Below are 144179 nucleotides of genomic sequence, written 5' to 3' on the forward strand. Positions count from 1 at the left end.
CGTGGTTTATAAATCTGTCGGAGGAACTGTACTGTCGTCATAAAATACCTGTAAACTCTAGTTCAAATCTATTTACACTGACACAAACACGTAAAAACACTAATCTGACAAATAAATAGCTTTTACAGTCTAGTGCTCCAGATGTGCACTAGTGCACTGTGCAACATGTTGCATGCAGAGCCACGGATGGTCGACGTGGGCGAGTCTCATTTTGTACGAATTCTCTCTGTGACGAGATTTTATTGTTCTCCTGTGGCACCGAATCAGTGACAGGAAGAAAAAACATGGACGTCGTAGCGAGAAAAGTCCAAACTCTAATGAACGGCACTCATCTATAACATATAAGTCTAAAAAAATGAGATGCATCTAATCTGTGAAATCGATTAGCAGTTAGTGTTTTCATTTCTTTCAGGGCCGATGGCATATGCAAACAAGCTGGTGCATAAACTTGATCGGCTGTAGGCTCACTAGGGTGTTTATGTATCGACTGCACGTAAAAGATAAATGAATACTGGGATAGAGGAGGACATTTTAGACTGGTGTGTAATGTTAGGCCAGTCCTAAATCTGCTCTTAGTCTAATAATAAAATAAACACTGACTTACTTTATCTAATCACTGCTAACCAACAAGGAGAAAACATGTCTCAAAATGTGTTGTTTGCTGACAGTATTATAGCTTTGTGCAACAGATGGATTTAGATGCATATCTGAGGTCTGATGATTAGTTCTGTTTAAGCAGTGGAGGTTTGATTCCCATCAGCAGCAGCTCCAGTTGGGTAATTGGTTGTGTTTAAGTTGTGGGTGAGAAGCTGGTTGAGGGATCGTGTTCTTTTTGCTGCACTAGTGACTCCTACTGGCTGGTAAAGGCCCCCCACACTGAGGCTGGACGCCCTGTTGGATGTCCCCATCCGTCCCATGTGAAACCCCCAGTCCTCTACAGGACAGCAGACGGCAGTTTCTGATTTTCTTAAACCTCGTAAATGGTGGAGACTACCCGCAAAATAACCTCACAAACATCTGATTCTCCTCCTCCTGTCCGTCTTCTGGCTTAGTGAGGCCACAACAAGGGAAAATCTGTTCTGTTTGTCATGTGTGAACGTCTCAGCAAGTGAAATCATGAGCAAACACAACACAAACACAACATTTTACCACAAAACAGAGCAGTCGAGACCCTGAAGCACTCAGGAGAGCTGTGACAGAAGAAACTGATCATAATTCTTACTTATAGCTTTTATACAGCTAAATTTAATTTGAAATATCTAAAAAAAAATTAAAGGAAATTGTTCTGGAGCCATACTTGGTGTGTATTTGTTGTGATATCAGTGCTTTAGTAAAAAAGGGGGAAGTGATTCAGTGTCTGTGAGTAAGATGTGGAGGAGGACCCCAAAGCAAAATCTTGCCTCTGATAAACACAAAGAGCAACAGGAGCCGCCACCTCTCCGCCTGCCCATACCAGAGCTTTTAAGGTGGGAAATAATTAATATCATGGGGAACAGTTGGAGGTGAAAGATGAGTGGGATGTTGTGAATTAAAAAAGTTAGAAACCTGCCGCCCATGTGGGATTCTGCAAGTAATTCGTACCGTACAAAGTGAAGAGGTACCTTAAACATTCAACAATCAGGCTCTGTGGTTTAGTCACTTGCTCAGGACGTCGTCCAAATATCGAGCAGCTGCCGTGGCGCAGGACACGCTCCTCAGACGGTGGAGACGTTGCTGGGCGCCAGGGTGTGTGCCTCCGAGGTCGGCTGGTCTTTGGGGCTGGATTTGTCCAGGACGGATATCTGAGTGACCGTGCTGCTCTCTGTGAACAACGTGCGCCGTCTTTTACTGTAACTCAGGTAACTCTGAGTCTGCCATTTCCAAAACCGCTTCTTCAGTTCTGCCTGCACCTAAACACACACACACACACAAAACCAGCATCCATGACTGAAACGCAGAGAAATGAAGCTAAACAGTATGTAGATGTAGAAAAGGAACCATACTAGTTGATTTGCTCATTTCAGCCCATTAAATACAGATATTTTCCAAAGCATATCTCAGATTTTTAGTTTGATTTCCCTCCTGTCAGATAGACGTTGGATGTTTTAGAACTAAATAAAGTAGTTCCTTGCTGCAGTAAAAGCCTTGCACCCCACCCAAACACGTTTTCATTTATTTAGCCTGATTAGACTTCTCTTCAGGGCTGCATCTTTCTCACTCTGCTGTTAGTAAGCTGCTACCTTTCTTCAGCATCCTCAGCTAAAGTGCTCCTCTCACCTTCAACCTGATCAGAAATGTAATCAGCCACAAATGACACCAGCTGTGAGAGTTTTCAGGACACTAACTGCCTCGCTAGGTGGTGGTAATTTAACTTCCTAACTTCCTTCCTAAGGTGGTGAGAATCCAAAGCATGTTTAAAGTTTTGTCAGGTTGTTTGTTAGAGCATTAATCTACAAACTCGCTGTATGCTTTGGATGATAAGAAACGAAACGGGAAAAACTCGTGGTTCATTTGATAAGGCATGGAAAACAGCTTGTGTGGTCTGTAAGCAACACATATTAACTACTGCGGATGAATGTTGCCCTCTGTGACTAATTCTAGTGAGCCTTTCCATGTTGAGGAGTATTTACTCACCTCACCGTTCAGGAAACAGTAGAGCAGCGCCACAACGAACCCCTTTAGAGCAGAAAGATATCATCCACAACTGTTAAACATTAGAAACACACCAAACATCCTGGGCAAGCTTGAAAAATGTGCCTGTATATATTTATATTTCTTTTTAAATCACTTCTTAAACCTATTTCTAAATTTCTTTTTATTATTTTTCAATCTTTTTTATGTGTATTGCTGTCTTCCCTCTATTTCATGTGTACATACACTACTCACTAAAAGTTAGGGATATTCAGCTTTCAGGTGAAACTTCAGGATGAACCTAAAATGCATTCTAACCTTTCCAGGTGAACTTAATGTGACCTTCTCTAAACCTTTGAATGCACATGTCCAACTGTTCAGTGTCTCAGTACTTTCTGCACCAGCTGCTGTTCTCTAACAAGAAGCTTAACAGTAACATTCACAACAGGTTTGATCCATGAATCCACCAATACATTTCCTGCTTCAGGTAGAATTGGTATTTAAACAGTCCTCCTCATCCTGCTGTTCACATTCTGACATCATGAGACCAAGACGACACCTAACAGTTGATCAGCAGCACCTCAACACTGGAGGCTTCAAACAGGAAGTCCTCAGACGGAGGTGTTCACTGAGCTTAGAGGGTCACAGAGTGTCATCAGGAGGTTGGAACAGTGATACAGAGACTGGAAGAGTCACAGAAAGGAGAGGAGTGGACGTCCTTTGGCCACGTCCCAATTTATTGAGACACTGAACATTTTTTGTTGTGGTTTACCTACCACTGTTGTTAGATTTTCTTTTAATAAATAGTTTAAAATGAATAAAATCACCAGTGCATGCTTCTACTTAAATGTCCTACTTTCATGATATAATATCACTGTAGCATTCACTTTTTACATTTTCCATATATTTCACCTGAAAGTCGAATATCCCTAACTTTTTGTGAGTAGTGTATATCTTTGCAGTTTTTTATTGGTTTAATTGTCTTCTCTCTTTTACTGTCCTCAGTCTGTCTTCTCCCCACTGTGTCTCTGCGTCTTTTGTTTATCGTCTTTATCTTAACCTCTCCGTAACTCTGTCTCGCTTTTGTTTGACCTCAAAAAGACACTTGATAAACTCTGTTTTAAAGGTGCTTTACAAATAAAGTCTTTCTCATTAACATACCTGTTTTATCTTTCTCTCCCTACTTTACTTTGCACCAGTGTTGTGTGTTTTACCTGAAAGGATCCCAGACCGAGCTCTATGAAGATTCGAGCCTCTGCTCCGGTGTTTTCTGGCAGGAAGGCAAACACCATGTAGTGCATCCCAAAAAGAGGGATGAGGAGCAGAGTGGATTTGGCCAGCCTCCTGCACACATTGTAAAAATGAAGACATCATGTGTCTGCGGGTCATTTGTGTTTGTGCACGTGATCATGTGGAGGTTTGGGTATATTTATTCTCCTCTCACTTGAAATGACTGGTGTCGTTGCCACCAACACCAGGGGATCTCAGCTTCTGCACCAGAATCCGGATCACATTGATAAAGATGATGAAGTTCACCTGCATGAAACAAACAAGGTGCAAAACTACCTGAGTTTTTAGATAGCTCACGTTTTACTTTACATTTTCACTGGAACATGCACCCAAGAGGCTTCAATAGTTCGGCCAATCAATGCTTGGGTCTGTCTTTTAACCACAGGAACTAATGACGCCGTTTGAAAGTCTTTATGCCGAACACAATAGGTCCAGCTGCTTTTGACTTTTTTGACTCTCATTATGTTACAAAATAAGATAAAGCTTTTTGCTCTTTGGCTGCAGAACTCATAACTATTATTAAAAGTTACCACAAACTGCAGGGACAGATGGAAGTGCACCCTCAAGGATCATAACGGAAAATAATGTGTTATTTTGTGTCCAATACGTGCAAAATTAAAGAACAATTCATTTATGGCACAGGAGGAAACCACTGACAGGGGTCTGATCACTGACGGTGATATTTCCAGTTTGGTTTTGTACCTGAACATTTCTTTGAATATTTCCATCCAAGCTTTATATTTCCACTCCACCGTACCTCAGAGGTAAATATAATATTCTGTACTCCACTACAGCTTTAGATACTTTAGATAATTCCTTTAAGCTAAATGAACGATTAAAATCTTCTGGATCAGCTGGAAAATACATCATCACAAAGCTAAAAACAGGGTGAGCTCATGAAAAGTTTTATGGGAGTTTCTAACCGCTCACTGAAACAAACAAAACAAAATCACAACAGAGCAGCAGGGAAACAAGGAAGTGCACTGATTAGGTGTTGATGTTAAGTGCCAAAGATAATAAGCTTGTGAACCATCTGGCCAAGTTTTCCTGCTTCCATGTAGGAAATAGATCTGATTTCCTTGACTTGTTATTTGCATTCAATATGAGCACATGGTAATTGTCTACATGAGTCAAAATACAGGCCCTATCCAAGATGGAGGACTGTTATAATTCATCAGCAGCTCTCAGTGTAACCGCTCTGTACTCACCAGTAGTGATGCGGTTATTGGAGCTTTTATGATCCACCAGATGAAGGCCACATCTGTGTCATCCCAGCACCTGAGACACACAACAGACTGTAATGAGATAAACAAGGCAGTCACAGAAGAACAATATTGTACAACTCATCACCAAACACTCACAAATGCTGTGTTAGAAACAGGAGAGGCAAATCCCTTTGGGAAAGTCTTAAATTAAAACCAATATTCAACTTTTATTCATCATCTTTCATCCCTTCTGGGTGCGTCATGCTCTTCACAGTCAGTCGTTCATCACACAATCACCATGACGCATTAAAGATTAAAAGCCAGTGAAAGCTAATGGGCTAATTCATTACGCTAGCATAACATGGAATATCATTAAACCTTTGAGAGTAGTTAAGTAAATATGATGTGAAAATATATCTTTGATACTGTATGTTTAAGCATCAAGTTTTTCTTATCATATCTGTTCAGTTTAATGCTGCAGTCAGCCTGTTAGCTTAGCTTAACAAATACAGTTTATATTGTTTGCTTCAATGCCTGGTGACTTGAAATAAAACTTGTGAGAAGGTGAATTGTTATTTTCATACTGCATTTTTTTATTTGGGTTAAACAAACAAGAATTATGGAGCTGTACGGTGCTAGTAGGTGAACTGGTTAATCTTTTTTTTAGATTTATACTTAACCCCTTGTTGCCTGTTGTCACAAATTCGCCTCAAACCTCTTCCGGTCTTGATGCAGCTGAGGTGGCCTCTGTATCCCACTAATGCTGGTTGATGCATATTCTATGTATACATTATATATACATAGATGCATACATACATAAATATATATATATTCTATGTGCAAAACATATATATTATATTATACTATTATTATATTGTACTATTCTATGCTGTGCTATATTCAAATTAACAATCTCCACTTAATTTAGCATCTGCTTGAATGCAAAAACACAAATCATTTATTTTTTTTATATAATTGTAAATAAATTCAGGCAGTAAGGGGTTAAACTTGACTGAAAATGACCATCCTTCTTATCCTTTAGGGTCCTGGGACCTACAGGCTATTATTTAACCTGCATGTCTTTCCAACCTTAAACTTTCTCACCATGAGAACAGTGTAACCATCACACCACCGCGCTGCCCTGAAAAGGTCATCCAGGATTTAATATGTTTTACAAAACATAAGGACGCAAATTCAGTGTCTGTTTTCAGCAAAGCTCCTCAAACATTCAACGCTGTGTCATGTTTTTTACCCACACCCTCACAGCGGGAGGCAGCCACGCCGTGCTGCTCACGTCCTCACATCTCATTTACAAGCTACGAACGCAGGTCTTATTTTTGGCTGTTTTTGTAGTTCGGAAAAATTGAGTCTGCAGTGACCTGGTCAACACAACAAAACTGATTGTGTTTACATCAACGCAGAGGAGAAAAGCATCGCCCTGATTACGTCAGAGGTGGAGTGGAAAAAATCATGTGGAGCTGTGACTGCAGAGCATGGCTTGGCACGACTACCCCCCCATTATGTAATAACCGTATACGCCTACAGATGTAAATGAGCCCTCTGATTTACATCAGTCGCCCCTGAATAAGAAGTGATGCCGGGTTGTCTGACCCCTGTTGTGTATGTCTGGAAAGCACAAAAACTTGTTATTCTTAGATTTTACCTGCATAAAACTGTCCTACATGAAGGTATTTTGGTGGTTGGATACATAAATTAGCGTCTGTTGGTCTTCTTGGGAGGGTATTTATGCCTATTGATTCTTTTTCAGAGTTTACTCATATTTATTTTGTGACTTTTCCTCTGATGTTTTACTGCAGCAGCTCACCCCCTGTCATCGTAGAAGTTTCTAGTGAGGATCCACGCTGTTATTATTGTTGTTGGGAGACCTGGGAGGCACAAACAGAGAGACTTGATCATTAGGAAAGAGTCAAAGTGGAGCTCTAACAAGAGACAGAGAGAGGAAGGGAGACAGAAAACCAAGGTAAACAGAGACGGGTCAAAGAGAGGGATCACAGTCAGTGAGGAAACCCACCCCAGCCGATTAGTATGTACCACCAGAAGTATTTCTTCTGGAAGACGAAGGTGAGAGCAAGCAGCGTCTGCAGGTACATGCCCTCCACCAGCAGCCAGAAGTAGTTGGCCAGGATGCTGAACTGGAAGAAGGCCACGGCTGATTTACAAGATGTCTGTGGGACAAAAACAACAAAAGCCACATGAATCAGATTAGTCTGTGGATGCAATTTATCTTGAGTGGTCGTAATGGTAATGGCCTCTCCCATCAAGTTATGGGTCACAGGGAGGTCTGTAAATACGTTTGATGGCAAAGGAGGTTATATACTGTGTATATAAAGGTGGGACATCTCCGCTTGGTCAGACGCTATTGAAGCTGTAGGTGTGAGTTATAATTACACTCTAATTAAGGTTAAGCCCTGCTCCCGTTAGTTATATGGCACAGATACCATATTACAATAATGATGGCAGGTTTACCTCCTGGAACTGAATCATTTTTTAAATAATTCTCCAGTTTCACACACGCTGGCTTCTCATTTCTAGATGATGACCAACATGATGACTTGCATGTGGGAGAAGCTGCTGTTGCCTAAACCCAACCAAACTGCAACTGCAACACTGACTTTTGACCTCACACTAGACACAGACCTCAGTCTCCTGGTCGAAAGTCCTGGTTTAGATCCATTCATCCGCTACAGCTTCTTTATATGTCATGTGACTTTCAAACTTTATCGTCCGAACGACTGTTGCTAGTAGATTTTATCAGCTGCAGCCAACAAATCATCATCTAACTAATTCTGTGTTGTCGTGACTGTTTATTGTTTCTAGCTAATTCACATTTAAGCATCCTCATCACTTCATGATCCAGAAAGAAAACAATAAAGAAGCAAGTACTTACTGTGTAGGGTAGCGTTAAAATATAATGTAACTAGCTTACTGTAGAAAAACATACATGGACAAGCAGCACAAGGGTCAGTCATTTTTTAGCTGCTAAATATTCCACTTGTACTTCCCCTCATCCATTTATCATAACTCTGCCTTTTCACACACACAATTTTTTACAATTTTTCTATCTTCCTCTCCATCCATCTCCTCTCTGACACAAAACACGTCTTTTTTGATCTGATAGTGCACAAGAGCCTTCTCTCATCTTCTCCCTCTCATGGCCCTTTTCACCTGGATGAGTCTCGCCGGTGTGCCGATGCTGCTCTCTCGTAGCTGCACGAGAAGGACACTCACCTTCACTCCAGGCGGCCTCATCAACAGAAAGATAGCAAGAGAAACACTTGTCATTTATGCTCTCGCAGGCTCTGCTCATTCACTCCCACTCCTTCCCGCTCTCTACGATAATAAGCCCTTCTGACTTTGTGAGCTTCTTGTCCGGGAAAACAAAAAGCAGGTTATCCCTGTGGTGGGATTTCACACTCACAGTCGACATGAAGCAGTGGTCCAGGTTTTCATCCGAAAACAGTACGCCATCTTTAATGAAGACGGCGCTCGCTCTCAGGATGAAGGAGAAGAACAGGTTGATGTGGATGTAGTTCCTGGTGCAGTGAAACTTCCTGTAGAGCAGAGAAAATCTTTCCTGAGTGATTTCATTTCTTATCTGAAACACATTTGGGGTATTTGTAAAAAAAATTCTTTGTTGAAGCTTTAACAGGTTGGAGAATCAACCGAGTTTGGTTTAGTCCTTCAAATTAAACAACAAAATGTGTCCATGTCCTGTTAAAGTACATCTGTTTTATAATGATACTCTTAGTTTTTGTGCTGCTGCATTAGCTCTGTGGCTTTCCTCAGTATGAGGCAGCACTTCTGGTTTTTTGGCAACAGATTCACTCACTGAATGATTTACAGACTCATATGCTCTGACACACATCCAGATGACCAAAACAAATGACAGAGAGGCTCTGATTGCAACACACACACACACACACACACACAGAGGGAGTGTGACTTCACTCTGTGCTCAGGTCGCCTTTACTCCACTGTATCTTTGCACGGCAACTAGTTTAATTCTATATTTATGTTCTAAAGCTCGTATAAATAACCTCAGTCACACTTTAAAAAAGCTAGATGGTGTTGTCACTTGACTGAGGGGGGGGGGGACATTCTCAGAAACAATGTTACCTGAACACAGTGAAGACAAAAATAGCCGATATGAGAGAGATGAGGGAGGTAGCGTAGCCAGCAGTGTACACCTGTTTAAAGTTGGAGAAGTATTTGGTCTGAAATGCAAAAAAAGACAAAATACAATAAAAGAAGTTAGGCAGTGTTAGTGTGGATGTATTAACTCTTCACTGCTCACTCATTCTCTCCACACTCATCCTTACAAGTGTTATTGAGTCACTATATAAAATGTCTGTCTTGTGGGAGATAATGTACTTACAAAGCATTTTGTGGTGGCACTAAATGTTGGGATTTGTATGGAAATTAGCCTGGCTCATCACTTTGGAGGCAAAGTGTGCATGTGGTATGTCTGGGACTGACTCATTCTCTATGAGCAATGCTGCAAAATTGACATGACTGACTGTAATTATTGTAATCAATAATCAGATGCAAAGCAGAGGAAAGCTAACTGCAACCTGCATGTTCTTCTGTGGGGAGTCTGGAGAACTGAACTCTGGGTTAGTGTTTGGATGATGACGCGACTTGGCGACACTCCTTCTGCTTCTACTATTCAAATTTAGCTTTTAAATTGAATGTAATCAGTAGAGCTGCTGTCTACGCTGGCAGCCTAATGCCTCATTCTTCATTTGCACTTTACTGTTTGACAGGCGATTTGCACTTGTTCAGTTCGAAGTTTTTCTCTTGGGCAAAAGCAAAGGCACTTAAATCAAAAAATCCAAATGAGAAAGGAACAAGAGAGCAGAACAATTACAGTGAATGGACCCCCCCCCCCTCCAGAATAATGCAGATTGAACGGGAAAAACTACACAGAAATGATCAGCTGAAACATCTACCTCTGGTTCTGTCTCCTCGTACTCTGTGAACTCGCAGGCCTCCTCATAGGAGGGGTAGAGCTCGGACCATCCGTCCTCAGTGCAGTTCCTGTAAATGTAACCTTAAAAAAAACACATATAAACCTCTCAATGAAGACAGAAGAGATGCCAAACTGAAGGAAAAAAGAGGGAGGCTGAGACATACATAAGAGGATGTGAGCAGGATGTGAAGCCTGGGAGGAAGATGCAGAGATCAAATCTGTGAGAAGTGAGAGATGTGGCTCTCAGTCATCTGGGAGAAGTCTGGTTTTCGGGTTCATGATCTTTTGACGATGATCGGATGATGATGGAGCTTTCGGCAACAATCCCAGCCCACATCTGGCCACATCTTCTTAAAAGTTTTATGTTTTTGTCATTATTTTGCACTGGACACCCACAAATATTTGGAATTGAATTGGAAAGTAAGTTCTTGTAATTTGGGTAATTTATCAACCAGATATTTCTTCCCTTTTACTAAAGTTCTCAAATGGAAATTTCACTTTTACTTGAGTTATAGGAATAATTGTATTTTACTCAAGTATAGATTTTCAGTACTCTTCCCACCTCTGCAGGTGGTTTCAGTGTTTGAGCTATGAAAGACAGGAAACTGTCTTGTTTGTGACGCTCAAAAGTGGAAAAAAAACTACTTTCTACTGAAGAAACTGTCCACATTGAAACCTGTGGATTATTCAGAAAAACTAAACATTGCTTCTTAAACTTTAAACGCACGTTTTCAATGCACTGAGCACCACAAACAAACTTCTACTCCCCTTAATTGCATTGAGGTGGTGGCAGAAGTAGAAACCCATGTTCTAATTAGTCTTAAAACTGGGCAAATAAACCGAAACTGTGGGCTAGATGGGGGTAAATGGGAGAGTGCAGTATATATTATTACAATTTGAGTGAATTAACCCTTTTAAACCATGAACTTAAAATGTTTTGCAGTGCAAGATTAACGTCTAATCATCAAGAGATGGTACAGTATCACATCTAACATGCAAATACAGGACGATGGCTGATTATTGTTCAGTTTGGTGCCATGTGCTGATCCATCAGGCTCCAGTATGAACATGCAGCTTTCCTGATGAAGCCTATTAGTTTTTCTTGGACACTGATGAATAATAAGGATAAAAAAAAAGCATGTCATCGCTCTCACACCACCTCAACAATAAACACATGCACACACATGAGTACAGACATTCTGGTAGGTCCTCAGAGGTGGAATAACGCCACTGCTCTTCATTAGGATTCAATGGGCCGAGCTAAACCTCCATCTGCCTGCTGATGACACGAGTGACTACAGACGCGCCTCCTGTGACGAGGACACGTGATACTTCTACACATGTGCACACTACACAGCAGCGCTGAGCAGCAGTGCTCCTACTAATACAGACTTGCCCTTCACCAGACAGGGGTGAGGTCTCCGAGTTGGTTGGAGCTCAGATGAAATTACACAGTCTGCATGTGTGTGACTGGGAGTCAGCGGGATATATATTTGGCCATCTGTTCATGTCTGAACCTGAAAGTTTGCACACAGTCCCAACATTTATAACCACTTTGCTGACACTCAGATCCCCAAAAAACAGCTCTTTTCCTTGTTAAAATCAACCACGTTCTTGCCTTAGTGCTTGAGCTGACAAATACTGCACAGCCATAGGAAGTGGGCACTACTCTAGTATAGGGTCTAAACCGGCCAGTGAGCCGACTGTTAAGCTGTCAAATGCATATTTGTCAATATTTTCTGCTCCTGTCGAGGCAATAATTTGTCACGTTGAGGAAAATATCACATTTTAAGCGTGAGGCATGTACTTCACTTTGCTGAAGGCTCCAGGTGACACTGGCAGCGGTCCTACCAGGTGAGGGCTGTAAATGATAAATCTAAATGACTCAAATCTGCAGCCATGCTCTCCCACCATGGCCTGCAGTCAGAATGACTCCGTCACGGCCATGACGCACACAAGGTCGCGAGCTTTTCATGTGTGAATCCATGTTTACAAGACGGAGGATAAAAAAAGGGATTTCATGATGCGAATATGCCTGTCCAGCTCCTCGGCACGGCCGAGGACAGTGTGGGGGTTTGAGTCGTGGGTGGTTTTACCGATATCCAGCTGCATTAGCCTCAGTGTAATGTGGTGTGTGGAGCCTGCAGGCCTGCAGCGTCGGTGGGTGAATGGTTGGATGTGAATGTAGGTTAAAGGCTGCGGCTCAGGGGAGGGCGCTAGTGCTCACATAGCCATGCTTAACAAGCAGCACCAATTCCTTCCTCATGCTCTTGTCTCTTACAGTGAACTCTTTGATTTTCCAATTCATTATTTTCTCTGCATGCAGCCCTCCTGTTGGAAAGGCTGGATCTGTCCGCCCAGTTTGACTTAACTGGGTGTCTGTGGAGGAGGAAATCCAGTGGGGGTGCAAGAACCCACTAACACTAAGTTATGAGTTCATCACAAGCAACCTCCGCCTCCTGATCCCTCAACACAAAGTATACGCTTAACTTCCACGGAGGAGCTGCTGTGTGTGCTTCTGTCTTCTGTCTTCTTCTTCTTGTGCTTGTGTCTCATTCTCACTGCTGATGGAAATCAGTGCAGTGCATCATTTCTGCACCCAGCATCCCACATACATGCTCTCTGCTGTTACTGAGTGTGGACCACTGTGTTTTAGCACAGAGACTTCATCAGGCCGCTTTACAGGAAGGGAAACACATCTCCAACAAATTAGAAATAAGGAGCTACGTTTATCTACCACACTAGAGTCAAATGAAGGTGGACCGTTCGCCTCCAGACTCCTGCGGTTAGGTGTGTATGAGCAGGTATTACAGGTATGACAAGAACTCAAATTAAATACATTGTTAGGGAACATTTTACTGATATGTTCATTACCAACGCTCCTCCGACTCGCCAGGAACGTTAATTAACAACATTTCCTCATGATGTAATAGATTTCATGGCACATTCATCCGCTAAAGTGACTAAAGTGACTAAAGTGGTCGGCCGACTGATGATGTAAAACTTGCTGGATTAGTGTAACACTCACATAAATCTCTTGTATTAAATATTATATAGGATCTCTCTCCTTCACCCTTTTTTTTCAGATTTCATAATTAGTCCACAAAGCCTCATTTAGTCTACAGTAGTTTATGTCATCGCTGTCGGATCCTGTACTGAACTCCTTTTCCTCCCTTGTACAGGACACATATTTAACACTTTGTCTACCCTTCATGTACAGTTTTGTGAAGGTGATCATATACTACTGACTCCATTGTTTGTCCTACAGGTGATGCAGCTATTTATAATGTTAGACTAGATGAAGAAATGTTTTACTGTCCTCTACATCTCCACTGGGTTCTGCTTGTGACAACATGCAGATTTTGTCATTGTTTGTCCTCCAAACACGTTTTATCCAGCATCTCAGTTGCTTCTGTGTCTGTCTGTCGGCCGTTTAATGATACACAAGAGATTATGAGTGTCTTTTTTGTATTTGGACCAGCCAGCTGGATGAGACAGGGCTCTAGAGAGGGTGGGGGGTCATGTAAACAGCCAGAAGAGCAGCACTCACTGCAGCCAAGTTCAGACACAGTAGACGTGGAAAAACGCCTAGTCTCTATAAACCACTCAGTGAAAGATCCTAGGATCCTAAATCTAAATATAACCTGGTCACTGTGCTGAGCCATCAACTGCAAGATGGGTGATGTGAGCACAGTTTCATTCTACTATAAATGTGCCTTTTGGGTTTTTACACTTTCAAAAACACTGTTCTACCAGCAAAAGCCAAAATGGCCTTAAAACAGTGTTTTATCAACTGGGAACATCAATGAAGGAAATACAGCGCAGATGCAGGAGGATAAAAAGAGGATCAGTATGACTGTATGACAAGACTATGAATCATTTCTTACACTGTCTCAAACAGAGCTAATATAAGCATCTCTACTTCCCCAAAAATAACATCAAAAAGTGCAAATATGGACAAAAAAAAAACAATGTCAGTGTAACAGAATTACTCCAAGCAAAATAAATAAATAACTAAATATATATATAAATATAAGATAATAAAACCAAGGGACACATCTCCTATTTCCAACCATAATTTTATCATAATGTTAAAATGTGTTTGTTGTTTAATAAAAAGAAATATATATGTGCACCTTTTTAAACACATGAATCAAGACAAGTATCATTATCATGTCTTTGATGGGCCTCATGGAGACTGAGGAACGTTAAGCAGCTTGCCAAAGGTGAATTTTATGGATTTACCTTGGTTATTAGCGAACAGCTGGGAGACGTTGGCACACGACACGCTGACCACCTGTCCTACCTCAGCACGGTACCAGCAACGAATGTCATCCCACGCTGTCGGACAACCTGTGACAAGAAGACAACGCTCATCACACATTTATCACTTCAAAAGGTAAATATGCCTTCGGCCGATGAGCCTGAGGATATGTAGGTATCTGTAGAGGTAGAGAGAGAGAGAAAGATGACAGAAAGGAATCGTTATACTGCAGCTCACCACATCCACATCTGTTTTTTATTAAGAGTTTTATTTGTCAGGTGTATTTGTTGTTGATGTTACTTTCTCATCTCTTTTGTGCTGACACTTCACACAAATCTCCACTTCTGTGTCGACTGTTGAGTCCTCAAACTTCATCTTCTTAACACGACTGAAAAAAATGAGCCAGACTATTTCCAATTAGTCCTGCTGCACCTTGCTGCAAAAAGTCTACAAGTGCCTTCAGCCTAAAAGTCGACTTTAGGAACTCCTTAAAACAAGCTGATTTGCGTCAGGAAATGGGTGTTTACCTTCCTGCACTGGCTAAATGGTCAGCTGTTTCATAAGAATAAATATTACAGACACAAATGTTTAATACGAAGGAGATCTGTGCAGAATATTCAGACCTAACGGAGAAGCCAGCCTTTCTTCTCCTCTCTCTTTATGCAGCACACTTAACATTCTGTCAGCTGACTTGTTTGACCTTCACCACCTCTTACTGCCAAAGTACTCGCTGATGTTAAGTGCTAATTCACAAACTGAATCAAAAACCTCTCCATCTGCACAGTCTAACGTTTCATGGGGTTTCCCCCAGTCAGCGGGAAATGAAGGGGCGTTTGATTTAGTGACGTCTGCAGCCCTCCTCTCTGCCCACGCCTCGTCTCTGCTGTTCCCCTCACATGGCTGACAAGCTCTCCCTGCAGCCTCTGTCGCACCGAACGAGGTGTAGAGAGAGGGGGGGGAGGGGGGGGGGGAGAGGAAGCGAGATCAGTAATGAGCAGCCCGTCTCTCTCCGCCACCACAACCCCTCATACATCAAAGCTGCTCGGCCCTGTGTCAATTAAAACAGCAGCGCGCGGAGACGCACCACCACTCATTCATAATAAAACACAGCTTTTGGCTACTGCTGGAGGTTCTCCTGCCAAAGCTGTGATGAGGCAAACATCTCGCTGGATAAATGTGACTTTGAACTCTCCTTTTTAGAACATTTCTTTTTGCCTCTTGGTTGTACACTAACACAGAGCTGCTGATGACATTTTCATCTGCTGCACATCTGCTGCAAAATGGCACGTTATTGGCTGTCATTGTAAAGGCTCTAATGGCTCTAGAGTGTCTAAGGACTGTAGCCGTATTAAAGGACATGGTGCTTTTGTTTGAATGAGTGAATGCGAAAGAATCTGCAGGTGTCAACAGCAAGGTCCTTCATTAGAGGCTAATTAAAACATAGCTCCTGACACCCTGGACGGGCGACACCGTGGATGAATGAACTCCTTCTCATTAGGTACTGGGTGGATCTTTTTGTGCCGTACAAAGCTTTGTCTTTTAATGTTTTCAGTAAACCTCCTCTCCCGGGTCTCAGTTCTCTTGTTAGGATCATTGATGTGTGTGACTGGCTGTTGTGTGTTAATGTTCCTCAGCAGCATCATTGTGCTCACACATGCGTGAGCATCTCATCGACGTACACCGTCACACATAAGACAAGTGGCCCACAGGCGTGTGGCAGCAGAGCAAACAATGCATCATCCAAACAAACCTAAAAAATGAACTTTCTTTGGGTTCCTCTGTCAGAATTTTTGCATTTAAAGACACACAATGGGATTTTTCCGCAGTGTAACGCTGCATTCCCTCATCTCGCTACAAAAGTTTGGTATTTTTTTCTGTGTTGCATATTTGCAAATGTTAGCGACCTGGTTAAAAAGGTGTCAACCAACTACGCGGCCTACACAGATCCTTGTCACGTACGCAGCTCTACTCCGCTAACACTTAGCTCCTCTGGCTGGCGGCTGCATTGTGTACCTGCTTCCCTTTTGTTCCGCCCTCCACAAGCATTTTGTGGTTTTCTGATTTTGTTTTTGTGTCATTATTCCTTGATATTTGTGTTGTTGCCAAGTGTAAGTACATTACAGTAAGCACATTCTTTTTGCCAATGATGACGTAATGCTGGTGTAGTGATGTGACATATAATAGGGGGTCTGTGCAGGTTGTTCTATTTTGATAATTGCTCTTCCTGCGTCTGACTTTCTGCAGCTTGCTGCTGGATGTTATTGACACAAACCTGCAACCAGTTTCAAGACATTTCTGTAGTTCCTGTCACCATCTGGGAGATATTGAAGCTGTCAGAATGTCCTACATTTCCTACATATGCTAAGTTCTCCCATGAACGTTTTTTCCCAGTTGCTCATATATAACATGACATGATTTCAGTATCCCAAATCCCAAAATGTCAGCTCATAACCACGAGCTGAGAGCTTTGGGGAGTTACATGGCTGGGATGTTATTTGAGGATATTGTGATCCAGATTTGTAAGATTTAAACACACACATTTTAACCCTTTCACGTCTAGTGTATCCTATTTGACACATACACCTGTACATCATCAGTGTGATAATTCATCTGTGTTTTATATGTTTAAGATAAACAAACTATGAGCATCGTGAGTTTTTTTTTTTGTAATTTGTCAAAAGGTTCAATAAACACTCCAGTTTCCAAAACAGAAATGTCTGGCAATTATTTCATGGTTCAGGTTTTAAAAGGTCACGATACTACAGTTTGAGACTATTAAGCATTATAACAGATTATCTGGATTTTGTGCTGTATAAAAATGTGAGATGTTCCACACTCCAGAAAAACAGAATCCAGGTAGCAATGATGTTTTCCTTCAAAACAATATTAAAAATTAAGAAAACAACTAAAATTTCTTGCAGACCAGGTTGCTCGTCCTGCTGAGGTCTCGTCACAGCTGCTTAGGGATCACTTGACTCTCATGGTTGTGACGGTAACATTAGACAGCATTACTCTGTTTAATGCCTGAAGCACAGCTGCCATCAACTCTGACTAATTGGATTATCTTCCTGGGGCAGGTAAGCAAAGAACGTCAAACGTCAGAGTGCAATGTCCTGAAACTTTGTCCTGTGTGCTTTGTAGCAACGTTAGAGTTATACAATGATTTATTTACCCCTCTGACATTTATTTGACCTATAATAAACATCAGGAACAAGTTATGAGAAAAGCTTTGTCATTTCTGAGGGGCGGACGTGATGTGGGAGCAGGAATTAGATTGACCAAGCACCAGTCAGAGCGTATGTCCTGTGTGTGGCCATGTGCAGCATACACAGTGTTTTACTCCTCCTCTGGCCACAGCTGAGTGTTTTCAAGGTTCAATATAACCTTCATCTTCTCTTTGTCTTCTACATTGTTGCTGCTGTAATTTTGTTACAAATATTACAGGAGAGAAGGCTCCACTGGGATGTACACGACAATATCCGGCCTTAAATGAAGAATGTTGTGTGGTCAAGGAGGAGCAGAGGAGAAAGAAGTGACAGAGAGGAGACGCTCGAATGGACAAAGAGCTTTGCCAGAAATTCAGGACAGTGCTTGTGTAGTTAAACTGACAGATTATGGAAACATAAAGTTTGTTTTATGTTCTGTTTGCACTGAGCAGACATCTCCGGTCCCTGGGTCGCTCATGTAACCTCCCTCCTGTTCTGTGAACCCAAACTGTGCAGCACAATCTGCCACGAGCACCTAACACTGATAATATACATATACATATGCATACATATAAATACTGAGCCTTCAGGCTGGTGCATTCTCCAGACATGCTGGAAAACTAAGCAATTGCTCTAAAACTATGACAAAGGAAAAATCTAAATGCGTTGAGAGGTCAGATGGAACTATAAAGTCCAAAAACATATGGCTGTATGAAATTGTGTTGTTGGTCTGACCAGCAGTGAAGCACGTGGACAAAAGCAGCAGTGCGGCTGCATTTGATGACCTCAAAAAACCATAGAAAAACAGAAATACAGATTGGAAATGAAGCACAAGGTTTGGATTGAGGGCAGCGGACCTGGAAATGATCACACATCCAGTCAGACTGGCCAGACGAAGCGCCGCAGTAGGTGGTGCGACCACGAGAGACGAGAGAGAGAAGAAGAGAGAGAAGTCAGACGGACTCCTTTCATCTAATTTCAGCCCCAGTGGCAGCCATTTACAATTACAGAATGCAAATAGTCAATACAGCCAGTCTCTCTGCTGATGATATCGTGTGCTTAGATCATATAAAGGCATCGATGTTAAACAGAGACGGTTTCATGACTAGTTGATTACTAAAAAACTGGAAACTGGTTCGATCCGGCTGTCATACCCCATCCTTTCTCTGTGTGATAGTTAAACACACCATCTACAGTTTCCTGGAGTCCAAGGTGACGTCTTGTTTTGTCCAAAAAGTCCATTTGAGAAGCTGGAACCCTAAAAAACCTTCCTAAAAAAGTCTTGTAATAACACTGTGGTTCATTAATTTAATGTCCATGTGTTTATAGACCAATCATTTCTGCAGTAAAATGTACTTTGTTACTTTCCACCTCTGGTATTTGGTTATAATTAGTTGTGAAAATGACAATTGCAAGAGGCCATAACGAGACAGGAAGGGCAGGACAGGCGTGTGTGTAATGATCTGTGGAAATGCCAACAGTGGAGCATGAGAGCCAGGAAGTAGACACACACACACACACACACACACACACACACACACACACACACACACACACACACACACACACACACACATAAACTGACACGTTGCTCACTATAAGTCTAATTATAAGTGTCCTTAGAAAATGGACAAGACTGTTAGGACCTTCTCTCTCTGTCCACGTCGTCATTTCCTCCTCTCGAGCTGTTTCCTGTGAAACCGGAGGTGTGAAGGTAATTAATCCAAAGTAGACGAGACATCTGCCCTGTCTCCCTCCGCTGGACAGTTATTGATCAGAAAAGAAGAGGAGATTGCACAAAGTAATGGTGTGATTGTGCTCTTCTTTTCATGCTGTATCTTTTGTCCTCTCTACTCATTACTGCCAACCACACTTACAGCCCCAATTCTACATTTATCCATTAGCACCATCTTTTGTAACTTTGCCATATTTTCCCAATCACTCTTTCATGACCCACATCACCCTTTGCCTCCTCCTCTCCTCAACCCTCCCATCTGTTCGTCCCTCGTTTAGTCACATCTCCTGGGCTCTTCCCCTCTGAATGAATTAGATGAATTAGTCTGAAAGGATTTACAGGTGAACTGTGTTTCCTAAACGCACCTTACATTAAAATGGTAGATAGGCTGTAACACTACATCCACCATTCACCCATCATTCATACTGTGATGTCGTCATTCACACGCACTCACACGCAGGACAAAATGTGCTTGGCTGTCAAAAGTAGAAGCAGTCATGAGGTGAAATTGTCCCTTTTTGCAAAGTTATCCTCGTAGAAAGGAACTGAATTAATTAGGATTTTCACACTTACAGAGCAAGTGAAATGACATTCGCATCATAAGCATTCTTGTGGGATTCAAACAGTTTTGTATCGCTTTTCCTCGACTGGAGGAACAACTGAGACAGGTTATTTTTAAATAGGTACAATTCTCATCTATAATTTCAGTCTTTCAAGGCTTCACCTGCAGAACGTCACTGAAAAAACACCCAACGACCACAAAACAACATTGTTGTTGTCTCTCATGGCTGTGAACTGTCAGGAGTTACAAACAGCAGATATTCATTATTATAATGTCATTTTGACATTTGTCATTTTTCTATGAGGCGACATAAACAAGTCATGTAAACAAGAAACACGGCTTTTAAAGTTTCTAAACCCAAAAACCCTTTTGTGCACAAATTTGTAATTTGCACTCTATAAGAAAGAAACATTGCATTTTAAACATGTCAGATATTTGCGTAGTTTTTAAATTTTTACTGCTACTTTTACTACTCCTTTTACTGCTTGTTTAGTACATTAGGGTGAACAGCTGACTGCACAATGCACTGACACACAAACCAACACAACTGTATAAACTGTGATATATAAAATGAAGAAATGGCTGATTCATGAACATAAATTAGCTTTTTGTTTCTCTCTATGAGGCCTGCTGGACTCTGTACTCAAAACGAGTTGATCATGCAGTTGTGTTTGCTATCGAGCAACAAATACTGTCATGGCCAACTAGAGAGCACTCTCCCTTAACTACCATCTTTTTACATTAATGTTAAAGCAACTACACAAACTAGCAACTCTCTCTGAATCACTCTGAGACTAAGGCTGAGGAAAATAGCTAAAGCAAAGTGAATGATGACACAGTTTTTTTTATAAGCTGAGTAAAGTCTCTGAACCCATCTCATCAAGTCTAAGATGCATCAGGTCTTTTGGAGGTTTCAGGCTTTCCTCACGGCTGACTGCCAAACACAGGTGGAAGCAGAAACATGCCTTCGCTCCGTTCAGGTGTGTTGCTACAGGACAGACGTGTTGTGCGTGCCAGCTAAGTGACGTGCCTAAACAGCACAGAGCCATAATTAATGTTGTTAGCTACGCCTGTGCTTTTCCTGCGTGCATCCTCCATCTATTTTTATCCAACAACAGCGATGTGTGACAAGCTCTCCCTGTCTGTAAATACAACAGACAATCAATAATTAATAGTTCAGTCAAGGACAGAATATTAAGGGCAAAGGACGGATAAATAATAAAAGACAACAATCATAAAACTCCTCAGAAATAATAGTAATAGGTGAGTTAAGTGTGAGTTCAGCAGCTAAATAAAGGACTGAGAGTATTGATTAGCTCTCAGAGGAAGAACGTGATCTGGTTGGCTGATCACTTTTCTTTCCTTTCTCAGCCTCACGTTCCTCCCGAGCACACTTTGACTACACTGTTCAAACTGTTCTCGCACCGACAACCTGTTCGACCGGCAGATAAAGGAAAAGGCTGAAAGGCGTTCGATAGAAGAATTGTAAAAGTTACACAAGATCGTATCACAAACATTAAAAGAACGAAGCTCGCTCCTTTGTTGACAGTCGGTTCTGTGTTTACATCAAACTTCAGCTGTTAATCAAACACAGCACACAGATATTGTCATTGTGAGTGCTGCTTGCTCTTGGTGTGTCGTTGTTATGCTTAAAATCAAAGATTAACTTCTTTGATACGTTTAAGATCCATCACACCTTTTTAATATCTGTATGTTCCACAAGAGCAGATAAGGATTGTTCACCGTGTGGTTCTTGGCCACATTATGAACAGATAAACACGGTGGAGCAGCACGCACAATATTTCTTACAGTACTTAAGTATGGACTGTAGTGATACACTGAGGATCTGACCCACGTGGCCCTGACACCTCTGACATACTCCTAAAGTCAGTGAATCTTTAATCCTAAATACGTACCCACCAGATCTAACTCTTGATTTTGGATTGCTCTTTTTGTTGTGCATTGGTTTTCATTATTTTACTGTTTATCTTTATGGTGTTTTAGTTTGGAGGATGAATTATATTACATTTCTGTGAAGATACATGTGGGTCTAACTGTAAAAGGGCCTCCTAAATCCTCCTCAATCCAGTTTCCAGAGTGTAAATTGACGTGTTAACACTAAATGTGAAACAACTCATCTAACCCATGTATGTATGTACTAGTTTGTCACTCAGCTACAGAGTAAAGCTGCATGAAAATGGTGTAAAAGTGGGCAGCTGTGCCTCAGAGGTAGAGCAGGTCGTCAGTTTGATCCCAGACTCCTTGAATCTGCACATCAACGTGTCCGTAGGAAAGACTATGAGCGTATGAATGACTCATTTCCTCCTGATGGCAGGCGTATGAACGGGTGAATGAAACATTTGAGTGGCTGAAAAGACTAGAAAGGTCCAATACAACTACAGAGTATTTACAAATGGATTATTATTATTATGGCTTATCAATCACATCCCAGTGCCGCATGTTATTTTGCTTTTCACATGAAACTGAGGAGGCTGGGGTGGCTGGACGGGTCAGACACTGGACTTTCACCCAGGAAACCGGGTTTGTTTTCTTAGTCTAAACTTTACTTCTAAATAAAAGTTGCATATTTATTATTGTTAACTCGACTGTGGAACGAGATCTGTGTTTAATGAAACGCTAAAAGTTTGAAATGTGTAGACATGATACAAGCGATGTGGAGTGTTATTTATACGCCACGCCATGAGATCACGTTGATAAATCAGGTTGAAGTCTTACTTTAACTGGCTGCCTGGTTGATGCTTCGCTGTCTTCAGACACACAATCACTCTGCTGATTGACGCTCACGTCTATCAATGATTAGTTCTCTCAGCAGAATCTTTCAGCCGCTCAGGTTTTTAGAAAGCACAAAGAATGGAGCCTTTTCCCTCCAAAATCCATGCAAATAGAGTTTAATGGATTGATTCGGTGCTCGGTTGTTTGTGTGTGGTGGGCCGGTTAAACCGGGGGGGGGGGGGGGGACCATACAGGAACAGCTGGGTCTGTTTTTGTCCCTCTTGACAGTTCAGGTTTGTAAAAGCTGACTGGAGAAGTGAAGCGGTGCCTCCGTCTCCTTCAGTCAGCGTTCAGTCCGGGCTTGATGTGCTCGGCATACCTGCCGCTTCAAATGCTAATTGTCACGTCTGATCACAGGAAAGGGTGACAAATGATGCAATTAATTCTGAGAAACTCCAGCTGTGTCTTGCACAGGCGGTCCCACAGGCGAGCGACACGACTGTGCAGCTTTTATCAACCTTTTCAGGGTGAAGAGACGTGACGAGCAGAGAGCAGAGCTCACCTGCCTGGAATGACCCTGCTGCATAACACCAGGCACTTCAAAACAAAGAGAATTCATATTTCAGGTGTAATCTACATGCATTTGAGACAGAAAATGAAGCGTGGCCCTCCTGAGGGACAAGCTGTTCCAGTGGCTGAGCTTTTTTTTTTTTCCTTCTGAGCCACTGAAGGGAGGATAATGGATGAATCACCTCTGATTCAGTTGGCTCACCTTCTACCTGAGCTGCCGAAATGAAACAGGTCCAGGCCAGGTTGACCAATAATACCTTTAATCCAGACATCTCCTCGCCTGATAAGTTTTCTTGATTGTTTTGGCTGCTCTGCCAAGTGAGAGACGGTAATTTGATAAGAGGAAGCAAATGTGCACGCGTTCTTTTGATTAAAAACCCGCTGCAGAAAGGCATCCGGCGGCCTGCTGTGTGTGCTGCAGCGAGCCTTACACACAGGTGTGTATGAAAGAGTGGGTTCACCTGTAACATGCAAGCAAATACCAAAACATCTGCACTATTTACCTTCCAAACTCACATGTAGAAGCCTTGTTATTTGACTGAGAGGAGAACGGTAAATAAAACCTGGTTCAGAGCCCCTAATCTAAACTTAACCATGACCATAACCGTACTAAACCTAGAAGCTTTTATTAGACTTTAGTCCTTCTGGTGTAAGAAAACTACCAGGGAAGATGCTGGTGAAGAGAACAGGATCTATTGTTGCTGCAGATGCTCTGGTTCAATACTAAACATCAATACACACCAAACTTTTCTATGGATTTCTGTTATTGAGCCATGACAAAGGCCAAAAAGTAGCCTGCAGCAGACTATGTAAGGGCGTGTTTCTAAATATCCGTATGGTGAAAAGGCCTTTTGCTCTTTGGGAGATCAAACTGAAGCAGTTGTTGATCACTCGCGTCCCCGACTAGACAGTTAAGAGGAGTCAGCAGTCAGCGATGAAAAACTTCACTGCAACTGTGAGAGATGGTTCAGAATACGGACAAAAAGTTTTAGGCTGATCCAGTGTTTTTTTTTACTTTAACCATGGACACACACACACACACACACACACACACACACACACACACACACACACACACACACACACGATCCCCTCCAGGAGATAATTAACTCCTTTAAATCATAATAATGATCTGTAGTTTAAGGTTGATTCACACTGTCTCACACACATTCAGTACTTTGGAGCTGATGTAATTTAGTCAAAACACATCAGAACTGCTGTAAAACACTGAAACAGTGAAATCTGAGAACAGTCGGAGGAAGACGGTCGTTGTTTTCGACATAGTTTCTCTACCAATAAATATGACTTTGAGAGTCTGTGAGACTGTAACCTAGAGGATGGTGGTGATTATCCTTTAATGAGGAGCCTCAAAACAGCGATCGGTTCCCTGGACAGAAGAAATGTGGGAGCTCGCTGGCTTTTTCTTCAACTCCTGACATTTAGTGCCGAAGCCCCAACACCTTTCAACAGCCTGAAATGAGTCTAATTGAAACACATACATCTGCTGCATAGTCAACAGGGAGGACAAAACAGTTTTTCACAGCAATCACGGAGTGCAACCAGCTCGGTGGGTGTGTTTGCTGTTACAGGTGACTTTCTGCTGTATTGTATAACCCATAATTTGTGCCCTGTGCTCTCCCCTCAAACTCCAAACTGAGAACATGTCAAATTCAGTCCTGGATGTCTATAATTTTACAACATGGCAGAACTAAAGCCCCCTCAGGAGTGCCACTGATGGCCCACGAATGAAAGTGCCTCCAGAGATTGGGGTTTTTGATTCTAATGTGTTTCATTCAAGTATTTTTTTAAAAAAAAGAATGGAGCTCAGCATGGGCTGAGAAAAGGTTCTGCTCTGAAAGCAGCATCATTCAGAAACATCACAGTGAGACAGTTGGAGGAGAGGAAGAGAAAGAGCCTGCAGCATGAACGCTCTCATCAAAGGTATCTAAGTAATTAATGTTATTACTGATGTCTGCCATTTGTCTTTTGTGGAGAGGAGCAGAGTGTTTGGGGTGTTCTTAGTCAAATTAAATGGTTTGACGTAAAGTTTGGAGACACCTGAGAAAGTCAAGCAAGTATGAAAAAAACAGCCAAACTTGATTTTGTCTTGATTTTAAATAAGATTTTTGGGGATTTAGAGGATAATGATGATGTTATTCTATTTTTTTTTAAATTTATTATCACATGAAAAAACAATAAATGATGTCAGAAAGTGTCACAGAATAAAACATTGTTCTTTTTGATTCTTTAATCTTTAATTCTCTAAAAGAGCTGTGCACAAATGGAGCATTTGGTGGGAACTAGTTTCCGCACCAGATTAGTTGACAACACTGGAGACTGAAAGAGGATTAAAGGAGCATTCAAACTGATTTGGTTGTGCAATTTCTTTTGGTGCTTGCTGTGTTTTATAGGCGTCATTCAACCTCACTTCTGTCTGCAATGCTCTCTTCTCCTTCCTTCATATGGCTGAAGAAGAAGAGGAAGAGGAGGAGAACGTTACAGTGTTTTAATGTAACCTCTGAAAGCTCACCTGAGATGATGTAGATTCAAGATGGGATTATGTAAGGATTATGAGGAGTCTAGAAAAATGTCATCTCAGTCAGTCGAGTCAAAGTAGATCTAAAATATAGAATAATAAAGACGAGTATTGACTCACATTCATTCTCTGGAGGCTTATCCTGACCATCGCCATCAACACTACACATCCTAACCCTCTTAGCTCTAATCTTCACTCCAAAACCTCGAGGGGATCTGATGTTTCTAACCCCAGATGGAAGAAGAGTCCCGATTATGTCGGTATACTTTTGCTGCTGTAAGATGATTGAGACCCACCTGTCCTGGTGGAGCGGTTGCTCTCCTCCTGTTTGAGGATCTGGTTGCATTCTTCCTGAGCCTTCATGTGCTGAACTACCAGGGCGCAGTCTGGATGCATGGCTTCTGTCTGGGGAGAGAGGACACCACCGTTAAGCTGCACACCAAAACACTCAGCAGTGTTGATGATGATGATGATGATGATGATGATGATACAAGGTTTGGCGGGCGGCTACATTAGCAGTGTTCACGCTGACCATCACACCAGAGGTCTGCAGCAGCCACTGGATTAATCACAGCAGTAATGATTTGATGGGAACCACAGTGATGACAGATGATATGAATGTCAAATTGAAATGCAATGACAGTAACTCCTATGAAAAATAATTATAAGCCTTCAAATTTCCATTAATATTTTTTCAATCAGTATAATATAAGCACAAACAGTGATATTTCTTCAGAGCTATTTAAAGCTGAAATCTATAAATCCATACAGTTACAATATTGGCATGTATTCTACTGCTATTGATCACAAAACACAGCCATCCCATTGGTGATTTTTGTAGCACACACTGAAAATCAGCCCACAGAAGAAGAACATCTAATACACTTTGGTAGCTGGCACATACTCTAACTGATTGATTCACTGGTTCACACATCCAGCTACAGTAAAAGCATCGCTGCAGAGGCCAGAAGGACGAGCGTGAATATCGGTTTATAAGCCTCCACTCTGTGGAAATAAACAAAGCATTTCAAGGCATTCAAGCATAATGCAGAACATGGAAAGTTGTATATTTCAGCCTTTTTAGATTCTTTTGAAGAAACAGGCCGACAGAGGAAGCCTGCGCTGTGGGCTTCTGGGAGTTTTTCACCGAGGTCACCAGAGTTTGCTCGCTGGCACAAACAGGAAGCCATTTAAATGCGTAAAGTGCATTTTGTGTCCGTGTTGACCTTGTGACAGTATTAACAACACAAAGAAAATCCCTTTAGAAACTACATTATCCAACAGCTCTTGATACCAAGTGAGCAGTGTTGGCTGTAAGTGCTGAATACTGAGGCATCGATCTGTCCATTTTTAAAGATAGACAGCTGGTCATAAAGCGTTTAATCTACCGTACTGTTGCCCTTCCCTCTCGCCCTACTTGAAAACCCAGAGATTGTTAGCACTCTCCCGTCAGAGATGAACCTCTGTACGGTAATCAGCACCCCTGACAGCTGAAACGTGGGAGTTCAGCAACTTCTCCTGACATCTACTGTCAAGGCTTCTCTCTGCACCTCCCCTCACGCCTTCCTGCAGAACGCTGAGAGGACACAGCCCTGCAGACCCATACAGGCCTCTAATAAGCACCTATGATGTGTGTAAATTTACATATGCTGAGACAATCGAAATCCCGGCAGCATCCTCACCCTGCAGCTCCGTTAATTCCGTGCAATCATGCCACAAAATTGATATTGTACGCTGTCAAGTGAGAAATAATCCCACAAACTGTGTTGTGCGTCTAATTGATTTCTCTGGTGAGTGTATTTGGATGGAAACCGTCACAGGGAGAACACCTGCCTGTTGGACAGATGGAGACACCGGTGAGCGCAACATTTGACCTCATCCTCTCACGGCGCTGCGGTAACCAGGATTAACAGGAGAGGAGACGCTCGCCGCTATTGGACAGAAACACCTCCTGGCCTGCTGCAGGATGTCTAACCCTACAGCTGTCAAGTTGTTGTTGTCAATCTGTGGGCTTCTGTGGTGTGTGTGTGTGTGTGTGTGTTTTTCCTCACTGATCCAGTTGTTGGAAAAATGAGAAAATGAAGTAGGCGCTCACTCTGGTGTTGGCAGCGTCTACTCTGAGTTAAAACTGTGAGAAAAGGGAGAGAATTATTTGATCAAATAAATAGAAGCAGAAGCGTTCCTGTCTTCTAAGAATCACATTAATATACAATTAAAGGTTGAGCCAAATATATATTAACTTTTTTTCTGACACAGAGTTGCTTCACTTGCTCAAACAGCTGCAGGTTTTGATCTTCTACTTTATACAGTAAATCCAGACTTTCTTTTCAGTAACCCTATCAGTTCCTTGTATAACGCCGGCTATCATGCCTGGATGATACTGTACCATGAATAACGACATCAGACATCCTCCTTATTTTCCAACAGCTCTAAATTCAGCACCCTCGTTTTTCTATTTTAAGGCTTATCTAATAAACCCACAGTGGTTAGCTACACACATACATCTGTACGTGAGATGAAAAGTACAAATGTGTATACAATTTATTTAAACTGGGTGGCCTATAAACCCCTACACCATTAATAGTTTATACCTGCAGCAGAAACAAATGAGTCTGTGTAGCTGGAAAGCTTGATCTGGCATTTCACTGTGACACCAGACGGCACGATCATATCTGCCCTGCGGGTTTATGGAACTTCTTATATACAAGTGAGATAGGAGCACAACGCTGCTGTCTTATGAAGCTACACAATGTCTGTGTCGTTATGAGCAGAGAGTCTGCTGTAAGGCGTTTGACTTCATAGACTTCATGGATACTGAATTATAAAATCAGATTGTGTGTGTGTGTGTGTGTGGGTGCTTCACTTCAATGCACTTCAATTATTGTAATCCTTGATCCTAAATGGCAACAGTTTACATGGCTGCAATGTCATTTAAATTCAATCACAGTCTTAACTGGCCTGTTATCGCAGGGCGCCGATCGCCCCCAGCAAACCTTTTACGGAGCCGCCGCCATCATTTACATTCAGGCTTTCACAGCGATAGAAAGGACAGGTAATCAGCTGGTGTCATTAGAGAGCAGGAGGGTTTGTTGTGTTATTAGCCCTCTAATGTTTTCAATCTGCATCTTACCTCCGGGACGTGTTCACGCTCGTGATGCACAGGTGGAATGAATCCATCAGAAATTCCCGCCGTGCTGACATTAACGGAATATTTTGGAACGTATACAAATTTGCTTTCTCAGGTCAAAGTGTCAAAGAGCCTCGAGCAGACGTTCGTGGTTCCCAGATGATAAATTCTTTTAGCTTCACCTTGACGCTGACATTTCTTTTCTTTTTTCAAGTCTTAACGACATCAACGTCAGATGGATTGCCATGAAATTGGATGCAGACAATAATGTTGGCCTCAGGATGATTTGTGACTTTGATCATCCAGGTGAACTGATGACATTCCCACCAGGCTGAGCTGTGCTTCATGTTTAGTGCTAATATTACTGTGCTAACATGCTAACCTCAGACTGTAACTATGGTAAAAGCTAAACCTGCTAACTGTTTCTGAGCCTCTTCAGCCTCACAGATTTGTGACCTCCAGAAAGACGCAATGTCAACAAGATTAGCGAAGGAAAAAAGGATAAATGCAAGTAGCATAACAACATCTTTATCTCTTTCATATCCCATTAATCATCTCACGACGCATCACATTCATCATGAGCCATCATCCCGACATGCAGATTGGGAACCACAAGCTTCAACTACCAACATTTTAGCAGCATAACAAATTCAAACCATCAGGCAGCTTAAGAGCTTTCCTGCCTTTGTTTCCGGCAATTGAATTCTGTCATTCATTCCTGGCACCAAAAATCAATTAAATACCCGTCATTTGGACAAAACACGAATGGTTACTCACAGAATCTATATAAATTAGAACACATTACCTCCACTGAACTCTCTGCACTGGTAACCTGTGGCCTTTAGAATTGATTTTAAGGGTTACGGCTTATTTTGAAGGCAGAGGCACATCTTGCCTCTGGCTGGAGACAGAGGGCAGTGACTCATTCTCATTCGATGGCTGAAAGACTCTGAAGGAGCCCTCTGTTGAAAATTAGAATAGAAACCTGAGTGTTCTTTTGTGAAACTGCATTAAAGGCTTTTTTATTAGCTTGCATTAGCATGGAACGTAATTACCAAAGTACTGTATTTGGGTATTTCTATGCCTCTAATTACTTCCACTGCATATTACAGGACAATATAATTATATATATATGTGTGTGTGCATGATGTTAATAGGCAGACTGAGATTTCACATAGAAAACTTTAAAAAAAGGGGAGGTGCTGGGGGGGTTGCTGAGAATACTGTGCCCCTGTCTGGACTGATTTGGACCATTTGGACACCCTGCTTAGCACAGCCATGCAAATCATAACAGGACGATTACCCCCTGCTCCCCTTCAACACTTAGTGGTCGGGTTAAGATTCCCCCCACCTACACCGACAGCTTGGAAGAAAACCCCACCAGCTGACTTTACTTTACCGTCTAACCTGCTTAGGAACCAGAATGGGAGTCCAACGATGCCCCAAACAAACTCGCCCCACACTCAACCCCACACGTGGCTGCTCGTGGCCTCTGTTTGGCCGGCGTTCACAGGCAGGGCAGCAGGCCAAGCCCACTGTGTGCTTGTGGAGGGGAGCAAACGATGGAGCACATCACGGAAGCTCCCCCCCTCCCCGTCTTCTTAAAGCAGGATTAGCGTCGCTCCACACAGCTGACACTGGCTGCTGCTTGGCTCGAGGACTTTACACTCACTAAAGTAATCATGGGAAGAGATGCTGTAAAGTGAGAATGCTTTAAATCAAATGAATATTTGGTGCGACCACACTTTGCCTTCAAAACAGCATCAATTCTTCCAGATACACAGTTTTTGAAGGAACTCGGCAGGTAAGTTGTTCCAAACATCTCGGAGAACTAAGCACAGATGTTCTGAGGATGTCGGCTGCCTCAGATCCTCCTGTCTCTTCATGTGATCACAGACAGACTCAATGATGCTCTGTGAGAGAGGGCACACCATCACTTCCAGGACTCCTTGTTCTTCTTTACACTGAAGATAGTTCCTAATGACATTAGCTGTATGTTTGGGGGTCGTTGTCCTGCTGCAGAATAAATTTGGGGCCAATCAGACGCCTCCCTGATGGTATTGCTCTGACCAAATCCTCGCCTCCATTTGCAGAAGTCACTTGTGAACAAACTGCCTTCTGCTGCAGCCAAATATTTCAGATTTTTGACCCATCAGTCCAGAGCACCTGCTCCCATTTTTCTGCACCTCAGTTCCTGTTTTGGTGCATAGCTGAGTCGCTTTCCACGTCAGAGTAATGGCTCTTTAGCCACAATTCTTCCATGAAGACAACTTCTGGCCAGACTTCTCCAGGCAGTAGATGTTGTACCTGGGTCCCATTTGTTTCTGCTAGTCTGAGCTGATGACACTTGTGGATATCTTCGGATTTTGAAGGGAAGTAAACATTTCATCTGCTGCACAAGTGTCCTTGGCACTGCATCTATGTCTACTCAACGTTGCCGGTTTCTTTGTGCTTCACCAAAAGAGCTTGAGCAGCACATCACCCCAGTCTGCTTTGAAATCTTTGCCTGGTGGAGACCTTGCTGATGCGGAAGAACCACCTCATGTCTTGTTGCTGTGTCTTCACCAACCTCAGCTTGGTAGCAGAGTTTGGCCGTTCCTCCCCCAGATCCTACAAAGGGTGGTAGCACCAAATATTGATTTGATTTAGATTTTTCTTTTTTTATAAACAATAAAATTTGTATATTTTTGAAAGCATTCTTACTTTACAGCATGTCTTCACACCTGCCTAAGCCTTATGCACAGTACTGTATCTAATTATTTCATTAACAATCTGCGTAAGGAGTACTGTTACTTCTACTTTTCTTGACAGCAAGCTAAATGTATGTGTACATTCAGTGTTACTCACCATAATACATTGTGTGTAACCTTGAGCTCTGACAAACGTGGTTTCCATTCTCTTCCTCATAAAACATTTCTGCATTGTATGTACAGAGTATGGCGTCATCCGCGTGCACTTGCACAAGTGAAATAAAACGGGCACCCACTGCACATTTCCATGCATTCCCCTTCAGCTCACCAGAGCATTTCAGCATCCATCCATCCATCCATTATCTATACCGCTTATCCGTCAGGGTCGTGGGGGAGCTGGAGCCTATCCCAGCTGACTTTGGGCGAGAGGCGGGGTACACACTGGACTGGTCGCCAGCCAATCACAGGGCCACATACAGACAGACAGACAACCACTCACACTCACACCTACGGGCAACTTAGAGTTGCATTTCAGCATCTTTTAGTGAACTGTTTCTCTTGAACAGCCCAAAATGATCCTGTTTCCAGCAAACAACCAACAAATGCCAATGTTGTGTTTGAAGCTTGTTCCACTGCCCCAAAAGGTCCATGAAAATCTATTGATGCAGCTATAAATAACATTTTAAATGCATGACTTTCCCTTATAGTGTAGCAGTCATACAGTGTGGTATAGCTGGTTTTACTTAAGTAAAAGCTCCTAATGATGCCTCAACTACTGTTGTACGTTCTTGCACATCTTGATGTCTATGTCTGTTCATCTGTTTTTGACAAAAGCCAAACTTAAGTAATGTAAGATCATGAATTACTGAGGCAATCTGTCAACCTGTTTTGGTATCGGAATTGGTATAAAAAAAAAAAAAAAAAGGGCACACAGTTATTTGAAAAGGGATAAAATTTCATCAAAGAGCAAAAAAAGAATGACAGAAAAGAAAAGCGAGAAAATGAAGTGATGGATAAATGAAGTCTCGTTGGAAAACAGCTCATAAAGAAGTGGACAACACTGAATCATTAACAGCTTCCAGGATCAGGAAACGTCATCGTCAAATTCTCCATCATGATTTAGGGGATTGACATTAGATTAAATAAATTCCTATAAGGATAAGATGGAATAAAGTAGGATTGTCCTCACCCTGAATTGTCTGCATTACTGGAATTTCAAACCGACGCATGTGCATATGCAGGGAAAAGAAGAAAATATGAATATTTCTCTTTGCTGCTCTCTGTCTGGAGCCAAAGGCAGCAGAGTCAAGTGAGTGTCCAGTGTTAATGGAGTCACAGGAGACACCACTGGATCTTCTCTTTTTATTTATTGAATATTTATTTCAGATATATATATATATATATATATATATATGTGTGTGTCTGATTTTTTTTTATAATATAACTGGTTGCTCCTGCTGGTGGAAGATTCGCTGAGCTTAATGTTTACTTTCTCAAATGTTGTCAAGTTTGTTATTTGGACACCAAAATGAAGCCAAACAGCAAGTCTGGATTATAAAACCACCACACAGAATAGCCGGTGGGGGATTTGACACTTCTCAAGACAAATGAATCATTAGGTGATTATGATAGTGAAGAGGAGGGCGGCCGGCGGATACCTGCAGGAAACACTTGTTCTGTTTTTGGGAGACCTTTTCCGCTTTGACACTTATTATTAACTTGGAATAACTTAGGCTGCATGTCCCATTGATTTCACTTCACTTTCACATTAAAAAATATTACAGAAACTGCTGTTTAATGGTAATAAACGTAAAACTGTCATAAAATCTATCTGAACTTCGACCTTTTTATTCCATCATGAACCCTCAAGAAGGTAGAGGGACATTTTGTTTTGCCTAGTTATGGAAAAATATAATACAGGAAAGAAGAAATTGATAAATAAGTAAACAAACATACAAATGAGAGAACAAGCACACTCAAGTATTTGATATTAAAAGTGGACATTATTCCTTTGACAAGTAAAATTGGTTAAGTCTGATATTTTACAGCTAAATATTTGTTTTCAGTCACCAGTGCTTGGATTGATCTCATCAGTATCATTGAACTACTGTTAAAAAGTAGTAGTTTATCTCCTGTCATACCTTTTAAAATCGGCTCCCTCTGCAAAATGTAGACAAGACTTGTTCTGTGCAAACCTCCACCTGAACACACACACTAACATCAACTGTGAACCTCATCGTGCCTGTGGTGAAGATCCCAAAGGTTCCCCACACTCACCGTTCCCCACACCGCCAGCTGCAGGAAGAGACCCAAGTGAAGAAATGTGGCCATGCATTTCAACCACGAGCTTCCGGAGGTGAACGCACTGTGCAGTAACATCTTTTAGGGTTTGTTCACTCAGAAAACTGCACACAAAAAAAGTAAAAAATATGTCCAAGGATGAAATCAGTCTTCGAGAATAACAAATGACTTCCTTGCTGAATGTCCAGACGTGACAACAATCCATGAACTGAGCCCCTTGCTGGCCGTGTGCCGGTGTGGATGCCGTGGCCGTGTGTCTGTCCGCTGTCCGGTGCAGGAGAAAGTCCGCATTACGCGCGGAGGAGAGCCGGGACTCGTCTGAGCCAAACGGAGTGCGCTCCTCCCAGAAAAGACGGAGCGGAGCGCACAGACGCAGCAGCGGCGCAGAGCTGACACATGGGAGAGGAGAGCAGAAGATCTGTGTGTGTGTGTGTGTGTGTGTGTGTGTGTGTGTGTGTGTGTGTGTGTGTGTGTGTGTGTGTGTGTGTATATATTGTATTTTATGTCCTGTGTTCTCTGATAGATATGTCTTTGTATAACGTAGGTGTGTATCTGTATCTGTCATCAAAATATCAGAAGCTCAAACACATCTTGGCTGCTAAATTTACCTTCAGACCCCACATTTCCTGATATTGACAATATTCTGTGATTAAAATAACTGAAGCACAATTTTCTTGAATTCGTGAGCAGTGAAACTGCAAATACCCTCAGTGGCTTTAGAGCTGCAGCCTTACTTGGTCTGGTATGACCAAGTGACTTATGGCGGCTGATGTTAGAAAACTTTAACTGTTGATGATGCTCTTTGTGCTTTGCTGCAGTGGCTCGCTCCATTTTGCAGGCTGCATGTCACACAAACAAAACGATATTTTCAGTTTATACATTTACCGTGGAAAAACTGAGAGAGTGTTGTGAACTGTGATAGATTTGATGTTGCCTGCAGTGTGTGTGTGTGTGTGTGTGTGTGTACAATAGACATGCCCTTGCAGTTATGTTTCATTACTCAGGACGCTTCATATAAACAGTTAGAATAAACATAAAGAGTGCAGGTTGGCAGCAGCCCACAGAGCAGCAGCATGTTTAGTGTGTGTGTGTGTGTGTGTTTGTGTGTGTGTGTGTGTGTGTGTGTGTTTGTGTGTGTGTTGGAGGCACCTGCACCTTGTAGCGGTCAATCAGATGACAGACGGAGCTTTTGGCTTTTCCACCGTGACCACCAGCAAAGACCTTCCTGCAGACAGCAGCACCTGTGAGCAGAGAGAGGAGTGGGGGTGGGTCTGACAGAATTAGACTGCACAGTTTAGTTTATATTTGTGCCTCATGAATATTGCAACGCTCCATCCTGGAGCCTGAATGATGCTCAGAATTATTCAGCCACTGTTGGTCCTCAGCAGATATGTGTGTTTACACATGTGTTTGATATGTATTTATCATATTGGGGGGGAAAAATCAGCTCTCACAGTCACAGTGTGTGACTCCAATCAGGGAACAAACATCCAGCACCCGAAAGATAAACCATTTATTTTAGAGAAATGGCCCATATATTTCTGGAACTGGTCCAAAAATGATTGTTTTCTGATTTGGGCTTTAGTTTAGGCTACGGAAACTGTTTAGTTCAGGTTTGAGAATCATCTCCATTGTTCAGTCACAAGTCCTCCCACCCGTCCTCCATAAAGACGTGATTTAAATCACATCCTCATTTATTCATTCCAACATAACAAGCATTAAATGGTTCAGTCCTACAGTGATCAATTGAGGTTTGGGTGATTTTTAGCAGTGAGAACATGAAAGATATTATATAAAACACTGATTTTACACTTTTAGACACTCAAATTTAACGGCAGAAAGTAAATCAGTGCCCCATGTAGAGAAAACATAACACTGTAGGACCATCAGCACCTCTTAGTGCTTCGTCTTCTCATAGTCTCTACTGTAAATATCTTACATCTTTATAGTTTTAATATTTAGGTTTCTTGATCATGTACCAATATACCAAGAAAGTCCATGTAATGTGAAAACTTACCTGGCAATAAATCAGTTTCTGATTCTGAAACATGGTGATTTTACACATTTGCAACTTCCCACTTCATCTGTGCTGCCATTTAGAGCTTTTAGATTTGGGACTGAAGTTCTCAGTGTGCAAAAGAGGTGATTTTATTTCACAGTGCTTCTCCATGAAGTTAAACTCAAATTACAAAACAATACAAAAATGATTTACAAAGAAAGAAAATATCACCATGCACACAGCACAGCATGCATCCATCTATCTCCCCAGGCAGCCAAGTACCTCCTCCTTATATAGGGCATTCAATTCACACCTTGGCTCACTTCAGCTCTACCATTCAGTAACATGGTGACCCAGTCTGCACCCTGAATGCAAACAAATCTGCAAATAAAATCATTGTACACACTACAGACTTCTAGGCATTTCTAACCATTTCCCCACAAGCTAAACATCTGAAATCAATACTAATTTATGCGTTTTAATACCAAAAAGAAGAATTTGTCAAAAGAAAAATAACCCCCCACTTGGTCTGACCCAATGATGTCACTCTGACATCACCAACACCATAAATTGGGGAAGTGTTGGGCCGGCCTCCTCTTACACATCTACTCCTGCGTGGTGAGCCAGAACAAACAAACAAAGAAAGGTGAGTATGAACAGAGGAACAAACACATTTTACCTGCAACTTGATAAAGAAAAACAGAACTTTACTTTAATCCTTCATGAGATAGATGTAAACTAACCTAATAACACAAACAAACCCAGGATAGTATGAGCCTCAGTGTTACGCTGGCCTGGTTAAATTAAAGCTAAACACACGTAGGGGAAACCGTGTGCAGCCTGAACATGTCCAGGGACAAGTGTTGAGGAGAAAAGAGCGCTCTCACCCACTTTGCCTCAAGAATCACCAGTCAAAGTGTTTGCAGAGATGAAGTGAGGTTCTTTTTGCAAAGTTTGGGCCTGTGAGTTTGAGCTGTCATCGACCTTCTACTTTTATATAAACTGCTGCTGTGACAAACTCACAATAATTAGGTTTAAGAAGGCAAAAGCATCAGTTGTTTTCCACAGTATATTAATTTGTCCTCCATGTTGGATTAATGGACTTTAACATATATTTGGACAATGTAAACTATAATTTAGAACTGTATTTGTCATGTGACCTCATGTAATCGCTGGCTTTAATCTTTTGTCCTCCTTTGTGACTGAAAGCTGAGCTCTCTTTTCACTGTACTTCTGTTTCTTCTCTGCCAAATGAGAGGAAACAGAAGTAAAACTTTCCTCTCTGAGCTGATTGTGCCACAAACAAAACAACCCTCAAAATGTCACTCCTCCAGCAGCCGACTGTCACTCGGTGACTTTGTTTTGCATTTGGAGAAGATTTGTGACACGATTTCACTATATCAGGAAGAAGTAGATCACTTAAGGAGTTTGCACAAATGACCAGTGCTGTAGATTTTCTCATTTAGGTCTGAGGTTGTCGGACAAGCCTCAGAGGAATTCACACACATCAATACATTCCTCAGAAGTATATTAATAGTGACATAATGAGGAGATAGAATATGACTCTGCTTGACTTTGACGTGGGAACAAACTGTCCTCCTTTCTGTTATTTTCCACATCTGACGTCCTAGTTCATCTCTCTCTAAATCACAGCAGATTATTTTCCCATTATGAAAAAAAAAAAAACCCACTTGAGATTTGCTTTTATATAAGACGCGGTTCAGTCAGTCTTTACAGCGTGAAGCTGCTCACAATGCAAAAGCTTTGGAAAACATCCTGATAACACAAAAACCATCTGGAGGTGAAAATGTCATAGAATATGTCATTTATTCTCTCTAAGGCACAGATGATGCGCTCAGACTATGTATTGGGTATATATATACGTGTTTGTGCCTATGTAGAAATGTTATCAGCTGCTGAATAAGATCTCATCTGTTTGAAATGTATGGCTTTAGTCCTAGTTTTCCGTTGTAAGAAGAAAGGCTTATATGTATGTTACATTCTTTCACCATCAGTCCAAAACTGTGATGCTGATGAGACAATATGTACAATTTCCCTGCGAGCTAAAGGACTGAAATCGTGTGTGTGTGTGTGTGTGTGAGTAAGTCTCATCCAGAACTTTCCATAAATGTAATTGAGTGTTAGATGATGTTTCCGAGTGCTTCTGGGAGCGAATACGGAGGTGTGAGAAGAGCAAGTCATTTCAGTAATGCTGCTGTGGTTGCAGGGAACATCCACAGAATATTGAATCTAATTAGATTTTAGGAAACCTGTGTGTGTGTGTGTGTGTGTGTGTGTGTGTGTGTGCGTGCAGGTGATGGAAAACACACTCCTTCCTTCCAGTGATTCCAAAGAAGCACCAGCAATGTGCCAACAAGTAGATGAAGAAGACCAGAAACTTTTAAAATAGTTTAAAATATCAGCTTTGTAAATGTTTTAGGAGGAAGAAAAGGAATCACGTAATGTGTTTAGGTGAGAAACCTCCGTCGGGCACGTTTTAATTAAGAATTTGAGAGGTTAAAGTCTCAAACAGCCGCGTGTCACATCAAAGAGGATTAAAGGGAACGAAGCAGAAGTGTAAAGCTGACAGTTAATAAGAAGTTTACAGAGTGAAACAGAATTATCTTTGACCTGGACCCCTGCTGCTGTGTTTAAATTACAGCTGACCTCTTCTCTGTTTGTCCAAATCTGTTCCTTTGTGGGTTGATGCTGGTTTTGAAACAGCATTCCTCTGTACAGTGTGTGTGTGTGTGTGTGTGTGTGTGTGTTATCAGACACCTGCTGTGTGCAGCTGCATGTCCCCAGACGGCCCACAGACACGCTGTGAGGTCCTGAACCCTGAACGGAAACTGATGGGGACAGACTCGTCCAGATGTGTCGCATATCAACTCCCCTCCTCCTCCTCCTCCTCCTCTGAGGAAGAGCAGGGAAGAGGAAGCTCGTAGTTGTTGTGTGTCACTTTCCATCATTAGGTATCGACTCAGTCATGTCCTTTAACCCCTTGTTGCCTGTTGTTGCCGGTTGATGCATATTCTATGTATACATTATATATACATAGATGCATACATACATAAATAAATATATATATATTCTATGCATATATACATATATATTATATTGTACTATTTTTATATTGTACTAGTCTATGCTGTGCTATATTCAAATGAACAATCTCCACTTCATTTAGCATCTGCTTGAATGCAAAAACACAATACATTTTTTTATGATTGTAAGTAAATTCAGGCAGTAAGGGGTTAAGTCAAGCAAAGACACATTTTGTTTATACAGCCGAAAATCACAACTCGCCATGTGCCTCAGGGGGCTGTACAGTCTACACAACCCTCCGTCCTCAGACATTTGATTCAGATAAAGAAAAATTCCCACGAACATCCCCTTAATGGAAGAAAGCTCAGGGAGCGCTGCAGAGGAGGGATCCCACCGACACACATGCAATAAATGTCACACGTGCAGAACAAATCAGCAACATCACAGTGTACAAGGAGGATCCAGGAGGACAAAACCAGCCTCGAGCCACACGACACCTGGAGAAGGTCACACAAAGACGATGCTCGGAGGCATGTGGGAGCAGAAGTGCAAGCAGAGGGTTCGAGAACTTATTAGAAAGTTTAGTTTTATTCTCAGTGGCAGGACTAACGTGGACTGAGACTGAGAGCGACCCACCGGAGGTACAACAGGTGTGAGGCCTGAACTAAATGAAGAACAGGCATGAATGAAACGTAGCGGTGAGGAAGTGAGTTTCAACTTTGGATTTAAAGGCCTCAACAGAGTTAATGTTGATGTCAGCAGGGATGATATTACAGAGGGAAGGATGATTATTCTGTACCTCTGAGGTGTGACAGGAGCCCTGTGTTTGAGCATAAGATGTAATGAGAGCAGGTATGAAGGAGCGATCCCATTTACAGTTTTTGTACGTCATCAAAAGCACCTTGAAGTCTGAACTGATATGAAGCAGGAGGCCACAGCGGTGAAGCTCGCGTTGGTGTGATATGATCAAATTTTCTGGTTTTATTTAAGATTCTGGCTGCAGCGTTCGGAAAGCATCCTTCATCTGAGCACTTATCGTGACAGTTACTTCTTTAAATGGCCAAATTACAGGTTCAGGTCAAACAGGTGAAACATTTCTGCATCACCTGAAATGTTACTATTGGCTCTAGAGTGCTGATCCTGCCAGTTATCAACCAGTTCAACAGTGAGATTTACAAATGACGGAGCAGATTCTTGAGGTTTTGGTGTTTTAAAGTGACGTTTATCTGAGCTGACTGATATTCAAGGACAGAAAAGCCTAATGTTCTGTTTTATGGCTCTTGTGACCAGCAGGGAGGTGAAGTGGAATAATATGTGACAATGTTTATGGTTCATTGGATTGAAAATGGTTTATATGGGCCTGGAGCAAAGCAAATTGGATTTCCTCATAATAGTTTGCATAATGTGATCCACTTTTCAGACTTCTTTAGTGTCAGCTGTGGCTGAAAAATAGATCTTAGTCTACTAAAAGTCTAAAGTCTATTAATCCAGTGCACACTGTGCTCGATGAGACTTTATCTTTTGACGAGAAGAAATTATATTTATCATCCTAAAATAAAATATTATGACTTCCTTGAATTTCCACTTTTGCAGTTTATTCAGCTAATGTTGGACAATATCTGAGTTGATGCGTCCACACAAGTGAAGCCACATGCTGCCAACTTTGTCCAGAACTTTCTAAAAACAAAAAAAATCTCCAACTGAGACAACAAGTGATGCTTATTAGTTCTGATGTGACCTCTGGTTGAGGTTTGATTAGGTTTAGACACAAAAATGACTGCTAATGTTAGGGGAGCTTCACCATCCACTCATCCATTTATCCAGGGACTAAGGACGGTAGTGCAGATGTCCCTCTCCCCAGCAATGTTTTCCAGCCCCTCCTGGAGGACCTCAAGGCATCCTCAGGCTGCATCACATACACTACTCACAAAAAGTCAGGGATATTCGGCTTTCAGGTGAAATTTCAGGATGAACCTAAAATGCATTCTACAACATCATTGGATGTTGGATGTGCCAGGATCAGGTGTCTGAACCGGTTCCACAGGCTCCTTTCTGTACAGAAGGACTCCCTCTGGATCTCTGAGGAACTATTTCGGCTGCTTGTCTCTGATCTTACTAGTCTGATTTCTATCCAAAGCTCTTGACCACAGGTGACGTCTGGAGCGCAGATCGACTGGTGTTTTGGAAGTGTTGTCATCATGGTTACAATAATAAACACTGTCTATTGTTGGGGGATGACTGCTTTCATCATTCATACGCTGCCTTTGCCATCACGTCACTTGAATGTCGCTTCAGGGCGCTGATGCTGCAGGCACCGTCTCACAAAAAATATGACGTTAAAGTTCAGAAGATTGTATAATCCCACATATTAGCTGTAAGAGAGGTGGATGAACTCATGTTTTACAGCCTGTTGCTCAGCAGAGACGAGGAGCCGCTGATGTCGGTGTGTAACCAGCTGCGGCTGTGTGATGAGCTCAGGGACAGTCGATAGTGAAGTACAGGGTTTGGCATGTGATTGAGCCTTTAGTGCATCATCGTGTTGACAAGCAGGCAGGATCACAACCTGAACAGACGAAAAAGCAAAGACACAAACTCTGAATGAGGTGTTTTTCTCTCCTTTATTTCACAATAAAACCCTCCACTCATTATTCTGCAAGGGGGAGTGCATGACATGCCTTTTACCCACATGTGTGCATCGTCGGCATGTTCACGTCTCCCCGTCGTCCTTTGTTTGCTCAGTGACGGTATGTCCCCCCCCCTGATGTCTGGACTGGGAGATCAGTGCACTTGATGACGTCTATGATGGATGTTTCATTGACAAGCTTCAGGCTCCCCTCTAGAATTCATGAGGAGACATTTTATAGAGAGGATTTGATTGATAATACACATAAAGTCATGATTATGTAACATTTAATATATCATATATATATCAAATTACCTCATGTATAATGACTTTCTGGAGAGCAAATCTCTTTCTAATTTCATCCTGGCTGCATTGTCTCTTATTTATTTGCTGCTTGTCTTTATGTTTCAGGCTGTAATTCAGTGTTTTATTTCACTGTGTCTAAATCAGCTTCAAGTATTTTTCATAGATTTACACATAAATACAGCTCTGTGACATTTACTGACATTTTCTCTTGTGTTTGTCAGCCACGTTTTTTTACTTCACTTTGTGCTTTCTGTGTTTCTGTGGACTCCAGACGTTTCATCCTAAAATAAACTCAGCCCATTAAGAGGAAGCGTGTGGGCTGACCGAAGGCGTTTCAGTGGATGTAAATGTGAGTCCATTCATTTCTAATTTGTGTTTATCGGCTGTGGTATTTTAATGTTTACAGATAACGCTGGGAACTGGGAAGAGCTTTGATATTTTCACATTTGACCCAGCCGCTCAAAGACGTGGACAGCACTGATGGTAACAGGGTCACGAGGTTGATTTGCAGGAAGTGAGCAGCCAAACATGTTCCCCAACTGAGGAGTAGTAGTTTTTTATCACTGCATCTGGAAGCCAGGCGCCATGTTGGCATTGATGGACAGGACTGGCTCTGTCAGTAGGGTGAGTTAGACGGAATAGGTTGTTCAAAAAGGCAGCCGACACACCAGATGGAGGCTATTAAGGTACCTTCAATGTGAACACACGGACATAATACATTATTACTATGGCTCAGTGTGAAGATCATTATTTCTGATGACAAAATTTCCTAAATACCCCAATTATAGAAGAAAAGACCCTCTGAAAATCATCAGTTTTAAGTGTTTTCACTATCAAAGTGTGTCAGTGCCTGTTGACTGTACATCACCGCTGCAAACACAAACTGCTCACAGCTGATTCGGTGCACGTTTGAGGCCAGAATGTAAAGAAATATAAGCCATGCACCAGATGACAAGTTAACTAAACGTGGTCTTATGTCGTGTGGTTATATTCCAATATGCTTTTCACATATGTCATTTAATTTGCTTTGAATAGGAACGTGTATGATTTGGCTTTCTTTGGGACATAAACAGCATTGATCACTGTGACATGCCTTTGATTCAAATAACCAGTTCAGCTGGTGCAGGAAGACAGATTAGATTTCCTACTAAGATCAGGAAACTCTCCAGCTCCCTTTTGATGACAAATTATCAAGCATGCGTTCATTGAGGGTTTTCAACAGACTGCAAATTCCCTGTCTCAAAAGAAACGTACATGCTTTGATTGGCCATCAAAGCACCCACCTTCATACTGAAGGGTTCATCTTAAGAGTTAAAGTCCCTCCTGTTTTAGGAAGCTTGAATACAATCAGAATCACTTTGCTCTTTTGCTTTTTATTTAGTCTTGTATTGAGTCCAAACACACTAGTCTGCAGTACCACCAGTACCTGTCCTCAGTGCCCTAACCCTAACCACAGTGGAGCTGCTCTCCCAACTACAGCATCATTAGAAAAGAAACACGATCAGCATTATCTTCACAAGGACCGACAACACCAGCAGCAGCAGCAGGTCCGTCCCCGCTGACTGAGAGGAACCCTTCAGAATGAGAAGTCTGTTTTCTCCTCCATCATTAGTCCTGACCGAGGTCAGGAGTCAGGACAACCACCGAGGACTGCAAAACAGAGTCAGAGGTTCGCTGTCCTCACTAACACATGCACGAGGCGCCGAGTTTTCAGCTGCTTAACAATTTTCACCAAATAAATAAAACAGGCACATCTTTTTTAAGGTGTTATTTTTGTCCTGGTAGGTCAACAGGTTATTATTTATGCTGCTGACCACTGTAGTTTATTGTAGATTCACCTGTACAGACCCAGTTTATATTAAATGTGTTAGTAGTAGAACATGCTGGAAGCAGTGAAGCCTGGCAGTCGCTCCAGCTGCCTGTGACAGTGATTTGGGATAATGTACCTGTGATTGGCAGAGAGTTGGGTTGTTGCTCTCCTCGTTAGTTTGGAAAGTGGGAGTCAGAGTGAGAGGCTCCTTCAGGAAGCTGCCAGCAGAGTTAACAGGATTTTATATGTTGGCTATTTCCCACAGCAGCCTGTTTACAGGTTGCTAATGAATTGTCAGTAAAAGCAGGTAACAGCTTGTCTTCTTACGGGAGATTAACAGTTGTTTCTGGTGTCTCTTCTTTTTCTGATTGTCATCTCCAGCTCTGAATTTGTTATGTTTCTTCCAAAAATTGTTTCCAATAAAAATAAAAAACCTTTCCTGGAAGTGTGTTTAGCTCACTGGAACCTTGTAAACATGACACGTTAATCAAAATATAAAAATGTGGGATAGTTCAGGCTCTTCTGAACTTTTTAAATATCCTACATAAAAAGTATTACAGCATTTGTTTGCATCAGATTATGATGTAGCTCAAACAGGACTTTGAATTAATCTGCTTGATTCAAAGCATTTCTCTTGTCATGTGTTTGAGTGTGTAATCTACTTAACTGTTAGAGTTTCAAATGATTATTTTTGATACTAAAATTTCTGCATCAGTCCGTTTCAGGTTCCAAATAATCACGAATAAATGTCCACATTTATTTTTTAGAATGCATTTATAAAACAACACCTGACCTTCATTCCCTCAGCCATTCAGCACGAGCTCAATCAAAGTGAAAACAAAATGGCGGCTCGATAAGACAGAGGGTTTCTTAAACAAGACCTGTTGCTTTGAGGCTTCCTGTAGCTTTGTCACGCCGGCGTTACAGCGCGTTAAGCCCACAGCCTCTCTTTGTTCTGACTTGTGAGCAGGGCTTAATGAGGATATCAGGTTGGAGACAGACAGCTGGCTCCAAATTACAGCCTCCTCCCAAAGCTCGACTCTTGTGCCTTGTGGAGAGACGCTCATTGATCTCCTCTGTTTACATGTTGTTTCTCTAAAGATTTTCGCTCTCGCGTGGTGACAGATGCTATAGAGTTTCAGAGGCCTCGTTTTAATCAGATGATCGAGCTGAACTGTGCGCATTTCCTCCCTCTCTGATGATGGTCCGTAATTGGACAGTCGAATCCTCACATTAATCACCATTATCTCCGAACACTGTTCACATTCTTTCCATTAGGGTGGCTGACGTTCATTAAGATGATTTGTCATTTAAGGTGCAGCATCAGATTCAAGAGCATGTCACAGTAATATGATACGTGCAGCACAACAGCACAACAGCACAGCAGACGCTTCATTTCACGTTCATCCAGATGGGATCAACCTGGGGAGAGGACACACTACACAAACACACACGGTTTAATGTAACATTTCTACCTTAAAGGGAAACTGTGTCCGTTTGCAAATGAACTTTTCTCCGTGCTGACTGGACCCAGAGCTTCCAACTCATTTGCCGGCTTGAGGGCTGTTGTTCGAACAGATTGTGCTTTCGCTTTTTTATTCTGCCTGCTGTAAGAAATAGATTTTAGTAGTTTAATGCTGGAATCATTCGGGGCTACCTACATGAGAGAGAGAGTGAGACCATACAGTTACCTGGATGTTCAACATGTTGAGGAGGAGGAGGAGGAGGAGGAGGAGGAGGAGGAGGAGGAGGAGGAGGAGGAGGAGGCTGTCAGTCAGTCACTGCCAGCCAGTGAGGACAGCAGCACAGTGACTTCTGGTTGTTGAAGGAAGGAAACAGCCCTCTTTTTTCTTTTTAACTGGAAAAAGAAAAAAGCCCAGTTTGATGAAAAAAAAAACAACTTTCCGGTGGAAATACTTTTTAAAAAAGATCACACTGTCGCCGTCTGTCAGTTCCTGAGGCTGATAATGAGACTGAATGCCGTTTTGTTTACCCTCATTCATTCCTTTATTGAATATCTGGACAAATCTGATTTGTGGTCGGTGAATCAGAGGTCTGGAATCAGGTTAAAAACACACTTGAACAGTTGGTGAAAAGGCAAAACAGAAACAGAAATATGTTGTGGCAGGTTCCAATATTTTCAGCTTGGTTACTGATGTTGCTGATCTTTGGCATTAAGTCTGGCAATAAGAGTAATGACAAAATGGCAAAATGACATTATATTGGTGAGATGTTCAAGTTTGAGTCTGATCCAAATTTTATACTCTAAAAAAAGGAAAAACTACATCAGTGCACTTGGTTCATCATCTTACTTTACACCTTTAACTTGCTAAACATTTGTTAATTAGCACTTAAGACTCATGGGAATGTCATTAATCTTGCAGATATTTGATCATAAACCAAAGGTCGTCCTATAAGATTAAGTCTAGTTATAAGATTCAACTGGGAGTCATCCTCTGGGGACCATGAGCGTCTGCACAGTGTTTCATAGCAATCCATCTTGTGATTGTTGAGATGTGTCAGTCTTGACCAAAGTGGCCTGTGGGGTTTTTTGTCTGTCCGTCTGAGCTCTTTCCACATGCAAAGCTGACATTTAGCAGATGTCACAATACAGCGATGAGAGCTGTTTTCATACCGAAGTGCATTGTGGAGATTTAAAGGGATGTTTGAGCCTGTTGTAGAGATGTGAATGGATCTTTAGGGAGGTGAATGTATGTCCCTCAAAGTGCCAATGTGAAGGATGCAAGTCAGAGACTGCAGCATCCACGTGATAGATAAAGTGGGAGATTAACAGAAGGCTGCTTGCTGCACTGAGGCCTTGCAGCCTACGGGGGATTGATCCGTGGTTTCTCACTAAAAGCCATGTCCCATGGTCCCATTATGATTATACTCTGTTTATTGTGATGGATGAATCAGCTGCCGTCCCACAGCGAGCCTCTCTCTAAGCATGACAACAGAGAGATACCCGACATACCTTATTATTTATTTATCATCATCTGGTGTCATGGAGCCAAATTCTTAAACCACTTTCTTAATTTTCCAATCACCTACTTCCACATTTATGTGTCATCTTCACTGCCATCACATGTCTATGCGGTCTTGGCTGAAGTACAAAGGGAAACATAGAAATATTAACCACCCTGGGAGAAGTGATTCTAAAGCTGCAAATGAGATGGTGTTAACCTTTCTGGTGGTAAATTATGCAGACGCCCCCTTTGTGAATCCTTGCCATGGCAGTCGGGGAGTAATATGCTCATCATGATGGATGCAGATCAGGGTCCCACAGGTGCTGATGACATACAAATCACAAATGATATCCAAAGATCACCACATCCACACTGCCGTGAATTAATTTCAGACTCTAAACACACAAGTCACACAAACCCCCATAAAGACGACTCTGTTAGGCCAGCACGTGTGCTTTAATGACACTTTTATGAGCACTAATGCTGATAAGTAATTGAAAGAGCATATGGCTATGGAAGTCGTAACTCTCACAGGGTGGAGGGGGGGGGCAGTAAAAGCCTTTCTTCTCGTGGGAGAGGGGGAACTTTTTGTGAATATAAGAGAGGAGAGTGGGCCATAAGATGTTATTATATGTGGGACCTTTATTGGAAAATGGTTCATTAAAAGGAAAAAGGCAGAAGAAGAAAATATAAAAGACCTTATTAGAAGTAAAAGAAAAGTGTGTGTGGGTATAGAATAATAAAACATTTGAATAGATTCACAAAAAATTTAATTAGCAAGGAACAATGAGATAAATCCCCCGACTCTGTGAAATGGATAAAACAGAATGAGAAGCTTTTACTGTCCACAGGAGCAGATGTTTAACTTAACAGCACACTGGTTCTTTCTTTAAATCAAACCTGGACCGACTCTGTACTGACGACAGGCTCCGCAGAAAGACGTCACTGTGACTTCCAGTCCATCGAGACTGATCCTATTTGTTCCCCTTCCGATGGGAAGCTTCCTGACGGCATACGGCGAGGATGAGTGTGTTCAGATCTGAAGTGGATAACGAGGACACACAACGTATTACAGAACAGTATTTCAGATTTCCAGGGATCAGTAGAGGAGCAAGTGTAGTTATTAGTAGTGCTGTATGAGTGCACTGGATGATCATGAGATGAAGTCCGTTATGTATTTATGTATTTATGTATCTTTATATTTGTGAATATGGCAGTGTGAGCACTTTGGTACGCTCCTATTTATAATATATATTATTTGATTATCATTTATTCTATTGAACTTACACCTGAAATACCTGACTTTTTTGGACACTTTTTTGGCATCACGACATCACATATCATCACCTTTTAACTTGATGTGGTGAACGTGTCAGCAAACAGTTGTTTATTTACACATTCAGGAGCTACGGCAACATTTTCCTTCATTTGGAGTCGTGCTTGTGTGAACCTGGTGAATAGAAATCCACAATCCGCTCTCTTTTAGCTCTGTTTTTGGTCTCCGCGTCTGTTTCTTTAGCTGCTAAATGCTCCACCATGGTGAGCACCAGTTAGTCTCTACCTGTGTCTGTCTGCTGTTTGGTGCCGAGCAGGTCTGTCGCCTGTGCAATGGGTTTATACGGCTTTTTCTCTGAAAACAGCTGCCTGCTAAAAGAAAAATTCTACTATGAGAGCAGTGAGAATGAACCAGAACAGTAAAGTTTTGGCCCCAAACTACTACAACTAAAGTCCACGGCCAACTGACTCCAACTGGGGAGCCTCCTAAACCCCAGATGTTTTACCAAACTCAAAGACACGACCCCAGCCTTCACTTTGACGATGTTAGGCTACAATCTGTTCAGTACTGAGGTCATGGTCTGGACCCAGTCTGTGTCCATGGGCCTGTTTTGTGTGTGTTTTTTCTATTGTTATGAGTTCCCATTTGTAAAGCACTTTGTAATCAGTGGGACATTTATAATTTTCAGTATTTAATCTACTCTAACAAGAGTCCAGTGTGTGCATGACTATGTCGGGGACAGCATATCTCCAGACCGTCTGCACGCTCGGTGAAATCTAGTCACCCGAGTAACGAGACCGGAAATGTCATGTTGACTTTAACGTGGAAAAGGTCTGCTGCTTTGGGCTGTGTGTGTTTTATTATGCAGACATTATCTTCTTTCAACACACCCAAGAGTAGTTCAGCTATACCGCTCCGACAAGCACAGCTTCCCGGCTTTCTGTAAACACACACATGCAGGATCTGTGCTTTTTTGCATAATGATGAATATGCTTGAAAATGCTGAGCATGTGGGATTAAAGGGATGCTGCCTTGTTGAGTTGCAGGGCCATGTATTAAGACAAGGCTGCGCCGGCTGTGCCCTCGGGTATATAAAAGAACCCGACTCATCACAGAGCGGAGCACAGCGCAGCACTCCCAACTAGTGTAGAGGTCATCCACATAGCTGATCACAGCGAGATGAAGGGGAAACACAGTGGACAGCAGGATCAAAAGCATCTGGAATGAAGACAAATATCCACTCAGGCATCATTTGCAAAAGAAACATGAGACAGAGAGAGAGTGAGAGCCGAGGAGCCTTACACTTAAATGTGAAACTCCTCGGCATGTATTCAGATCACGTGGAGCTGTAGTGCAGGCAGTGATGGGCTGATGCAGGTTGGTGTGACACCGAAGCACACTTCAAAGGAGACAGAGCGCCGTTTTGTTGTGCCGCAGGTGTGAGAGAGACGCTTCAGAGCCCAGCACAGCTACGAATCTGACTGTAGGAAGTGAGCTGAAGTTGTCTTATGTTTCACTGCTTTGTTTTCCAAAGGAGACACTGACAGCAGTAAAGGTGAGGAGTCAGAAACAAGAGAGGCAAACCCACAGACTGTCCTTGTGTCAGTGGGTGTCAGTGGGTAGAGGACTGACACACAAATGATGAGAATATTTGTATTAAGAATATGTCGATCACTTTAGTTAAACCTGGTAGTGAGCAGGCTGCCTGTTAGAGTATAAAGGGTAAAAAGAGTAGGTAAAATAAGTTAAGGCTTTTGTTATCTGTTTAATTTCATGCTTTATTGTTATTCATTCATTTCTATGTTGGAAAATTGTTAATAAGGACTGAAAAAAAACTATTATGAGAAGTTTATAGTTTGTATTATTTGTGTGAGAAGGATGAACTAAGAGAGAACTTGCAATTTTGGTCAGATTTACATAAAATTCCCACCTGATGGGATGGGACTGAGCACAAAGCAGTTTTAGAGTGTGGGGGGGGGGTGCAATTGCATGCAAAGATGTGTGAATTTTATATTCAAATTTGCCTCCAGGGGTAAGAATTGCCGGCATGTCTGAGGATGTATTTCATGTTCAGACATTAGAGGGAAAAATGAGAGAGAGAGAGACTGGAGGAAAGTCTGAGAGTTCACCTGCCAGTGAAGAGCTATTTCCAGAGGACATTAGTATGTGAGGTTTGTGCAATCTCTCCCGGTCACCTTAGTGACGCTACTGCAGCTGTGTGGTCCCTCACCGGCTTCCCACCCGTTAATACTGGGAATTGTGTTAACTGGAGTTAAGCAGGCAGCAATTTAGGCTGAGAATGAGGAAGTGACTTTAAGTGGCTTAAACACTACATGGTTGTTGGTGCCGGACAGACTGGATCTAGTATTTCAGAAACTGCTGCTGATCTGATTTTCACTCACAATCATCTGTGGGGTTTGCAGAGAATGGTCTACAAAGAACACAAATATCTAGTGGGCCACGGTTCTCTGGGCAGAAATGCTCTGACTGACTGGTTTGAGCTGATAGAAAGGCAACAGCAACTCTGTGAAGGCACAACACATCCAACCGTAAAGCGGATGGTGGGAATAACAAGAATCTCACCCTCCACTTGCTTAGGTTTCCTTGCTACCTAATGAAGTGGCTGGTGAGTGTTTATAACCAGCAGGGACAGATACTCTGGATTATTGATCCTTAGAAATGGCCGATAATTCTGCTCCTTCACAAGGGGAAACCACTTGCAGGAGTTTCTCATTGTACATTTATTTAGATTTAGATTTAGAAATAAATGTCTCCAAAGCATTTTATAATCCGTTTCCAATAACAGCCGGAGAACTTTAATTGCTCTGTTCATCACAGTGTTCACAGTGATGGTTTCCCAGCAGCATCACAAGTTTCCAAGAAAACAGACCTCTCTCTCTCACACACACACACACACAGGCAGAGCTACACACATCTTACCTGTGACATCTCACCTGCTGCCAGTGTATTTTCACTCTGCCATTAAACCAACATGACATTTTCCCCTGCAGAAACCCTCACCTCCACATTGATCTTTTATTCACGAGCATCTTTTGTTTCAACCTTTTTAAAAAGATTCTGTTAAATGTTCCCATCACTTCAGATATTTTTTTCAGTGCTTTGATCTGACCTTCTTTTCTATAAATACCACTTTAACTTCTTTAATATATTTTGTTGACACTTGATCCGTCTTCGGTGTGATTGGTTATTCATAGTAGCCACAGTATCAGTATCAGATCCAAGGTAAATTTCCAGTTAGTAATGCTGCAGATGACAAAGCTCTTGAAATCAAATCCACAAATACTAATTAAACGAAAAAGCTTGTTACATTTGTGGTACTTTCCAGAGACACCAAATAGGAAGCATATATCCTGCTGCCAAGGTACCAATAAAAACAATCTCTGACGTTATTGAATTACAGGAAAATGTGAGACATCCAGTTAATTTATGTCTTTAATACCCTCAGATATTGACTTCAGGTTTTCAGGGGACAGGGATGTATACAGCTGAGTGTCATCAGCATATATGTGGCCTAGAGGAAGTACGCACAAACGGAACAATAAAGGACCAAAGGCTGGTCCCTGCAGAACACCACATACCTTAAAAAACCTTTTTCTTTAAAAAGAGGCATTTGTAGATGTAGAAGTGTCTAGATTGGACGTCTTACATGGTTTCTTTTACGAATTCTAGTGACTAGAAGTCAAGCTGTAGTTTACATCCATGTCAGTCCAGATCCAAGACGAGTGTCACCAAGTCAGTATCCAACCAAATGTGAAATATGGTCACAGTTGTTCCTGAGTGATGGCGTTGAATTTCACAGAACATTATGTTGGCACAGTGAAATTGACATTTGACCTTGAAAAAAAAAACATTTTCATCATTTTATCCTGTTGATGTTTGCATGAAATGTTGTCATGATTAGCAACGAGTTTCAGTTATGGCCCAAACTGTGCTCTGTGAGGTCACAGTCAGCTCAACCTTTGGCCACCAAAATCTAATCAGTTCATCCTTAAGCGGACGTTTGTGTCACATGTAATGAAATTCCCTCCCAGTGTTCCTGAGATATCAAGTTAACCAGAGTGGCATGGACAGATGTTCGGACAAACGCAAATGCATAATGCCTAGCCGACACAGAGGCATAACAAAAAAGAGGAAACACTTTGGATTCTGTTGCATTTTGTCAATATGTGGAAAATAATGATGTTTTTATTATCAAATACTCGTGAAGACTGTCTGCATTGGCAGAGAGAAGATCTGGTGTTACAGAATAAGGAAGTGGTCAAATGATGTGGCGTCAGACTTTGGTTAGAAGTGGACACAGACGACTGCTGAAAGCATCTCTAAGCCCAGATCTGGTAGTTAATGCATGAAAACATCAAATATTCTTTTTGTTTTTTGTCTCTTTGTGGTTTTCCTGCATACATCTGTCATGTAAATGGCATCTATGTATAGAAATGTACCTCCTGGTGTTTCAGTAAAGATGCATGTAATGTGTAGACCTGGGATATATTTTATTACTTTATATTCATGGACATCAGAACCAGTAGAAAGAAACATGGAGTAGAAACAGAAAAGACCACAAGTTTAGCCTGGAGCTCTACCATTTGAATGCAGTTTTCCCAACTTTGCCATTCACTGTACTGTTATCCCAAACATCACATCAGTCCGGATGCAGAAAGACGCAAGAGAGCATTTTCATATCAAAAAGCAACATATCATTTCCTGAGGTGGCATTTCTAATATCCAACATTTCAAAGAATTTGAACAAACTTTACAGAAACATATAAAGTAACTGGTCCACCAGCCTCAAGCCTCCATAGTCAGAAATGTTGATCTTACGCAGCAGATCAGCGACGTTGAGGTTACAACAGTAAGATGAGGCATTTATTGTGACATCTGAAACCATTACCAAGCTGTCTTAGATAGATATATCAGCAAAACCTCATTCACTCTCAATATAAAAATTGTAAATATAACATTTAAAGATAATTATCTAACCCCTAAGTTGAAACGGTAAACTACAAAATCTTAATATTACAGTGCCACATGTCTTTGTCTTTATAGTGCAAAATTATTGAACAAGCAACATCGGTTTTATGTCAGAATTTCATACATCTTTAAGGATGTAAAACAATGTTATAAATTATTAAAGCCGCATAATACGTTTCCAGTATCAGGGCAGAAAATTATATATATACTCTATATACATGTAGACGCTTTCAATGTTCATGTGTGTACTTTCACACATTCTGAGAAGAACAACAAACCAATCCAGCAAAGGGAAATTACATGAACAGCAAAAGCAAGAAGACTGTTTTCCCAACATATTGTGCAGTGAGTGAGCTGTGGGGTTTTCCAGTGCCGTGAAGTTTCCCCTCAGCGATACAGACACATGCTGGTGCTCTGGTACAGGTACATGTAGGCGTCACAAAAGAGACGTTTGGCCACACCTTTCATGTCACGGGGCACCTGACCGGCCAGCTCAGCGGGAGACATTTCCAGGTACGTGCCGACCTCGGGGCAGGCGTGAACCTCTGGGATGTTGAAGCCGTCTCTCTCCCCTGAACATAACGCACAACTGAGCCAAAGAGTGCATGCACAAAGAGAAAATGCATCGCAACAGTCCACTCACCTTGTCTGTCTGCCATGCTGTCAAAGAAGATCCAGTCTTGGCTGTTTGGTCCGTGTTTGATGAAGGACACGTAGTGACTCGTCTCGATGCAAAGCACAGCGAACAGCTCCAGTTTGTCTCTGGTCAGAGTCTGAGGAACGCCACGGCCTAAGTAACCCACGGGGATCTCCAGAGGCGCTGGTTGATGAGAGTGACGTTGAGGATGAGAGTGCACCTGAAAAACAAAAGAAACACACGCAGTTAGTGCTGCAACTGATAATTATTTTCATGGGAGAATATTTGGTTTTTTTCCTCTTAATTATTCAAACTTTTAAGATGAAAAATCAAAAGACTTTTAGCACTACATACTGAACTAATCCCAAAAATCTAAGAAACATTTTTTGCACAAACAGATTCATTCATTCATTCAATAATTCAGCCATAGTTTCCTATAAACTGGCAAAGGTTAAATAGAACAGAAGCTAACTGAGGTGTTTTGATCAGGCCATATCCTCAGACTGCTGGTGTCTGATGATCAGTAGATCGTGATTTACTTATTAAGATATTTGTCAGTTTCCTTTCTGTAACAAAGCTCTACCTCTTCAGTCAGAGCAGGTGCAGTGATAACAGTCAGTCTATATCCTCTATACTCACTGAGCCCTTAATTTTATGCTACAGACAGACAAAATGCCTCGGGTGTCCAGACAGTGTTAGATACAAACCACACCTGAGATGAACACGTCTTGCAGAAGATTTTGAACCCCGTCTGACTAAAAAGAGGATCTTTGAAACAGTCGGTGCACTCCTCCTGGGCCAACTTTCCACACAGCATGCACTGCTGAGGACCTGAAACAACACAGCACGTGGTGCATTCACTGTGTCCATTTGTGTTCAGTCATGCTAGTGTGCTGTGTGTGTGTGTGTGTGTGTGTGTGTGTGTGCATCGCTACCTTCAGAAAGGAGGTCAGTCACGTCCAGCTCCAGAGACGGAATGATCTTATCAAACATCTTGAATTTCTTCCCAAAGCGAGGCATCTGGAGGATGAGGCAGGAGGGCACCTGTAATTGTAAAAAGACAATAAAATGAGAAGACGACACGTCAGAAAACACTACAATGAACTCACAGAGCCATCTACTGGAGAGTCAACACAGAGAGGGAAAGCAGGTGGGAGTATGTTGGTCCTTAAACAAAGATAGATAGATGGATAGATAGATAGACAGATATACTTGAATGATCCCTGGGGGGAAATTCTGGTGTTACAGTAGTATAGAATTAAAGTGACCACCACCATGAATACAAACAAATAAATAAGCAAAATAAAAATGTACAAAATGTTGTGTGTTGCAGGGAAATAAATACAAAGTGAAATATACACTATAAACAGTACCAAGTGTACCAGATGTGCTCATTGTTGTCACAGCTTAGAAAATGCAAAGATTAGGATGTTTAGTCTCATTGAAATATAATCAATAGACAGTTTAATTAACTTTCAATTTAAATCTTTGCTGGGCATCATGCCTCAGCTAGTGCTAATCACTGCTCAAACATCACAGCTGTGGTTACTGAGCATGTTTGAGGAGTGTAACATGTAAATCCATGTGACCTCACCTCTGCCAGCTTGAGTCCTGCACTGTAGAAGGAATGTTCCAGCAGCTGCTGCACTGTGGGCAGCACCAGGCTGTGGTTCTGGTCCAAGAAGATCTGATAGCAGTAACTCTCCTGCACTTTCCCCCCCGCTGAGCTAAACGGGAGAGAAACAGAAATGTGAAGCGTGTGTGCGACTTTCTTTAAAACTCTATTATATCAAAACGACATTGTGGGAAATAGCACTCAGCTGTACAGTTTGAGAAGAGGATCCAGTGCAAGAATGTGGTGCATGATGACAGTGAGGAACTCCTCTGGATCTGAGGGAGAACGGCCTCATCAGTCACGTTCAACCAAAAGAACAAACCAGTTGTTTGAGAGGCTTCCTGATTAAACTGACCCTTCTCATCAGTGGTGAAGGAGTGACTGTAGCCGTGTTTCTGCAGCTGCTGCCGGAGCTTCATGATGTGGCGCCCCTCCACAAAGCCCTTACTGCAAGCAGCATACAAAGAGCACGACACATAGAGTATTTATACATTATTAAATTACCACAAAAGTAATGAGGGGGCTTGTGGCACACATAAAAGAACACACCTGCGTAGAGGGTTGACAATGTCGTAGAGCAGGGTTTTCTGGATTGGGGCATCTTGAGGTTCTGTTGATTTAAACAGCATGGAGTCTAACACAGAGGAGCAGGAGAACAAGCTGAAAGCACAGACGGAAACAAGAGTTATAATGTGAAAAGCCACCTCATTACAGTACGTTGTAAAACAAAATGAAGGTTTTTAATTTGGCTTCCTTCGCGGCAAGCCCTCAGTTTACTGTGCCATAAAAGAAATATACCAGAGATGTACAGAGATCTGAAACTAGCTTGAAAATGTTAATAAACAATAAACAATAGTGCACACACGGACCATTTGCAAAGCAAAGGGATGCTCAGCATTTCAAAATGTATAATTAACAGCCAGAAAAAGGCACTGCCTTCATGAGCGGATATGAAAAAACACTAAGAAGATGAGTGTTTGCATCTGCATTACTGTAGAACTCTAGAACTCTAGAAGATAGTGCATGTTATTTGTGCAGTTAATGGGATAAAAGCAGTTCCAATGACAATAAAAATATCACTTATTGTCACATGTTCGTCATCCACACCTAAAGAGGGCAGCATCCATGTAGCAGGAGTTGCAGTGGCCTTGGATCCCCTTCATTCGTCCAATCAGAATCTGGTTAACCTGCTCCGTGCTGATAGGAGGAACATTCTCCATCCTCCCTGTGTGGTGCTCCGTCTCTCTCTCTATGGTAACACACACACACACACATCACATAAATGATTATTACAGTGTGCTACTTAGCCAGCTCACACACACACCCGCCCTTTACATTCCTGTGTGCTCTGACAGGCGCTGATGTTAATATGGTTCACAAGCTCATTAGGACATAACCACGTCAAGGAGCACTTGAACACCACTGACGCACAGTCGAGGCAGAGCAGTGCGTCAGTGTAGCTGGTCATGCTTGGCTGTTTATCAACACAGCATTAACGTGTTTGTGTTTGTTCCTTCTCTGTTTCAACACAACAATCCCCCATAAAGAAATTGTTTGTTGTGGAGGAACCTTACTGGCCTGCACAGATCGCTGACCCCGACCCCACTGGTTTTAGAACGACAGCTACAGCAACCACATGTGGGCGTCATGTGCAAATGTGCACGTATTCACATGCTTTTGGCTGAAATAGTGCATTTAGTTTTCTTTCACAGCAGGATTTTAATCAAACTCATCAAAATCAGCCAAGTGGGACTGAAAACAATCTGCTACTCTACTCTACACTGTGTCCACAAGGGGGCACTGACAGCCCACTCAGCTAAAAGAACACGTGCATGTCAGCAAACAGCAACATAACAGAAATCGACCTACCTTCCTTGGAAACAGCACTCTGCTTTTATGTTGTTTTATCTGCTTTTATGTTGCTTTTCTGCTTTTATGTTGTTTTATCTGCTTTTATGTTGCTTTTCTGCTTTTATGTTGTTTTATCTGCTTTTATGTTGTTTTTTAGGCTGCGTTCTTAAATGCTGTTGCTTTTTAAATGTCTTGTGTTTTTTAATTGTTGCACTTTGAGATTTGTACCTCCAAGTGTAAAGTGCTTTATAAATAAAATGTATTATTATTATTATTATTATTATTAAAATATGAACAAGGAGTCACTCAAGACCTGACCTGTGCCTTCCAGTTTTAACATCCTCTCGCTGTGATTGGCCGATGTGCTCTGAAATCGTGAATCTGGGCTGCAGGAGCCGAGCTTCACAAACAGAGCTCTCCTGGGGGGGCATGTGAAGAAACGCTCTTTTTTGAAGGTGCCGTCACTCACTCCATTCTCCTCCTCCTGGTGACAGATACACACAGAAGAATGTCGTTAAAGAACAACTGTAAAAACAACAGGACACCGATAGCACGATGCATGCCAGCACAAATATTACCAGCTCTAGTCCTGCCATGGTTTCCTGACGACCAGGGAGAGTGCCGATCCAGCGGATGATTCCATATGAATTGCCTGTGCCCAAGGACACCTGTACCACAGAGTTCACACTCAGATCCATGTACAGATCATCAGTGTCTGGTTCCACCGGCGAGGTATCCACGTCCATTCTGTCTGGTTCTACAGTGAAGAACATGTTTGGGTCAGATTTATTGCAAATGTGGGAAATAGCTTCACAGTTATCATGTAAGGAGCTGCTCAAACCTGCAGGCACCTCCCCTTTGGCAACCAGCTGAAGTGGAACCTCAATTTCTCCCCCTCTTTTTCCATTCTCATCGGTGTCCTGAAGACACCAACACAGAATTAGAGATGTGCAGCACAGAGAGTCACAGAAAAGGTGACTTCAACAATTCCAGCAAGACTTTCAAGACCTTCTTAATGTTAATCACAACAAAATATGGAAACTTGGGCCAATTTTATCATTGCAAAGATAAATAAATCAACAAAAAAGCAAACACAGTTGGTCAGATATTAGGAACTAGTTTTAGTCAAAGGAGGAATTCTGCATTTCAAAACATAATGTTAAGGGGAAAACACTTACTGTGGAGATCCTGACAATATGTTGTCCGTCCTTCTCCTGCACGTCCACCACCATCCCATGACGACATTTGTCGCTGGTGAAGTAAGTGACTCTATCCCCGGGGCTTAGCTGCTCACTGTCAGCCTGTGGGGAGAGCTTGGGGATGGAGGCTGAGTGAGGAAGCACAGGTCTGATTCTGGAGAATGGGACAAAGGTGCCACAATCTTTCGCACAGGGGAAGAAGTTTTTAAACTGGTAGCGTCCATCATTATCGCCCTTCCCCTTGTCCTTCCCCTGGGGGACAGAAGCACAGCAGCACCTCTGAATTAATATCACTTCAACACTCTAAGGAACACTAATTTTTAAAAATGGACAAAGTTATGTACTGAATGGGACATTTTAAAGTAGACACAAGTAACTATGCCTTTGCATTTCTCTGTAGTGTTTGTGAATTACCTCATTCACATGTCTGTACTGCAGGTTAGTGCTACCTATATATCTGATGTATCTGTACAAAGCTATCATTGGTCAATATGTCAGCCAGGCCAATTGAATTTCACTTAATGACATTTTGACATGTCCATCTCTCTGTTTTCTGCCTCCACACCCTAGATCTTTGTTTGAGAAGCTAAAAAATACAATTAAATGTGGTGTTGAACATAAACTATGTTCTGTGGGTTACCCTAAATAACAGAGACATGGAAAGAAGTGTCCCCACTTAAGTTTTTAATGTACATTTTCAGTGATGGGAGAAGCACAGCTCGCAGCCACACAGCCTCTGTGAATTATACTCTACTTGTTACACAGATAGTTTGTGTGCAAAATAAACTGTTTACACACTGTTTACATACATAATGTGAGCTGCAAAACACAATATCTACCTGTATGTGAACATCACAAACCCAATTCCACTCACCTCTGTAGTGTTGAGGCAGAAATATCTGAGATGCATGTCTCAAAACATGAGCAAAGTAAACCAAAACTATATGCATGGTCAGATCAAGCCCCACCTGCAGCTCAATGCCAAAAAACGTTCCCGTTAGAGGAGAGGAATACGACGGCTGTGTCAGTCTTCCGATGTAGCGGATGACGCCTCCAAGCCTCTCTCCTTCCTTGTCCACAGTCACTGAGGTGCCCTCCTTTAGTCCTAGTGCTGTCCGAAGAGCGTCTCTCTCTCTGAACCACTTCAGCCTCTCAGCGTCCTCAGGCAGGGCCTGCAGCAGCTCAGCCTCCTCTGGACTCAGCTCCTCCATGCTGCTCACCTCCAGGCCGTAATCTAATTCTGAAAGCGAGTCCATTACGATGACGGGCAACTTTTGGGGATGATTCTTTCTGAGCTCTGTTTTGTGCTTGTGTTTACTGAGGTAGCATATGCGGCCGGCCTTGATGTGTCCTGGGGTGTCAGGTTTTCTTGTTATGATGAAGTACAGGTTCTGGTCTGTAGAAGTCATGGTGTGGCAGGGCACTGTGAAGAAACACACACACACAGACTACACACACACACACACACACACACACACACACAGAGTACATACACAGGTGTTAGCACAATAACAACACCTGTTATCAAGCTATCTAAACACTCTTGCTAGCTAGCTAGCTAGCTAACTAGCTAACTAGCAACAACTGTTAGTCAGCGACGTCAAACGGAAATCACAGTAAACATTCAATGTAACGTCAGTGAATAACTTTAATCTGTAAAAAAACCATATCTGATTGTTTTCCTACTTCTTCGACGATGTGCGACAAGAGTTATTGTTACCTTGCTGAAGAGCTTCAAAGTTTGCTTTCTGTTTTATCTTGACAGTCTTTGGTTGAAGTCCAAACCAGCTGCCGTGAGTTTCACTTCCTGTTTCATTTCTTTGCTCAGCGGCGTCACCGGCTCTTCTCTCCCCTCCAGAGGAGTCCGACTCTTCAAATAATTTATCAATAGTAATGATGCGCCTCTTCCAATCAGATTAAATCATGTTTGGCAGCAGAATTTGAGATTTTGTGACGCTGTTTTCAAATCAGTTGACAGGCAGGCAGGCTAGTGGGCAGGAGGGAGCCCTCAGCGCGGTCTGACAGGCAACCAGTGTTTAAATTTGGTTATGGTTTCCAATTAAAAAAGAAAAGAAGAAGTGTTTTCCCACAGAATACACCTCGGATGAAACATAAATATACACAATCTACACACTCAGAAGAGGCTTGACTCACAGAAAATACTAAAGCCTAGCAACTGTTTCTCATAGAGTGATTTTTGCTCCTTCTCCAGAGCTGATACGTAAATGTGAAGTGCTCAGTAGAAAACTATTATTCTAGTCATTAGTTAGGACTACACACAGAGCTTTCAGTAGTTTTCTATGGGCCTGCTTCTTTGCAAGAAGCTCTGGATAATCTGTGGATTATCCAGAGAAATGTTGGCAACTGTTGTTGTTGTTGTGTAATTTTTAATACCGTAGCAGGACACAGAAAATAATCCACCTCCTCTGGGTTTGGGTCATGCAGAAATCACAGAAAACTCGTGGAGGCTCCAGCGCTTCAAAATCTAACTCATTCTGTGCATTAACTTGTTCACATGTGCAATTCTTCAGCTTCTATCAGACTATTGAATGTAAAGGCATTATGTTATGTTATCTTTATCTTTTTATTTAATCAATTACTGTGTAAATGAGCACAGCTTGAATAAAATTTACAATTTACATAATGTAACTACTAGTCTGCATAAAATCCTACTGACTAATTCAGTCAAATAAAATCACATAAATCACATTTCTCATCTATTTAATGACGTCTCAGCCTGAAAGACAAAGCTGAGGGCTAAACGTTATTTATTCTCTCCGTTCTGTGATTGGACAATATAAATACGTCATCTTCAAAGGACAGTTTTCGTCGCGGGTTTGATGACGAAACCACTCGGTTGTAAACATGGAGGAGAGAGAAGCGCTGAAGAGGCAAATTGAACTTCTACAAAGTAAATCTCGCTTTTTTAGTGCTGACATTTTGCTCGGTGGCAGGCGGGCGGGAAAACAGATTTTATTTGTTGCGTCCTTTTAACGCTGAGCCGTCGTGTGGACGCGGGGCCGCCGTTTTTAAGAGTTTAAATCAACGGACGTTAACCGTTAGCTTCTCCTCCAGCTCCACCTAGAAACACGCTGGTGTCTTTACCTGCTCTTTACACCGAGCTGCATGTTAGAGACATGTCTCTAATAATCTCTATATTCAACTTTCATCCGAAGTAAATACCCAGTTAAAGCTTAAAACAGGCTAATTGTGCCAGATAGCTCAATATAGCTAACTGGTCAACTGTCAGGTTTAACGGCAAACGGTTGGTTCATCAACAGATTAGCCTCACAGATGACAAATAATCTGAGATTTCAGTTGGTGGTGTTTAGCTGTCTGTCCCATTTAGGAGGTCACAGTGTTGGTGGGTGACAGAAGAGACGGACAAGCTACACAAACTGGGGGTTATCTCCTCAAAAGATCCTCCAACCTGATGGAAGCAAATGAAACTGAGTTTAAACGGGGGTTTTCAGTCCCAGTAAAACCTGTTGACTGTTGTTCTCCAGAGCAACAGGGACGCTGACTGTGAACACCACAAACTAAATTCTTTTCATCTTAAAACGGAGCCAAAAAACTGAGAACTAACTCTTTGCTTGTTTGTCAGTTTAGACGTGATTATACAACTATAAATAACTGTTTTCTAATTCCCAGATCTCATCAACAAACATAAGAGCGTCCATGGCGACACCCCGTTTGCGAGAGATGAGCAGAGGCATCCAGGAGCGACATCGACATCAGCCACAGGCAGAGGTCACAGCACGTCTGCCATCCATCCTCACAGCTCCAGGGGGAGGCCGTACGCTCCTGACAGCCGTGGAGGTTGGAGGAAAACGTACTCGCTGAGAAACAAGAACCCCCAGTCCTCTGCTGGACACCCCTCTGCTTCTGCCTCCTCCTCTGTTCATCAGTCTGGATCCCACAGCAGAAGAGGGGATGATGGAGACCAAACTGCCACTTTATCATCAGGGATCCCTCAACAGAAGACAGATGGACATATAAACGACAATGCAGGAATTGGTGGAGTTGCAACGGAGAAAAAAACCACAGTTACTCTTAGAAAAACACAGGCGCCTTTGTCTCAGCGTGAAGATCAAAAAGGAGGTCCAAGCTCGACTGGCACTGGCCTGCAACATGAAACTCTTCACACACAGACTCAAGGATTTCAGCAGAAGGCTGATAAGAGAGATGGAGTCCTGCCAGAAAAGAAAGTCAGTGGAGTAGAAGTGCCTTGTTCAGTTAAGGCTGACCCCTCAGCCAGTTTACACAGCAGCTGCCAAGTGCAAATCAAACCTTCCCTGACAAGTAAAACCAGCACTGAGACTAAACTGACTGTTACTGCAACAACTCCATCGGTTCTTACGGCCGGGAAAGCTGCACCAGCCGCCTCTGCTCTGTCTAAAGTATCAAAACAACCTGCCGCTAACCCCACATCTCTCACCAGCCAGCGCCAAGTCAGTGAAGCTTTTCTGAAAAAATCCAAGTTCACCTGGGTAAAGAGCCAGAATGTTGGAGGAGTGGAGCCTAAACAAGCTAGCTCCATTTCCTCCCCCACAGGGAAAGCTGTGACTACTGCAACGTTGATCTCTAAAGCCGGAGTTGCCAGTGGAAGCTCCTCCTTATTTGCCCACAGTAAGAGAACCCCTGCCAAGAAGTTACCTCGAAAGCTAAGCCCGGTGACTGTAGCCCCCAAGATCTCCAAGTATAAATGGGTCTCCTCCACTGCTGGAGCCCAAGCTAAAACATCTCGGAAATCACTGTCGCCCAAAGCTCTGACTGTTTCCCACAGAGCTCTGGAGAAGGGAGAAGCCACCAAGAAACACCGAGCGGTCTCTGCTCCCTCTGCTAAGATAAAGAAGGGAATTGCAGGTTCCTTTAACATCTCCTCGCTGAGTAGCCGTTACCGCTGGAAGGCTGGAGGTCCGAGCACCTCCACATCAGTGATGGAAGGGACAACAGTGGCCCGTCGTAGATCTGCCTTCCACTGGACGCCAGAAAAAAGCAGCAAAGGAGTGAAAGGAGGGCTTGCTGCTTCCTCATCTGTAAGCCAGCGAATCTCCCTCACACCCTCCTCCTCCCCTGGTGGGTTCAAGCTCCGCAGCAGGATGAAAATCATCAGGAGGTCTGTTAGTAGGTAAGTAAAGGAGGTGTGCACATGGTTGGATTTACAGTCTTTTGATAGAATTTTGCTCTGATACCTTCTTTGATTATGCTCCTTTCATTTTTTTTTTTACTGTAACCGTCTTTTGCCAGAAGGTGGCAGCAAAGTATGACAGACAGATGTTTGCAGCTACATAGATTAAATAGATTGTTCTCTGTGTCACTGGCTTAAGTTGATCGTAGCCACAATTGTGTTACTGTCCCCTCTCACCCTCTGTCCTGTGACCACAGTGAAGGTGGGTCAGAGAAGGGGACCAGCCCGTCAGCAGTAAAGTTCTCCCCACGGGGCCGGATCCACAGCTCGACCAGGAGTCCCGCAGGGGTGAGGAGGACTCCCTCCAGGGAGCTTGTGTCTTTTGGTAAACACAAGCTGAGGCGGCTCTCCCCCACCTTATTAAGGACAAGTAAGGAGCACACACACTTACGACTATAGCAAAGGATAATTCTCATTATTGTATCGCTCAGTTTCATTCAGGGCATTTTATTCCACACTGTTTTTCTGTCATGAGTTCGGTGTGACTGATTGCTCTAATGAGCTATCAGCCAAATGCTCATCCATAAAAAAATAACATTACACGGTTAAGAGGGAGCATATCCAATCTGTCTGTAGTCCATGTAGTCATTTTTTAATATTCCTTCTCTCTCTCTCTCTCTCTCTCACTCACAAGCATGTGGATCTCAGCAACCATACAGTAAGACCCACAGCAGCTAATAGTTCATAACAGTTCATAAGCATTTTACACTGAGGCTGTTTGGTGGTGCTCTGATGATTCACTGTCCATCAGTGACCATCATCCAGCTCAGTCTGTGCTGTCTGTGGTTGCACAACATCATCAAAGCGCTTTGGGCTTTTCCACAAAGATTTTCTGTAGATTCTCACTTGATTCTTTTGAGTATTTATTTTCTTCTTGGTTTATATTTCCCTCAACTTTAGCACCATGTCTCCCTCCCCAGTGCTCCCAGTCTGCAGCCAACTCCATGCTAGTAGAGTATTTAGTATTTACTACTTTATATACTAGTTTTTGTAGAACATTGATTTGCAGTTTTGTGCTCATAGGAAATGATGTCGTAAATATGCTGAGGGTTCAGTCAACCTGTGATTTTGAAATGACGCTGCCATTTGTAATTCACAAAGAGGAAAAAAAGATTTTTCAAAGAATCAATCAACAATCAGTGTTGGTTTTCCAAGACCTTCCTGGAGCTGCTTTTACGTCCTGCATACTGATTTTAATTTTCTCCAGTTAACCAGTGTGAACACACACTTGCTTATAACTGGTATGTAGTGTGGAACTGGAACAAAGCTCTCAGGTAATTGGCCCTTCAGCTGTGACAGCAGCAGTTACATCCGTGTCCAGTAGAGGGCAGCAGCACACACCCATGTAGTCCCTGTGGGGGCTTTGTGTTGCTGAGAGAGGCTTACAGCAGACTATAAGAGGAGGAGGGGGGAGGTTAATTGATTGCCCAATTCAGCCGTGATGGCGAACAAGTGCCGATAGCGGGTAATTTGCAGAGGTGGAGGCAGGCAGCGCCACTGCTATCAAGCCCTGGCACCGCTCTCCCTCCAGTAGATAAAAAGGAGCTAATGCATAATTATCCTTTTGCAAATTGGATTGTTTTAACGAACTGTAGAATATAGGCCTAACCTGATGGAAAGCAATCATTGTTTTTACAGCCCCCTCCCCCCCCACCTCTCTCTCCCCCTTCCTCCCTCCTCTTGCCCCTCCAACCCTCCGGTCATTCTGCGCGTACCCTACACGCCTCATGCCCATCTTGGTGTAATCTCCCATACTCAATGGAGTCGGAAGACATTAGAAAAGCCATCACTATTAACATTAGGCTTTATTCGTCCCCATGGCTCTGCGTCTGTCTGTCTGCATCCCTTTTTCTGATTCTTTAGTGTCCTTTCTCACACCTCCTACATTCCTCCTTCTCTTCTTCCCCACCGTTTCTCCGTGTATTTCACTCCATGTGGGAACCTGCACGGAACACGAGCATCTCTAATTAAAAGACAGGGATTCAGAATCAGAGACATGGGAAAGGTGGAGCAGGGGTGAGCGCAGAGGAAGATGGAGTGAAGAGAGCTGCTCGTGGCCGTCTGCGCCTCTGATAAGAGCTGCTAATAAAGAGCAAATTGAATTACTAATGATGGGAAGCAGAGTCCTTATAGATGAGCCTGTTAAAAACCAACCTTATGACCACTCACACATGCATGATAGTACACTTGCAAACAATGTGTCTTAATTTCCTCCTCAACGGCCGGCTGTAGCCTCTCCTCCGCATGTCGGGGCAGGGTGTTTTCTGAGGCGCCCGCTATCTGTGGTTTAATTTAAAGAGAGCATAATCCTAAGTAAGCAGTTAGGGCTGTAATGAATCGGGAGGGGTGTGTGTGTGTGTGTGTACGTTTGTGTGTGTGTGTGAGAGAATGTATACGTTTGTGTTTGTGTGTGTGTGTGTGTGTGTGTGTGTGCTTGCATGTGCCCGGAGACAGCCATGTAGCCCAGATAATCTAATAAAGCAGATAAATGTCAGGAACGGACAGAACACAGAGAGGAAGAGTGCTGAGCCGTGCGGCTTGCAGCCCCCTGTGACAGCCTTCTGGAGCGCTTTAGGTCTCTATCTCACTCCGGTTTCTTTCCTCCGTCACCATCTCTCTCCTCCAGTCTCGCTCACTCTTCTTCCTCTCTGTAGCTGCCTCCGCTGCTCTGCTAATATGCCTTGTGACTTTTTTAAGCCCACTCCCGTATATCACTCTGCAGACTGCAGGCATTTTCTCTACAATCTTATTCTGGGTCTGAGCTGTAATGTCATGAGAATTCAACTGAATGTGCAAATCTTTGAAAACTAAAATTTAAAGAGCTAATGTACGACGAATGGCAGCAAATCATCATGCAATTACTTTTTTTTTTTTTTTTACAGGATATTGAAATGAATCATAACTCTTAGATGCAAAAAACAATTATTTTCATTATTGGATTACTTTCTGAATGGCCGTTAATTATTATTATTTTTAAAATATAACCATCAAGTAACTTAGTTCAATATGGAACCAGGAAGTAGCTCTGCAAGTTTTACATCCGACAGTTTTCTTCTTTGATACCACAAGTGGCTCATAAGTGGTTTATGTTACTGATGTGTGTTTACATTACTACTGTCAAGACAGAGGACAAAATGTTTGTTGCTATGATAACTCTTAGAATTGCAAAATCCGGTCTCTGGTTTGGTCTCTGGTCAACACATGTTGACACTTACAAAGCGTTTCTAGATGTGTTACTCAGACAGGACGTGGACCTGTAGTGTGTTGTTGGTCTTCTCACAGTTACCTGTAACAACACACCATCACTGCTGCGGACCGTTTTGTTTTTTTCAACGCAGGGCTGTCTTCATTCTAACTACAGCCTAACTCTCTCTTATTACTCAGACTGAGGATTTACAAGTGGATGTATCCATTGGCTCGTCCAGTTTTACTTGTTAGCAGGTCCGCGGCCCTGTTAATGTAAATCATAAAACAGGGGGGTCAGATTGTTGAGTGGCTCTCTTACAGTGGCACTGCTGCCACCTTTGCTCTCTCAGCATCAGCTTACCAACATGCTGGGCCCCCCACCCCCTAACCCCCCACCCCGTGATGCCATGGAGGCCATTACCACCACAAAAGACACCCCCCCTTCCCCCACCCCCTTCAGGGATCCTTTTACCGTGCCTACAGCGATCCCATTTATTTCACCCATAAATCATACGTGCTGCTCAGCATCGCTGCCCTGCTCTCACTGACATTTTCCACTTGTCCACTGATGTGTATGTACACACCACTGCTACATACATACTGACAGATGCAAACACAGATCAGCAGACTGGGGCCTGTACCTTGCTGTATAATAATTTGAGGAGCTCAGAAATCCTCTCCTTAAAAGTGAGTATATGAAGTGGAGCAGCTCATGCTGAGCACTAATCAAAGCACACAAGACTTCAATTCATTTATTATGTTTCTACCACTCAGCAGCAACAGTGCCTTCACTCATCTGTTTTTAGTAGGACGGTCTATTTTGTCTGTTTTATTAGCAATGATTGTAAAACTGTACACTGTTCTACATTTTCCCTGCATGCCTGGTGCCTTTGAGCTCTGTCGGTGCCCGTTCCCCTGTTACACTCTGAGATTTGCTACATACAAGATACCATTAGAAAGTTATTAGAAAGAAAATGTGTATTTGTCTGCTTTAGAACAGACAGATATTTGAAGTAATTTGCCGACTGCAGCTTCTGAAAGAAAAAAAAAAACACTACAATGATGTGTTATAAAAAGCAACACAAATAAAACGCCATCCGTGGTTTTCATTGTGATCCTGGACTCATCAATATGTTGATGTGCATCTTTGCTGGTTATTGTGCTGTATGTCACAGCAAACATGCACCCCGACTCTCCAGGTCGGGGAGGTTGATGCTCACTAATTGATACAAATAATGCAGTGCACCACGAGGCAGCCTGTACATCTTAGGCTTAAGTGTGAAATCATTGAAATGAACATTTGACTTTCCTGCCGCACATTGAAACAGAAGGTCAACAGTAAATTGTACAGAGAGAAAACTTTATTTTGCACTGCTGTCTGTGCAGAATAAGTGGTGTAACTCTAACTCTACTGTTGCCACATCAGATAACATCCTTAGTTTGGTTCTTAGCCAGTTGATCTGTTTTAGGCCAATCACAACCGTTTGATCCAGTGACTGACAGAGAAGTGCTGCTTATAAAACAACCAGCTGATGTGGAACGTTCTGCTGTCTCAAACTAACTGGACAGTAGATTTCCTCTACGAGAACACACAATTGCACTTTAAGCCCGTATTGATAAGAAAGACGTGTTTGCTGTGCTTCTGATTTCTTAACGTCCCACTTTTGGAATGAGATGAAAATGGAGTGAGAGGTTCCAAACCAGTTCAGATTTGCTCACTGATGTGGGGTTACCAGAATACAGTTGTTTGTTAGTGGGTACAAATCCTTCCTTCATGTCATTGTCCAGGAAGTAAGAAACTAGGCTGTTGTTTTTTTTGGCCTAAAAACATTTGGTAAGGAGTTTGAACTGCACTCTGACACCCAGTTTCCCTTTTTTGACTTCATCCTGGCAAGACGGACGTTTGCTTATTTTTGTTTATTTATTTGCATCACTCTCTGGTTCACACTTGCTCCAGTTTCTCCCACTTTTCCTTCACACCGCACCCACTTGTCCTGCACTCTCCTCTCACTGACTCACTCCTCTTCTCTCACACACACACACACACACACACAGGCAGCTTATAGAGGACATTAACTCGCAGTTTGTTTGTTTGGACACAGCTGGTGTTGCTATATGCACATTGGAAGCGTCACTCTATATCTAATATATGTGTATGCTGATCTTTCTGAGAACTTTTTATTGGGCAAATGATTTTAATAGTTTGTTTGTCAGAGTGAGTGTGTTGGTGTGTGTGATTCTCCCATCAGCTGCTTTTCTAAATACCGTTCTCTGAATGCCATTCCCCAGTGCTCCCATAGTGTTATCAGTTGGATGACACACACACACACACACACACACACTTGCACCGTGTGGACCTCAACCTAGTGCACATACACTCAAACACACAACCACAGACGCACACAACTACACGCACTCTGGCATTCTGCTCATTCCTCTGCACTTTCTCAGGCTCTCTGTGTCAAACAGGTGGACCTCTGTCTTCTCTGTCTGTCTGTCTGTCTGTGGCTTTCTTTCTCTTCCTTTCTTTTTATATCTGTCACCATTTGTCACACACACACATACAGGAGCTTTGCAGGACATGTGCGCCCACACACGTGCAAACAATTCACACATCCAGAATTGTTGCATTGCCTTAATGATTTAGATAGAAACTGCTGTTGTTTGTTTGTTGTTTGTTTGCTTTAGCATTGAGAAGAAAAAGCAGCTTGTACTTGTGCATGCATTTATCTTGTGCCTATATATAAACAGTATGGCTATTCGGTTGCGTGAATGATTCAGTTTCTCATGTAAGATGGTGTCTTGTACAGGACGGGCTCAGTATAGCTCCGTGCCGCGGTGCACGGTAACATTTGGCATTTTGATTAACCTCTCAGGACCCGGGGAGCTGTGCATGCGAGTGATCCGACCCCCACACCTATAGTATGTCCACATGAGTAACTCCTCCCCATCTGTGCTGTAAGACCCCTCCTCCTTCCATGGACTCTCATCAAACTGTCAACTGGCCATAATTAAAGTCCTGACTTATTTGAGCTCAACATGCAGATGGACCCTGCTTGCCCTGAGGACACAAACAGAGTAATGAATACTTCTAACACTTTTCTAAACCTGGTCCAATCACTGGATGACTTTTGTTGAAAAGGTTTTCAACAGGTTTTTACATATTTCCCTTAAAAACATCAGTCTTATGGTGTGTACAAGATGGATTAAACTCCAGGATGAGCTCAGAGTGCTGTTTGTCATCATGGCAAGGGGCTTTTATCCCACATATCTGCGAGTTGGGATGAACGGCATGTGTTGAAATGTGTAATCAATACTATTGAGCCCAGAAACTTTAGCCTGAAATGACTGTGACTCCTTCCCTGGTAAATGTTTTCTTGGTATCCAGAGGAGTGGCCCATGTGCCAGGCTGTCTGAATAAATCAGAAACCTAACAGGATGCAGGCACAGCCCTACTAATTATTTGAGAACACATGGCGGGCGATGCCAGTGTCATTTATTGGTAAATGGCTTGGCTGGGAAGTTGTCGCGGTGTTTAGACGTAGGTATGAATCCTGACGGTAGACCAGTATTTTAACAGGCACATGCCCAGTTCCTCATGAGGTGGTCGACTGCCTGCAGCTTGTTGGCAGCAATGATTTGGTTTTTAAAGATATTTAACTGTTGGAACGTTTTGCAAGTTATTTTTTTAAAATACTAGTGCTAATACCTGAGCTGTGGCAAAACCTTATTAGCCAAAACTGGACTGCATTCACACCAAGTGCACATGTTTAGATCATGTAGACAGATGCTCATAAGCCAAATCTTATATAAAATGGAATAGTTTCTTGCGACGTATGTATGAAGTATGTCACTAAACTGAGTCTGCTCTGCTGTACTCATCCATGTAAGGCAGAAATGACTCAACAGTCATTGTGATGGAATGAAAACTTTTTTTTAGTTTCAATAGTCTTCCATTTGATCTTCACACAGTATTTGAATGGAAAACAGTGGCTGCCTGAAAAGTAGAAAATAATAATAACACTGCAGGGTGGTTTGCAGAATAGTCAGCAGTAATGTTTTTGTTGTTTATTGTCCTCGATGCCCTAAAAACTGTGAGTTCACCACAATGGTCCTTTTATAACACATCTCCAATGTTGAAAGTTCACTAAACTCAACAGCAAAAGAGCAAAGGCCAAACTTATTCTTGAGCTGTGTCTGTAGTTGTATTAATCAGTGTGTGTCAGCCTGCGTGGGTCTTGTTGTCTTACATAAAGCACGTTCTGGTAACAGGGAAGGGAAAGTCAGGGGCCGTTAGGAGGGACTCCATAAATCTTCACCTTTTGTCAGCTGGAGAGCATGCTGGGATAGCTGCCCCCCCTTCACCCTGCTGTACCCCCGACCCTATGATAGAAACCCTATCCCCCCCAGCTCTCCTCCATATGTCTGCACACACTGACGTGTTACCATAATAATCATTGGGGGTTTGCCGTTTACGTGGGAAGACGAGCAAAGAGTCTGTGGAGCGCTCGGCATGTTAATTATGTCCCACACACACACACACACACACACACGGACATGGACACATGGTGGAGCAGGGATTGTGTGACGGATGGGGGGGTTAGGGGGGGGGGGGTTGGTCACTGGTTGGTCACTATGGTCAGGGCAGGGTTATCTGGACCCTGAGCATGGCTGTTGTCATGAGGGGGAGGGTTTATGAGTTCAGGGTCTTGTTGGGAACTTGTTGGACGTTTATAAACTGTCCTGAATAATTTAATCACGTAATGCAATCTTCTTTTTAAGGTTTGTGACCTCTCTATTAATGTTATACAGCCAAAGTTCCCTTTTTCTCGACTCCCCATTACTCCCTATTTTTCTTTTTTTTTAAGTAGGTGGTCTCACTGTAGTTGTCTAGTGAATTTATTCACTTAGCTTCTTCCTCTGAGTGCAGGGTTCCTACATGTACACATATTTCCTGCCAGGCTGAGAACAGTTTTTAGGTGTTTTACATGAGAGTTGTTTTTGCTTTTCTCACTGGTTTGTAGAGGGCAGGGCTCAGGTGAGAAAGAAAGTGATGTTACCTGTTTCTGTGCGGGACAAAAAACTGACGTAAGGAGTTTTCTTTCTACACAGGATACATTTTTTGTCAACTTCTGACATTCAAGCCCAAAAAGAGGGGCAGAAAAATAGACGGCAAGCAAGAGAACTCATTTAAGCTAGCTCTCATTTTGAGCTAGCAAATTCATACAAAATCAAATGTCAGTACATTTTTGCCAAATACCTCAGCATCAGTAATGGGCTGATCATTTTTGAATGTTTACTGCTGCTTCAAAACGAATTTACGTTTGAATTTACTACTTATGCACAAACGATTGCCAAGCAGACAGAACAAGCCGACAAGTTCAGGATTATGAAGCACACCTAGAAGCCTTTAAGGCCATAAAAGGTCAACGTGTAAAGTATAATGAGGTATCACAGTAATTAAAGTCAAGGCAATGAGTAACTCTGTCAAGATACAATTTAATGGAGATACAACAACCAGCTGTACTTTCTCATCCTCTGCATGTAGTGTGATTTTCCTTCATATTTTCAGATCCCTGCTTTAAGGATGTGCAGGCATTAGATGTGCTCATTTCAGTAACTTTCCTCTCCACACTGTTCCCCTTTGTGGTCTTCTGTCTGCCTCTACTTTCTCCCTTAGATTAAACGGATTCACCTAATTAATGTCTTGGCTGCAAATCTCAGTAGGTTGCTGGAGCCAAGTTGGGGTCAAGACCCACATTCCTGTAATGTTAGTGAATTTTGTATGGCTCTTATCTTTTTAATCTGTACTTCTGTCCGTCTCCGTCTTTCTGTCCCCCCCCCTCCCCATCCCGCCTGCTCCACCTGGCTCTCCATCCAAATCCCAGAGCCAGGCTCCAGGTCGAGGCCCCAGGCTGAGCAGAAACCTGACCCCTTATCATCTTGACGTTTTTTTTTTTCAGCCATACCAACTTTCCATTTCAGTCATACTGGGCTGGACACCCGAACCCCCCAAGTCTATTCTGGTCTTGTTGAGTTATTCAGTGACCCTCTACTATCTACCCCACTGGTCCCTACTACTTTTCCCCCCATTTACGTACCTCCTTTCCTCTCTCAGGCCACTGCTCACACCCCCCTTTCCTTTCTTCCCTTTGCGTCTTCGTCACCTCCCATGGGGATAGTTAAGTTTTATCCACTCTCTCAGGCCCCCTGACTCCAGCCACGATAGGCATGCAAAGCTCTGAGCTCAATGCCCAGACTTTCCCTTCTGCCCCTGACCTCCCTGCTTGCATGCGCAGCCCTCTTAAGCCCACCGTAACCTCCCTACAGGTGTCCCCCAGATTTAACCATTAGCAATAATGTTGTTGGTGTTTGGAACAAATGTGAAGCAGATTCTTCAGCAGACATGACGGACAGGTGTAAACTGAGTGATAGATCGATCATGTCAACCCCCTTTTTTTGTCTTCTATGATTATTGGGTTTATAGATTTTATAGGTTTTGCTGCAAAAACAAACAAATACAGCAGCTGGTGTGTTAATTCATACTTTTTTTCAAAATAATTAAATTATGTTTAGATAAACTCTTAAAGTCTCACTGCAGAATTCACCCACTCTTGGTCTGTCATCTCACAGGAACCTTTACGAAATGTTCAAACTGAATTTGTTATCAATTTAACTGATGTACCAACAGAACCAGAAAATAAATGGCCATCAATGGTGCGCTTTTATTGGGATCCTAGAAGTCCTGGCTGTTTTAAGAGGGCTTTAAGCCTAAGAGTTTTAAGCCTCTAACTTTTTCAGTCCCGATACTGATGTCGATACCGAGCACTGATCTGGTCCCAGTGTTTAGAAGCTGTGTGCCTCACTGTGTTAAAGACACTTGGAGCTTTCTTTTATGTGAAAGATATCATCAGGGTTGACTTCAGTATTGCTTTCCTAACTTTGTAAAACAAAACGTAACAAATAAATACATAGATATGAATTTGCTGACTTATTTATTATTAAAATAATAAATATATAACAGCAACAATCTTCAAAATTAACAGGAATTAATATTTAGTGTTGTTATAAGTGTAAAGCTTTTAAATGCAACAGCAAATTGTCTGTCTTATTTTGTCAGTTCTTGTTTGTCTATTTAGGTTTGTTCTTGTACTCGGTTGGTGTTTGCCGTTACAAGAGGTTCTGTCTGGTGTAGCCGTGGTAGTTTTGGTGTCCACGTCTGTAATTTATGAATATGTTCATTCATAAATTCCTCATTCTTTCTACTCCTCTGAAGCTCTGCTAAGTAACCTTAGCGTTACCCTACATAAAGCCAATGTGGTTTTTCCATTAGATTTTAGATTATCGAAGAACTGTGGCAAACAAAAGTTTATGAGACCACTTTTTGGATCTTTGAAGTGTAAATGCAGTCACCAGAGGTAAAAATCTTAGGCTATAAACAAACTTCACAATGACTTCAATGTCACCACCACCAAATATGACCCAATATGTAAAGGAGTGGAATTAATCCTTTAATCTGACCTTGTTTTTCCAATGCATTCATCTGTTTCTGCCTGTTCCTCAGTCTAACCTAACCTTACTAACCCATCCATTCATTCAGCCTCCCACCACCACACTGTCCTCCCCTCCTCTTCCACAGGGTCCCGGTTGTGTTTTGGTATTTAATAATGGATGATTGTTTGTGTTTGTCAGTCAGCACGCTCTTGTTAAAGGGCTTTAAGATAACTGTTAATTCCAGCAGGGCTGTATTGATTAGCTGCGCTGGGTATGGATTGTTTTATAGCCCAAGAGGAGCGCTGCCCTCCCCTCCATTGCCCCCTTCCCATGGTTCTTCAGTACCCTCTCCCTCACCTCCCACCTCATCAAGGGTCCCTCTCTCTTTCTTTTTCTCTGGCTGAATAATTAATGCTTAACCTATTTAATTAGTGAGATTTGCTCTGAACAGAAACAGAGTAATGGAGTCTTCAGCTATGTGTGTGTGTGGTTGGGGGAAGTGTGTTCGTGTTCATCTGTGTGTATTTGCATGTACTGTGATTGCAGCATTAATTGGTGCACATCCTCCTGTACTCTCAGCTGAAACAGCTCGTATGATTTATACTGCCACTGTGGCTTCCACATGATGTCAGAGAGTTGGCGTTTGCACCATATCACCGTCTGATATGGCAACTTCGGAGCTGGAAGCTGTGGTTGTTTCCTGGCTGTAAGAGCAGGCTTGGCTTGGAGGGCAGAGGGGGATTAGCGGTGATAGATGGAGAGCCCAGTGATACTAATACCTGGTATTACAGGCCAAAACAATGATGATGGATTTGTTGATCATCTTTGGTTTAGTAATCAAGGCCCAGTGCTTTGACCCTGCGCTCTGATTAAATGGACATACTGAACACTGAATGCTCCAGGGGTTGTAGTGCTAGTGATATACACACTATATGGCCAAAAGTCAGTGGACAAGTCCTCAGTGAAAAATGTCCATTATAACTCTCTAGTACCCCTTTGAATGGTTTGTTTTCATCCAGACAGAAAAAAAGCAGGTATCCTTACAGTTTAGAAATTGGAAACATCAAATTCAAATGACTCTAACAGTTCAACTTCAATCTTTTACTGAAGTTGTTGGCGATTCATTTTCTGATGGTTTATCTCTGTTTTTCTGATCGACTTTAATCAACCAATCATTTCAGCACTACATACAAAAGTGAATATAATAATTTGATGATGTCTTGAAGAGTAGTTGGGCTGTTCTTAATTTAAAGCCTGGCACATGAGCGCTTATCAGCAAGGGTTATAGTCTGCTGGCAGTGATAATGGTTTGAGTGTGAGCCCACAGTGGCCGTCAGTGGACTGCAGCAGACAGCAGCACTGATTGGTCAGAGAATGCCGCTGGTGTCAGTTCCATCGCATCTTCTTGAGCCAACCGAGACTTGGCAAGAAAACCCAGAATTTGGGGCCAGTACTATTTATACTCACCTGTGAGTGGGTCAGGGTGTACAGCCAGATTCAGGACTCGCACACATACTCACGTAAACACACACCTGCACATTTACGAATACGTGCGTGTGCATCAGCTGAAGCCGCTGCTGCATTCCTGCCAGTGGGCTGCAGAGGGGGCTCTGGACATGTTCACTGCTGCTCAGACACCTGAGCAACTGGTGAACTCCTGCCCCTGTTAACATCCACACAAACTGCCATTTTAACACAAAATTCAGACCAAGGTCTATTTGACACGCAGGCATTCGCAAATTTCCCAAAGTGTGCCCTGTGTCGGCATGAAAAACAGTCAGCAGCTTTTTTTCTGAAATCAATGTGACAGTTTTAAGAGCCACTATTTCAAAGCTTAGTAAATACAGATTTAAAACTGATGTGTTCCTGCCATTCTGCTGGTTCTCCTTCCAGCAGGAATGTTTTAGTGATTTTAATTTTTTTTTTCCCTCATTTTTAGCATTTTTGACCGTCACACAGGTTAACGTAACGCACAAACGAACAAACTACTGCAAATAAACATCTTACCCTTTTATCTGAAACTGTGCATATTAGTTGAATTTGTATGTCAGAAAATTTGCAGGAAAAAGGAAACCAGTAAAAAAAAAAAAAAACAGTAAAGCAAATACATCATCAAAACAGCGTTTCAAAAGTGGGCATAATATACATAAGAAACACAAAAAAAACACGTATTACAACAGATTAAACAACAGCAATAAAAGACAAATACACATACATGTAGATTACATACAGCAAACAAAAGAAAGCAGCACACAAGACAACACAGAAGTTCGACAGTATTACATATAGAACTGGCAGATTTCCAAAAGGAGTGCATGGACAGAACAAGATGTAGATATGAAGTATTATCTGTGTGTGGCTAAGTCCGGCACTGCTGTTCAGAGGTGTTGCACGCTCGTGGCCGCAGCGTATTTACACTTTAATACCTCCGTGGGTGGATCTCTTTATCGGTGGGATATTGAGTTGCAGCGAATTATAGCTGCATGTAAACAGGTTGCTCTTAACCGGAGTATGACAAATATCCAGGTTGCGTCGTGAATGTAAACAAACAGGAACTCTCACATGGTTTTACATGAAACACCTTCGTCTTCATCAGTGTCTACGATTCTCATTTGTGCTCTAAATTACTTGCACACTTTTCAAAAACCGCTAATCCATGCAAATTCGAGAAAATCTTATTTCTCTCTCTGAAATTTTGACTCAAACCCTAAAGTGTCTTTGTGTGTGTGTGTGTGTGTGTGTGTGGTTGGGGGGGGGGGCACTTCGCTGTGTATCTGAGGAGGAGAGCAGAGAGTGACTGTGAGAGAGAGCACAGTATTGATTTGGGGCAGTTCATTTTCTGCTGTCCCCGGTGAGTTGCTCTGGGGGAAATGGCTAGTTTGTCTCCTGTCATTGTAGCTTCAGAGTTAAAGAGGAGTAAAAAAGAGAAAAGGGGTGGCGGGGGGGGGTGGCACTTATCTAACTGGGACAAGAATGTCACGACCACAAAGACGCACAGGATCAAACTGCTTCTCCTTTTTAGGCCTTAACTATTTTGTTTATGCACAGGATTGATATACTGTCCTGTGGACGTGTGTGTGTGTGTGTGTGTGTGTGTGTTTGCTCGTGCTCTTGTGTTAAATGTATCTATGTGTGGGGCTAATATTGTGTGGGCGCTCCTGAAGAAAGCGATATTGATCATTTGCCATTTACTGTCCCCTGCTCCCTTGTGAATTGCTCTGTGGGAAGTGGTTAATTTGTCTCCTGTCCATGGGGCTTCTGTGTGTGTGTGTGTGTGCCACATGTGTGTGCCTGTGGAGTGTATGGTTAATTTGTGTCCTGTCTTTGGGGGGCTTAGCTGTTAAATACTTCACTCTGTCACACACTGATATCATTGATCGTCTCGTTTGATGACAGTAATGCAGGACTGATTGCCAAATATCGGTCATTAACAATGTAAACTTGAAAAATACACTGAATTTAAAAGGGGTTAAGTAGCGAAAAAGAGGAAAACCACAAGTTTAAAGAGAAAATGTGATTTTTTTTTTTTACCAATTTAATGAAGAAAATCATGTTTTTGAGAGGAGGATGGAGGCATTAGAGATGTCCAGGTAAGCATTTATACCCCCTGACCATCATATAATACAGTGATTACATTTGATGGTCAGGTCATACAGTGAGATTAAGAAGTCACATGTTTCCAGCCTGTTTCTGCCTCCTGTTCTTACACATTAGCTCACTGCCTCTCGCTAATACCTCCTGTTTACAGCAGCATATCCTGTGCCTGCATGCATGCGTGCATGTGATACTTGCATGTCGTCTCTCTTACAGTTTCACTAGTGTATTCAAGGTTCATGACCCCTCGTCTATTTTCAAAAGAAGTGCCGTATTGCTATTTCCCCACTTTTCTTTTTCACATTGAGGCTTGTCTTTCAGTGCATTCTTGCTTTAATTTGTAATTATTTTTAATTGGAGTAACCCACATTTTGCAGCATTACAACCAGTAACTCAAATTAATTTTATTGGGCGTTTTCTTCCATTGAATCAACACAATATGCATAGTGCCTTGAAGGTGTAAAACATGGTCAAAAAACAGACTGTTGGCATTCCCCCTCCCTGAATGAACACTTGGTAGAACCAAGTATTGTTGTAATTACAGCAGCAAGACTTTTGGGTTATTTCTCTACCAGCTTTGTACGTCTTGGCAAAGTTAATGAAGCTCAGTCAGATTGGATGGAGACTGTCCATTATTAGCAATTTTTAAGTCTCGCCAGACATTCTCAATTGGATTAAAGTTTGGGCACTGACTGGGCCATTCTAAGACATTAAAAGTTTTTGCTTAAAGACATTCGAGTGTAGCTCTGGCTGGAGGGTCATTGTCCTGCCAGGTGAACTTCTGCCCCAGTCTCAAGTTTCATTCAGACTAAAGCAGCTTTTCTTCAAGAATTGACCTGTATTTGGCTCCATCTATCTGAACACCAATCCTGACCAGTTTCCTAGTACCTGCTGATGAAAAGCACCCTCACACCATGATGCTGCCACCATGTTTCGCTCGTGGTGATGTGCAGTGTTGGGTTTGTACCTCATAAAACATTTGGCACCAGGTAGAAAAAGTTAAATTTTGGTGTCATCTGACCAGAGTAGTTTCTTCCACATGGTGCGCTGAGATGAAGGCAGGTCTCTGTAAAGATATGGGCAACAGCCTGAGTCCCGTTCCATCCAGTCAATCTTCCTGCGATGGGTGTTAAAGGATATAACACATAACACAGGACAGAATGTGGCTTTGCCGTGTCTTTATGTAGTGAATGACTTGACTGTTGTTACTCTAATCTTAATTTTTCAGCTGCTTTGACTTTGAAGGACCTTTATTAGTACATATGCCTCTGTGACTGTGTTTGTGAGCTGACTGTGCCAGCGGTTCAGCAGCAGTGTCCGAGCGGAGCAGATGCCCGCTCCTCCTGGTAGCGATCAGCATTTTAGTGGGATGCTGCCAGCTCTTCCTGGGCCCAAAGGGACCAATTAGGCCCTGGCAGCTGCACCCAGAATGCCACCATGGAATGAGAGGGCTGTGGGTGGGTGAGGAAGCTGCACAGGAGAAGGGCAGATAGATCTACGTCTGCATATGTAGACATGGAGAGTAACAACCCTTTACAGAAAGGATCTACCACTGAGTATAAAAAGGATAGTTTGTGACCAATTACTGGAGAGATGTTGATGAAGAAGAGAAAGGTGAAATGAAGTTGGAAGGGCTAGTTTGTTTATTTGGAGCCTGTCTCTTCAGAGCACCTGCTGGTCTTCTAAACAATCTGAAAGGAGGGTGTCAGAAAGAGGGTATGGAAGCCCCTTGGCCCCCTGCCCTCACCAAATTAGCGCCAAAGCTGACAAGAGACTTGACCGTCCCTCATCATGCCGTGTCCCCTTTTCTCCCTGCTGACCTTTAGACCCTGATCCCTCACTTTTCACCTCGGTAAATGCAGTGCCATGTCAAGAGCCGGCCCCCCCCCATTACTGAGCTGACCATGCCCTGGGGCCAAAGTGAACCGTCAGACACAAGTGCTGTAGTTATTCCAGCAAGTCCTCTTCATTACATCGAGACTCAAAGGTCAAATATCAGTATCTTTGCCAAGGGTCATCTGTAAATCTATCCTATATATATTAGTGGACATGCAAACCTTTCCTTTTACACATGGCTGCCACTTTCTTATCCTAAACTGTTGTCAAATGCTGTCATTATCTATATGGCACTCTTAGATTGAAGGCAGTCATTATTGTCGAGGGAGCAGACGTTACAGAAACAGGGGGATGTCTAGATAAAGGAGCGATTAAACTCCAAGCTAAGTAAAGCTCACTGTGATGTGTGTTGAAAATAATTATATGATTAAAAAAAAAACTATTTTATTGTTCAAGTGTCTTTTATATCAAGACAAATCCCTTCAGATCATCTCATTACCGAGGGCGTCCCACAGAAACAAAATGAGAGACATGATATAAACAACAATACCACAGATTGCTGATGAGAACAGAACAACCAGCAATCACCATAAAATCAATCAAACTGCATAAAACAAGCAAGACTAAACAACTGCATCCACAGGATAGGCACCAAGAAGCACAGGAAATAAAAGAGATCACGCAATAAAGAGACAACAATCAATTTGGGTTTCAGATAAGAAAACAGAGCATTCTTAAATAAACCAAATGAGGACAACAATCGACTATGTACAGGTAAATTATTCCAATCAAAAGAAGACAGAAGACGCAGAATGCAAGGATTTTAGTCTATACACGTGCAAAAGACACCTGGACATCACACTCCAGGTGTGATGCGGGAGCATAACAGACCCATTCAACCTGCCATAAACTTAAACTACTGCATAAACAGAACAACAGCAATTAATTTAACATAGTGTAGGATTATGATTAGCTGTACTTTATGAGACTTTCACCCATCAGGAAGAAAAAAATAAAAGATGAAATGAGATTGCTTGATCTGCTGCCAACCAACAGCAGCACCCAACAGTGTCCCTCCTGTTGTATGTAACATTAAGAGAGCTGCTCAGATGGAAATGTACAGAAAGTATCTGTAAAACATACACACCTGTGCCTGCCTACATTATATAGAGCAACCTCGTGTTGGCACTTCAAATTCGACGTCATCAGTATGCCATAGGAGCATCAAATGACGCACACCCTTTGCGCCTTAAGAGTGAAGTGCTCCTGACCTTAAAAAAGTGCAGCTGTATCTAATCCTAACCTTCATCCTCTGAAAGATGCGCCTCTGTTTAGAATCAACTCCTCATGAGCAGAGTTGTCCTCTCGCCGTCTGTGTGCTTCTCCTTTCGACACCCTTATCCCCCCCTCTCCTCAACCCGTGCTCGGCCCCCCCCCTTCTCCCTTAACACTCTGACACATTTGTGATGCTTATGTGTCTCCCGGTGGGCTTGTACATCACCTCCTTGTCTCTCACTCAGTGGCTGAAACAGAAGTTGAGGGCCAGCGTCCGACAGGCTGACTGGGGTCAATCACTCATTGGCCCAAAAGAATCAGCCACATGATGGATGTGCTCCACGCTGGCATTTGCAACCAGAACCTCAGTCCTGGTTCACATGTACACCACCGAGCCACGTCTGCTCCCTATGCGTGTGTGTGGTGACAGACACATAGTGCTGCATGTGTCTTCAACCCATCACTCAGTATGCTGAAACAAAGTCAGCCAACATACTGTTCTTTCACACACCAGCTCTTCTTTCCCAATATTACTTTATCCCAGTGCAAGAGTGTTGTCAGCAAAGACATCCAAGACACAGACTATTCCTGGATGGAACTGCCTTTTCTCACCAAAACAATAACACAGTTCGAGTCCGATGGCAGGTGGGAACAGGACGCAGAACTAGAAATCGATTTTTAAGACTGATACTGATATCGATGTCAAAATCTGATAACGATATATTTTAGAGACCTTGTAAATTTGGGTATTGAAGCCTTAGAATCAAGATACAGTACGCACTGAGAGGTACATTTTACACTTGAAGAGTAAAGTTGGCAATGCTCTGGTGGGGAAAAAAGCTATTCTATGCTCAAACATATCATTTCCAATTTTTGTTTGTGTCTGCGTCTGTTATATACTGACTTGTCTTTTCTGTGAATAAAATCAGCTGGTAGGAGCGGCCATGTGGCACCTCTAGCTGAGTGAAAGACTGAATGAATAGATAGTGAAAATACTGGGATGAAAGAAATACCAAACGTGGAATAGGCACAATCAGATTTAAAAAGAAGAAGCAATTATGTGAAATAAAGTAAAAGAGTTATTGTCAGACCTTGTCGCAGTCGATACAGCATTAAAAAATATCACTTAGAATAAAAGTTTTTTTTAAAAACACTGTCAGCAGATCTAATGATATCCTGCATGTCTTCTTTTCCCTTCCCTCACTCACAGTCTGCTGTCTCTCTGCCCCTCCTCGGTGATGCTTACTTGCTTGGGGATCTTGACATGTATTGTTCGGGGCAGAGGTTCACATCCCATGTGGAATCTTGTGTTGCCCCTTAGGGATGCACTCACTTAACCTTCAAGTGCCCCAGTCACACTTGGAAAAGGTTTTATGAGAAACGCTTACCCCCTCAAGCTCTTCACCCTCTCACAAACACACACACACACACACCAACACTCTCTCAGATGCACATATAACATATGTAATAATGGCAGTCCTTAAGTGGACGGAGCCCCAGGCTCTTCCCCTTGATGCGTCTAATGGGATCTGCTGATTGACAGCCACATTCATCCCTTTGACCAAACACGACACTGTTTGTGTGACATACATGTCATGGGACACACATGAAGTGTTGGTGGTGAATCACAACCTGACGGAGTCCTGATCACCAGTCAAGACTTTGTCAGCTCTCAGGGTTGGGGTCAGGGTCAAGGTTGAGTTCACAGGAAATGCGTGTTTTCATCATGTCTTATTTACGTTATTGATGTACTTTATGGCTGCAGGAGCATAAGGCTACTCTGGAAAAGCATACATAGGGGCTATTATTTAATTATTCATCAAGGATGTTGTCAAGTCTCCTTACATATCATTCAACAATTGGAAAAATACTTAGACATGGGCTCTGCTCTTAACTTGTGGAAATAGTTTTGTCTTTTAAGATGATACAGTTGTTGATAATATCTATAGAGATCCATAATCTAACGATATCAGTTTAATGCTGATTATTCATGACAGTCAAGGAAAATTGCTCATCTCATAATTGTTAAATCATAGTTGTGTGTGTGGCCCTGAGCTACATCATTATAAACCTACCACCCCCTCTAGAACCAGTTATCAAACATTTAACATTTGAGAATAGTGGATTTTATTGTTACAGTAACAATATATTGGAGGTAAGTATGAATGTTAAGCCAGGATTTGATCAGCTAAGCTTAGTTTGCCCCTTTGAGGCAGAGGGAAACGGCTAGCCAGCTCTGTCAAAGATTCAAAATTCAACTAATAGAGGGGGGGGGTTGTTTTCAAAGCCCAGCTACCATATTGGCTCTAGTGTTATGAATTCCAAACAAGAAGCAATCCTCCTGTGCACTGACTAAAACCTGCTCCAAAACATCTTTTAGTTGACCTCTAATATCCTATTTCTTAGTACTAATACAGCACAGGATGATTATTATAACCAATATTTTTTTGCAGGTTGTTTTCTTTTTGTCATACAGATTACCATCTACTGGACATATTTATTATATGAATACAAAGTAATGGCAAGTGCAGCTTCTTTATTTATTATGTTTCGCATTACGTGACTGTGAATCATCAATCCACACGACGAGGGTCTCTTCAAGCACACCGGTGCTTTTCCTGTGCGCACTCGCTTTCTGTCACTATCACTAGCAGCACTAGGAACAGTTTTCTTTCAGACTTTATTTTTCACTGAGAGAAAATTGCTTTTTTTACCGTCATGATTTAAATTTTCCATATGTTGTCATGAATCTCCATGACAAACGACTACTTGATCACTGTAAGCAAATTATTTAAACAGCATTATAGTCTAATTGTGTCCCAGTCATATAAGCGGTTTCCACTGTCTGCTGTCTTTATTTGCTGCTCATAAGCTCCTACCATTTATAGTAGTTTTCTGATTTTAAAAGGCCATGCACATTAACACTATGTAGCATAGCCATAGCACCAACCTACCAGCATGCATCTGCGTTTGCATGCGTGTGAGGCAGAGTGGTAGAATTCCCCCTCCCCTGGTCAGCCTGAGGTTCCCTGGGTCAGCTGGTGTATGTTACAGCTGATGGCTCCACTGCGATGATGGACGATGCCACAAGCCAGTAGCCCCCCTCCCCTTCTGCCCCCCATCATCACGACCACCACCACCACCACCACCACCACCACCACCCTCCTTCCCAAAACACTCTTCCCCCTGAGCACGCCTCTCTCTGATGACATCACCGCCGCACTGGCTGACAGCTGATGGCACGCACCAGGGGCCTCCTGTGTCAGTATGTGGCCCCTCACAGCCATCAGCCTGTCAATCTGTGTCAACTTTTCATCTCCACACACACTAATGGAGCCCCTGAGTGCTCCTCTGGACCAGGTCCCTCATACAGAAATACCTCCTTAAATATAATAGTGTTTATTCTCTGACATCTAACTTACAGGCAAGTGTTGATTTGGTCATGACACAGTACAGAGTATGCTAACTGCAATATTGCAATTCAGCACGGAAAAATGACATTTAATGGATAATTATAGTTTGCTGCAATTTCTGTGTTATTTTCACTGGCCATCAGTTTTAACAGTTCTGATTGTACTCACCAAAATAATTGCTGAGATAGTATGATAACTGCAATATTGCAATTCCACGCTATTGACAAGCCAACCGTGTTAGAAGTCAAGCAACCCCCAGAACAGCAATATTAACTTTTTTTCCCCCATATACTGAATGTGAATGGTGCTGCTGATGTGTATGCTGACCAGAGTGTGGCTCCTTCAGTGGCTGCACAGCGTGGAGAGCTGGCACTGCCTGCAGAGGCTTGACGGCTTTAGCTGGCCAGGATGAGCAACAGAACTTCAGGTGGAAATTAGTGATCATGAAACACACCACAGCAAAAAAAAACAAAGCCCCAGTAACGATAACATCGTAGGTGAGGAACGAGGAGCTCCTACTTGCAACAAAAAAATGATGGTGTTGGCCCATTTAAAACTGCTCAGGAGCCTTCAAATGCCCTCAGCAACACCAAATAACAGCTGATCCCTTCACCACGACAGCCCGAGTGATGACTGAGCTCGAAGGAGCTTTTTACCCTTTTTCAGCTTTTAGTTTTGGTTTTATGGCACAGTATGGTTTAGTCTTGCCGCTACCATTGAGCCATGTCACCGAGTCTGTTGGCAGATGCATGGCTGACACAAAGACATGTCTAGGTTAGGACATTCACATTGCAAAACACAACAACTTAAATGGGTCTGAAGTTTTTGATTGATTAGGGCACTAATAAACACAGAAATTAAAAACATTATCAGCACATCAGACAGTAGTCAGCTCACAGTTATCACTTTGGGTATTGTTCGCAATCGTGTAACAAAACCATACAATACAATGATGTTTGAGCCAATGCGTCAGTGTTTAAGTTTTAAATATCTGATAACCAGATATTCACATCAAAACCATCAAACCACTATTAAACACATTAAACACACACAAACACACATCTTGGCAGCAGGTCCGTCATTGTGAATTATAAATGCACATCCTACCGCAGTGAACCCGATAACCTTGTCTGTCATCTTGGAAAAATGAGGTACACTATTACACTAGTCATACTCTATGTGTATATGATATACTCTGATATACGAGATGCAGTATTTTTAAGACCGTGGAACGCAGCTCTCTGTTGGCAGGGTGGGGCATCAAACTCTGTTGACACCTCTGGGTAGTCTGTCAGAAAGTATCACTGGCTGTCTGACACGCAGAGATCATATTATCATAACCACTCTGGCTTACAGCGGGTTATTAAACTGTGGTAACTCCCTTGTTAAGTCTGATGTTAGCATGGTGCCGCTGGAGTGCTGGAGCAGTGGGAGTCAGAAGATGAGCCCCAGGGGAGGGGAACATGGGATGGCAGGGGGAACAGGCACTGTCAATAATAAGATTTATTATCCATCAGGTTGTCCCAGGGAGGGGGCAGACAGAGACCGCTGTTCCCTGGAATTAGCCGTCAGGTATGGAGGGGGGGATCACTGGGGGGATCCCTAAGAGGATGGAGGACGGGAGGTGCAGTGCAGTGGCCTGTCAGTAGCCCCAGTCAGAGGGCTGAGGATAGAGAGAAGTAGCAGACAACTTTAGTCGAAGTCTAGTCATCTTAGGGATATGACTCTAGTTCAACATTCCTACATCTGCTGCCTTATGTTGATAAAGCAGCGTCTACATTAGTGATTTGTCACAAAGTTTTGAGTAGATTCCTCAGTCGGACAGAAGAGGATCAGACCTGTTATATCATAGAGAGGATAAACGACGAAGAAATAACCTTTTGATTTTGGTTCGTTCACTCAAATAACATTTACTGGCCTCTAGTCGTGCAGATGTCGTGGTTGTATTGGACTGGATTTGAGCTATCTGGAGCATTTTTGCCTCCAAACCTTTACAATGGAGGTGAATTTAAGGACTTTTAAAGAATAATTACAGTTTGCTACAACTTAGGTGTTAGGGTTTCATAACACTGGCCACCAGTTTTTGTTAAAATTGTACTCACCAAAATAATTGCTGAGATATGGCACTATGACGCCATCTGTTATACACCAGTTATACACACAAGTAGTGAGCCATTCAGGGGGGTTGTAAACAATTTGGCAGTTTATCTAAACCATTTGATTAGGAGAGAATACCAAAAGTTTAGTACAAATCTGTTATTGCACAGGAAACTGTGTGCACGCACAAGGTCAAAGTTGACCAGAAGCTGGAATGGAAATATTATGGTTATAGTGACAGTTAGTCTTTTCACATTAAGGTCTGTGAATGATACTGATATCGGTGATGATATTGGCAGATAAGTTGTTAGTGAAGCTAAGGAACAAAGAATTGTGAGCTGAAGCAATTAATGGATTCTAGACTAGTCGATCAGTTAGAAAATGATCGATCACATTATTGTTTAAGCCACTTTTTAAAAGCAAATATGCCACAATTCACTTGCTGCACTTTCTCAGATGTAAACGTCCCCGGTCTTCCTCAATAGTAAAGTGAATATCTTGGAGATTTGGATGGATCATTGGTGAAATGAAACATGCACTTTGAAGATGTTACTTTGGGCTCTGGGAAACAGTGCTGGAGATTTTATTGACCAAATGATCAATCGAGAAAAGAGCCGGCAAATTTATCAATACAGAAAATTAACACCCTGAAAGAAACTATTTATTCTGGATCAGACGAGTAGCTAGTACCCTGTTTGTTGCATCACGTGCTAATACTGATCCAGCAGATTGGAGCTCTGCACCCATAGATGTGAGCATCGCAAACAGATTCCACTCACCTCTATTTCTTACGCACACATCTCAGAGTAGGATATCTGGAAAACCTGAGCCAGTAAAGCCAAAACTATCTGCATGGTTAGATGGTTAGATAATGAGAAAATGTGTTGAACCAACGCTTTAACGTGGCTCTCTGGCTGGAAGGCAGGCTACTTGCAGGACGAGCGATGTCTGCCCAGTGTGGCGACTAGAGTAGATTATCTGTGGATTCACAGCAGCAAGTCAGCGAGAGATGGATGAGACGGCATGCGAGCTGCCTGCGTCTGCAAACGGTGTCTTCACAGCACATGGCGCCACTTCGCTTGCTCCCCCCGCATTGCAAGGCAGGCCACTGTCAAAGGTCTATTAAGGGAAGATTGAGACCCCAGGTGTATACGTGTGAGTAAGTGTGTGTTTGTGTGTGAGCGTGTGTGTTCACATGCTCATTGGTCATGGTCCCATAGTGGAAGATTGAGACCCCATTGCTCCCAGAGCCACTCAACCAACACAACCTGCAGTGGTTTACAATCAGAGCAACGCCGTCCATCCATCCCTGCTGACACACACACACACACACACACACACACACACACACACACACACACACACACACACACACACACACACACACACACACACACACAGTACAGCTCACTATAGATGTCATTAAACAGCAGCCAAGGTGGAACAGCTGTGTGACAGCGTCATGGACACAGCGGGTGTCATGGTGTTGGAACGGAGGTTTAGAGGCAGATTGAGGTGCAGGTTAGGGATGCTGGGGAGGGTGGTGCCGTGAGGGGGGCTGTACGAGGCTGCAGGGTGGGAATCGTGGCAGCACCTTTGACAAGCCCTATTTGTCATTTGCCAGGACGCCCAAATAACTCTGACTGCAATACGGATGGATTGTGGGAGAAAAAGTGACTCCAAGCCAGGCAACTAATCCTGTACAAGCCCCCTCCCCCCCTCCATCCACATACTCTCTCCTGCTCTCTCTCTGGTGCTGTCCCTTCTCATCCGCAGAACCAGTGATATGGTTGAAATCAGTATCACTATATTAATAACCATATATTTTTAGTTTTATGTAACAACCATTGGGTTTATTATAAGATGAATCCAGTTATCAGAACTTTAGTCTTATTTTCATTATTCTGGCCCTCGTTTCTATCAGCTCTCAAAAAACGTCACTCACAAAAGTAAGAGCTGCCAATGGTGCAACAGTGCTGAAAGATATTCAAACGGGGTAAAAAACACATGACTAATAAGACAATCAGACTATCAGGTTATATAAAACACTTTATATGGAGGTGAAATAGAAAGAGAGTACAGATGAAAGGCTGGTATTAACCCCTCATTGCACAGGAAAGCTGCGAGCACAAGGATGTCAAAGCTGAACCAGGATGACGTCCTATAAACTGCGATGAATGTTTTACTGTTTGCCTTTGTACGATGATGTCATTGTTTAGTCAACCTGGGGGATTGTTTGAGACACGTCTGACATTCTTGTCCTGTCAGATCCCGACAGGTAAATCAGCGGGTAAACCGCCACCTTACCCGGTAAAATCGACAACCGAACCTTTGAGCACGACACCCAAATTGTACTAAACACAAAATACGACCGTATCATGAATAAATGATAAGTGAGGGACAATGCAAGATGAAGTGCCCTGCCAGGATTATAATCCTTAAAGTGTACATGTGATGTAGTGTACAAGTGAGCATGCGACGGGTCACAGTGTGTGTGTTTCTTGGAATCTGTGTGTCCCAAACATGCAGTCAGTATTTCGGCGGCCCCCCCACCACCACCCCAGCTCGTGGTGATTTGTCCAACAGTAAATGTTTGTCTGAGATGAATTCTCCAGCTGATCCAGAGCTGCATCCTGGCTGACAAATGAAAACCAGTGCCTGGGGTGGGAGGAAGAGTGAGGGGGAGGAGTGGAGAGCTGGAATGTGTAGAAGTGGAAATCGAATCGTTTTATTGTTTGTCACCGCGGCCCTTCTGGTCACGGTTTGTTATTGGACGCTAATTAAAACGGCGACAATCCTGACAATTGGCAATTAAAGACTTGTGAAAGAGGTGATAGGAAATGAGCTCCTCACCGGGTTTATAAACTCATTTGTTATCCCTCTTTCACACCTCTCTTCACTCCGTCTTTTCTTTACTCATTAGGAAGACAGAGTGCTGTCACTGACCACCACAGTGAATAATTGGTAGAAGGGGAAGAGGTAGTGCAGATAATGACATGCAAGAGGGTTTTTTTGGGGGGGTGGCATAATTTAAATATATACAGTGAGCAACTGATTCATGGTGCATTAAATCTTGCTTTTCAGGCTGTAGTCGAAGGGTTTTACCTTCTCGTAAAGTACCATGCAGCTTGTCACAAATTAATTTGCAAAAGGTTTTTCACAAATATATTTTCCTACAAAGCTTCGCGGCAAGAAAATTTCTGGTTTACTCAGTTTGGCCATCGTGTCTATTGATGATGCTAATTTTGCACACACAGTGTTCCTGTGCAGTGACGGTTTATTTTAGGTATTTATCTCCAAATAAACATGTTTAGCAAATGTTACCTAAGTGTCAGCTTGTTTACAACCTGCTGATCATGTGATTGCTCGTATTTGTTGCCATTTTGGATTTCTTTTCAACAACGTGGCCACGTTTCCCAGATCTCACCAACCTGGAGCTGCAAAGGAATATTTGCGGCCTCACCTGTGTTGGTTGGCTGGATAATGGGGGAGAAATTCATATATTTGACTGGTACTGCTCTGCTAGCTAACAGTTAAGTGCAGTTTTATTCAGTGGGAGGAAACAACCAGCCGTAACATTTTTTTTTTTTTTTTTTAAAAGTCCTATTTGACTTGAACATCTACAGTTTTTAACAACGTTCCCACATTTGTGACCTCGGTAGAGAGGCTTCTGGCCCCTGTAGTCATTGATCCTGGTAAACTGCTGTGAACAGGGACTTAGACGACCCATAATGCAAATTCTGTTTTTTGTGCGAGTGCGTCAGCCAGCATAGGCCATCATAAAACAACATGATGGATACACAGCCAAATAAATAAATAAATAAAAACACTTAGTCCTCTTTTTTTCTATTCCGGTCTCTCTACTCTTACGCCTCTTCTCTGATGGATCTGTAAAATGATATAATGAATGAGACTTAAAGTGAGAAGGAGGGAGGGAAACCAGGCAGGAGGGATGAAGGCAGCGAGGAAAGAGACAGAGGATATGATTTATTAGGCTCATAAAAATTCTGCCTTTGTTATTCCCTCTCATTTTTATATGTGAAGCTTATTAAAGAGCACACCTGCCAGAGTCCTCAGACAAACTTGTGTGTGTGTGTGTGCACAGTCACAAGTATGTGTATATGTGTATATGTGCATTCACTGACCAGATGTTTAACTATTGCTTTTGTATCTGCGTGTGGTCAGATTTTCATAATGATCTGTAAACTTTGTCGTCCTCAGGCGCCGCCGCCTCCTTCCACCGTAGCCCCGCCTCTCAGCGGGTGTTCAGGACACGCTACAAGATGGTGACCCGCCCTGGCACCAGCACCTCACACACCCTCCACTACAACCCCGCCCTCTCTTGGAGAGCCAAGAGGATCCAGTCTGCCAGGTAATCCATGCTAGCACAGGCAAATACACATACACACCCCCTACAGGGTTGAATGCGTCTCAGTGGCTAATATCCCTCAGTGTAGAGCAGCGTCCTGTCTTTTATGTCACAGTCATGTGCAGCACGAGTGGAAGAGGTCGGAAATTTATGGTGCTCATTTTTACAGAGTAGATAACCGAGAGAATAAACCATTTACACCACTGTGCTCCCCACATTAATTTACACCAGCAGGGGAACCTTCACCCAGGACAGATACAGAGTGAGAGGGTGGGTGTGTCATTACAAACCCCATCTCTTTGTTTTTAACCCCTCCCTTCATTCATCCAACTCTCATCCCCTCTGTGTCAGCACTCATTCCTCTGTCATTCTCAGTGAGGTTTAATCCACCAGTCTGGATTACTCAGAAAATAAAGTATATAGAATAAAGCTGCTACTAATGATTCATTCCATCATTAGTTAGTATTTTATTTATGAATAATTTGATCATAGAATAGTGAAAATCTTCATCACAATCTCCAAAACCCTGAAGTGACATCTTCAGATTGCTTGTTTTGTCTGACAAATAGTCCAAAATCCAAATAAATCTACTTTACAATGACATAAAAACAAAAAAGCAGTGAGTTTGAGAGGCTGGAACCAGAGGGTGCAAAAAAAAGACAGCTGGTCGTCAAAATTACAAATGTATACATGCAACATACAGAGCTGAGAAAATCTTATTTTGTGTGACGTGACTGGTCGTGGTGGTGAGGTCATCTCAGTTAATTAATGTTTATGAGGAGCACATTATTGCGTGACCTAAATTAATGCCTCATTCATGGCTTTCACTCTACAGACAAGATCCACAGTGATGTTTATTAACAAAGTGGTGCTGAGCTTTCTTTTTTTTTCTCCTGCGGTGGTTTCATACTATTCGAAGGCTCTGAACAGGTTGTTGTAGTTGGTTTTGATGATCTGCTAATGTGTGGAGAATTAACAGGCTGCTCTTTCTGGAAACTGACCGTGGTATGGCTGCACTTTCTCTCACACACTCACACGTATACACAAACACACACATCGAGCTACGCAGGGTTGGACATGGCATAAGTGCACCTCTGTCTATTCTAGTTACCATTATAACTATGCACCACAGAATCTAATGTGTCATTTCATTATCAGAAAATCAGTTGATGATTGTTGTTTTGTAATTTATTGATTGTTTCATCTATGAAATGTCAAATTGTGAAAAATCCATGTCACACAAACAGCCTTAAACCCAAAGATATTCTATTTATAGCTGCAAATCCTCACATCTGAGGAGCTTTGGCAAACTTAAAACAATTACTGTTACTATTACTATTAACACAGTTTGAACTCATCAGTCGTACGCCTCTTCAAAGGGCCCTTGTATTTGCTAAAATATTTTCGGTCACACCGTCGAAATGGTCTCCATCAAGACCACTCAACTCTGAATCGTATGGTGACACCCAAACACCAAATTTGAATTGAACAGTGAGATTCCCAAAGATTCCCAGCTCTGTTTCGAGCTCCACAAACAAAACTGGGATGGTGTCAAAAATCTCTAAGGCAGATGTCACCAAACCTAAATAAAATAATAAAACTGTGTCTGTTGAGCACAATAACATATTCTAGTATTGTGTTTGGTTAGTCCTTTGTAAATAACACATGTTTGTGCTTATGTGCATTTGTCTTTTGCATGTGTGTGTTGGCGATGGGGGTTCATTTGTGTAATCCAGATTTGGTGAGACAGAGGGGCCTGGACTGTGGCTGGACTCAGCCTCTGGTGACTTATTACTATTCATTTAGCTGCTGCAGTAAATATTGATTCATCAAGGGATTTTCAATTTGAGCCCTGTGACATCTTGTGAAATATCACCAAGTGTGTAGAAGTGAGGAAAGAGATAGGGAGGGAGGGGGACAGGTCGGGTCCCCGGGGATAGTGGATCACCGCCCCCACCCCATCTACCCATGTGCTTCATTCTCCTGCTTATCTATCTAACTCCAAAGACTCTCCACTTTTATCAGTTTGAAGCTATTGAGTGGAGCATGAGCTCATATTCTCTGCTCTTAACTACTGAGTGCTGCTCTTCATCTTTGGCCTATCAGACCCACTGATCCCTGTCCTCATAAGTTCTCTGCTCTTATCTCTGTGCCCGCTCATAGCTGAACCCCTCGCTCAGGGCCGTGCATCTAGAATAAAACCCAACACCCAGCCTTTCATGGTGGTCCACAAGTTCTGGGCTGCCTGTGTGGATTCCAAATGTTTTTAGTAATGATTTTTTTTACAGGTAAGTAGATATCAGGCTGTTCCTTAGATACTTAAGTTTACAGTTTTTTCATTCAGTCATTTTATTTAGATGGAGAGGTCCACTGAGAAATGAAAACCACCATCACAGAGCAACAAGAGCAGATATACTGGGGTGAAATGGCCTCAATCAATGGGATGTTATTAATATATATATATATATTTCCTTAGCTATATATTAATATAAATCTCAAAATGACAAATGTATGCAAGATTATATAAAGTATGCAAATTGATTTGGGTCTGATCAGGAAAATACTTTTTATTTGTATGGCACCTTTTTAACCACAGAGCCAGTTTAAACTGCTTTATACTGTATGTGAAGCTAAAACAACATTTAAAAACAAAAACTTAAGGACAGAGTTACAGATCGATCAAATAAATCAAACTCTAAAAGAGCAAAATAAAGAAATTGTACGTTTTCACCTCCTCGTTCAGCTGATCCCACGCATTTCCTGCTCCCAGGGCCACAGGAAGAGAGGTTCTCCCTACCCAGCATGCCGCGCTCTTACCTGTTTTTAGCCGTAACGAGCGTGGCGGGTGATGTAGTGCTGGGTGGCAGTTTAAAGGGGCGGAGGAATCGGCTGCAGTATTTCAACCCCTGCCACCAGAAAATAGATATAATCTCAACATTAACTCCATTAATAGTAGCAGGAGTTGAATTAAGAAAGCCGTAAAGCACGCTCACTGCAGGATAAATTACAGCCCAGCCCTCCCTTCATCTCTCTCACACCCTCCCCATTTTTCTCTCAGCTGTCCCTACTTTAATTTTCTATACCCGTGCATTTGCTCTGTTGCTTTTGTTTCCTTTTGTTTTCTTTTTTTAATAAGATAAAACAAGAATTTCATATTACATCTTGCACACAACTGTTTGTCTGGGTGAATTAACCGAACGCTTGCCTTCCATTTGCATCTATCTGTTTTTCTTAACTTATTTCTGGCATAAATCTTGGAGCCCTCATCTGTGTAGGACCGTCCACCCCTAAATAAGTGCACTATTTTTGAGTGTGCACATCTACACACACATAGACACACACATACGCTCGGTATAGGCGCTCATCTCCTTTAGTGCTTCAGTATCGATCAGTACAGGATGTAAGAGACTGGGCAATAAAGTGAAGCAGCGCTCCCTCTTCTTCACTTCTCTCCTCCTTCTCCTGCATTCACTCCCCCATTCATCGCCTTTTATACCCCAATTCATTCATTTACTCATTACTTATCACATTAGTCATCCACCCATCACCTACAGTCATGTGCTGCGGTCCTCCTCTGCTGCTGTTCACACTGTATTCTCCACAAATGCTCTCTGGGTTGCTTCTTAATGTTATTTTCAACCCCAAAAGAGGATTTTGTTCATTACAGCCGGCTCCCTTTTAAATTGAATTTGATGGGATCGTGATGCGTAATGATACTGCTTTGGTTTCCTTTAAGTGCCTGAAGAGGAGCAGCAGTCCTCACTGCTGGAATTAGCCAGATGACTGTTTTTGCTGCGCTCTGTTTCAAGGGTAACTGTTTCCCAATATGAGCTTACTAATGCTTGGGTTGCAGACAAATAGACAAGGGCAGCATTATTCTGAGCAGTCGCGCGACCCTCCAAATTCTTCCCTGTCACTAAAACAAAAGTCGGATCATTCATCAACGGCACCGGTAGTGCTGAATCGTACTCTCCTTTATCTGTGCATCGCATGGTCAGACCAGTGCATGTACACACACCTGCCTGTGTACACACACACACACACACACACACACACACAGACTGGTCACAGGGGAGTTTCTGCATGCCCTTGCCTCCTCCTTCGTTTCTTCCTTTTCTCAACACATTTTTTTTTTCTTTTTGGGGAGTTTTACTGTGACCTCCAGTCATTGTCTTTATGTTTTACAACTCAACTAAAAGACTTTTAAGTACAGAAATTATCCTTCAGGGCTGAAACAATTGGTTGCTTAATCGATTCACTGAAATTTAAGTGACACTAAATGTGATATATTGTATAAGTCATTCATCAAGCAAAAAATGCTTTATCTTTCCAGCCTCTCTTATGTGAGGATTTTCTTCTTTTTTGAATCATTGTAAATTGAATTATTTGGGTATTTGACAGACAAAATGCGACACCTGAAGATTTGGGTAATGTTTGTTGACATTTTGTAGACGGTTATATAATTTAGCAAAAGATTTTGTACCTACCAGCTATTTGAAACCCAAAACATGTAAAAATAGGGCCCATGTTTAAAAACACTTAGGTTATCCTTTAATATAGAAAATATATTTAGTATAGTGTGGATGTGTTCCTCAGAGCTTTTAGCAGAAAGGAAGACAGTGGTTGTACATTGTGTGCACAATGAAAAGGGCTTTCCCCTGAAACAACTTAGTTGTCCAGCAGGGGAGGATTTGTGCATCAGATGGTGCCTGGAGGGGTCCTGATAACAGATATTCCTCTGGGGGTCAAGGGCATCACTGGGAACAGACCAAGGAGAGGCTGGAGACAGAGAGAAAAAAACACAAACTCCATTTATATGATTCTGTCACTCTTTTTCTTATGTTCCTTACACTGTTTGTTTCCTTCCTCTCCTCCGCTCTCATCACAGGCAGATTATCTAATTGTAAAGGTGTTCTTCTCCTGCAGAGGCTGTTTTCACTAATGCTGTCCAGCCTCTGGGTGAAACTCTTTGACATGTCTGTGCAGAAGTGGGATCTTCATTTATGCACAAATGAGTTTTGCAGCACAGATTGACCAAGAAATAGATCAAATCACTGAGATGTTCATGGTGGTCACGTCTGTGCTTGTTTCTGCATGTTTGTTTTAGCTGCTCTGCAAGCCAAGGAGACCAACAGTTCCCTATAAATCTGTTTGTTGTGTTGATCTGAAGATGCATCAGGGATCTTTACAAGTACCTTTGCAGCGGTATAATTCAAAGTAAACATATATATATATATACAATAACACAGAAAATGACACCATCATCATTTCTTGGCAACGACTATGAACAACTGCCCTTTGATCAGGAGACGTGTTTATACACCACAAATTGAATCAGTTGTAAACACAAATATGTGAGCCTATCAACAGGACAATCACTCTGAGGTTCAGACCCAAGCCTACGAGCCCAGCGAGAAAACGTCCTAACAGACTGGGTGTTAGACCCCCGGTCACCCCCCTAACTGCAGCCCTGTGTCAGGGTTAACTGCCTTCTGTGTTAACTGTTCATGTCATATCCCCATTAACCTCCATTGTGGCTCCCCAGGCCGTGCGGTCCTTGTTTAAGCCTCCCTGGGTGGCAGTCAGCGCTCCAACATTAGCCTCCATTACGGCTCCCCTGGCTGCAGTTGCCCTGTGTAGGGCAGCCACTGATCTTGTATCAGTGAAACTGAGTGTCTGTGCTCCTGAATTATGGTGTGCAGTGAGGTAGACCGTGTTCGTGAACACAGCTGATGGCTGATATTTGCTCCGTTTCTTTCTTATTTGCAGCAGTGCAGCAGCTCTCGCCGGCTGCAGCGTGTTAAGCGTCAGTGTCAGTTGTTTTGTGCGCGGCGTGCATTCGGGGTAACCCTCTCTTTTCTCTGTAATGGGAGGCATGAACTCTCGCTCTAAACCCATTTCCAGCCCATCTGAAATACGGCAGCAAATTACCTCCAGCGGCACCCTGCACACCAGCCCCAATCCGCCCCAAATAGAAGTGACAGGACAGTGCAATTTATCGCCATAACCCCTGCACCGCCCCACCACCACCCAGCAGCCCCATATACACTCGCAGCTCGCACATACAGCCACCGCACACATACACAGGTCCACTGAGTGACTACTGAATGGTGAGCATGTGTGTGTAGAGGCCCGTGATTGTGTGAACTGTACATACTGTAGCAGGAGTGTGTTGTGATACCATGTGTGTGTGTGTGTGTGTGTATGTGTGGTCTCTACGCTCCAGTGTAGGGGCCAACCTCGCTGCCCTGGCCCCCTGCCCTGCCTATTATCTCATTGATTTCCTCCTCTCCTCTTTTCAATTCTCTCCATTTCCACACTGCCGTCCTTTCCATTAGAGGAGCAATTTAACAGAGTGCTGTGACATGGGAGGGAGAGAGAGAGAGAGAGAGAGAGAGAGAGAGAGAGAGGGAGGGAAGGAGGGAGGAGGGGAGACTAGAGGATGGGAAACATAAAGTGAGGAGGGGAGATATAGTGGAAGAGCTTGAGGGAAGATAGGCAAAAGAGGGGTGGAAGTGAGGGAGGGATGAACAGATAATATCATACCAGCTCTTAATAGAATGACTGGAAATTTCACACAGTTCGTAAACTGATCTTAACAGAAGTTTACAATAATTCCAGCTGTAATAAAATGTAATTCTCCTTTAAGTAAATAAATAACTTAAAGTTAATGTCAGTATGAGTTCCAAAGATGTTTTGTTATCCCTTACTTCAACAATTTGTCTCTGTCTGGTTTGCTTTTTCTGTCCCTCCTCCTCTCAGGAGTTTCCTTCAGAGCCGTCTACGAGCTCCCCATGACCGACACCCTCCATCCACGCAGCACTGGAAAGGAAGCAGCATGTGCTGGATTCGTGGGTCCCTGTATCGGGTGTCAGCCAATAAACTGTCCCGCACCGTGGCGTCCCACATGTCGATCAACCGAACAGGTACTCTGACCGTCACTGTCACGCTCTTTGAGAACTCTGACAGCACACCATCCAGATTTTATTCAAGCCCTTGGTGGTTTTGTGGCAAGGAAATCTCAAACTAAACTAAGTAATTGTGAAGAGAAAACATGATCATGCAAATCAAGTTGTGCAGAGACCCTAAAAGCAGCCGTGGCTTTGCTTTGGTTGTTGTGATTATGTCTCTGACTCATTAGTTTATACCAGGTACATCACCAGCTACTGTACATGCAGGGGTTGTTGATGTGGTTGTATGAGCTGACTCTTGTATTGAAGCTGCTATATTCCTGAACTCCTGTGGTGTCAATACACCACATATCTGTCACATCCAATAGAGTGGGTTTGAATCCTGTGTGGCCAAACAGTGTTTCAGAGGACAGCACGGCAGCCACAGCACCGTAGATTCAATTACAAATACAGTCGAAGTCGAGCAACAACCATATTACAGCCGCAGCTTGGACCAGCACAGCCAGAGAGAGCAGCAGCTCGTAGCCATCAGGGCTCTGCCTCTTCAAAGGAGCAACGAGGAGTAAATGCATAACGTGAAGCGTTCCATCATCATAATTATGACTGGACTGAACCAGCACACTAACTGTTCCTGTGCATCCGGGGGAACGCAGAACTTATGACGAGCAAACACACCACGGCCCTGCGGGGGCTCCCTAAGCTTTAACATGTTACACACCTCGCACCTTGAGTCCAACATATGCGCTTTTTTCTTTTTTTTTTAATTCCCTGGGAAGATTCACACTACACACACACACTATTCACACACTCTTGTCAAGCTGTAACAATTCTGTTGCTTCCGTTTTCCGAGCGAACACTGAATCTGCTGGATCACTTTCAGAATGTTTAGATCTCTCCTGTAGTCAAAACACAGAAAACCAAAAGGCTGTATTTGGTTTTTTTTTAACTCATTTTGAGATGAATGTGACTGAATGTGTAATTAATGATTCTCTCTTTAGTATCCAAGTATACTGAAGTGTTGGAATCCATGAATCTGGGACTAACATTTAACAAAAGACTTAAACATCTTGATGAACAGTATCAAATTGACAGAAAATCAGTCTAAATCAGGAACTGCCTGATCAAAGAATAAGAATCTGACCAATCATATAATGACACTTAACTGTACAGAGGCTCGATCCCCGGCCCTGTTCAGGACGTGTATTGTGAGCACAGGGCAGTAAGTGTGTGTGTGTACCCGAGGTGATAAAGGAGTGTTTATTCATGTTCGTGGCTGCAGTTCTGTCCACATGGCCTCTAATGGACTTACGGGAGCCGGCTGGATTTGCCATCTGAAATAATAAAGTTGTCATCTGTCAGAGCAGCGAGGGGGAGGGTCTGGAGAGCTGGACGGTGCAGATTAAAGCCTGGATCTGCCTCTACCTCCTTCACACTTCTCTCTTACACACATTCTGCAGCAACTACACCTGCAGGTGAAATTGAAGAGCTCCATTCTGTTAAACTCGTGACCGGCATCCCAATACATGCATTCCTGCATCCTCTAGGAACACGCATCAGGTGTCTCCCCGGCAGGAGTAGTGATTTCACATCTTTCCTTCATCGAGTCCCATATTTGTTCTTGGTCTGGAGCCACCGGCCTGTAATCCTGCTCTGCTTAAATCACAGCAGAGCGAAGACTTGATGAGAGCCTTAACAGCCAAAAAAAGTTCCAAAATTAGAGATCTGAGTAAGATCAGCTGCCATCTGTAACCTCAACCTCCCTGTCCTCTTGTCCACTCCTCTCATGGCCTCCAACAGCCCTGCACACACACACACACACACACACCTTTCCCTCCAGGGCTTGTGGAGTGCACTGGGTCCACCGTGTTTATGATGTTCTCAGACAGAGCTGGACGTCACGTTTGGCTTTGGCACCAATGTGTCAAACCGCCACAGTATAAATAACCAGGCACATATCAGGTTGTTATTGCATCTGGCTGCACAAACACACACTCAGACAGCTTCGGTTCTGTCATTTCTGATGTGAATAGTTATAATGATATCTATATTTTTGTTTTCATCTTAGTGATAATACTCGTGCAAACTCTCACTACCAGGACATTCAAGATTAATGCTTTTTTTTTTTAAAAAATAGTGAAAAAATAAGACTGAGGCAAAACCAACTCTCCTTTCAAGTGTATATCCAAGTTTTCATCACCATGTAAAACTAATTGCTCGTAATATTGTGGAAACATTTCACAACATAAGTGGGTTGGGAGGAGCACTTGAATGAACCGCTGCAGATCAGAGTTGCTTAGCTGCTTGTGTATGCTTCATATCCTTCACCTGACGCTTCCCCCTCATGCAGTCAGCAAATGTTGACGGAAACTCTGTGTGTTCTCGTATTTGTGCTTTCACATAGAAAATTGTCAGTTCTTTAATTCTCATGAACGTTTTCTAAATTCTGTTTATTTTTTTATATGGAAATTTCATGAATCAAAAGGACGCACCAACATGCTGTCAACACTTCAAGGCCACTTATTACGACTCTGTGCTTCAGTAACTGCCCCCAAACAGGAATTCACCAAGTGACAACAAGCATATTATGGTCAATCGCTGCCACTCCAGTAACATGATCATATTAAACTTTTATTTCTTACCCACACATAGGATCAGTAAATTAAAACAAGGAGAAAATATGATTGTCAAAATGTGGAAATGTGGAAAAAAGCACAATGCCTTTCAAATATGTCCATCTTGTTCACATTTAGGAAGGTCTTTCAGCACCACCCAGGTCTCATCCGGGATTCCTGCATTCAGCCGACCCTCCAGCACTCGTCATTTAGCCAGGTACGTTTTTCACACCACTAGCCTATGTCATCTCTTCTCATGGACCACATAACATCAGCTAAATGTGGGCCACCCTGCTGGCTCTCCTCATACAACAGCACCATCATGAAATAACATCCAGCCAAGACTTCTGCATTTGATCCTCTCTCCACCTCAATATTAAGTGCCTTTCATCACCGTCAACTAAGGACAGTAAAGCCAGAAGTAATCTCTTAAAATTAAAATGAGCACATGGTGGATACATTTACCTGAAGCTTCTGACAGGGGTGAGAGTTGAACCTCTAATCTTGGCATAATCTGTCCTCTTTGTCACCACGAGCTGCTTACTAATGATTTGTGGATACCTGTGGTTTGCCTGTGCTCTCTGAAACTAGCCGCGCAGTCCAGAGGAGCCTCGCTATAATCAGACACGCTCGCCAGAAGAAGCCACAGAAGCAATACTGCATGTACTACAACCGCTTCGGCAAGTGTAACCGTGGCAACAACTGTCCCTACATCCACGACCCAGACAAGGTTGCCGTCTGCACCAGGTAAGAAACACACAGGAACATCGGGCTGGAAAACAGTACAGGGTGAGAATAGATGGATAATCTTCCACTGTCACTGCACCCAGTTAGTTGGAGGAGTTATTTCGGGCACCTTTAGGAGGTCAAAGTCTTATATGGACCTTATAAACCATGAACCCCAGTATCACCAGGTTCACAGGGGTGTGTTGTCACATGTCCGCCCCAATGGCCCATCAGCTCTTCAGGTTTCTGCAGTCATGTGATGGTAATTTGCACGCTAGACCACGAGTAGCTTCCTACCTATTGTGACGTCACAAAATCCTGCTCATATGTACGTGTGGTAAAGTGAGTTTTAAGGTGAGCACAGAGGAACTTTCCTCCCTGAGCAGATAAATGTGAAAGCAGCCTTTCTGTGTGAAACATTCCACATACATCACTCTGCACAGCGAAGGTCCAACGTCCAAGTGAAGTCAGGAAAAGTGGAGAGTCTTTAAAGAGGGTTAAGCATGGCTTCTCGATTCAGTTGAACCCACTGATTTATGATTAATACACTCAAAATATATATGAAATTAAATGTTGGATACTATTTTGCTGTAGTGGTAGTTTGAGCTGTTCACTTTACCAAACTGAGGGGAAAATCTGATTATTCTTTTTAGGAACCAAATCAATGGCTATAACATAAACCTACAGTTGCATAATACACGAGACTCCTGTTTTTCTGCTGATGTGCATTGAGGATATCATTAAAAGAAAGCTTTTGAAGTTGCAGTGGGCCAAAACACTTCCAGCTTCTGCCTGCTCAGGCCGGTTTCTGTTGTTTATGTGCAGGTTTCTGCGTGGGACGTGCAAGCAGGCGGACGGGACCTGCCCGTTCTCCCATAAGGTGGCTAAGGAGAAGGTAACTGACACATGCACCCACTCATGGTTTAGCTGTTGGACAACATAGTGTTTTATGGGTTTTCAGCGCAGGCCGGCGCTGGATACTGTGTGTGGATATTGGATGACACACCGTCGGGTACAGTCATCGTGGATCGTATTTGCGATGTTGGCACGGCTCCTGTTTCCATTACACGAGGAAGAGGGGTTCAGGGGGAGGGGCTTATGGGCAAAGCAGCCTTAAGGTTTGGACTTGTCACCGACAGTCAGTTGGTCAATCACAGTAGGATGAACCCGGGTGTGTCTCGCTGTCTCTGTGGGAATACACTGAAACTAAGAAACCAAGCAAAGACACATAGTTGACTCTTGTCTATTAATATGCTGCTCGGGGACAACTCCAGCTCAGTCTATCTAGGACTAAGTGATATAACTGAAATTAATATCCCAATATTTAGGAAATGGAATTTTCACAGGTGACTGTACAATTAATCAAGCCTTAACAATATTAATACAAATATTTTTTAACATCACCTGGCGTCACAAGCCGACAGATGTATGCAAAGTGACAAAGAAAATCATCTAATTCAATCAACGATATTCCTCTTGTGCATTAAATCGGACTCCTACCTGACCTGAATGTATTCATGTTAGGACCAATATATCAACACTGAGCCAACATGAGGCAGGAATTACACACACTGGTGTGAATCAATGTAGGAAAAGTATTCAAGGTAAATCTGGTAATTTTCCTTAATACAAACTTTATCGTCGTCATCATTTTTTTTCCATCATGTATCTTCAATAAAACCGGGCCTCCAAATTCAAATGGATAATTTCTGCATGTTCGACCAGGTTTGTTGTTGTTGTGCAGGCATCATGTCACCTGTTAGCTACATCCACATTTGGCCAAAGTCCTCAGCTGATCTTTGGGGATGTGCATGTGTGCGTGCGTTTGAGTTGTAGTGTTGCCCGTCAAAGGGGAAAGTGCAGCCTTCAAAAAGGGAAAGCTCCTTTTTCTTCCTTGAGACAAACAACCCTGCAACAGGTGCCCTGCCTCACCCTCCACACACACACACACACACACACACACACACACAATGCCCTGCACCTGTGTTGGTTGTCACCCTGCTGCCTGTAAGTGCTGAGAGCCCAGCTGTCTGTTTGTAATGCCACCTCTCCAACAGCCCCCCCTTCACCCCCAAACCTTTGGCCCATCCCTCCACAGGATACTCCCGCTCTTGTTTCATGTGGACCCCCGAAACAGGACTGTATGAGGGGTCTTAGGGAGAAGTGGGGTTTATTTGGAGTGGGGGGGGGGGGATTGGACTGCAGGGTTATGCCCCCAGCAGCCCTCCGAACATGATCTGGGCATTAGTGTGGATAGGCGAACCCAAACCCTGAGTCCTGCACTCCACCCTCCTGTCCCCCCCCACTACCACAAATACCTCGAAACAAGACACCCCTGAGCCTACTCCTCTGGCATTACCCCCCCCACACACCCAGTAACGCCAACCCCCCTCCCTCCCCTTCCCTCGACCACTGGCCCAGTATGTGCACACATCCAGAGCACATAAACACATCATGAGAGCTGGACGAGCTGCAGTCTGGATAAATATTTCTGTAGCAGTTAATTAGGTAGAACTGATCCCATCCCAACTAGGAGGAGTCCCTCTCACACTCCGCCTCCCTCGACCCCCCCCACCTCCCCCCCACCTTCATCTTTCTCCCTTGAACCCCCTCAGAGGTATATTTAGAGCGGCCTCCACCAGGCTTGCCCACACACACCAAACAGTAGAGCTCTCTGCACACACACACACACACACACACACCCAACACATGCTGTCAAGACACACGCTCACTCTCACTCTGCCGCTGTCAACTGCAATTAAGGTAATTTAGCTGCTCAGTGTGACAGATTGCTTGGCACACGGGACACGTCTGAACCGTACATGACAGTGGTGTGATCTCAGAACCACATGTCTGTTTACAAACTCACATAATCTCCTGCTCTCATCATTCCTGCACTCCCTCTAATGTTGGTGAGAGAGTGATTAGTCGATTAACAGAAAATTAATCGGCAACTACTTGGAAAAAAATTAAATAATAAAAGGAAAAACATTCTGATTGTAGCTCCTTAAAAATGAGGATTTACTGGTTTCATAACTTTGTAAATTGAATATCTTTGTGTTTTGGACCGATAATCGAACAAAGGAGGGCATTTGGAGACGTCACACTGAACTCTGGGAAAGAAGGATCATTTAATGGAGAAAATGATCAGCAGATTCATCAGTAGTGAAAATAATTAGTTGCAGCTCCGTTGTACAACCTAATTAGGACATGATCATGATGGAGCCCAGAAAAAATAACAAAAAAAAAGAATAGCGGCGCTGTTTTTAACATATTTGGCGTCATCTTCTCTAAGACAACAATCTTTTCATTGGTCAGTATTTGGAGGCTGCAGTTTTAACCTTTCTGAAGCAAATCTTGAATAAACATTTAGACTTGTTGTCTGATATGTTTTCAGGAGGATGTCGAGGATCAAAATCACTTAATTCAGTTAGAGTCAGATTCATATCCCAAAATTCAATTCAGTTTTGACCAGCCTTGGAATATGTAAGGACAGTTTCCTGCCCCAGTTTCAACCCCTCAAACAGTCAGATGAATCATTATATTCTGACATGACAGTCTTATTTTAATAGAAGACCTGTTTTACCCTGTTTTTGTCAAGTGCTGTGAGGAATTTCTGGCTCACACGTTTGTGTTCGACCCTCTCTAGATGCCGGTGTGTTCCTACTTTCTGAAGGGAATCTGTAACAACAGCGAATGTCCGTACAGTCATGTCTACGTGTCCCGCAAAGCTGAAGTGTGTGAGGACTTTGTCAAAGGCTACTGCCCTGAGGGAGAGAAGGTACCACACACACACACACACACACACACAAAGACAATCAATCTGAGGCATTGCTTCAGTGTGTCTCAATATGACTGTGCTCTATCAACACTCTTTTATCCAGCCAAAGCCAACTACATAAACACAAGAACATACAGAAGTTCCTGCTCATGTCCTGTCTCCACCTGACCAGAGCCAAAACTGTCAACACAACCAACAAAACACCTGAAGTACAATCAAGCACAACAAGAACAAAGAGAGAAACAAATGAGCCAATAAATAGATAAGAGTTGAGTTTGATTGTTACTGGAATATTCCAGGGGTGGAAATTAAGGCATCGCTTGAGTTAATTGTGCTTTGAACCCCCACAAGTTCCAAGTGCCACAGCAAATCACTTAGCAGCATGTCGAATGAATCATGTCATAAAGCATATGATATTCAGTGAATTCGGAGAATTGATCCGTATTAATTAGAGTTCCTCGATCTACACAATCAGCAAGGATATTCCCGACACCAGCGCACATTTAGTCCCTGCCACTTTTCTTTATACCCCTTTCAGACAGCAGAGGTGTGTATGACCACGAAAACCCACCAGGGACGCCAGCATGGCGTTCCAGCTGTGGTCCGGTTTGGCTTCTCAGACGCGTGTCAGCCGTTTGCCTGACTGATTAGTTGACTTGCTCAGATTTAGTTGATTTGGTCATTTTCCTGTGATTTCCGGGTTACTGTACGTAGCCTACAGACTGCAGCTTAAGTGAAACACATCCAAGACGAGCCTCTCATCGAACGTGGTGTTAAAAATCCCTCTGACTGGTTAACATCTGGCCGGGTGTCACCCATTATAAAATAATATTGGTGTGGTGATGGAATGTAGGATTGAAAGTCTGCATGAGGGGATTTATTTTGAAAGCTGACCGGATCCTCTTTGCTGATTGTCAGACTTCTTGCCCACCTTATCTGCTCTGTGCTGGTTGACGCGGTTGGACCGTGGTGAGCGTTGAAAACATCTTTAGCAGAGCGCTGAGCTGCTCCCGGTGGGTTTTAAAGTATTGACTAGAGTAGGTGTGATCAGCCGCGGCGCAGCTGGAACGTGACACAGACACCCCCGGTGGGATTTAGCATTGATGCTGTCTTCAAAATAACAGATCCGCCTCAGCAGATGTAGATCTAGAAGTTGTACCACTAAAATAAAGGAAAAAAGATGACGAGCCACCAAATGAAATAAGGTTTCACTTTAACTCTCTTTGCTTTCTTTTTGTGTTGTGCTGTTTTTTCTCTGCTTTTTCCTCCAGATCAATGGGTTTGATTGACATGAAGGTTTTAGGATCAGTGTTGCCAAAGCATTAAAAAGTACTTTAGACATTATACAATAATTATATAATACGACATTAACATCTGTATCCTCTAATTACCTTCTTCAACAGATCATATCACACTGTGTGTGTGTGTGTGTGTGTGTGTATCTACGTCATTCACTCTCTCAGGTTGTGATGATATAATGATTCATATCAGGCAGTGAGTTCCTCCGTGTCTCCTCATCCTATTTTTAATGTGAGAGCAAATTAGGCTCTTTGATATCTGATACTGCAGAGTTGGACTCGCTAAAGTAAATGTTCCTTCTTTCATTGAATGTTTCACATTGTAGGAGGAAGTGCATCTCTGCCTCATCTGTCTTTTGGTTGACCGCGTTTTTTTTTTTTTTTTTATGGCTTCCTTTTTTCGATTTCGATTGAGTCCGTGAAATGACATTTAAACTTCAATCTCTTCAAATGAAGTCTATCTGAAGTAGAGACACCTGTTCCCCAGAGCCAGGCAGCATCTGACCAGTGTGCAGCCCAGGTCAGATGAGGGACACGAGATGACCCACTCAGATAGACCATCAACACAGATTTAACTAAATCTGTGTTTAGCGCTGCGCTGACGCCATTACGTGATTGTAAAGTTCTCTGTTTAAGCCGTGTCCTCTTTTGAATGTATAATTGTATTGTACAGCATGTATAGAGTTCCACTGAAGTAAAACTGAGGCTTAGGTAAACAAGTAGTTAGGTAACCAATCTCTCTACACACACACACACACACACACATGTACACAGGGACACACAGGCAGGAACAGCTGCAGGGGGTGGTGGTCCATAATGGCATAACTGTAGAGTCTGAGTGACACATTGCAGGCCTGGTGGGTAACAGAGAGCCACCTACACATGACTCGAGACACCCGAGTCCCTCCATGCACACGCTGTTCCCACTTCCACCTCAAACACACCCTCCTCCCCCCTCCTGTGTTTTTACCTCCCTTTGTCTCCCCCTGTCTCCCCTCTCCTCCTCTATCTGCTTGTTTTTGAGCGTCAAGTGTGAAACAGATGCTTTTTCACACTGTCAGACCTCATTTAAATAGTGCATGGGAGAAATGAGGATATAGAAAACAAAAGGGATATTAATATTTATTCTATTAGCCGAAGTGCTTAGGTCTGTGATTTTCCCCATGTGTGTGTTTGTGTGAGTGTGTTTGTGCCTGAGTGTGTGTGTGTTTATGGAGCCCCGCGCTGTGAGGCTCTGGTGGCTCTATGATGGATAGCAGGCAGTAATTATAGATGGAAAAACTGCTGAGGATGGCACTATGGGCCAGGCAGGCAGACACTCCAGCAGCTCAGGGGTTAAGTCTGCTCCTCGCCGCCACCCTCCTCCTCCTCCTAGCAGACTTGCCACCATCCTGCCTCATCCTGGCTTTGTCTCACACTCTCACCCTGATCTGTCTGTGCCTTCCTAATTGTCCCCTCATTTCTTTACTCCACTGTGTCTTTTTTTAGCAGTTTTTAATTATTTCCCTTTTTCACTACCTCAGATGTGGCTCCTGCATCAGGTCTTTATTCCCCGGGGCCCTGACATGTTAAGCCAACAGTCTTCGTGGCATCATTGAGCATCATCCTTTTTTTTTTTTGCGGCATTGGCTTTATTCTTCTCTTATCGGCTCTTATCAATGGCCCTTTGGCTGATTCAGCCTGTTCAGCAGTTGGTAACAGAGAGCTGCCTGACCGGCTGTTTAGTACTGAATCTGTTATTTTAATGCACTCTGTCTTTATTTTTCACCTCTGCCTTTTTAACCTCAAAACCTCATGGTACCATCTACATGTTGGTTTTCATTATGTGTCTTTGTGCACATGTACACATGCACAAAACCACTTACTCTTGGCACGCAGCTGCCAAAAGTACAGTGTGTGCATGCTGGCAGAGTTTGCTCCAGTCTTTGGCAAGTTCAGCTCTCAGCAAAAGAGGGGACAGAGCCAGTCGGTTGCTGTTGACAGTCAAAGCTTTGAAAATGAACTTTCTTTCTTTCCCTGTACTCTAAAGCTGCACTTTTCTGTCTCATACTTGTAGATTCTTTTGACACTGAAGGGAAACTTACTGTAGCAGCATCTTGACATGCGTCACGCCTGGATAGGCTGCTGCCTTATTCCCAACGTTGACATCAGTGGCAAAAGCAATAATTTTATCACATTTATTCCCTGGATTGTGGCCATAGCACCTGTTTGTGGGACACATCTAGTGTGTTCTACAGATGTCCCTCTGCAGTGCGGTCGATGTGTGTAGCACCTGAAGCTGTGTTCAGACCAGTTCACTCTATTAAAGAGATGTAAGAGGCTGCTTTGTCGTGAGCAGGTAGAGGATAAACGATAAGATACGACCCAGAGTGAAGTCCAGAGTGAGTGATAGCTCCATGAGTTTGAAAGCTTGTCACTGTGAGGACCGAGTGAACAAAGCATGACGCAATGCATCGTGGGATTCCAGGCCACTGATCAGTGGTGGAAAAAAATTTATTTTTCTGCCAACTAAACAAAAACGGACAACTACAAAGTGACAAAGTGATCAGTTGGGACATTTAGTCTTTACCTGCTGTAGATTATTATAGAGGAGATCATTATTGTAGCCTTTAGGACTGTATGACCCTCCAAGGTTTCATGATGTTGTGCCAAGCAGCACTTAATTTTTTTCCAAAGAAAGTCAAAGGTTTCTTATTTACCCAGTGTTTTGTTGCATTGACATGCTCTCAGCGCTGAGCTAGAAGTGGTGGGAAACCTATTGCCCTTCTTTACTTACATTAGAAAGTATAGTATGTATGTTGTATTGCAGTAAAACCTGATTTGCTAGACGATTTTATGTCTTTTCAAAGTGTCCCATCTCCACTGCACCAACACCGCAGTCACATTGAAATCAATGAGGAGGCTGCTTGTTCGTGATGCAGTGCTCATGTTGGTAAGAACATGAAGATCAAGTGACAGTGTGAACTTCCATTTTCTTAATATTACACTCCACTCCAGCAACCTGGGCTCATGTATTTTTCTGTAAGTTACTCCAGACAAGAGTGTCGGCTTAATGCCCAAGATGTAAATGCATGTGATTTTTTTTATCTTACTGTCTATTCTACCCCCCCCCTCCTCCTCCTCTCTCCCTCTCTGTCTCTCTCTCTTTCTTGCTTCTTCTGCTCATTCTCTCAGTCTCTTGGTAAATGTGCTGACTCCTCCTGGTTTTGGCCCAGCAGAGAGCTCTCTAATAGGCCCCAGAGACATCCCAGCATTCCTTAAATCAAGTGGAAAATTGTTAACTTGGTGTGGGATAAAGATGTTCTGTCCACTTTAGCTTTTTCCTCCCATTCCCCATCTCTCTCTCTCTCTCTCTCTCTCTCTTCTTTTTTCTCTCTTTCTCTCAGCTTTTTATGAAAATGAGGATATATGGAGCTGTAGGGAGTGGACTGAGCTTTTACAGTCAATTTCTGCAACACCGTGCATTTCTCACAGTGAAAGTGCTTCAGCTTTGTTCACTCCTGTTGTCCCGTCACACTTGTCTCAGAACCAGAACTCAGTAAAAGATGCTTGGATTTAACCCGACTGTGGCAAATTAAAAGTTTGTAGTTTGTTCACAATTATGGTGAAATGGTTATCGTAATAATTTTGCTTAACACTGAGATCACAGTCCGCTTGCAGTCTAAATAAAGGATGCTTCCTTCCAATGAAAATGCATTAAGATGTGCAGGATGTCTTTGTAATAAAATGCTGAGGCGTGCAGTCACAACTATGTAATAAAAGTGCTTGAAATTTCTGTGATTGGTTGGGCTAGCTATTAATAGGGAGTGCTCAGGTTGATTAATTTCACTATCATTATCACAAAAGATCAAGTTCCATTAGACATGGAATGAAAAGTCAGGATTGCAGTTATCATATAGTCACTTCTTAAAATCCTAAGTACTTATTACTTTTGGTTGTTCAATTAGACGAAAGTCACATAAAAAAAGGTTTTAAAGTTTTCTGTTCAATCAATCAGCAGAAAGTTCATCAACGATATTCAGTATTTATTAATCAATTAACAAGTCATTCAAATTTCTCAAATCTCTAAATGTTTTATATTATTTGGGTTTGGCTGCTGACGTTTGGACAAAACAATCAAGTTGGAGGTGTCACCAAAAATAACCGAGAGATAAATCACAGAAGAAAAAGATTAACTAAATAATAAATAAATGCTAAATGTTGGAGGATTCATCAGACCTGTTGGGACCTGACAGATTCAGTAATGATGTCAGACCCTAAATATAAAATAGACGAACATCACTGACGTCAGCAGGAGACCTGATTTGTTGAGCGAAATGTGGTGTCAAAACCACAGCCCTATAAGATGATCCAGAGAAGCATTTGACAGCGAGCTGACCCTGGGCAGTCCTGGCACCCAGGGGTGCAGGAACATGGGTGTGAGACTGGTGAGAGGGGCTCTGATGGCAGCGAGTCAGGGCTGCTGGGCTCCAGAGAGGGTTGACCAAGAGTCCACAGCTTTCCTGGGAAATCGATCTCAAGATCCCTCTCCCCTCCACACACACACACACACACACACATCCCCCGATACACACTCTATTTCTGGACCAATCTGCTTCCCGGTCCCACACTCCTCACCCCTCTACACACGCAGACACACACACTCCTCGCAGCCTGCACCCCAGAGTGAATATAATTAGCTTTTCTGACAGGTGGGAGGGATCGGATCTCGTGGAGAATGAAGCTACCAATTTACACCCGTATTACACTGTCATACACACTCAGTTGCAAACATGCATGTGAAAGCTCGCTCTCTCTCATGCACAATGCTCCCCAGAATGACGCTAACTGTGACCCACTTGCTCAGCTTGGATGTGAAAGGAGAGAGTGGCGGAAAGAGTGTCTCTCAGAAGGAGTAACTTACAAAAGAGTGGATAGAATAACGTAATAAAATAGACCTACTTGATGTACCCAGTCAGGATGTATCCTCCTTTTGCTTCCTCGAAATGAGATCACACAGGTCCTTGAGTGTGGTGTGATTCATCTCTTTGAGGGAATAAAAAAAAGAACATCTACTCCTTCCATAAAGGTGTAAACATGTTTAGATCTTTGGCATTAGATAAAAAGCTCTGGACTCCATCCATGGACTTAGAAAGGGCCATGATAGAAGAACACATGGTTCTGTAAAATGGCCTTATAGCACCCAGCACACAGCCTGAGTAGGACCTTGAAGAGCAGTGAGTGACTTCTACATCACTGTGGATTCAAAGTGCCATCCAGCTTTATCAAAATATGAACCCATCTGTCCTGTGCTCAGGATTCATGGACTGGTGCTCCTTCCACCTAGTCGTACATCCCTTAATTACTGTGTTTGAGGTGTTGTAGTACGTCAGCGTATATATTTATTTAATCTGTTGTTTTAGGGATCTTCAACTTATCCCGCTTCTTTATTTTCTTCTTATGTAGTTTGTGTTTGGCCTGCGTACGACACACTTCCTCATTACATTCAATACTTCTGCAGGTTTTGACCAAAGCACCCTTTAAAACCATTTAAAATAGTTTTGGTTGCCTACCTGGTACTGTGACTGATATGCAAAATGATGAATCTTAATTAACATAATTAAACATAGTAGTTTCATGTGAGATTTTATGTGGTGAAGATGCTCAGTGGTGCAGACACATATATAATCCCCCTCTCTCTGCCTGCATGTCCTGTCTGTATCTCTATATTATCAGCAGTCATAAACTTTTTCATTTTATCTGCTACAAGTAAATCCTTCGGCTATGTGCCAATATATCCCTGTCTCTACCCACCAGTGTAAGAAGAAACACACTCTGGTGTGTCCAGACTTCTCTAAGACGGGATCCTGCCCTCGAGGAACCCGCTGTAAGCTGCAGCACCGCCAACAAGCCAAGCGAAGCACCAGCACCACCTCCACCACTCCAGCCAAGAGAGCTCGAACCAAGGAACCCTCCAAGAGGTGAGAGAAGCAGATCGTACAGAGCTCACTCCTAATTGACAAGAATCATCATTCCAATTCAATTTACTAATTTAATATCCCATAACGTCCTGTTTAATGGCCCCACTTTAGGCCCCGGCTATCTGTCGTCATGCCGCAGGGCTCTCAGGCAGCTCCAGGGACGCCCACCCAAGGTACTCTGGCACTGCCGTCCTTTATCTCCCTCTCCAGCTCCCCAGAGGAGGCAGACACACCGGACACACTGCCGCCTGAGACCTCACAGGTTAAAGGTAAGAAAATACAGTACCTGACAAACCTAGAGAGCCTGAGTGCCCCGGGGACGACACAAAACAAAACTGTATGACTGTATGAAACGGACGCAGCCTTCAACAGCGTGAGACCCTCCACTGATAAAAGTGTCCAGGAAGCATTCATTTGGTGATTTGCAGATCAAAAAATGTATGGATGTCAAGGGCCAAAAAGAGCCAAACGTGTTTAAAAAGATTAGATTCAAAAAGATGTTCATTTGTGTAGTTATGACCTGATTCATGCTGTTGAAACGGTGGTTTATATTAAACTTGAATGCAGAACGTTCACATTTCAAGCAGAGTGAGTCCACTTTTAAACACACACAGTTGACATTGACAGTTCAATTAAATGTGAGCAAACTTTTTCATACAGTCCACTGTGTCTGTAAACATCTTTTTAATTTGGAAGACATCTTTTTGACCTCCTGAACGCACCATACTGTGCTTCTTTTTCATGCATTAGAGATTATTACTGACATTCAGAAAGCATTCACTTCCATTTTCACTTCCTAATAAGTCATTTAGACAGTCTTCTCTGATTAAATGACAGTTCCCATTTCAGTAAAACGTTTAAATTAATTGGAATAATGGAAAAAATTGGGAACATTGCACCCAGGCTGTTGAAAAAAAGTCGAATGTCCGCTAAGCGGACTAAGTGTGCTTTACTCAGAGTAAAAGTGCTGACTGTCAGGCATATGGTCCAGAGATGTTTTGTGGAAGGATCATGTTTGTCATAAAAGCCACGGGATCATTCCTGAGTTCGTGAGAAAGGGGAGTGTTGGTTCGTCTGAGCTGCAGACAGATAATGATGATCAGAGCTGGGCTGTAGAGCGAGTGTGATGGTGCTCAGGGGAGGAGTAATAATGCTCAGAGGACAGAGGTAATAATATTTAGGTTTTGGGCTGGACGGAGGCACAGCTGAGCTCTCTGTTGACAGACTTGACAGATAGAGGATTAGGAGAGAGGCTGCCTTTCCCCTCCAACCTCCTCCCCCATCTACCTCCTCCTCCTCCTACCACCAGGCTCCACCATCCACCTGCCCCTGCCTGCTGCTGAGCACACACATGCACGCTGGCCGACACTGCAAATTACTAAATGACTCTTTTAAAATGTTTTTTTTTTACTTTGTTTTATTGTGTTTTTTTCACCTGTTGCTCAGATTAATTAGGTTTTATCCTCTGTTATGGCCCATGAAAACAAGAAGAGGTGGCAGAGACGTTTTTTCATTGCCAGACAAAATCTAAGTGTCCCAAGAGACTGCAACTGCTGACAGACAACAGATTTGTATGTGCTATATCTGCTTTGGTGGAAAAGCTGGACATGGATCATCAAACTCAACTGCTTATTCTCAGAAGATCTGCAATCAATTATTTCTCTGAGACTTGGGTTGATTTTTTTTGTGTGTTGTTGACAGTTAATGCTTTCAAGAGTCTTAGTATGTAAAATTACTATAGTTTCATCATTGACTTGACTTAACCAGGATTATCCAAACCTGATCAGCTTCTACATCAATTACAAAGACAAAATGTAATGTTTTTGAAATAAGAAAAACACCTCTGCCATCTCTTCTTCCAACCATTTTCTGCTGCCTGTCTGAGGCAGGTGGCAGCAGGTTAAGCAAGGTAATCCACATCTCTTCTCTCCAGCAGCGTTTTTTCCAGCTCCATCTTGGGGATCCCAAGGTGTCCCCAAGCCAGATGAGATAAATAATTTCTCCAGGATGTTTTTTGGTGTCTCAAGGTCTTCTACCGGTCGGACATGCTCGGAAAACCCTCAGAGGAAGACACCCAGGAGGCATCTCGATTAAATACCCGAAGCGCTTAAAGTAGCTCCTTTCAGTGTGAAACAGCTCTAATCCAAGCTTCTGGATGTCTGAGCCCTCCACCTTATCTCTAAGTGTGATGAGCCCAGCCTCATTTTGGCTGCTTGTTTTTGCAATCTCATTCTTTCGGTCATTATCCAAAGCTCATGACCATGAGGGATGGAACATAAATCAACTGGTGAATCAAAAGCTTTGCCTTCCGGCTCAGTTCCTTTTTCACCACAGTGGTCCAGTCCAGTGTGTTCCTGCTACTGCTCCATTTGTTGGTGAACAAAATACCAAGACACTTAAACTCCTTTACTTGAGGCAGGAACTCACTCCCCACCCATGGCCTGAGACTCAGAGGTACTGCCTCCTACCCCAGCCTCTTCACATTCACCTGCAAGCCACCCTAGAACATGCTGAAGGTCACAGTCAGATGAAGGCAACAGAACTACATCGTCTGCAAAAAGCAGGGAAGTAATTTTGTGGTCCCCAAACGGGACACTGGCTGTGGGTCATTCCTCCCAGCGTCCCTCTCCAGGTTTGTCCATCTTTGCCCACATGAGCCTTCAAGTCCCAAAGCGCTACCCTTTCCAGGATCCCACCCAGTGACTCCAGGAATGCTGTGTAGACCATAGGCACACACAGCAGCCTCATAGCTGCACAGAGAAAACGCTCTCCATCACAATGAGAAACTGGTGAAGAGATGAGGTGCTTTTGCTCACTGTTATTTTTTCATTCTTGGTTAATCCTCCCTCTCTTTCATGGTTTACATTTAGTCTCCTCTACCAGGAAACAAGCAGGACCTTTGACCTGACCCACGTCATCTAGCTCTCTGACCTTCTCCACTCACATGCACACAGCACATGCAGACATACAGCCTGCAGTAGATGTTTTAATATGTATCCTCATAAGTTTCTGTTTGTTTTGGGGTTTTTTTTATCCTATCATTTGAAGTGTTTTAGGTTTAGGCCTGCTGTCCATATCCAGCAAGTATCACAAACTGTGGATGGACCGTGCAAACGTAGCTGGTGGACGTGGATTCGACTTTCTATAAAATAAATAATAGATAATAGACGTAATGGACAGTTGGCTGACATGGAAAACCAGTGTAGGCCTGCTTTTTTTTCACACAGATCACTGATCAGGAATCAATAAGGGAATCATTAACAGCAGAATCAATAATGGCACTGGTATCAACAAAATCTTATCAGTTCCCATTCCTATCTGTGATTTACTCCTCAACAGGAAACTAAACTATGTTGATAAATGTCAATTATTTAATTCATGTGTCATCAAATGTTGTCTAGTTCCACTATTTTCTGCCAATTTGTTGAGGATTAAACAGAAAAGTAATCAACAGATTAACGGATAATTAAAATAATTATATGAATATAACTAATTGTGGGGCCTTTTTATATTTACATTTGTCATTAGATTATTTCCGATGGTTCGTTCGATTTCTAAAAGCTAGTGAGCATAAAAAACATTCTTATGCATGTTCTCAGAAGCCCATTTGTAACTTGCACACCAGTGGTCCATAAATCTCACACTCGACAACTTAACACCTGCCTTACAAGATTTCCCCTGTATATTGCCAATGAGGGTTTAGTCAGGAATAGCATGAACCAAAAGACAAACATTGACACTGACAAACATTAATCATGCAAAAAACTCTCAAGTGTCAAGTGTCTCCCTTCTAAAAGATTTCCATTGTCCTCCAATAATGCAAGAACAGACATGGTTACTTCTAATATAGAACTTTTCATCCCGTCTTTAATTCAAAACGTTTCCATCTAACACTTAATGTGTTCCCACTCCAGGTTTTCTCAGACTGGAGCATTTCCATGTCAAATTATGGGTTTATATATTTATATGAGAGTCAAATACAAATGTATGTGTAAGTCATGCTTGAGATCAGAACTGATCGTAAATACATTTTATAAATGACCCTGCAGGGCTCATGATGTTCAGAGACATACACACGTTACACACTGATCATTCCATCGTGCCTCCACCCTCTCCGTCCGGTCGCTCTGTGATCTTAAGTATTACTAATGACACTCTGGTCCCTCACTAACTCACCGCACCGTCCAGAGCCTCATTAAAGGTGGAACTCAGCCAAACAAAGCTCCTCTTCACTTTGCATAAATTAGCTCAGACGCAATGTATCACTGCCAGACCTCACACACATACACACTTCCTGTACACACACCTTCATCCATCCCTGTTGTCCCGTTCTCTTCCTCATTTACTCATCAGCTGAGATGTCATCACTCAGCGTTTCAGCAGGATCCAACACACAGCAGATCAGAGTCAGTCACACATGAGCGAACACACACACACACACACACACACATACCTTGTCCTTTTGTCATTTTGTGTCTGCCAATACTCTTCTTCTCATTTTAATTTGCTGTTTTTCCTCCACAGAGAAAAAGCTTCAGATTAAGCCTCGGCTGTGAGACCACAGAGACCAGCAGCACTGGAGGGGAAGTGATTTCACAGTGGTTTCTGTGCTCCAGGTTTGTCCTGACACGTGTGTCTGTGTCTCTTCCCTCTGAATTTCTTCACTCAGGGTCTGAAAGTTTTATCTTCCATATCTACAAAGCTGTTTTACATATCAATTGGGGTGTTTACGACACAGATTTTCTTATCAGTTTTGTAAATTTTAAAAAGACAAATAAAACATCAGTTCTTACCGCACAATGTCTCACAGACTCTTTTTGACACGTGAAGTCCGTGCTGTGAGGGTGTTTATAGACTGTGAGTGTGTTTCTGTTTCGGCGAGGCGGCGGCGTCACGTGACCCAGGCGTGTTTGGGAGACTTTTCATCGGGGAGGTGCTGACAGAAACAGCAGTGGCCCTCATTTTAAAGCCGGGAGACGAGACACACGAGTGGGCAGTGACTTCATCGTCACCATGTTGCGAGCGTGTGTGTGTGTGATTTCAGATTTCCCAAATAGGCCTGCGTGTGGGTGCTAAAGTGTCTCTGCCGATTAGATTTGCACAAACATTTCTGATGGTTTCCATTTTTACACAAAACTCAAATTTCACACTAAGCTGATATTAAAAAAAAAAAAAAAAAAAAAAAGTACAAGCAGCTCTTTGAATCAGGCATCATTTTGGTATTGTCCAGTTATATATGTTATGTTCATATGATGGCAAAAAAAAATAATTCTTTGGGGTCCTGTGGGAGTCGTTTTATTGGCATCTAGTAGTTTTGTATTTGCAAACACAGAATTTAACAATTTGGTGTCATCTGATCTCTCACAATGCTTCGAGCAAAGAGTCCCACAGATAAAAAGCCAAGTACACAGCTCTCACATCAGGACACATCCCTGCTGTAAACATGCAGATCGCCATGTTTGTTAATGTGCTGTCACATCTGGGAACAACCTCTCGTCACCACCGGTCCGAACCCCTGTGGACCATCCACCTGGAGCCGCCTGACGAGATGGACGTTCACACGATGGTGATCCCAGAAATTGCCTCGCAAGGTAAACAGTTTTTATAATTTAATGTCAAGGTTCATTCTTGACCGTGGGAATTGTTGTTTGACAAAACAATCTTAAGTCAAGGTCACTTTACCAGATTTTTCATCGTTATGTTTCACTGTGGACCTCTTTCACATGTAAAGTGTCACAACATATGAACACAGCTTCACAACTTTACCTGTTTTCCACTTCACTTATCTCAGGTCTTCTTCCTTTGCCTTTATGTCTCCACCTCTGTTTGGATGTAATCTAAATGGCCGTCTGGTACCTCAGAGTGGGACAGAGAGGATGCTGGGATAAGTAACTCATCCACCGCTCCACAGAGTACAGACCTGTGCTAATTAACCTATGAACACACTGTTGGCGAGTATGAGTGAAGTGTGTGTGTGTGTGTGTGTATGTGTGTGTGTGTGTGTTACCATGCTACTTAACTCTGAAGCGTCGTCATGGTGACAAACAAGCAGCATGACGTTAATGTGCAGCTACGAGGTCACAAGACACAAATATACCTTTGCTGTACAGTGACTGCCTCCTTGTTAATAAGATAATAAGTGTGTGTGTGTGTGTGTGTTTTATCATTCACAGCTAAAAGGATGTAAAAAGCTGGATCTTTGTTCTTCCTTCTCTTTCGGAACAGACCGTTTCTACATATAAACTTTACGTAGAGAAATTTAGCGACACGCTGGAACTATTTGTTGATGAACACCAGCTGTGGGTTGCCAAGTATAGTTTTCTCTGTAAAGACAAAGTGGTGCTAAACCTGGCAACCTCTCTCAGGAAGACGCACTCAGCAGATTTTTGTCCAGAAATAGTTTGACTGCATAACTCCCACTAAAACCACCAATTGTCATTTTAAAATGTCTGCTCATGTACAGTTAATGAGTCAGCTGATTACTTCCTTTTTAGACTTACTGCCATTTGCCCCTGCTTCCAGGCTTTATGCTAAGTTACTCATGTCCTGACCACAGGACGGGGGGGCCGATATCAGTCGTTTCATCTCGTTAGTTTTCAAACTATTCCTTTAAAGATGCTGTATATCTGTGACTACGCCTGTATTGCAGGATCAACCACACAGACGGAGCAGATGAGGGATCACAGAGGTCACAGCGGTGATCAAGTTTTACGAAATACTGACGTGTAAATTGACAACTTTCTCCTGAAAGTGCTGTCCTCTTCCACTCTCCGGTTTCTAAACGTATCAGCCTCACTGTGACCCCGACCTCAAACCAAAGAGACATCAGTCAGCTGGTGATTGTGCAGCAACTTGGAAAGTTCAGGTACACATTGACACATACTGCCAGTTACAGTGTTGAATACATTTAGTCAGGATGGATATTTGAATTGTGTGAGTGTGTGTGTGTGAGAGTGTGTCTGTTCGACTCTCCTCAGATATATTGACAGCGGGGAGCGGAGATGGAGAGCTCGACATGTTTCTCAGAAAAGGCAGGAGACAGGAGGCCATCACTCTTCTCCTCTCACCACACGTTTTTTTTTCCCTTCCTCCTCCTCCTCCTCACCCACGTTGCTCCTCTCCTGCGCTGAAGACGTAAGTGCCTTAGACAGATGTCTGCTCCCTCTTGTCTAAAACCCTCAACGCGAGCTGCTGAGCTCGGCAAACTCTAATTAAGATCAATATTTCAATTTTTAGTAAAAGCGCACGAGACGGAGAGAAGACAGAGGGAGAGAAATCATCTGTCCATGTAGACTCAGAGAGACAAAAAGGAAGGTCAACTGTGATTCTTCATCGCGTGAGTGTGTGTGTGTGTGTGTGTGTATATGTGTATATGTGTGTGTGTGTGTGTGTGTGTGTGTGTGTGTGTGTGTGTGTGTGTGTGTGTGTGTGTGTGTGTGTGTGTGTGTTGGAGAGACTTGATAAGAACTGTATGTGTTAGTGTGTCTTTCTCTTTTCTGTCTATGAGCTTTCTCCTTTTGGGTTTTCCTTCCTTTACAGCAACATACAGATGGATAGATGGATGGATGGATAGATAGGTGGAATAAAAACAAGAGAAACAAGTCCAACAGGTGACATATGTAAGACAAACCACACGTTAACTAAAACGTATTTCAAATATACATTAGTGTAGCTATCAAACCTTTTTAAGCCACTAATGACACCAGACAGAAGGGTTTGAACTTTCCTCCCCGTCCCCCCCAGCCTTCTCTAATAAATTAGGTGTCAAACTAATGATAGCACCAGCCTTTTTACTAAACTTGGTTATCATTTCGCTGTCGCATACGCAAGCATAAAACAATCCACTAGCTCCAAATCTCCAGCAGAAAACATTTTAAAGCTTCTTCAAATGACACCTGACCACAGCCATTAATTAACTAATAAATTAATTAACAAATTAGCATCACTGCAGCACCAATCCATGGTGAGATCATAAAAAAAAGGTCATATAGGTCAAGAAATGAGCAGCATGATCAGACAGGTCTGCCAAGGAAAAGGTTTTCTGTCCAATGGGGGATTATAAATGACATTTCACTTTCAGTTTGACCTCCAATAAATCGGTTTGGTTGCTCTGACCGTACCATCGGCTCCTTTACAGCCTGTCCCACCGCCCAACTTAATGTTTCTTCCCCCGTCTGACTTTTAAAGATGGCCACACACTGTGCAATTCACGGGCTGATAATAGTTAGGACTTGGGGCGCGACAGCTGATCTGACCAAGTCGTTCTTGACGGGATCAGTTCTTCACCGTAGGGAGATAAAATTGAACCGTGTTGAAGGATTATAAAGGTTTGTGTTCTCATCGGGAGCAGAGTAGGACTCGCTTTAAGCCGGGGTGTTGAGGAACAGCTGCCCACCGGGAGAACTGATCAAGCAGTTACGACCACAGACAATTCAACGAAACCGCATTAGACACAATTGACCGACAAGGTTAAGACAACTACAGGAAAAGTTCCTACACAGCTTTTAACACAATGTTCAGAGTCCTGTCAGCTCTGTCCACAGCCGAGTGAAGCAGCACTTCTCCCAAACCTCCCCATTACAATGCCGCCGCTACTTCTGACCCCGTTTGGTTTTCACGACAAGAACTGGGGCCTTAAACCTCATCATGTGAAACCAAAACTGGCCGCTAGCAAACAGGAAGCCGCTCTACTGTTAGTGAGAGAGGAGAGTTTGTTATATTTCACATTTCTGAGCTCAGTTTACAGTCCTCACATCTCCATTCACCATCTCCTCCAGAGTTAGCGTTGCTCCTGCACTGTATGATTGAGCAGCTCTTTCTGACGGATGACCTCTTGTGCTAACACTAACCCGTGTGCTGTCAGAGCGTGTGCTCCTTTTTGGCGGTCAAGACTAAAAACAGAAACGTCCATCACGTTTGGCTAGTCCACCCTTTGTTGGCTTCATGTGGTCTTTAGGCCAGCGTATGGATGTCACCCTGTTCCCAGATCTCAGCTATTACTTTAGAGAGTCCAGTGCTGTCGTCAGAAGAAGTGAATGTGAAAACTCCTGCTTCTTTGAGCCCGAACACCTTTTATCTTTCTTTTGAACAGACATGGTTTCTAGCCTAGTGAGGCCTCCTACATGTGGTGAAACTCCTCATCTCTAAAGTAAGCCTCCCTGTTAACTTCGCTGTCCGTGCACGTGTTTGTGTGTCACATCCCTGCACAATTAAAGCTGATTCCTCCACAGCGGCATTAGTGGCTTAACAGCGGTGACAAAAACCTCCGGGCCTCAGATAACCCTGAGCCACCTCGTGGAGCCGGTCTTTCTGGGTCTGGATGCTGGCTACCTTGGCTCAAAGCTCTCCTGGCGGCCGGCTCAAAGCCCGCCGTCGATCCTCCACCTTGCTGATGTCCGTTTTGCTTAAATCGGTAGAACTGCACTTGCAGCGAAGTCCCAATATGCAAAGGCACAATGAAAACCCTGACTTCAAAAATTTATGTCTCAAGCCCTCGGCCGCAGACACTCCCCTTCCCCTGACAATGAATGGACCACAGCAGATCTTCTTAAATGTGCCATTTCAATGCAGACTGCTTAGCTTGGCGTTTGAGGGCCAGCTCCTGCTTATTTGATAAAAAAAAAAAACCCTCTCCTAATGACTTAGCGCACCTAAACTTAAAATACCTTGATATGATTTCCGTCCCTTCATCTCATACTCTTCTTTTCATCCTCGCCAGCACATTTGAGGGGTGGGGGGGCGCGTATTTCATGGCCATTTCCGACTGGAAGTTAAGCTCAGCAGCTGTGCAAGGTTTTCCTGTTCACATCTGACCAAGTTAAACTTACTGCCACCTGTTTTTTTTTTTTTTTTCCCCGCAGATAGGCACTTTATCCCGCAGATATATCACTCACATATCGGTGGGTGTGGATGGGACTCAGGGGGGCGGCCGCTGCTGAAGAGGCTAAACGGGTCAGGTGGTGCGATGTCCCGGTTTAAGTCCTGCTCCCATCAAACTATCGACATCCTCCTCAACCCTCCGCTCTGATTTGCTTTAACCCCCCCCTGAAAGACATATGCGTCCGGAATGGAGACGCACGCGGAGGGGCTTAATTATCCGTCGATCCGCGGAGATGAGACGGGATGCAATTTGTGGTTAATTGCGAATGAGAGCCGTGCAGAGCAGCCGGGACTATCCAATCACACTTAACCCGCGCGCAGCCACAGCGCGGCCTCCTCACAGCCTCGCGGAAATGCGGATTGATTTTACGGCAGAGAGGCGCGCGGCCTTTAATCGATCAGTATTGATAGATTTGGTAGTTTGTGGTGTCAGAGGCATCCTCGGCCTTCCTCCGAGAGACCCGAATGAGTAAAGTAGATGGAATAAGCTGTTTTTAATAAAGCCAACGAGGAGGAGTGCGTCTGTTCCAAACACAGCAGCAGTTTAAGACTCTGGGCTCCTTCTGTCAGCCTCTTCATTATAAACAAGAGAAAAATCATCATCTATTCATCATTGATGTCCTCTTCTTCCCTTCCCTTTCCCCCCCTCCCGCACTGACGGCTCTCAGAGTCACGTTCCCTTCATGTGTCAGCAGATTTGGCCAATTAACTCAACTCATTATTTAATCTAACAGCACTGGTTCCTTTTCAGGAGAGAGGTGTGTGTGTGTGATTTAACCTAAATGGTTGATCACAATATCCAGAAAATAAAACCTCCCCGGATCCATGTGAAGTTTAAAATAAACCAAATCACATCAGAGCCTGTAAGATCCAGACCACATGAATCCTTTGGGGTCTGAAAAAGTTAAAAAACTGATTTTAGAAGGAATAAAATGGTTAAACAAATATAACGTGTAGTCTCTGAGAGACTAAAATATGTTCATCTTTATGTCTTTATAAATTGATTTATTGATAAATACCTCAAATTAACACCCTGGAGGTCGCTTCCCCTCCTGTGTGAAACCTAAACGCATGTTGACAGTCTTATTACATAACTGACACACAGTTTTGAAACCATCCAAACTGTGTCTCTGTTCCGAGTAAACATTTTTTCTCTGAGAAACTACCGGAGCTCTCATCTTACTCCGCGCTCCTCCGTGCAGTAGCACCTGCTCGGTCACTAGAGGGGGGATCTGCTGCACCTGTTCCCCCTGCGCGCTCCGCTCACCTCGGCTCCGCTCGGCTGTGCTCGGCTGTGCTCGGCCGGCCGACGCCGGAGTGGAGGCTTTGCTATAGGAGAATGCAAATGCGCCGCAGTCGTCTCCTCCCATTGGCCCGTCACACCTCTGTGTGGGAGGGTCGGGGGCCACGCTGTCTTTATAAAAGCAGATTGCCTTCCAGCGTCTCAGTGACACTGCGTGGTTGCACCGTCAAGCTCTTAGAAACAATTTGAAGGCCGTTAGAGAGAAAAACCAACTGGAATTTATCACCTCTTGCATAATTATACACACACACAGTCAACACGTAAGGTCAGCAGCGCGCCCCGGTGAGGGGGGACAGGACCGCGGGGATCGAAGCTGTAATCCGCTGCTTGAATCAAATATCTGGACTGAGCACAGCAACAGGGGACCAGGCTCTCCTGTCCCTCCAAGCAGGAGCTGCAACTTCAGATCAATCTCCAGTGCATGTGAACTTTGAAAACTTGTGCACGTGTCATTCCATTTTGGATTCCCGGGACTTTTTTTGTTGGCACACCTTTACGCATTGTCTGATCTGATTGCGTGAGAAAGTTTCTCCCCCCGGGCCAGGCAGCGGTGACTTTATGATCAAGTTGTAAACAGCAGGAGGCGAAGAAGGATGCTTGGAAAATATTTATAACACACCGAGCGGAGGAGACGAAATCTCTGCGTGTGACTCGCTCGAGCAGAACCGAGGACAGTAAATCACAGGGAGGCAAGTGGGCTGCAGAGGTGAAGCGAGGACAAGACAGGTTGGTGTCTCCAAATTCACCGGGCTCGAGTTTCAGCCGCCCCGGGGGCTCCTGGTATTAAAGCGTGCATTTGACCTGGGATAAGTTGTCAACAAGAGCAGCGAGCGGAGGCAAACTGGCAGGTGTACAAGTTCATTTACATACATACGTATATTCACGCCACTATATATAGAAGTTGTCTTAGGGACGAGCAGCCTTAATAAGTTCCTCCACCCGCCCCCCGGCCCTGCAGCAGCCCCACGCACCGGGCGTGTGCGTGCGTCTATATATACACCGTACAGGCTTTTATTCCTCCTCGCAATCTGTATCCGAGAGGGCTGCCCGCCGTCGGTTTGGCTGTGAGGGCAGGAGTCGTCGCATGGACTGACATGGCTACCGACCTCGCCATGAGCGCAGAGCTGCCAAACAGCCCTCTGGCCATCGAGTACGTAAACGACTTTGACCTGATGAAGTTTGAGGTGAAGAAGGAGCCTCCGGAGGCCGACCGCTACTGCCACCGCCTCCCGTCCGGTTCTCTGTCCTCCACGCCCATCAGCACACCCTGCTCCTCCGTGCCTTCGTCGCCGAGCTTCTGCGCCCCGAGTCCGGGCGCGCAGCCCAACCAGAGCCTCACCAGCGGGGTCAACAGCAGCGGCAGCAGCAACAACAGCAGCGGCAACAACAATCACAGCAACGCGGGGAAGCCTCAGCTGGAGGACCTGTACTGGATCCCCAGTTACCAGCACCACATCAACCCCGAGGCTCTCAACCTGACCCCGGAGGACGCGGTGGAGGCCCTCATCGGTAACGCGCACCACCATCACCACCACCACCAGGCCTACGAGGGCTTCCGCGGGCAGCAGTACGTCGGGGAGGATCTGTCCACGGCCTCGGCGGCCCACCATCACCAGGGCCACCACCACCACCATCACCACCACCACGGCCACCACGCCCGCCTGGAGGACCGCTTCTCGGACGAGCAGCTGGTCAGCATGACGGTGCGGGAGCTGAACCGGCAGCTGCGGGGCTTCAGCAAGGAGGAGGTGATCCGCCTGAAGCAGAAGAGACGCACCCTGAAGAACCGGGGCTACGCGCAGTCCTGCCGCTTCAAACGCGTCCAGCAGAGGCACATGCTGGAGACCGAGAAGTGCACCCTGCAGAGCCAGGTGGAGCAGCTGAAGCAGGACGTGGCGCGCCTCGTCAAGGAGAGGGATCTTTACAAGGAGAAGTACGAGAAGCTGGCCAGCCGGACCTACAATGCCGGTGGATCCGCGAACACGAGAGATCCGTCCGGGAAACAGGCCAACACCGAGTTCTTCATGTGAGAGACTTGTAGCGTAGACTCTGAATTACACCCCACTCAAACATCCTCGGTACATTAATTTATATTTTTCTGCGTTTGTATTTTGTTTACAGTTATTCCCTCGACAGAAAAGACTTAGAAACTCAACATCTAAACAAGTGATGCGCACAGAAATAATCCTTGTGCGCATTTTGAGTCTTAAAGATGTTTTGGCTAAACTTCTGTTCGCTCACTCCAAGCTGTCAGCTGAGCACATGGGATCACTTAGCCTGTAGACTTTACTGTGGTGTAACAGGAGTCTTACTGCACCAGTCTGACATTTATCATGACTGTCTTAATTCACAGAGAGGAAGATGATTTTGTCTTAAAACTGGGTGGGGGGGGGAGGGGGGGAGAATGGTTTTTAAAGGAATCAGATTGGACTGAAACAGAAACAGAAGCAGAAAAAGCAATACACAGCCTCTCCCTCGGCTCCGGGGAGCCCAGCAGACTGTTTGTGTGAGAGCGAGGCGGTCTGTGATGCAGAGAAGAGACCTTTCAATATTGCAAGTCTATAGTTTCCCATCCCTATTTGCAACCCTGCATGCAGGACATGTATGGTAACCTCCAGTCATCTCCCAGAATCCTTCCACATGTATGGAAAGCATGGCCCATGGTTCTCTTCTCCCTCTTCTAAGGCTTCTCCTCCTCCCTCCTCCCTCCTCCTCTGCCATCAGTAAGGCCTGGGTATGCAAAAAGCCACAAAAATGTCCCCCCCCCCCCCCCCCCCCCACCCATAAACCCCGGAGAGGTGCAAGAACTGCGGACAAACATGCAAAACAATCTGCTGTACTGCGAAACATGGATGCGTCTTTAACTGCTATTTTCAATCAATTTTTCTATTGTTTTAAAAAGAAAAGAAAAACGACAAAAAGAGATTAACTGAGCCAGATTTTAGACTGTATTTATTTCCACCTGTACATAATGTGTAGAGAAAAACAGTTAACTGTGTTATTTTACCTTCTCTCTTTTTAAAGAAAACTGCTTTTGTTGCTTGGATTATTCGAAATGTCTTAATACAAATGTTTGTATGTTACAGCATGCAAATCGTCTATGGTATCCTCCTCCTACTGAACATGTGTAATGTCAAAGGCAAGCCTATACTGCACTAAGAAGAGATCAAACTGGACGAACGTTTTGTTTTCTACTGATTGATAGGACCTTTGATCTGTCACTCTCTAAAAACCTGGATGTAAATTTGATGAGGTGAGAGCCTCAGTCATTAGATGGACAAGGACTGCATTCGCTGCTAAAACTCTATGCACCAACCTGATGATTAAAATGACTTAGTTTAATGGTTCTTTTTTTTCTTTCTTCTTCTTCTTCTGTTTGTTTTTTACTTTCTAATATTTGTAGGCGAAATTTCGTGGGGGCCTGCGGGTTTATTCTGCAGCCCGGTGTCTTAATGAGATCTTGTGTGTGATGGGAGGATGCTTGATTGTTTGAAAAGAGGAGACTTTGCCTGCTGGTAGAGCTTACTGTTCTTGGAGGAACTCGATGCATTATTCTGTCAACAAGAAGTCCCTGGTTCGTGTGTTTTCTGCTGCCTAGATATATGTGCAATATTGTGCAGAAGTGTCCGGTGCTGCGCCAACCTGTTGCAGGAAGAGAAGCTGGGTTTTTATTACGTTCAGATCAAAATGCCACAGAAAAACAACCAGAATATGCAACATAAAAGTGGGATTGATATTTTTAATTCTCACCAAATGTCCGGATTTTTTTGTACGAGGCAACAAAATAAAAAGATAAAAATAATAATTTCGCAAAACATCTGCAAATCAGAGTATTTATTTTTTAATTAGGCACCAACTATTTCCTTTTAGCAACTTTATTTGCTTTAATTAGATTTTTTTGGGGGGGTTGACAAAACCCCGAATTTGAATAATTATTCCAAACAGGCTTAAAAATCCCATCGTGATCTCAGAGAAGGCTGCGCTCAATAAAAAGGAGATAAAAAGGAAAGCAAACTTCTGCACAGTGCTGTTAATGTATATCTGTACATATAATTTCTATATTTATTCAATGAACGTGTCCTAACGTGTCTACAAGTGAAAAACCTACAAAGTGGAACGTTGTTGAGAATCTTGTTTTCATAATGTTTAATAAAAAGTTCTGTCCCAAATCTGTCGGACTGCTGCTGCTGTCATTGCCACAGAAAAGCTTTTATTTTGGAAACAAAAAGACAGACAGAAAAAGGCGTCCTGCCTCTAAATAATTGAAGCTCTGGGTTTATGTAACAATGTCATAAATTTGTTTCTTATTTTTAGGCCAGCAGAGTTTATGAATTTGGCTCCAAACAAAAAAAAAAAAACCCGTTTAACAACCAGTTTATATTAAAGGATGGATTCTTGTTTTTACAGGCTAAATCATGGTGATTATTTGTGGAATAAAAATAAAAAATAACATCCAACAAACACTTTTACGGCCTTTAAAACATAAAAAACATCCATCAGGCCTAAAAATATAATATTAGAAAATAATGATAACGATAAATATGGCAAATAAATTTGATGTGATTTAAGGAAAAGTCTATAATAAGCTGTAAACACATCATGATGTGATAAAGGTGACAGTGAATCTGCATCAGTAATATTTTCATTATTATTATTATTATTATTATTATTATTATTATCAGATGCAGCACAAAAGCAGAACTAAATTCATCATTTGGCTCTTCATGGATGTTTTCTCTTTTCCTCCTGTCAGTTTTTATTCTCTGGTAGATTTCTGACAGAAGCCGCTCGGCTGTGATTTGTTCTCTGCTGTCAGAGGAAGTTAAACTGCGCCTGCTTTGGCTCTCTGGAGCCGGGGTGCAGTGCACGATGTCGGGGCAGAACCAGCCCCGATGCTCGTCACCATCTCCGCTGTGAGGAGGCACGAGGAGCCGCCCTCCTCCTCAGCTCCTCTGCCCGGCTTTGGCCGCCTGTCAGCGGGCCTGCGAGCGCCCCATCGGCCGGTGATGGATGGATGAAGCCGGCCCGGCCTCCGCCTCCTCCCGCTGCCACCGAGCAAACGAGGTAGGCGAGAAAACTCTGCGTCTCACTCTGTGTGTGTTTTGAGTGTGTCCATAGGGCAGCTTCTCATGATACCCTCAATGTCCACAGTGTGTGCGCGCACTCGTGCACGCGCCCTAAACTACATTAAGTGCTCTCTCCTCCTCCTCTTCCTCCTCCTCCTCCTCTTCCTCCTCTCAGGATGGAAGTAGCGCGGGTAGAGACAGATGCCACCCCGCGTTGGAGCTGATGTGACACCGCCGTCAGGCCCGGTGGGTGGCGGCTCACTTCACACACATATCATAACTCACCGACTGTGTGTGTGTGTGTGTGTGTATGTGTGTGTGTGTGTGTGTGTGTGTGTGTGTTTGTGTGTGTGTGTGTGGTGTGGTCAGTAGATAGTAGGTTTGACGTCAACAATAAAAAGTCAGTGATGTGCACAGCATTGCAGCTTCTGCATGTTTCTTTGTGCACTGAAGCCCGTTTAAGTGTTTGAAACTGTTCCTGTTTAAACAGCAGCACGTCTGTCAGCTCAGATATACAAAGAGTGAGTCTCTGTGCAGGCTGTCAGCTGGACACGAGCCTCAAACAGGTCAGTTTGACATTTTCCCTTTGTTTAAAGTCTTGTAATGGAGGCCAGATGGAAGAAGAGTGCATTTTACTTATCTTTTCCTCTTTTCTTCTATTTTATATATTTTATATTTTCAGTTTTCCTCATTTGTTTGTCTGCAGCACATCATTTCAAACATTTGTGTCCCTTAAAATAATCCAGTCCCTGCAGATATGAAACCTTTCTGTGTATCCTTACATGCATGCTTGTGTGTTTGATCTGTGCAGCCATGAACAGCCTCACGAGTCCAAACGTTTCTCTTCACCAGCTTCAACAACTAATAATTAAACTGCTGAGTGATGAAATCTTTTTTGGGGGGGAGAAACACAACCTCAGTTCAAATTTTAATTTTCTCTTAATATCTCTCTCCTCCTCCTCCTCCTCCTCTCTTTCTCTCCCTCCTTTCAGCCTCTCCATCACTCTCCTCCTCTTCCTGTTTTTGCTGACTCAGAGGAAACATTGAGCAGTGTGACAGCCATCACCTCACAGAGAGTCAGAGAGAGAGTGTGTGTGCGTAAAACACACACACACACACACAGATTGAAATGGTATGCAGTGGAATGAAGGAACAGGCATGTACTACGTGTGTGTGTGTGTGTGTGTGTGTGTGTGTGTGTGTGTGTGTGTGTGTGTGTGTGTGTGTGTGTGTGTGTGTGTGTGTGTGTGTGTGTGTGTGTGTGTGGGGCAGAGAGAGAGATCACCGTGACAACACTGTGGGCTTTTCTTTCCATAAATCAGGGCAGAGTCCATCCGAGCTGCATCTGAGAAACAAAACAAGTGAAGCAGGGAGAAGGATGGAGAGAGAGAGAGAGGGAGGGAGGATAACATGCAGAGAGAGAGAGAGAGAGAGGGAGGTAGAGAGAGGTGCAGTGTGTCTCTGGCGTCTGGAGCTGCTGCTGCTGCTGAGATTCAACACAGTCAGCGTCTCTTCGGCTCAGCTTACCTACAGTATACCCACCCACCCACACACACACACACACACACACACACACACCATAAACAGAGAGTCCAGAGACTCAGAGGGGAAGCAGCTGATAGATTTGCATCCTTTTTATAAGACTGATAACAACCTCAGCCTCCACCTCCTTTACCTGCTGCTGCTCCTCACCCCCCCCCCCCCCCCAGTCTGGGAAGCCTGAAACCCTCAGACTCACTTTTTAACAATCAGGGACTTTGAACCATTTCAGGGTCATATCAGCTAAATCAGGCTAAAGAAGGATCCTGGATCAGTGTTATTTTAGTTTAGATTGTGAACTCTAAATGAATCAAATCACTACAAACTGAGCGACAAACAGAAAACCTGAAGTGACGGCATCCCAGCATAGAAACGCTGGCTGGTTTCTGGGTAAATAAGGAGGCCTGTGCTGCGTCTTTAACTTCGATTAACTCGATTCTGTTAGCAGCCTTTAAGGTTCTCGGTGTTTTTCCAGAGAAAATCAAATGATGACGCCACCAAAGAGGAAACAGGTGAAAAATACACAACGTTTCCGCTTTGCTTTACTCCTCAGAAGTAAAAGGCATCGTGTCAACCTCCCACCTCCCTGTAACATGCAGAAAAGAAGGGAATCTCCCACAGTGGGGACAGTTTGAGGTTGAGAGCAGTGATAGCTCCACTCTCTGCCTCCCTGCCAAACCAGCAGCACCAACACGTCAGGCTCTGAACCACCACTGTGGCCTTCATCGTCGCTGCTTTCCACAGAGACGACATGTGCTGCAGTGTGGACATGAAAAATGAGGCTCAGCACGTTACCACAGCACCACAAGTGAATTTTGCATCACCACCAGATGTAAACGTTTGGCTGAAACAAGTGCAGAGGGTGGGGGGGCAGTTCTCTCTCTGGGCCTTCATCACCAGGAGTCCAACAGTGAAGGCTCATTCAGCAGCAGGTGTTGGAAGTAGCAGATGCTTTTTATGTGAGAGAAGTATTCACGGTAAAACTAACATCCTCTTTTCATTTAGCAGAAACCCACACGGCTCCGTACAGCAGTGTGTTGTTGTCGCTCCCCAGGGGGGGGTCAGCTTTAGAAAGTTGTCACCTTGCGCAAAATGTAATCGACATTTTTGATAAATCACCTGCGTGCTGTGAACGCTCACGGGGTATTAATAATTATTACTCCTGATCTGGTGATTGAGTTAGTGACCCGGGGGCCAGGAGCCCCCATAGAGGGTGGGGGCCAGGGGGCCAGCGCGCCATCCGGAGCTGGTCCCTACCTGACGCACCAAGGAAAGCAATTTGGCAGCAGTGGTGCCGTACCGCTGCTGCGACCCCTGAGCACATGCCCTGCCTCCACCAGCTCCACACTGTCACACACACACACACACACACACACACACACACTCTGACACGCCGCATGCTGAGTAGACAAATTCAAACATGCTATCACAGGAGAAAATATGCCCAAACAGCAAATCTAACCTTGTCCCGCGCTTTGAAAATACAGTAATAAACAAACCTAACTGGCAAACAAACAAATAAATGAGAGCGGCTGGATGATGTGCTGATCTCTAAACAAGGAGGAAGAGGAGGGAGGGAGGAGGAAGAGGAGGGAGGAGGAGGGGGGGGTGTGGTGTTTAAAATGTGCTTCATTTTACATGAAAGAATGTAAAATGTGCCATAAAGGGAAAATGACTCCCAGATATTCTGTTTAAAGTAAAGACACAACTGTTATCAAAGTCATTTACAGTATCAAGCACAAGTGGTGTTTTAACTCCGTTCTTATTGTTTTGTGCTTTTTTATATCATCTTTATGTGTTCGCTTGTTCTCTCGGCTCATTATCTGTTGCCAGAAATTCACTTAAAGAGAATTTCCTTCATGTTTTTTTATGTCCTGTTGACGGTGGTCACGAGGCAATTTACTGAGTCAACCTTTTAACGAGGGGTCGAGTTCCTGCTGAATCCCTCAAACCACCTCTATCACTTCCAGTCATGTTTCACTTCCCCATCTGTGTGTGTGTGTGTGTGTGTGTGTGTGTGTGTGTGTGTGTGTGTGTGTGTGTGTGTGTGTGTGTGTGTGTGTGTTTGATTCAGCATTTTATCTGAATCATTGTCTCTCAAACCTCATTCATTTTTATTGTGTCACAGGTCACACAGGCCTTTTTGTGTTGATGGTGGGTTTGTGGCTGTGGTTTTGTGGGCAGAGGGATCACACACACACACACACACACACACACACACACACACACACAGCTGTGAAGGAGCACACATGCTGTTGACCAGATGAGTCTGTGCAGTAATGCAGTGGAGAGGACTGTCCTCAGTGGCAGTGGAGGGTCAATCGGCAATCAATTATTCCACTCAGCCTGGCCTGCAGCCATACCACACACTCACTTCCTGCACCAAACACACACACACACACACACACACACACACACACACACGCACACAATCACAATCAAAGATGCTGCACTCTCACAGTCCTTCAGTCTCCAGTTCACACTTGTCCCTGAAACCTCACATATTTTATGTTTTCACTATGTGACGTGTTCCCTCGTGCTCATGTAACACTACAACAGGAGTTAATTTACCTCCAGCCCTGTTTTCTAAGGGTTAAGGGATGGATTTGGTCATGGGTTTGTGGAGCGAAGAGTCCACACAATTCAATTTCAGATACATATTCTTTGTATAAATGGATTTCAAAAGCAGACCCGACGCAAGAACTCCTTCATGTCCATGTGAGTCTGTGTGGATAAGATATTTACACCCTGACCGACAGGTTTAGTTTGTTGTTGTTTCAGATTTATCTTTTAATTGTCCTTCATTCTGATTTCTATACACTTCTATTCATTCTTATCTAATCTTGGACATAATTCTTGTCTTCATTTTTGAGTGGGAAAGAGTTCAGTCAGTCAAGTCCATTTTATTTATGTAGTACAACATCATAAATTTGCCCCCGAGGAGATTTACAACCCGTACAGTACACACACCCTCTATCCTCAGAGCCTCAATCTGTACCAGGACTCAGAGGTTACTGGATTATTCCCCAGATTACGTCCAATGATGACATTTTTTAATTTCTCACTTGCTACACTCACTCTGCCTGTAGAAACTGTGTGTGTGTGGTTTAAGCTGGAGGAAGACTGTGATCATAACACACTGGTTTGGGTTAGGTAAGTAAAACACTACACCTGCACCGCTTCCTGCATTTGCATTGAATGTTTGCATTCAAGATAAACTATAATGTGTAGATTTTCCCAATAGGAACATAAATCCTTTACTCCAGTTGTCTGTGCTCACTTTAGCTGATTCTGGAGACGCTTTAAAAAAATCCTGCACTCTTACACCTGCTGGAGAAAATGCTTCATCAGTAAACATGTGTTTTTATGGCTTCTTCACATTACATTCATTTGGCAAAACGACACGCAGTGGGTGCATTCAAACTCAATAGGAGCCTTCCTCAGTCTTGTCTTCCTCAGTCTTGTCTTCCTCAGCCGACCACGATGTTTTTCCAGTGAACTTCCAAACACTCTGGACTCTCAGACCAATAACCAGTCTGTCCCTTACTCTCACCACGAACCGTATGAGCGACACTCTGCATGAAGATTTGCAACAGTCTCGTCACATGTGGTGCAGGAGCTGTTTTTCTCTCTGAGTGACTCCCCTTCAGTCCTGAGGGTGGATCTGTGTTTGCTTGGTGCCAAACAGACTCTCACAGATGACAGGGGAGTTCCAGTACCACGACGCCCGCTGTCAGGCACCATGTCACCCTCTGCACCCGCAAAATGCCGCGCAGGCACTCGTGGTGACGACGACGGAGCAGCTGCAGAGCCGAAGTGACTGAGGCGTCACTGAGCCTGACACACACACTTAGGACCTGGACCCAGAGGCAGACACACACTGTCCGGACTGATGCACATCTAAAAGGTACCTCCCCCCTCCCCCACCGGCAGACAGAGAGACTGTGTGTGTCTAATGTTAACTGGGTTTGGTCATGTCTGTCTTGCAGGAGGACGTTCAGTGTGGACAGACACTCAAAGTGAGAACCAGGTCTGTTCATCAATGATGAGGATCAGGATCAGTGAAATATTACATTTACAGGTAGCACACAGCACTTCACAGCTAACCACGCTCAGGAAGCATGTGTTTATCTCATAACTCTCTTTATAAATACACATCAAACTGCAAGTGATGCTTTCCATGTCTGCGAAGCCACAAGGGTCCATATTTAGTCTGAGGAAATATCTGTTATTACAATGTGAACATTTCATTTCACTTTGGACCGTGAACATAATATAAGTACAACAGATAATTTCTTTCACTTTCATTATGAAGTCTTGTTAACCATTTTCACTTTGGGAAGGAGTCAACCAGTAGTGAAACACACCAGCAGAACCAGTTCTAGAGTTTGATGGGAGTCAACATCAAGTTAATCAAAAACATTTCTTATTTTATTCTGTATTATTTCTGTAAGTTGAGTTCAAACGTCCTCATTCTGACAAAATGACACATATGAGCATTTCAGCACCCTGTAGGACAGACGGGGACCAGCATCAAGCCAGAAAATAACTTAAGTTATGTTGCCTGTCGTTTAGGAGGTAGTTGGTTAGGTTTGGGCAGCAAAACTATTTGTTCAGGGTTAGGATACAAGTGTGGTCTGGGTTACATTAGTCGGCCTGTGTTTGACACACAGATGTGACAGGAGACTGTACAGGTCGGCTACATACACACCACGTTGGAAAAAGGACCACTGTTGTCCCATCCATATGCTGCTCTTGAACACAGAATGGCTTTTCCTCATACCAAACGTCTCCAACAAACCTCTGACTGGTTGATTTACCAATCAGGCAAACAGCCGCCAATGAGACCATGAATTATTTGGACGTGTGAAGCAAACGGCTCGGTCATGGGTGGTTTTTACCATTTGAACAAATTTGTAATGCTGATGTCTTTCTAGTGAGGACGGACTCAGTATTGTATAGTTCTACATGTGTTGGGAGAAGTTGGGTGTATGTGACTCCTAAAAGTTTTCCTCAATTAAATTTAGAGTAAGAATATCGCAGAGAGAGAGAAAGCGTCAATTCACTCACAGGAAGAATCTGACAGACTGTTGGAGTAACAGAAAGCGACGGTGCGACGTCCTCTTTCTTCTGCGATGTACCTTAAACTGGGGTGCCCTCAAAGCCGCTGCCTTATAAAAGCATGTCCTCATTTAGCCTGTTTAATAGCGAGCAGAGGAATCGTTCTGCGGGAAGAGAAAGACGAGGAGAAACAAACAGAATGAAGAAGTGTTTGTGGTGAAGGAGTGCAGACTCAGCGCTGCCGCCGGGCGCACAGAGGAGACGGAGACGGAGTGCTGAAACTGTCATGGCAGCCCTCGCTTGGTGACAGAGAGGTGTGAGCCGTCACAGAGAAGACGAGGAGGAGGAGAGGCAAAGGAGGAAGAAACAGAGAGAAACTAAAGGGAGTTAGTGAAAGAGAGGAGCTACTTGTCTGACATGTTGCCTTTTCATTTAGAGGTATTTTTTGTGGTGAGAGATGTTGGCAGTTTGGGGCCAGCGCTTCTATTCCCTCTGTCTTGCGGTCTTTTCTCTAACTGATAATGTTCTCTACCTTCACTGCTGCTGCTGCTGTTGTTGTGGTAGTTGTTGCTGTTGTTACCGGCCTCATTCTTCTGTTTTGGTTCCATGTTTCTTGGTTATATTCAGTGTAGAAAAGTTCTCGTCCATTCTTTGTCAGTCTTTCGTCAAATGAATGGTAATAACTGTTCGGCCAGCTCTCTCTTTTTTTCTGAGACACTGAAACACTTGTGCTCACGCCGTATTTCTCCTCTAGATCGATGGCGGTATTTAGTTCAAAAACAAGTACGTGCACATAGAGAGCAGGTGCTGAGCTGAAGGTGAACAAATCATGACAAACAAATAAGCAGCTTGGACTCTGCAGCAATGCACAGCGCGAGATACACACTTGATGTAGTCACATGAGAAGTCAGCCGAAACACACACACATCCATGTTTATCTGTACACACACACACAACAGTGTACATGGTTTAGTATACATACAGTTGTGGAGGTGATTCTCAATACAGTTCCCCAAAAAACAATAAATCTATACTAAAAGTGTTTAGGTAATCAATAGGATGTCCCTAACCACTGTGAGGCTCATAGGCTGCCATCAAATGTCCATTTCCTCTTTGACACCCTTGGGTGACATAGTGTTTAGAGTGTAGATCCACAATAGTTAATGTTTAAAAGAGAAGTCTTAACGTCCCCTCCTCCTCATTAGATCACCCTCTTTTGGCATTTTATTGAATATCTAACACGTACACACACACACATGGGGAGGCAGGTGTGTGTGTGTGTCCCTCAGTAACAACACCTCCACCGCTGTATGTGTGTACAACATACAGATTATAGATTATCTGTATGTATAGATCACAGAGGAACTAGTAGTAGTGCAGATAAAGGATGTGTTAATAGCTTTTGTACAAAGTTTGCCTTGAAATGTGTCGAGGAGATCCTGTGGAGACAAACCTCTGATAGTTAACCAAAGCAACTCCACTCAAGCTCCTCTCACTCCTTTATTCTGGAGCTTTCACCTGCATCACGAGGTTATCACGAGCAGGTGACGTTTGCTCTCAGTTGCCATAGAAACGTAGACGATGACTGAGCACCTTTAGGACTTCATATCATTCTTAAGCTTAAAGCTATTTGTAACTTTTCACATCTAAATGACCAGAAACTCACACATACAGGACTGGACTGTTATTGGCTGTTGCCACGGTGATGCCAAACCCCAACTTAAGTTGAAAAACCAAAAAAAGAGATAAAACCAGCTCGTCTCTGCGCTGTGAAATCCTCACATTCAGTCTGGCGCCACGAGGAAGAGAACTCAACATCAGATTCTCAGGATTTTCACTGTTTTATTCGACTACAATGGAAGAAACGATGGTTTTCAGGTTTGTTGATCAATAATCATACGCAAAGTCAGTCAGCAACAGAAACATTGACCTTCATTTTCTTTCTCCCAAAGCTGCCGTTAGAAACAACTTTCTGTCGCTCATGAACACACCATTCAAATCAGCTGGCCGAACAGTCTATAAGAGCAGTCGTCTGCTATAGAGTATCAATAATCTGCAGCTTTCTGCTCGACACAACAACTAAAGCAGATAATTGAGCTGATAAACACGCTGCTCGGCTCTCAGCTCTCGGCCTCCTGCTCGTCCTCGCCCTCCTCGGTGCGTCTACAGTACGTCTTTATGTTGACTGCACCACCTGTGATTCTCGGTGGTGTGGACCAGCAGTCGCGCATGGTGACATTCACACGCGATCAGCCTGATGAGCGGTTGGACACACATTACCACCACCCCCCCTTCACCAGCCAGCCAGCCAGCCAGCCAGAGGGTCTCGGTCAGATCGGCCCCCATGAATAAGTCATCCTCCACGGTCCACTCACCCGCCCCTGTTTACATGGATTAAAATTGCATGGCCTTTATTAAGATTTAAGGACGGGCACCAGGTTATGGCGAACAACAAAAACACACTGAGGGGGTGTTATTTAGTCTAAAATCGTGGCTCTTGTTTGTTGGTCTGGTGTGAATGGACTGTTTACAGGTTAGTGCTGAAGTGATAGTGAAAGCGATAAGTGGAAAACACTGACGGGGCAGAAGTGGAGGGTGGAGGCCCACGTTCCAAAGAAGAGCCGCACTGCGTTGTGAACATTTGGATAGAATTGTATATTTCCTTTTACTTTCATTTCTTGGATTCGGCCAAAAAGGGGAAGTAATTAAACACATTTGCTCAAACAGAAAAAACAACCAGCAGTGACCGTGTGATCGCTCCAGTTCTTATTCACATCCAGAAGATGCAGCTTGGCATCAAACATCTAAGATCCCTGACAACTTCCCTCCACACTCGATTTACTTAAACACAACTTTGTGATCCTGACTGAGACTTTTTCTACTTTTCCTCAAGAACATTTTAGAGGGAACTTGTGCCCACACCAGCAATCCTTCTTATCATTGATAATCTTCTTCTTATTCTTACTAGTATAGTCGTAGTATTGTTGTTGTTGTCGTGCGCTGTCATCCTCACATCTCAATGATCTTTGTATCCCCCCCCCCTCAGTGACAGCAGGCTTTGAGTCTGGCTGCTTGGAACAACTACAGTCACGTTTGCTGTTAGACTTGGCTGAACGACACACTGTATAAACTAGTTCATACCTCAGTCTCCACAGATGAAACATGAGACTCGATGTGTCAGCTGTTATGGGAGTTTTTGGCGGGATGCGTGTGCACTGATATTTCGCTGTGCAGGGTCTGTTTAACTGTAGGTGTGCTGATGCAACCCGGTCTCCTACTGTAGCAATTATGTATACAACCAATCTGTGAACCCATTGACTATTGTCTGATGATGCTTTAGCCTCTGGGGGCAGGGGCCAAAGTTTCTGTGCTTCCGTCGCAGCCAGCAGACATCCAGATAAGGGATATCTGGGCCAGACGGCATTTCAGCTAATCTCAGTAAATAGATATCTGCATGTCAATGCAGATAAATTTAAGACAACTTAATAAAAAGCTAAATCTTCATTGGGGCGACACCACTCGGACCACAAGTGGAAAAAAAAAAAAAAAAAAAGAGGACCTCCGTTCAGATATCAAGAATCTATTTCATTTGTTTTCTACCAAAATACCCAGTCTTGCTTTACTATATCTGCTCGTGGTGATTGCAGCATTATTAAACTTTTAAATGATGATGTTAAGGTGCTCACAGCTTTTGGTTAAGGTTATGGGAGGATCAGGGTCTTAATGTAAAGAGAAAGCATTTAAAAGTCCCACAGTGGACAGACGGTCTGACATTTTTACTGTAACAGTGAAACCAAACTGTTTTTCACTCTGACTACTTTCATTTTGTATTTTGTTTGTGCATTTTACAGCTTTTATTGAACTTTTATTTGAAAGCAAGACTTTTAATTGAGTAAATGTGTGCTGTTACCTCACTGTGGTGAATTTAAAAGTAAAAGAGTTGAACACTTCCTCCACCACTGGATTCTGTTGACTTTGTCCACAGAGCAGAAGGACGAGTCACATCTGCAGCCTGTCAGGTTGAGCTGGGTTGAAGTTGAGGTTGAAATGTCACGTCATTCTCATTAGTGAAAAGTCCCACAGTGCGTCTGCAGCTCCTCTGAAAGATGGAGCAGTGGTGCGTTTGGTTAAAACCTCAGGATTTGCGTCCAGAGTGGAGGGGAAGTGGAGATTCATCAAACCTGTCAGGAGGGGAGCGGGTGGGAATCCCCCCTGGAGAGGGAGCTCACCCTGCTCCTGATGAGACAGATTCATCTTCCACATACTGTCAGACCACCGGACCTCCACGGTTATGTGAGGAGGACGAGGGATGAGTGACAGCTGTGGGAAATCCAGGGTGGAGATGAAGGGAAGGACAGAAGGGCGGAGCGTGCAGGGCTGATGTCAGGACGAGACAGAAAGACGAGCAGACGTGTTGATAAGGTCGCTAAGTGGGGAGAGCCTGCTTCCTGCAGTAAAGTCAGGTTCTTCTTCTGCATAGACAACGTTAGCTGACTAACAGCTGGAGGTGTGTTATTTACTATTCCAGGAGGAAAACACTGGTTTTGTTGCACTTGTTGGGAGGTGGAAGTCAGTCATGGTCCATCTTGTGTGATGAGGAAACACTGAGAACAGACGTCACAGTGAAGAAGGAAACGTCTCGTGTCCAGCAGTTGTTGCATCTTGATGAGTAGAAGTTATTGATCTTATTTTGAGGAAAAACCATATCAAGCACGAATGTTAATTTAAAGCTGAGTATTTTTATGTATCCTAAAACAAGTGTGGAGGGCAGATTAGCACCACTAACGGCAGGCTGATGTATTAATCTGATAAAACAATCAGAAAATGTCACATGACCAAACTTAGGTCTGCTGATAACAACTAAGCCATGACAGAGGAAGACCCTTAAACGTGGCTAAAAGTTTAAATAAGTAAGTTTATAGTCAAAAATGGAGTAGTTGAAGTGGGTTTCTCTCAGATTCTGAGTAAACAAACTGCAGTGTTTTGTCTCCAAAGGCAACCTTGAAACATTTTAAATTTGCTAGACTGTTTGTTCGCTTACACTTGTTTATTTCAGTGAACTTTGTAAAGCACTGTGAGACACTCTGTTGTGATATTGGGCTATACAAATACATTGAATTGAATTGAATTGAATATACACTGTTGCCCATAAAGTTGGAATAAGATGTTTTTTTTTCCTCTTCTCATGAAATGATTGTGACAATGTGATTTATTCTTGATAAATAAAGTTTATATCTTCTCAACTTTATTGATCAAACTCTTCCAAACAGATCACAGTGAAACTTAAACCACAATGAACCTTTGCAAACTGTATTCAGGCTTTAACAAGATTGAGGGTATTGAACAATTATTCCAACTTTATGGGAAACAGTGTATATATTTGACTTCTTCTTCTCCGTAGCAATGGTGAGGCCGCTGAGGCTTATGGGTAGAGTGGTATCAAGGGCCAACGTGATTTCTGAGTAAGAACACTGAAATAATTACAACCCAGCCATTACACAGGATTCCACTTTCAGGAATTTTGAAGACATAATTAAAGGAAAACCTGGAAAATGGAATTTACAGCAGCTCCACTAGAAATAAGTGACTAATGAGGTCCGTCAGCAGATCTGAGTCAGAGTCAACATGTGAACAGAGGATCTGCCATCCAGATGTGAACGGAGAGAAATGACAGATTAACTCAACACGTCCATTTTCCCCTTTTGTTTCAGCAATTAGACACATCTCTGTCCCTCCATCTTCGTATTTCACCCTCCCACAGGGGCGATCTGGTGAAAGAGGCCGTCTGAATCTATGGATGATTTGTTCACACAAGGAAAAAGTCTCTTTGTACATTTGTGAGGGAGTTTCCCTGCTGCACTCTGACGGGTTAATAATAAGTCTCGGTGGGGCTCAGATGGGACGTTTCTGCACTGGTCTGATACTGCATGTCATAAGACCAGTTCAGATTAAATATTCATGAAGCATGCTGTGTGTGTGTGTGTGTGTGTGTGTGTGTGTGTGTGTGTGTGTGTGTGTGTGTGTGTGTGTGTGTGTGTGTGTGTGTGTGTGTGTGTGTGTGTGTGTGTGTGTGTGTGTGTGTGTGTGTGTGTGTGTGTGTGTGTGTGTGAGGTGTCAGTGCACTCAGTGGGAGGTCAACTTCAGGAGAAAGAGAGGGGAAAGGTGCTGAGTTACCAAGGAGATGGTTCTCACTGCAGCCAGGCAGAGTGAAATACAAACACACTGCATGCACATTAATACTAAGAGCTTGTATCCACAATGTTTTTTTAATTAATAACCCCTGTTTCAGGCAGTATCATCACACACACACACACACACACACAAACCGCAGCAGTTATCATGTTTACAGGCCCGTTTCACACCATCGCCTCAGTTCACGCTCTGCCTAGTCTGAAGAAGTCGGCCCAGCACATGAGGGTGTGACCTGTGGACACCTGAGGGCGTCTCCCCAAATGTAACAGTGCAAATTCATTGTCCTGTTATCTCGATCCTCTATAGCCTCAGAAACACCCAAACTAATTGTTTGGTCAGTCATTGTCAATTCATGACGTCTCGAACGTCTACGTACGTCCAGAGAGTGTGTGAAACAGTAAAGGTGTGAACTCCAGCTTATACTCAGACAGACTACTAAAGTTGATGGTTAAATTGAAACCACTAAATGACAACTGTGGTATTTTCTGGGCCTTAATGTTTTGTGATCCAGTAGATTCACCTTTTGAAAGGCTGTGGTGTGATCTGACAGGCTCAGAGTGTTATTCTAAGTGTCTGACAGCATCATGGAAAGGATCCCTACAGAGAGAGACCTGGAAGATCCTTTTGGATCAACCACAAACAGCCAGTGTATTGATCTCTTCAAAGCCACTTGACTCCATTGACAAAAACAGTAATTTTACCCAAAACAAAAACAAAGGAGCTGCCTGCACACCACTGGACCTCGACCACCTCCATCCAACACACTTCACGATTCCTCTAAAGTTTGATCCACTGTCCCGCTCCTCCACACCTCCTGCAGGTAGTGAGTGAAGCCCACTCGGCACGTGTGCATGTCATTAATCTCCATCTCCTTCCTCAGTCCTCTCCTCCTTCTCGTTTTATCCCTGTTTAGTGCTCCTCTTTCTCCTTGTCTGTCTTTATTCACTCGGCTTCATATTTCTCAGCCTCACACTCTGTTTACATTTTCTGGCTTTACAACCGACAAAGATTTAAACTGCAAAAGTGTCACCAGGGTTTCTCTCCTTCTGTCTCCAATTAGGAGTTTATTTCCCATGATGCTTATTGTGTTGTGACTCGGAGTCCACAGAGACAATACACCTATGTTTCTACTGTGTGTGTGTGTGTGTGTGTGTGTGTGTGTGTGTAAAGTCAGTATCAACACTGATGAGAAAATGCCCAGTCAGCAGGCATTAAACACACAGGAGAAAGACGTGATAAGAGGAAAGACAAGGCGGAGGAGGGAGAGGGAACAACAAAAGACCGGAAAGTGAGATATGGACTAAAATAAACTACAATAAATAAATAAATAAACAAAGAAGAGAATAAGTAAAAAAAAAAAAGCAGAAAAGCTGTGACACTTTTCTGCAGATTTACAGAGTTGAAATCTCTGCTGCAAATGTTATCATTTGAAAAATCCCGCTGATACACAAGCTAATAAATCATACTGAACTATGATTTATAACTGTCCAGGTAAATGGGTCATTCAGTTTAGTAACATTACTTTTCTGCTGCTTTCAGCTCCTTTAACTGGCAAAGTGTTTAAAGAATAAGAAAAAGGAAAATATGTTTCTGGTCCATGACCTCTGCAGACGGTAAAAACTGAAACTGGGACACAGTCGAGGTTCAACATTACCGAGGTCACACAGTGATGGTAACTGTGTTGTTCTGAATGATTTTCTCCCAATTTAAGAATCTCCAGTCCGTCCCCTCCTCACCGCAGCGTTTGTCTCTAAGACCACACTGTAAGATAAACCATTAGAGGGAAAAATCCTGCATTTAACCCTTTCATGCATGAATTATTCTAACCTCAGCCAGCCAGTGTTTTATTCATCTTTAGGCTTGAAAAACAAGATTTGACCTTTTAAATTTTATAAAGATATATTTACATGTCCTGTAGTTTAAATCTAGCTCCTGATGCATGATGTACACTTCAGTGGACATGTGATTAATCATAATTTCCTCCCAATATAAAATCAATACTTGGAAAATTTAGCAGTTGCATGACTCCTTAGATGTTACTTGATGTCACCATAGTTTTTCTACCTGCAAGGGTTTCTTTTTCTAGAAGGTTTGAACAGAAAAAAATGAGCAGCTTGGTGTTTCTGGCTGTCTGTCGGCCATCTTGGCTTCACTCTGAGTGGATGAGATGATGCAGTAGCTTCACTGTAGCGGCTGATGTGCAGCTACGCCATCAAAACTCATGCATATACAAGAAAACAGCTTTTGAATAGCTGCACACTGTAGTGACCTCTATGTATGAAAGGGTTAAATAATTAAAAGTATGGAGGTTAATCAGTAAAATGTACTGACAGTATTAACTCACTTCAGAGTCGGTCTACCCTCTGGTTGTTCTACTGTTATATATTCTGTCATTACATCTTCGTTCCTCATGCATTCATGTAAAAGAAGGATTTTAAACTGTTTTGTATTGGACTGCAAACTATTTTTCCTCATGTGTTAACCTGATAGATATATACTCTGTTAATCAATTCATTGTTTGGTTTGTAAAGATTCTGAAAACAGCGAGAAAAGCTGTTACAATGACCCAGAGCCAAAAGTGACACCTTCCCAAAGCCTGTTCAGTCCAACCAACAGTCCAAACTTACTAATACTGTGTCCACTGATCTCTTAAGGGCTTAAAGTTTCCTTCATGTTACTTTATTTTATAAGGTATCATCATGTTTGGGCTGTTGTTGAAATTTCCCCAAAAAAATATTATAAGGCACAAAAAGAAAAAAAAAAAGAAAGGTTTATTTCTGGACACACATTTGATCAAAATTAGGCTAATTTTAATAATTATCAGAGGTTTGAAATGCGACTAAATGGAAATCAGGTGCCAGATTTAACACTGGAGGATGAAGAGAGACGTTAAGAGCAGCAGCGGCAGGAAAACAGAGGGATCAACAGAGAGATGAAATCTTGCCAGACCACTCACTGAATTATTCAGGCCTCCCTTTTCCGCACCTGTCATTCCACCTTTGCTTTTCTCTCTCCCTTAACCTCCCACTTTCCCTTCGGTTTGGTCTCTCTGTTCTGCAAAGTGAGCCACAAACAGCCGACGGACACAGACGCACCTGCTGTACAGATCCTGGAACGTGGTGAATGTTTGCACAGGTAGAAAAGTTAGATCTTCATGCTGTTACCTTCGCTGACAGCGGAGCTACTAATTAATAGATACAGTCTGGGTTTAAATGTGGTGCGGTGTAAATGTGAGGGAGCCGTCGTCCTGCTGTGTGACAG

At 43.1% G+C, this 144179-nt stretch overlaps 4 protein-coding genes across 5 annotated transcripts; 2 read left to right on the plus strand and 2 right to left on the minus strand.

Annotated features, from left to right (window-relative positions):
- Positions 1 to 1694: 1694 nt before the first annotated feature.
- On the minus strand, positions 1695 to 33897 carry ghrhrb (growth hormone releasing hormone receptor b). Its single transcript, XM_070832511.1, has 13 exons — positions 33796 to 33897; positions 25998 to 26106; positions 14341 to 14448; positions 10076 to 10176; positions 9243 to 9340; positions 8545 to 8677; positions 7138 to 7291; positions 6931 to 6991; positions 5109 to 5178; positions 4055 to 4146; positions 3825 to 3954; positions 2614 to 2655; positions 1695 to 1889 (listed from the first exon to the last, which is right to left on the minus strand). The coding sequence occupies exons 1-13, from the start codon at positions 33895 to 33897 to the stop codon at positions 1695 to 1697; spliced, it is 1395 nt and encodes a 464-aa protein (XP_070688612.1).
- An 18439-nt stretch (positions 33898 to 52336) lies between these two features.
- On the minus strand, positions 52337 to 60037 carry cyldl (cylindromatosis (turban tumor syndrome), like). 2 transcript variants are annotated; one of them, XM_070832371.1, is made up of 15 exons: positions 59856 to 60037; positions 59104 to 59583; positions 58115 to 58387; positions 57778 to 57856; positions 57515 to 57693; positions 57255 to 57420; positions 56193 to 56334; positions 55635 to 55745; positions 55441 to 55532; positions 55297 to 55360; positions 55065 to 55197; positions 54406 to 54514; positions 54183 to 54301; positions 53477 to 53690; positions 52337 to 53405 (listed from the first exon to the last, which is right to left on the minus strand). In XM_070832371.1, the coding sequence occupies exons 2-15, from the start codon at positions 59542 to 59544 to the stop codon at positions 53221 to 53223; spliced, it is 2307 nt and encodes a 768-aa protein (XP_070688472.1). In that variant the 5' UTR covers positions 59545 to 59583; positions 59856 to 60037; the 3' UTR covers positions 52337 to 53220. The 2 variants fall into 2 exon arrangements, with proteins under 2 accessions (XP_070688472.1, XP_070688473.1); XM_070832372.1 differs by lacking the exons at positions 59104 to 59583; positions 59856 to 60037 and adding an exon at positions 59010 to 59060.
- Positions 60038 to 60983: 946 nt separating this feature from the next.
- Positions 60984 to 116658, plus strand: zc3h3 (zinc finger CCCH-type containing 3). Its single transcript, XM_070832398.1, has 12 exons — positions 60984 to 61046; positions 61787 to 63266; positions 63524 to 63696; positions 90443 to 90593; positions 97353 to 97516; positions 100252 to 100330; positions 100705 to 100860; positions 101665 to 101734; positions 104489 to 104620; positions 111715 to 111878; positions 111990 to 112147; positions 116403 to 116658. The coding sequence occupies exons 1-12, from the start codon at positions 61001 to 61003 to the stop codon at positions 116432 to 116434; spliced, it is 2805 nt and encodes a 934-aa protein (XP_070688499.1). The 5' UTR covers positions 60984 to 61000; the 3' UTR covers positions 116435 to 116658.
- Positions 116659 to 123838: 7180 nt separating this feature from the next.
- Positions 123839 to 126877, plus strand: mafaa (MAF bZIP transcription factor Aa). The gene has a single exon (XM_070832947.1). The coding sequence runs from the start codon at positions 124155 to 124157 to the stop codon at positions 125088 to 125090; it is 936 nt and encodes a 311-aa protein (XP_070689048.1). The 5' UTR covers positions 123839 to 124154; the 3' UTR covers positions 125091 to 126877.
- The last annotated feature ends 17302 nt before the right edge of the window (positions 126878 to 144179 follow it).

This window comes from Pempheris klunzingeri, chromosome 6 (genome assembly GCF_042242105.1).
Source record: "Pempheris klunzingeri isolate RE-2024b chromosome 6, fPemKlu1.hap1, whole genome shotgun sequence".
Lineage (NCBI taxonomy): Eukaryota > Metazoa > Chordata > Actinopteri > Acropomatiformes > Pempheridae > Pempheris > Pempheris klunzingeri.

Bases quoted from the DNA above. Each gene is read 5' to 3' on its own strand.
- zc3h3 (XM_070832398.1), top strand. From the start codon at position 61,001: ATGGAGGAGAGAGAAGCGCTGAAGAGGCAAATTGAACTTCTACAAA. The intron at 63,267-63,523 runs GTAAGTAAAGGA...CTGTGACCACAG, and splicing joins ATCAGGAGGTCTGTTAGTAG to TGAAGGTGGGTCAGAGAAGG. The intron at 90,594-97,352 runs GTAATCCATGCT...TCCTCCTCTCAG, and splicing joins AAGAGGATCCAGTCTGCCAG to GAGTTTCCTTCAGAGCCGTC.
- mafaa (XM_070832947.1), top strand. From the start codon at position 124,155: ATGGCTACCGACCTCGCCATGAGCGCAGAGCTGCCAAACAGCCCTCTG.
- cyldl (XM_070832371.1), bottom strand. From the start codon at position 59,544: ATGACTTCTACAGACCAGAACCTGTACTTCATCATAACAAGAAAACCT. The intron at 57,694-57,777 runs GTTTGAGCAGCT...TCTTCACTGTAG, and splicing joins CAAAGGGGAGGTGCCTGCAG to AACCAGACAGAATGGACGTG. The intron at 54,515-55,064 runs GTGAGGTCACAT...TTACAATTACAG, and splicing joins CAGGACTCAAGCTGGCAGAG to GTGCCCTCCTGCCTCATCCT.
- ghrhrb (XM_070832511.1), bottom strand. From the start codon at position 33,897: ATGTTACTGCACAGTGCGTTCACCTCCGGAAGCTCGTGGTTGAAATGC. The intron at 9,341-10,075 runs GTAGATGTTTCA...TTTGCATTTCAG, and splicing joins ACGAGGAGACAGAACCAGAG to ACCAAATACTTCTCCAACTT. The intron at 8,678-9,242 runs GTAACATTGTTT...TCTGCTCTACAG, and splicing joins TTTGTCTTCACTGTGTTCAG to GAAGTTTCACTGCACCAGGA.